The sequence below is a fragment of the Cololabis saira genome, chromosome 20, assembly GCF_033807715.1.
Source record: "Cololabis saira isolate AMF1-May2022 chromosome 20, fColSai1.1, whole genome shotgun sequence".
Taxonomy (NCBI): Eukaryota; Metazoa; Chordata; class Actinopteri; order Beloniformes; family Belonidae; genus Cololabis; species Cololabis saira.
Genome location: NC_084606.1, coordinates 3,970,485 through 4,114,663, shown reverse-complemented (window position 1 = coordinate 4,114,663; position 144,179 = coordinate 3,970,485). Strand labels below are relative to the sequence as shown.

Below are 144,179 nucleotides of genomic sequence, written 5' to 3'. Positions count from 1 at the left end.
TTTTTGCATTGCACCCTCACAAAAACATGCAGCAGTCCTGGGCTCTACTGCCCCCTCTGGCCAACCGGGCAACACATGGGGTGGGGAGGATCCGGCCGGAATAACGTGATCCTTCCACGCGCTACGTCCGGCCAGAGAAGCCCCACCCTGTCTGGTGAAAAGATGCTGCTGCTGATCACTCCTCAGGTTAAGGAGGAGACCTGAGCTCAGTGCAGGAACTCCCGGGGTTGGTAGAGGATGGAAATGCACAGGACTGACTTAGGTAGGAGCATTGGGTGATAAAATGGGGAAAAATCGGGATTAAAAAAAAAAAAAAAAAAAAAAAAAAAGGAAAATTGATGACGATATTGATTTGAAACACATATCACACATTATGCAGTTGCATAACTTCAGAAACTTAACGTTCCACTCCAAGGATGTAAGTTAGTTAGTTAGTTAGTTAGTTAGTTAGTTAGTTAGTTAGTTAGTTACGGCTGCTGCAGAGCTGTCAGTCACTCTCCTAACTGGATTTGATGGGCCAGAGGTATTTCAGAAGTATTTCAACTTTATTCTCGAAAAATTTCGGCTTTATTCACAAAATTTCGACTTTTTTCTCTAAATTGTATTTCAACATTAATCTCGACATTTCGTCTTTTTTCTTCAACACTTGCACTCGAAATGCACAATAAAATAAATCTTCCCCTCTTCAAACATTTTTTCTCCTGCCTGGCCCTGATACTCTTCCATATTTCCGAAACAAGAATAGACAGAAATATTTCATTTTATTGCCTATGTGGCTGCGACTTCCTTTCTTGTCGTGATATGAAATGTATTCCTGGTAGTGATGCACCGATTGTTCGGTAACCGAAACTGTTCGGCTGAAAATGGCAAAAAAACACTTTCGGTGTTCGGTGGAATAAGTGGGGAAAAAACCGAACAATTAATAACAGCGTTGTAATATAAGGAAATAGACTGGCCGCTCCGTAACGGTTGCACCACAAACATAAATCGTTGGCCAACCAAAAAGTAACCACATAAGAATTTTACCAACATTCACCAGGAGGTGGAACCAAAACAACATAATGCTAGAAATTAAAAAAATTTCATTTTTTTACGTTCAATAAATATTTTCTACCTTTTCATTTTGTAAAAGATTATTTTCTTTTAAAAGCATGCCTAAATCAAATGTATTTGATTTATGCAATGGTGAAAAAATTGGCAAAAATGAAAAACTGCTGAAGAACCATGTTCGGTATTGTTCGGTATTCGGCCAAGTGTTTATTATTATTTTGGGTTTCGGTTTCGGCCACAAATTTTCATTTCGGCTCATCATTGATTCCTGGAAGCATTATCTGATTAGTTTTCCTGATTCAGATTGCTTTAAGTGTTTTGTTATTGCTCTCTGATTCCTTAGCATTGTTAATCTTTCTATTCTCCTGATGATTGTGTTTGCTGTCAGGCATCAGAGTCCTCACGTCGCTCTCCAGCAGGTTGAACATGCTCTGCTCGGCGATCTCTTTGCTCTCGTCGAACTTCTCCAGCGCCTGCTTGAGTTCGTCGTCCTGAACTTTCCCCTGGCGCTTCTTCTTGTAGTCGAAGTCCAGACGACGGCCCTCCATCTTCTTCAGATGATGCTACATGGTCGGGCAACACACAGGTCACAGAAATCTGCTGAGTGGCTGAACAGAACCTGATGAAAAGTCCAACTACTCAAAGGCCCAGTCCCAATCCCCCCCTAGTCCTACTTTTCAGTCCTACCCCTACATTTTGCGCGTTCCCGTGAGGCTAGTGGTTCCCAATTCCTCTTTGCATGTAGGGCTAGTGGACATAACGAGGGCTAGTGTGTATGAATCTAGCCCTTCAGAGCGAGGGATTTCAGATACTGACTCACTGACGGAGGGCTAGAGAAAATTTCCCAGAATGCTTTACCTCATCATTAGGGGTGTAACGATACACTAATCTCACGATACGGTACGATACACGATATTGAGGTCCCGATAACGATACGATATTATAGCAGTATTTTTTTAACAACCTTGAATGAGGAACATATAACTGGAAAAAATGGTCTTTTATTTGAAAGACACAAAATATAAAACATTGCTGTGCATTTGCCCTATTGTTACAGTTTGTAATGCTTTATAACTGTTTAAGTTTTAAAGAGAAAGCCAGGCCAACCATTTTCCACAAACTGAACTAAAAGTAAATGTCAGGTTTGCATTATGATCTTCAGTTTCATACAAGTACAAATATTTAGACACAAACTGAATAGTTTCTCTCATGTATGATTTGACTTTTTTCTTTTCCAGAAATTTAACAACTAAAATTAAATAAATAAATAATTAAAAGTAAATAAATACATACAATTTTACATCATAAAAAAGATTGATTCATGCTCACCTTATAAGTGTAAGAGGAGATTTATTTTTGTTAAGAAGGTTATTTTGGTGATTCAGGGTTCATTATAGGGCTGGGCGATATATCGAGATTTGAATATATATCGATATATTTTTCAAACGCGATATGGTACGAGACAATATCGTTTATATCGATTATAAAAAAAAACATTGTATTAATTGCACAGTGTATTTTAATGTAATTGTTATGCAGGAAAGGGATATTTGTTTTATTTTATTCAAGAAGCAGTAGCAGTTTTTATTCTATATATGCAGGCAGTTTATTTTTATTTCATTTGTTTTATACATGTTGATATTGTGCAGACCTCTGTTAATAAAGGAACCTGTGTGACATTTGGCACGAGGCTTTGTATTAAAACTGACTGTTTTTTTAAGGGTTTGCCTCAGACAAAAATGAAGCTAACAGAGATGCTAACAGAGATGCTAACAGAGATGCTATGCTATAATGCTTTGGGGGGGAAACCCCAATTATGGCACAGAAAAAATATCGATATATATCGAGTATCAACATTCAGCTAGAAAATATCGAGATATGACTTTTGGTCCATATCGCCCAGCCCTAGTTCATTATTTTATAAATCTATTCTTTCTATTCTGATGTAAATCAGGGACTATAATGACACTAGTCAGTTTATCTGTAGTGATTAGTCTGTTTTAGATTGGTGGAGTGATACGCCACAGTACGGCACTAGCTGCTGTGTTGATGTTCTAAAATCCTACACTGAGCGGACATTAAAGTACACTGGAAGTTTCCCCGTGTTTATCCTACTCAACCACCCCAAAAAAGGTTTAATTTAATAAGGTAAGGCTTAACTCTACACCAGACTTACATTAGTAAAAGTTCAGAGCTCAAAACGGGACTAGTTCTTTCTGAGCGGAGGAGATTTTGGTCGAGGCGCGGTCGTCACGCGCGGTCGGATCCGCGTTACTAGTCAACACAATAGATTAATATTAATAACCCAATATCGCGATACAGTTTGTCACCTCCACGACACGTATCGTGACGTTTTTGTATCGCAAAATTTTGTTGCACGATATATTGTTACACCCCTAGTCATCATTTGCCGACTGAATCAAACAAAAAAACATGGCGGACATGTCTTATTTTTTAGTGAATAAAATCAATATTTTGAGTTAGTTTCTGCATAAAAATGCGTTTTGATTACATTTCTAGCGAGAAATATATATTTTTACTTTCATAATATTCACTCAGTGAATGTACATAATCACTCGCTTGCTCGTTGTTGCGAATTTTTTTCAGATCTCGCCAGAATAAAGGCTGATTTATGGTTCCGCGTTACACCAACGCAGAGCCTACGCCGTACCCTACGCCGTTGGCTCTGCGTCATTTTAACGCGGAACCATAAATTGCCGGCGACTCTTCTCATCCCCGAAAAACATTGGAGCAAATTTCTTAACAGGCGTTATTTGGATAAACTGAGCCCAGGTTGGGGATCTTAACGGTTACTTTTACGCCTGAAAAAATATTAAAACTTAATAAAGTGGCATATTAACAGCACTACAGCTGAAATTAAAACAGCTTTTATCTCTGGGCTTCCTGATATGGTGTGACGTTTGTGCAAACGTAACTACAGTCGCTTACGTACCCGAACGTAAACCACGCAGTGACGGAGCAAGTGGTGTCCCAATCCCTAGGGAACATTACAAGGACATTACGCCTGTGGATTCATTTTTAGGGCTAGTGGTAGAAAGTAGGGGGAACATTGGGATTGGCCCTAACTCTGGAGTTTCCTGCAGTTATCACACGTATCCACACTCTGGACGAGGATCAACGCGGAGCCGCCCTCACCTGTATCTCCTTCAGGTCTTTATCGTGCAGGTTCTGCAGCGGGTCGATGAAGTTCTGTTTGACCTCCATGTCCAGAGCATCTTTCACCTCCCCGAGCTCCTTCATCGCCTCGCTGGCATCGCTCAGCGCAATTCCTGCAGGGAAGAAGAGACAATAGAGAGAAAGAAACATGAGAAAGAGACATAAATAAAGTAAACCTAAACCTTAAAACCTTTCTGTTTAGTAAAGCCTGTAGTTAGTGTTTAGTAAACCCCCAGCAGGCCTTGCATTTACAGCCCTTGGTGATAAGGACAACATAAATGGTGCCCCGTGTGAGGCTTTTAATATACCAGCTTTGTGTCAGATCTGTGTAAAATAATGTAATATTAATGTTGATTAAAAAAAAAAAAATTCTCAATTTTTGTTTCATTTTTTTGTTTTTTATTACGTAATATTACGACTTTATTCTCGTGATATTACGACTTTATTCTCGTAATATTATGCCTTTATTCTCGTAATATTAAGACTTTATTCTCTTAATTTTAAAACTTTATTCTCATAATATTACGACTTTATTCTCGTAATATTACGACTTTATTCTCGTAATTTTAAAACTTTATTCTCATAATATTACGACTTTATTCTCGTAATATTACGACTTTATTCTCGTGATATTACGACTTTATTCTCGTAATATTATGCCTTTATTCTCGTAATATTAAGACTTTATTCTCGTAATTTTAAAACTTTATTCTCATAATATTACGACTTTATTCTCATAATTACGACTTTATTCTCGTAACATTACGACTTTATTCTCGCAACATTACGACTTTATTCTCGTAATATTACGACTTTATTATTATAATATTACGACTTTATTCTCGTAATATTAAGACTTTATTCTCGTAATATTAAGACTTTATTCTCGTAATTTAAAAACTTTATTCTCATAATATTACGACTTTATTCTCATAATATTACGACTTTATTCTCGTAATTTTACAACTTTATTCTCATAATATTACGACTTTATTCTCATAATATTACGACTTTATTCTCATAATATTATGACTTTTTCTCTTAATTTCCCTTTTTTTTGTCTTAGTTTGGCCCTGATACTCCGTGGTAGAAATACACATCGGTATTGGCAGATTAATTTCCACTCACCAAAGCTGGACTCGTCTCCTAACTCTCGGCCGAACTTGAGCATGGCGTCTCCCAGGATGGTCTCGGCCTGCGGGTAACCGGGCCCCTTGTCCTGCCCGCGGATCTTTGACATGGTATTGATCATACTCAGCTTGGCTCTGGACGCTGGAAGGAAAGGACGTTAGGACTGTGAGAGGCCAGGCCAGAAAGGTGTGGAAGTCGATAGGAATCATTAGGAAAATCAGCTTTTCTCAATAGATCCTGCTGTTAACGCTGTATTCCAGTCTTGTTTATGGGTCAATGACGTGACGCCTATATTTTCTGAAAAACTGATTTTTTTTTTCAATTCAAAAAAGGTTTAAATGGATAAAAAAATACCATATATATGAACTTACTGTCCCACATATGGACTCACTTGAATTTTACAAAAAATACTAGTTATTTGGGATTTTGTTGTTGTTTTAAGCGTCAGAATGTCATGTGGTGCGACCGTCCGACCAGGACTCTTGTTTTGAAAACTTTTTTTTAAATCACTCTAAATGTTTTTAAATCAATCTTCTTCTATCTGGCATGATTTCTGAAGTGTCTTGTAGTGTATAAGATTTATACACATTTATATTTATATTTCCATCATAATATACAAACAAAGTTTGACTAATGATGTCCATTTTATGAAATATCATGTGGCGCGACCATTAAAATAACAACCATTTTTGTATAAAACTTGTAAAAAAAAAGATGTCAAGATGTTAAGGAAATTAATTTATTTTAATATGAATTATGTTTAAGAAAACTCAAATATCCTATCTCAAAAAATTAGAATATTGTGGGAATCTTAATCTTAAACTGTAAACCATAATCCAGCAATATTAAAATAATAAAAGGCTTGCAATATTTCAGTTGATTTGTAATGAATCCAGAATGTATGACATTTTTGTTTTTTTAATTGCATTACAGAAAATAAATAACTTTATCACAATATTCTAGTTTTCTGAGACAGTCCTGTATATCTAGATGCTCTTTGTTTCGGTTTATGCTACAGTCTGCTCATTTTATCATATTTTTTAAGATGTCTATTTTAACTATTATTTCATTATCTTGTGTTTTTATTTTCTAAAGTATTTTTTGTTTTACTGTCTGAAGTGTATCGTAGAGGAGAGGCCACTCCATAAGCCTCGAAGGTTTCTGACCTGTCCACCACATTTTATTTTATATTCTTTTTTTTTTTAATTTCTTTTTAATTTTCTCTAAAAACACTCAAATCAAATGCAGGCCAGAGGTTTTAGACTGTACAGTATGTTCCAGCGTACCTGGGTTAGGCTGAAGATACTCTGTAGTTTTGGTCATGATGTCCAGCACTGCTCTGCTGGTGACGTCCACCTTCTGCAGGAGAAAACACGCCAGAAAAAACACATGACGGATAAAACTGTGGAACAGCCTGAATATGGAGCTAAAACAAAGTCAAAACATATCACCATTTAAAAAAAGAAAAAACATTCTATTCAAAATACAGATGCAAATAAACATGTAGATATTTACATTTATTAATATATTTAGATATATGTATATTATGGATATAGATATGTTATATGTAGGTATGTACATGGATATATTGAGTTGTATTATATGTACAGTATTTATATATCTATATCTCTATCAGTGTGTGACATTTCCCCCAGTTTGTTTCTGTTTTGCTCCGCCTGTGTCCAATCTGCCCTGATTGTCTGCACCTGTGTCTCGTTGTGTCTCGTTATCCCCTGTGTATATCTGGTCTGGTCATGCCCTTGCTCCTGGTGGTTCCGTACTGTGTTTTCCTCCATGTGTCCTGCCTGTTTTTGCTCTAGTTTTTTGATCCCTGTTTCCGTGTGTTTTTGATCCTGCTAAGCAGCGTTTTGTTTTTTGGTTTGGAAAATAAACCCTTTTTGTTGCGAACTCCTGCCTCGCTCTCCTGCATCTGGGTCCTCACAACACCAGTCCTGACACTATTAATATATATTGATTTATAGTTATATGTAGATATGTTGATATATACCGTATTTTCTGGACTATAAGCCGCATCCGCAGATATTTAGCCGCAGATATTTATGTTGTTAGGTTAGATATTTACTACATGTACAGAAGGATTTTGAACTGTAAATGATGTACATGTTTGTACCTAAATAAATCTTTCCTAACAGTGTCTTTTAACACGGCAGTAGCTTTGCTGATTAAAACGGGACAGTAAATAACAGAAAATAACCGGTACTTATTTATCTATTTATCTGTTTGAAACCTGCTTCTACTTCTATCTGCTAAAGAAGAAGTTGCGTATTCTTCTTTGCATTTATTTTGTCTTAGTTTTTATTGTAATTCCGGTTAGAGCGCCCCGAGTGGTGGAAGAAAAATCCACAGAATAGCCGCACCTTTGTATAAGCTGCATGGTTGAAAACCTATGAAAAAAGTAGCGGCTTATAGTCCAGAAAATATGGTAGATTTATAGTAATTTTTATGGATATAATTGGAGGTAAATATATGAACCAGTGTATATATAGCATATCTATTCTTATATAGTTATTCAAGTATATTGTTATATCATTGCTGTCTGTTGTTCTGTATTATATCGTAGTATTATAGTAAAGTAATGATAATGTAATACTATGCATTATAATTACTTCTATTATTACAAACACACATAGTAGCACAACTAAATACTGGACGTTTGTTTTGTTTTCTTTTTTTTGCCTACATTTGTTTGATTTTGACGATATTTATATATACATTTATTAATTACATTTATTAAAGTTACAGTTATTACAGTTATTAAAGTAGGTATGTGTGTTTTATTAAGTAAGTTTTTCGAAACTCGTCTTGTTATATATAAGAGTGTATGTAAGATTAAGGAGTATATATATATATATATATATATATATATATATATATATATATATATATATATATATATATATTTGTATTCTGTTTTTTACTTTTTTGTGCTCTTTTTTTGCATGTTCGAATTAAAATCTTCAAATCAACTGATTCTACCAGGTTTCTACACTGGTATGAATGTAAGAAAAATAAACTTTTCCTGCAGAACAGCTGTTAGAAATATTCTCACTTTAATTAAATAAAACCCAGACAATGACCTTTTCCATTTCTTTGAAGTCATCGTCAAGCTTGGTTCCTTCTGCTCCTCCAACCTTCTCACTGACTTTCTGGAAGAGAGGAACAGAAAGAGAAATGGTTCATATCAGCACTTCCCCGTGTTGAATCCTCAGTGGGGGAAAGAAACGCCGGATCAAAGTCCTAATGGAGAGAAACATGTAGCTGCTGGAATGGATGAAAAACAAAGACGTTCTGAATTAATCAGGGACTTATAAAACATAAAAGACAGAAAGAAATGTGTGCTTGGAGTAAAGCTTCAGATGTCTAGGAAAACTTTCAAGGAACGATAACTCTAGTGTGATCAAGACTTTTCCCTTTAACTAATTAACTAATAATTTATCGCTGTTTGTTTTAAACCTTTGTGCTCCTGTCTTTGGGTCAAGGGAGGGTGGAGGGAGAAAAGAAGGAAGGAAGGAAGGAAGGAAGTAGGAAAGGGAGTAAGGAAGGGAGAAAAGATGGAAGGAAGGAAGGAAGGAAGGAAGGAAGGAAGGAAGGAAGGAAGGAAGGAAGGAAGGAAGGAAGGAAGGAAGGAAGGAAAGAAGGAAGGAAGGAAGGAAGGAAGGAAGGAAGGAAAGAAGGAAAGAAGGAAGGAAGTAGGAAAGGGAGTAAGGAAGGAAAGAAAGGAGAAAAGATGGATGGAAGGAAGGAAGGAAGGAAGGAAGGAAGGAAGGAAGGAAGGAAGGAAGGAAGGAAGGAAGGAAGGAAGGAAGGAAGGAAGGAAGGAAAGAAGGAAGTAGGGAATAAAGGAGAAAAGAAGGAAGGAAGTAGGAAAGGGAGTAAGGAAGGGAGAAAAGATGGAAGGAAGGAAGGAAGGAAGGAAGGAAGGTAGGAAGGAAGGAAGGAAGGAAGGAAGGAAGTAAGGAAGGAAGGAAGGAAGGAAGGAAGGAAGGAAGGAAGGAAGGAAGGAAGGAAGGAAGGAAGGAAGGAAGGAAGGGAGGAAGGAAGGAAGGAAGGAAGGAAGGAAGGAAGGAAGGAAGGAAGGAAGGAAGGAAGGAAAGAAGGAAGGAAGGAAGGAAGGAAGGAAGGAAGGAAAGAAGGAAAGAAGGAAGGAAGTAGGAAAGGGAGTAAGGAAGGAAAGAAAGGAGAAAAGATGGATGGAAGGAAGGAAGGAAGGAAGGAAGGAAGGAAGGAAGGAAGGAAGGAAGGAAGGAAGGAAGGAAGGAAGGAAGGAAGGAAGGAAAGAAGGAAGTAGGGAATAAAGGAGAAAAGAAGGAAGGAAGTAGGAAAGGGAGTAAGGAAGGGAGAAAAGATGGAAGGAAGGAAGGAAGGAAGGAAGGAAGGTAGGAAGGAAGGAAGGAAGGAAGGAAGGAAGTAAGGAAGGAAGGAAGGAAGGAAGGAAGGAAGGAAGGAAGGAAGGAAGGAAGGAAGGAAGGAAGGAAGGAAGGGAGGAAGGAAGGAAGGAAGGAAGGAAGGAAGGAAGGAAGGAAGGAAGGAAGGAAGGAAGGAAGGAAGTAGGAAAGGGAGTAAGGAAGGCAGAAATGATGGAAGGAAGGGAGAAAAGAAGGAAAGAAGGAAGGGAGTAGGAAAGGGAGTAAGGAAGGCAGAAATGATGGAAGGAAGGGAGAAAAGAAGGAAAGAAGGAAGGGAGTAGGAAAGGGAGTAAGGAAGGGAGGAAAGAAGGGAGAAAAATTGGAAGGAAGGGAGAAATGAAGGAAAGAAAGGAGAAAAGGAAAGAAAGTAATAAAGGAACGAATGATGAAAGGGAGGCAGGAAGAAAAAGGAGTAAAGGAGGGTAAAAAGGAGGAAAAGAGGAAATGAAGAAGGAAGGAGAGAAGAATTGGGTCATTTTGACCCAAAGACAGTACAAGGTTAAGCAGCAGAACTAAAGTCACTGACACTTATATATATATATATATATATATATATATATATATATATATATATATATATATATATATATATATATATATATATATATATATATATATAAATCTGCATCTTCCTCTGAAGCCACAACAGTCTGGGAAACCTCAGACATCATCTTCAATCTGGTAAAATAAAAGCTCCTCACTGAGGGCAGGAATCTCTCGATTTTCTGCTTCTGCTGCCGTCTTGTTCTACGTTTCAGACAAGCCAGTTCAACCAGTGTTAGAGAAGACAGACAGTTCAACCAGTGGAGTTAGAGAAGATAGACAGCTCAACCAGTGTTAGAGAAGACAGACAGCTCAACCAGAGTTAGAGAAGACAGACAGCTCAACCAGTGTTAGAGAAGACAGACAGCTCAACCAGTGGAGTTAGAGAAGACAGACAGCTCAACCAGTGTTAGAGAAGACAGACAGCTCAACCAGTGGAGTTAGAGAAGACAGACAGCTCAACCAGTGTTAGAGAAGACAGACAGCTCAACCAGTGGAGTTAGAGAAGACAGACAGCTCAACCAGTGTTAGAGAAGACAGACAGCTCAACCAGTGTTAGAGAAGACAGACAGCTCAACCAGTGTTAGAGAAGACAGACAGCTCAACCAGTGATAGAGAAGACAGACAGCTCAACCAGTGTTAGAGAAGACAGACAGCTCAACCAGTGATAGAGAAGACAGACAGCTCAACCAGTGGAGTTAGAGAAGACAGACAGCTCAACCAGTGTTAGAGAAGACAGACAGCTCAACCAGTGATAGAGAAGACAGACAGCTCAACCAGTGGAGTTAGAGAAGACAGACAGCTCAACCAGAGGAGTTAGAGAAGACAGACAGCTCAACCAGTGTTAGAGAAGACAGACAGCTCAACCAGTGATAGAGAAGACAGACAGCTCAACCAGTGATAGAGAAGACAGACAGCTCAACCAGTGTTAGAGAAGACAGACAGCTCAACCAGTGATAGAGAAGACAGACAGCTCAACCAGTGGAGTTAGAGAAGACAGACAGCTCAACCAGAGGAGTTAGAGAAGACAGACAGCTCAACCAGTGTTAGAGAAGACAGACAGCTCAACCAGTGATAGAGAAGACAGACAGCTCAACCAGTGATAGAGAAGACAGACAGCTCAACCAGTGTTAGAGAAGACAGACAGCTCAACCAGTGATAGAGAAGACAGACAGCTCAACCAGAGTTAGAGAAGACAGACAGCTCAACCAGAGTTAGAGAAGACAGACAGCTCAACCAGTGTTAGAGAAGACAGACAGCTCAACCAGTTAGAGAAGACAGACAGCTCAACCAGTGATAGAGAAGACAGACAGCTCAACCAGAGTTAGAGAAGACAGACAGCTCAACCAGTGTTAGAGAAGACAGACAGCTCAACCAGTGATAGAGAAGACAGACAGCTCAACCAGTGGAGTTAGAGAAGACAGACAGCTCAACCAGAGTTAGAGAAGACAGACAGCTCAACCAGTGTTAGAGAAGACAGACAGCTCAACCAGTGGAGATAGAGAAGACAGACAGCTCAACCAGAGTTAGAGAAGACAGACAGCTCAACCAGTGGAGTTAGAGAAGACAGACAGCTCAACCAGTGTTAGAGAAGACAGACAGCTCAACCAGTGGAGTTAGAGAAGACAGACAGCTCAACCAGTGGAGATAGAGAAGACAGACAGCTCAACCAGTGGAGTTAGAGAAGACAGACAGCTCAACCAGTGTTAGAGAAGACAGACAGCTCAACCAGTGGAGTTAGAGAAGACAGACAGCTCAACCAGAGTTAGAGAAGACAGACAGCTCAACCAGTGGAGTTAGAGAAGACAGACAGCTCAACCAGTGTTAGAGAAGACAGACAGCTCAACCAGTGGAGTTAGAGAAGACAGACAGCTCAACCAGTGGAGATAGAGAAGACAGACAGCTCAACCAGTGGAGATAGAGAAGACAGACAGCTCAACCAGTGGAGATAGAGAAGACAGACAGCTCAACCAGTGGAGATAGAGAAGACAGACAGCTCAACCAGTGTTAGAGAAGACAGACAGCTCAACCAGTGTTAGAGAAGACAGACAGCTCAACCAGTGTTAGAGAAGACAGACGGCTCAACCAGTGTTAGAGAAGACAGACGGCTCAACCAGAGTTAGAGAAGACAGACAGCTCAACCAGTGGAGATAGAGAAGACAGACAGCTCAACCAGTGGAGATAGAGAAGACAGACAGCTCAACCAGTGTTAGAGAAGACAGACAGCTCAACCAGTGTTAGAGAAGACAGACAGCTCAACCAGTGTTAGAGAAGACAGACAGCTCAACCAGTGTTAGAGAAGACAGACAGCTCAACCAGTGTTAGAGAAGACAGACAGCTCAACCAGTGTTAGAGAAGACAGACAGCTCAACCAGTGTTAGAGAAGACAGACAGCTCAACCAGAGTTAGAGAAGACAGACAGCTCAACCAGTGATAGAGAAGACAGACAGCTCAACCAGTGATAGAGAAGACAGACAGCTCACCCAGTGTTAGAGAAGACAGACAGCTCAACCAGTGATAGAGAAGACAGACAGCTCAACCAGTGTTAGAGAAGACAGACAGCTCAACCAGTGTTAGAGAAGACAGACAGCTCAACCAGTGTTAGAGAAGACAGACGGCTCAAACCTGCATTCACATGTTTATCTACGTTAGACGCCTCAGTGATCGCAGACTTCAGCATTAGGATCCGTTTCCTGTTTCCTGTTTATAAACTGATGAGCGTCTTCCAAACGCACTGGCAGTTAACATTTACTTTAATTAACCCGTCCTTTCAAGTGTTCATATGCTACATTTCATTTATTGTATTTTAATCTTTGTGTGTTAACCCTTGTACTGTCTTTGGGTCAAAATGACCTAATTCTCCTGTTCCTTCTTTCCCCCTGCTCTCTCATTCCTTCTCTCTTCCTTCCTCCTTCCTTCCTTCCTTCCTTTCTTCCTTCTCCCTTCCTCTTTCCTTCCTTTCTTCCTTCTTTTCTCCCTTCCTTCCTTCCTTCCTTCCTTCCTTCCTTCCTTCCTTCCTTCCTTCCTTCCTTCTTCTCCTTCTTTTCTCCCTTCCTTCCTTCTTTCCTTCATTCCTTCCTTCTCCCTTCCTCTTTCCTTCCTTTCTTCCTTCTTTTCTCCCTTCCTTCCTTCCTTCCTTCCTTCCTTCCTTCCTTCCTTCCTTCCTTCCTTCCTTCCTTCCTTCTTTTCTCCCTTATTTCCTTCTTTCCTCCTGCTCTCTCATTCCTTCTCTCTTCCTTCCTCCTTCATTCCTTCCTTCCTTCCTTCCTTTCTTCCTTCTTTCCTTCCTTTCTTCCTTCTTTTCTTCCTTCCTTTTTTCCTCCCTCCCTTCCTTCCTTCCTTCCTTCTTTCCTTCCTTCTTTTCTCCCTTCTTTCCTTCCTTCCTTCCTTCCTTCTTTACTCCCTTCTTTTTTCCCTTCCTCCCTTGCTTATTTCCTTCCTTCCTTCCTTCCTTCCTTCCTTCCTTCCTTCCTTCCTTCCCTCTTTCCTCCCTTCTTTCCTTCCTTCTTTTCTCCCTTCTTTCCTTCCTTCTTTTCTCCCTTCCTTCTTTCCTCCCTTCTTTCCTTCCTCCCTTGTTTTCTTTCTTTCTTTCTTTCTTCTTTTCTCCCTTCCTTCCTTCTTTCCTTCATTCCTTCCTTCTCCTTCCTCTCTCCTTCCTTCCTTCCTTTCTCCCTTCTTTCCTTCCTCCCTTGTTTTCTCCCTTCCTTCCTTCCTTCATTCCTTCTTTTCTCCATTCCTTCCTTCCTTCCTTCCTTATTTCCTTCCTTCCTCCTTCCTTCCTTCTTTTCTCCCCTCCTTCCTTCTTTCCTTCATTCCTTCCTTCTCCCTTCCTCTTTCCTTCCTTCCTCCCTTCTCTCCTTCCTTCCTTCCTTTCTCCCTTCTTTCCTTCCTTCCTTCTTTTCTCCCTTCCTTCCTTCCTTCCTTCCTTCCTTCCTTCCTTCCTTCCTTCCTTCCTTCCTTCCTTCCTTCCTTCCTTCCTTCCTTCCTTCCTTCCTTCCTTCCTTCCTTCCTTCCTTCACGTACGTTGTGCGTGGATTTAACACAGAACCATAAATCAGTTTTACACAAAAACATCATCAACAGGAATTTATTGTTTTTACCGTGAGATACAAATTCTTACCGTGGGGATATTTTTTGACGGTTTATCGTGAACGGTAAAATATCACCCATTCCTACCAACAACCCATTGAAACTCACACACATCATTATAAAGACTTTAAATCACATGCGGCCAGCCTCCCTCCCTACCTTTGACCTTCATCAGTTTGCTCAGAGAGCAGACCAGAGACGTCTGTCACTGCCGTCATCGCTGCACTCAACTAGTTTAAACACCTGGGGATCCATGATAGATTGGTATTCATTGATTCTAGCTCAGCGTTCAGCACCATAATCCCACACTTTACAGTCAGCAAACTCCGTGACATTGGTCTCGCTACTCTCACCAACAACATTAAACTCTCTCTCACACCTGGACTGTGAAGCTGAGCTCCATCTGTCCTCAGTGTAATAAGCACACACTCTCCTCGTGGTCCAACGCAACATAATCAAATATGCTGATGACGTCAGTCCCACTCATCATTGGGGGGAATAATTCTTTGGGATCAACGCACAGGAATGAAGAGATTTTTCTGCTTTCATACTCAAAAACCAATTTTTGCAATGTTGAGAAAAAGATAATACTTAATTTACACCATCGTACGCCAGTGTGCAACGTTTCAATGAATTTATGATGAAATGTTCTACGACGGGTGATCTCCAGTCTCAAATTTTATAGAGGTGATGATCATGTAGCACCCTATAATGTAATACTTTCACCCTATAATGTAATAATTTCACCCTATAATGTAACATTTTCACCCTATAATGTAATAATTTCACCCTATAATGTAATCATTTCACCCTATAATGTAACAATTTCACCCTATAATGTAATAATTTCACACTATAATGTAATAATTTCACCCTATAATGTAATAATTTCACCATATAATGTAACAATTTCACCCTATAATGTAATAATTTCACCCTATAATGTAATAATTTCACCATATAATGTAACAATTTCAGCCTATAATGTAATAATGTCACCCTATAATGTAATAATTTCACCCTATAATGTAACAATTTCACCCTATAATGTAACAATTTCAGCCTATAATGTAATAATTTCACCCTATAATGTAATGATTTCGACATATAATGTAACAATTTCAGCCTATAATGTAATAATTTCACCCTATGATGTAATAATTTCACCATATAATGTAATACTTTCAACCTATAATGTAATAATTTCACCCTATAATGTAATACTTTCACCCTATAATGTAATAATTTCACCCTATAATGTAACAATTTCACCCTATAATGTAATAATTTCACCCTATAATGTAACAATGTCACCCTATAATGTAACAATTTCAGCCTATAATGTAATAATTTCACCCTATAATGTAATGATTTCGACATATAATGTAACAATTTCAGCCTATAATGTAATAATTTCACCCTATGATGTAATAATTTCACCATATAATGTAATAATTTCAACCTATAATGTAATAATTTCACCCTATAATGTAATACTTTCACCCTATAATGTAATAATTTCACCCTATAATGTAACAATTTCACCCTATAATGTAATAATTTCACCCTATAATGTAATAATTTCACCCTATAATGTAACAATTTCACCCTATAATGTAATAATTTCACCCTATAATGTAACAATTTCACCCTATAATGTAATAATTTCACCCTATAATGTAACAATGTCACCCTATAATGTAACAATTTCACCCTATAATGTAACAATTTCACCTTATAATGTAATAATTTCACCCTATAATGTAATAATTTCCTGAAAATGTAATACAATTTGCACTTAACTCAATCGAAAATGTAATAAAATCCAATAATGTAATAACTTCACCAATTATGTAATAAAATATCCTGACTGTAAAAACATTTTTACCGATAATGTAATACCTTATTACATTATTGGGAATTCATTACATTTTCAGGAGGTTTTTTTTTTTTTTTTTTTTCCCAAAACTGATAATGTAATACTTGACAAATAATGTAATATATGTAGGTTCATTTTCAGTCCAGAGTTCTACATTTTGTGTTTTAAGTATCTAAGAATGTTATACATGTTTACGCTGGATTTGAAACACCAGAATGACTATTGGGTTAAAGTGCAGACTTTGTGTACCAATGTAATAAATTCCCAATAATGTAATAAGGTATTATATAATTGGTAAAAATGTTATTACAATATCCGTCAGGATATTTTATTACATTATTGGGGAAGTTATTACATTATTTGGTTTTATTACATGTTTGATTGAGTTAAGTGCAAATTTTATTACATTTTCAGGAAATTATTACATTATAGGGTGATACACTCCAAATTTATGGGCACACATTAACTGCTTCTCACTCCTGTCCCGTGGATGGCAGTCTAGTGTGCTAATAACCAGTCTCAGTGCAGTGAGTCTCTGAGTTGGACCCGGTTCCCCAATCCAGGTCCTTGGGGGACGCTGGCCTGCATGTCTTGGCTGTTTCCCTGGTCCAACACACCTGACTCAGTTAAATGGGTCATGACAGGAATGTGCAGACAATGCATACGGAGTCATTGTGACACAATGTGACAAAAGCTTTGTAAAGTGCTTTGGAGTACTTGGATAATTTATAGTGTAGATTATCTGTTGGTTGCATTCACCTTCTTGTTTTCCATCGGCACCATACTGAGAGTCATGAGGTCGAATATTCACAATATATTCAGTAGAATATTCACAATATAGTTATTTTGTACAAGTACATCGCACAGAGTAGAAGCCGAGATACATCGAATATACTCGATATATCGCCCAGCCCTAATTTAGAGACTCTGATTGCAATGGATTGTTGGAGAAACTAATTCATCGTCATAGTCTGTGGACTGTAGTCTGTGGAATAGCCCTGGCCCCCTCTGGCCCCCCAAGGTTAAGAGTCTAGCTCCGCCACTGTGACCAGTGCACACAAAGGGTTATGAACCCAAGACAACATGTGTGTGTGTGTGTGTGTGTGTGTGTGTGTGTGTGTGTGTGTGTGTGTGTGTGTGTTGTTTCATGGCAGATGTCACACATCTTCAATATATCAAGCCATGCAGACACAAAGAGGAAAACATGCAAACGTCTGACCAGTTCCAAACCTGAGTCCGTATGTGCACAGTATTGAGGGCAGGTGTCGATAAAAATATCCCTACGCACGCACGCACGCACGCACGCACGCACGCACGCACGCACGCACGCACGCACGCACGCACGCACGCACGCACGCACGCACGCACGCACGCACGCACGCACGCACGCACGCACATAACCACGCACGCACGCACACACGCACACACATAACCACACACGCACGCACGCACGCACGCACGCATACACAGTTGCAATTGGAAAATGTCACATGCACCCTTCCTTCCTACCTCCTTCCTTCTTTCCTTGTTTCCTTCCTTCCATCCTTCCTTCATTCCTTCTTTCCTTCCTCCCTCCCTTCCTTCTTTCCTTCCTTCCATCAGTCCTTCCTTCCTTCCTCCCTCCCTCCCTCCCTTCCTCCCTCCCTTCCTTCTTTCCTTGTTTTCTTCCTTCCTTCTTTCCTCCCTCCCTTCCTTCCATCCTTCCTTCCATCAGTCCTTCCTTCCTTCCTCCCTCCCTCCCTCCCTCCCTCCCTCCCTTCCTCCCTCCCTCCCTCCCTCCTTTCCTTCCTTCCTTCCTTCCTTCCTCCCTACCTTCCTTCCTTCCTTCCTTCCTTCCTTCCTTCCTTCCTTCCTTCCTTCCTTCCTTCCTTCCTTCCTTCCTTCCATCCTTCTTTCCTTCCTTCCTTCCCTCCTTCCTTCCATCATTGCTTCCTACCTTCCTTCCTTCCATCCTTGCTTCCTTCCTTCCTTCCATCCTTGCTTCCTTCCTTCCTTCCATCCTTCCTTCCTTCAATCCTTGCTTCCTTCCTTCCTTCCTTCAATCCTTGCTTCCATCCTTCCTTCCTTCCATCCATCCTTGCATCCATCCTTGCTTCCTTCCTTCCTTCCATCCTTGCTTCCATCCTTGCTTCTTTCCTTCCTTCCATCCTTGGTTCCTTCCTTCCTTCTTTCTTTCCATCCTTGCTTCCTTCCTTCCTTCCATCCTTGCTTCCATCCTTGCTTCTTTCCTTCCTTCCATCCTTGGTTCCTTCCTTCCTTCTTTCTTTCCATCCTTGCTTCTTTCCTTCCTTCCATCCTTGGTTCCTTCCTTGCTTCCTTCCTTCCATCAGTCCTTCCTTCCATCCATCCTTGCTTCCTTCCTTCCTTCCTTCAATCCTTGCTTCCTTCCTTCCTTCCTTCAATCCTTGCTTCCTTCCTTCTTTCTTTCCATCCTTGCTTCCTTCCTTCCTTCCTTCCTTCCTTCCTTCCTTCCTTCCATCCTTGCTTCCTTCCTTCCATCAGTCCTTCCTTCCTTCCATCCATCCTTGCTTCCTTCCTTCCTTCCTTCAATCCTTGCTTCCTTCCTTCCTTCCTTCAATCCTTGCTTCCATCCTTCCTTCCTTCCATCCATCCTTGCTTCCTTCCTTCCTTCTTTCTTTCCATCCTTGCTTCCTTCCTTCCTTCCATCCTTGCTTCCTTCCTTCCATCCGTCCTTCCGTCCTTCCTTCCTTCCTTCCTTCCTTCCTTCCTTCCTTCCTTCCTTCCTTCCTTCCTTCCTTCCTTCCTTCCTTCCTTCCTTCCTTCCTTCCTTCCTTCCTTCCTTCCTTCCTCTGTTTCCTCTGTTCTGTTCTGTCGTTGTGAAAATCTAAAACAATGTTAAACCTCAGCGGGAAGGGAAAGTGCGAAGGACCAACAGATGGGGAGGACGATGCAGTCGCCATGGAAACAAGGATCTCAGAGCATCACACACACACACGCACGCACGCACGCACGCACGCACGCACGCACGCACGCACGCACGCACGCACGCACGCACGCACGCACGCACGCACGCACGCACGCACGCACGCACGCACGCACGCACGCACGCACGCACGCACGCACGCACGCACGCACGCACGCACGCACGCACGCACGCACGCACACACACACACACACACACACACACACACACACACACACACACGCACGCACGCACACACACACACACACACACCTGCGGTCCTCAGCGTGGTTGCAGGAGGTTTGGCAACACACTCTTACGTAACTCCTGCTCTCTCAGTCTTACTTTCCTCAAACGTTTCCTTTCCACTGGACCTTTAGCCCGTATTTGATGTCAGTCTATTTATGTTTGACCTGCTTTCAAGAGGCACGTTAATTATTAATCTCGTCTCATCCAGAAAGGTGCACGACAGGTCAACTTCACAGACACTTAAATCAGTGACATTTGGAACAAACGTTCCGTATCACGTCGGACTAATCTGGGCTTCTCTCGGCACCGCAGGCCGAGTTTTGGGAAGATGTACAGTATGTGGGCCAGATGGGAGACAAATTATCTTAACTACCTTGTCGTGGTTTATAATCAGGGTTATAAGAGCCAGATCTGGCAATTGTTATTACTTTATTTTAAAAAAAAAATAAATCTTTTAATTCACACTTTTCATTTATTTATTCCTAATTTGTGGGATATGTATGTGAAGTGAGGCAAGCAGAGAGAGAATTAATTACGCAGTTTTAATTGCGACGTAGAATTGTTGTCAAATTTGTTTAATTCCCCGCACGAATTGTTACAGATTACTTTTGTAATCCTGTATTTGACCCTTTGTACGTTTTGACCGTATAGAAACGTAATTCTTGCCATTGTGAGAATGAGATGAACCTGCTGGATCTACTGCCCTTACTGACTAACAACTGGTGCTTTCTATTAAGAAAAAGCAAGTATGACTTAAAGGGAACAGAGATTTTTATAAAACCAAGATGCAGGACAAAATTGATGGAACGTTGTGTTTCTGTGAAAGGAATCAATTTATGGAACAATCTGAATAAAGAAAACAAAGAATACAAATCAAACATTACATTCAAAAGAACAATTAAAGCCTGTATGTTAAGGAAATATAACGAAAAATGTTGAGTTTGATTGACATACCCGTAGGCGGTGGTAATTTTATTTTAATGTTATTTTAATTTTATTTTATTTTAGTTGTTTTTATTCACTTAGTTGTTGTTTTTTATTATTATTTTTAATTTATGTTATTTGTGAAAGGGGCAGATCAGATAAGATTCTTCTTCTTTCTGCTCCCTTTCATTCACAAGTTAGGAACATTTGTATTTGTATTGAATTGTTTTGTTTTTTGAATGAAATAAAGAATAAAATGAAAATGAAAAAAAGGTATTTTACCTCTTTTCTTATCATTTTATTTCATTTTATTTGTTATTTATGTTTTAATTGTGTCTTGCCGTTTTTAATGTTGATGTAAAGCACTTTGAATGACCTTGTGCTGAATTGTGCTGTATAAATGAACTTGCCTTGCCTAATATTTTTTACAGCGTACATGACATGACAATAAACTTCTTGAATCTTGAGATGTGGATTAAAGACTAAAAAACCATGTCAATCCGGTTCATATCTGGAGGACTGCTGCGTTTGCAGAGACGTAAAATCGTTAAATCAATACGACCATTCAAGGCTAAATGGGCCAGATGTGCATCATGGTTGGGTTGGGATGATAGCGGGTAACATTTGTTTTTTTGAGACAGTCTTGTACTTTGAAGAGTGAGGACACTGGACGACTCATGATGCAGGTTTTGGTCTTATCTCACTGCTTCTCTCTCAGTTTGGTTGAATTCAAATATCTCTAGTGCTTAAAAAAAAAGAAAAAATGTAAAAATCCCCCCCAAAAAACTAAACTAAACACATAATATCAGATTATCTGGCAGATCAATGGCTTCCCTTCCACCTAAAAGTGATGAATAATTCATCAAACTAATGATTCCTTGGTCAGAGTTTTGTCTGGCACCAACCCCTGGATCAATTTGTCCCTGGAAACCATCAAGCAACTGGCTTGTGGGCACAGAGACCCCCAGGTTTATCCTGCTGGACAGAAGAAGGTGTTTCACACATGTCCCATCGTACCCCCTTTCCACCAAACCGGGTCCAGAGCTGGTTCTGGGTCAGTGCTGGTCAGGCCTGTGTTGAAAAGATCAATTCTCCGATTTTAAATCGATTCTCATATTAATTCCTAAAAATCGATTCATATGTCTAAAGATCGATTTAAAAAAAAAAAAAAAAAAAAAAAAAATTTCATCATTACATTACAACTTTTGGTATTTTTATGTTTATGCCCAAAAAAGGAATGTTTTGTTGGACACGAGAATAACTGGTGCCATGTTTTTTCCTTTAAATATGTTTAAAGGTATGAAAACATTAAAGTGTTCAGTTATAATTGCATAAATTGTCTATATTTCTTTGCTTTATATACTGTCTTGGGGTTAAAAACCAAATTCTCACAAATGGGGAAAAAATAAAAGCGATTTCTTTCGTCCTCTGTTTCCTCCCTGGATCTGTTTGGTAATTCTATATAAGCAGTTCTATCAGCATTCTATTCAATTCAATTCAATTTTATTTATATAGCGTCTAATACAACAGAGTTGTCTCTAGACGCTTTACAGAGACCCATACCCAGAACATGACCCCCGAGCAGTTATTAAATAAACAATGGCAGGTAAAAACTCCCCTAGTGGAAGAAAAACCTTAAGCCAAACAGTGGCAAGGAAAAACTCCCCTTTAGGAGGGAAGAAACCTTGAGCAGGACCAGGCTCATCAGAGGGGACCCTCCTGCCGAGGGCCAGACTGGTGGGTCAGGGACGGCAACAGCACAGCAGGCAGGTGGAAGCAGCAACGGGATGACCGGGGGTGGGGACCGCAGGCCAGCACGCAGCTCCCGAAGCTCCGGCCCAATCAGCAAGTCCCAGGTTGGGGTGCAGGGTCAGGAAAAGACTTGTGCTCCGTAATGCAAGCTACAAGCCACCCACGACCACCTGCAGGACAAAAGAGAGAAAAGGGAGGAGAAGGGGGGGCCAGCAACGGGATGACCAGGGGTGGGGACCGCAGGCCAGCACGCAGCTCCCGAAGCTCCGGCCCAATCAGCAAGTCCCAGGTTGGGGTGCAGGGTCAGGAAAAGACTTGTGCTCCGTAATGCAAGCTACAAGCCACCCACGACCACCTGCAGGACAAAAGAGAGAAAAGGGAGGAGAAGGGGGGGCCAGCAACGGGATGACCAGGGGTGGGGACCGCAGGCCAGCACGCAGCTCCCGAAGCTCCGGCCCAATCAGCAAGTCCCAGGTTGGGGTGCAGGGTCGGGGAAAGACTTGTGCTCCGTAATGCAAGCTACAAGCCACCCACGACCACCTGCAGGTTCCGGTGTCCGGCAAAGGATGCTGCAACATGGACAAAAGAGAGAAAAGGGAGGAGAAGGGGGGGCCAGCACAAGAAACTACAGGAGCGACTCTGACACACTAAAGTTTACACTACCTAGAGATTTACCAACACCAGCTAGAGGTTTACTAAACACTAACTATAGGCTTTACTAAACAGAAATGTTTTAAGTTTAGTTTTAAAGGTGGAGGTGGTGTCAGCCCCCTTAACCCAGATTGGAAGTTGGTTCCATAGTAGTGGCGCCTGATAGCAGAACGCCCGCCCTCCAAATCTACATTTAGATACTCTAGGAACTACGAGTAAACCTGCACTCTGAGAACGGAGAGCTCTGACAGGAACATAAGGCACTATCACGTCTTGCAAATAATGCGGAGCTAAGCCGTTTTGGGCTTTATACGCAAGTAATACAATTTTAAATTGGATTCTGAATTTTACGGGTAACCAATGGAGCGACGCTAACACTGGAGAGACGTGGTCTCTCCTGCTAATTCCTGTCAGTACTCGTGCTGCTGCAAAGGGCTAAGGGGATCCACGTCATTACGTCTCTGCTAACGTCAGTTACGTCTCTGCTAACGTCAGTTACGTCTCTGCTAACGTCAGTTACGTCTCTGCTAACGTCAGTTACGTCTCTGCAAACGTCAGTTACGTCTCTGCTGACGTCAGTTACGTCTCTGCTAACGTCAGTTATGTCTCTGCTAACGTCAGTTACGTCTCTGCAAACGTCAGTTACGTCTCTGCAAACGTCAGTTACGTCTCTGCAAACGTCAGTTACGTCTCTGCAAACGTCAGTTACGTCTCTAACGTCAGTTACGTCTCTGCTAACGTCAGTTACGTCTCTGCAAACGTCAGTTACGTCTCTGCAAACGTCAGTTACGTCTCTAACGTCAGTTACGTCTCTGCTAACGTCAGTTACGTCTCTGCTAACGTCAGTTACGTCTCTGCAAACGTCAGTTACGTCTCTGCAAACGTCAGTTACGTCTCTGCTAACGTCAGGTACGTCTCTGCTAACGTCAGTTACGTCTCTGCTAACGTCAGTTACGTCTCTGCTAACGTCAGTTACGTCTCTGCTAACGTCAGTTACGTCTCTGCTAACGTCAGTTACGTCTCCGCTAACGTCAGTTACGTCTCCGCTAACGTCAGTTACGTCTCTGCTAACGTCAGTTACGTCTCTGCAAACGTCAGTTACGTCTTTGCAAACGTCAGTTACGTCTGTGCAAACGTCAGTTACGTCTCTGCAAACGTCAGTTACGTCTCTGCAAATGTCAGTTACGTCTCTGCAAACGTCAGTTACGTCTCTGCAAACGTCTGTTACGTCTCTGATAACGTCAGTTACGTCAGTTACGTCTCTGTTAACGTCAGTTACGTCTCTGTAAACGTCAGTTACGTCTCTGCAAACGTCAGTTACGTCTCTGCTAACTCTGCTAATGTCAGTTACGTCTCTGCTAAGTCTGCTAACGTCAGTTACGTCTCTGCTAACGTCAGTTACGTCTCTGCTAACGTCAGTTACGTCTCTGCTAACGTCAGTTAAGTCTCTGCTAACGTCAGTTACGTCTCTGCTAACGTCAGTTACGTCTCTGCTAATGTCAGTTACGTCTCTGCAAACGCCAGTTACGTCTCTGCAAACGTCAGTTATGTCTCTGCTAACTCTGCTAATGTCAGTTAAGTCTCTGCTAAGTCTGCTAACGTCAGTTACGTCTCTGCTAAGTCTGCTAACGTCAGTTACGTCTCTGCTAACGTCAGTTACGTCTCTGCTAACGTCAGTTAAGTCTCTGCTAACATCAGTTACGTCTCTGCTAACGTCAGTTACGTCTCTGCTAATGTCAGTTACGTCTCTGCTAACGTCAGTTACGTCTCTGCAAACGTCAGTTACGTCTCTGCAAACGTCAGTTACGTCTCTGCAAACGTCAGTTACGTCTCTGCAAACGTCAGTTACGTCTCTGCTAACGTCAGTTACGTCTCTGCAAACGTCAGTTACGTCTCTGCTAACGTCAGTTACGTCTCTGCAAACGTCAGTTACGTCTCTGCTAACGTCAGTTACGTCTCTGCAAACGTCAGTTACGTCTCTGCTAGCGTCAGTTACGTCTCTGCAAACGTCAGTTACGTCTCTGCTAACGTCAGTTACGTCACTGCTAACATCAGTTACGTCTCTGCTAACGTCAGTTACGTCTCTGCAAACGTCAGTTACGTCTCTGCAAACGTCCGTTACGTCTCTGCTAACGTCAGTTACGTCATTGCTAACGTCAGTTACGTCTCTGCTAACGTCAGTTACGTCTCTGTAAACGTCAGTTACGTCTCTGCTAACGTCAGTTACGTCTCTGCAAACGTCAGTTACGTCTCTGCTAACGTCAGTTACATCTCTGCTAACGTCAGTTACGTCTCTGCAAACGTCAGTTACGTCTCTGCAAACGTCAGTTACGTCTCTGCTAACGTCAGTTACGTCTCTGCAAACGTCAGTTACGTCTCTGTTAACGTCAGTTACGTCTCTGCAAACGTCAGTTACGTCTCTGCAAACGTCAGTTACGTCTCTGCAAACGTCAGTTACATCTCTGCTAACGTCAGTTACGTCCCTGCTAACGTCAGTTACGTCTCTGCAAACGTTAGTTACGTCTCTGCAAACGTCAGTTACGTCTCTGCAAACGTCAGTTACGTCTCTGCAAACGTCAGTTACGTCTCTGCTAACGTCAGTTACGTCTCTGCTAGCGTCAGTTACGTCTCTGCTAACGTCAGTTACGTCTCTGCAAACGTCAGTTACGTCTCTGCTAGCGTCAGTTACGTCTCTGCAAACGTCAGTTACGTCTCTGCTAACGTCAGTTACGTCACTGCTAACATCAGTTACGTCTCTGCTAACGTCAGTTACGTCTCTGCAAACGTCAGTTACGTCTCTGCTAACGTCAGTTACGTCTCTGCTAACGTCAGTTACGTCATTGCTAACGTCAGTTACGTCTCTGCTAACGTCAGTTACGTCTCTGTAAACGTCAGTTACGTCTCTGCTAACGTCAGTTACGTCTTTAACGTCAGTTACGTCTCTGCTAACGTCAGTTACGTCTCTGCTAACGTCAGTTACGTCTCTGCAAACGTCAGTTACGTCTCTGCTAACGTCAGTTACATCTCTGCTAACGTCAGTTACGTCTCTGCAAACGTCAGTTACGTCTCTGCTAACGTCAGTTACGTCTCTGCTAACGTCAGTTACGTCTCTGCAAACGTCAGTTACGTCTCTGTAAACGTCAGTTACATCTCTGCTAACGTCAGTTACGTCTCTGCAAACGTCAGTTACGTCTCTGCAAACGTCAGTTACGTCTCTGCTAACGTCAGTTACGTCACTGCTAACATCAGTTACGTCTCTGCTAACGTCAGTTACGTCTCTGCTAACGTCAGTTACATCTCTGCAAACGTCAGTTACGTCTCTGCAAACGTCAGTTACGTCTCTGCAAACGTCAGTTACGTCTCTGCAAACGTCAGTTACGTCACTGCTAACATCAGTTACATCTCTGCTAACGTCAGTTACGTCTCTGCAAACGTCAGTTACGTCTCTGCAAACGTCAGTTACGTCTCTGCTAACGTCAGTTACGTCACTGCTAACATCAGTTACGTCTCTGCTAACGTCAGTTACGTCTCTGCAAACGTCAGTTACATCTCTGCAAACGTCAGTTACGTCTCTGCAAACGTCAGTTACGTCTCTGCAAACGTCAGTTACGTCTCTGCAAACGTCAGTTACGTCACTGCTAACATCAGTTACGTCTCTGCTAACGTCAGTTACGTCTCTGCAAACGTCAGTTACGTCTCTGCAAACGTCAGTTACATCTCTGCTAACGTCAGTTACGTCTCTGCAAACGTCAGTTACGTCTCTGCAAACGTCAGTTACGTCTCTGCTAACGTCAGTTACGTCTCTGCAAACGTCAGTTACGTCTCTGCTAACGTCAGTTACGTCTCTGGAAACGTCAGTTGCGTCTCTGCAAACGTCAGTTACGTCTCTGCTAACGTCAGTTACGTCTCTGCTAACGTCAGTTACGTCTCTGCTAACGTCAGTTACGTCTCTGCAAACGTCAGTTACGTCTCTGCTAACGTCAGTTACGTCTCTGCTAACGTCAGTTACGTCTCTGCTAACGTCAGTTACGTCTCTGCAAACGTCAGTTACGTCTCTCTTATTTCCTCTAGACCAGCAAAGAGTTGGTGCTACCTTGGAACCGTTTTTTTTGGCCCATTTCTTTGTCAGTGGAAACAGAAAGTCTGGTTCCAAACTCAGCACCGGCCCAGAAAAGGGGGTATTACATGTAGATAAAGGTCTTGGTCACATTTGAATAAAATAATAATCTATTTCTATAAATCTCAGAGGATCCTTTTAAAAATATATATTTTATTATCACGGACCCCTGCGATTAAACCACGGACCACTAGGGCTCCACGGAACCCCGGTGAGTTGAGAATCACTGCTTTAGTAGTTGCTGCTCAAATCCTTCCACCAAACACCAAACCCACCCACAGAAGACAGAAAATAGAAATAATCTGAGTATTTAGGCCTCCTCCTTCACAGTATATTTTGTACTTGCTCACTTCTCCCAAATTGCTTCTAGTCCATTTTTTCTTCTCTTTTTTTTTTTTAGCTTACTCACTCCCACAGAGGCCCACGGAAAAATCGGCTTAATTACGAGGCTGTAAATGCGAATGACTGACAGCGCACGAGTCAAATGTCGGAGGTCAGAGCCCCCTGACTGAAGGAGTGGAAGCCAGCCCTCCTCTTGAGCCAACGTTACTGGTGAGGAGCAGAATTAGGCTGATTAATGCGCGAGAGGCGAGCCTGGCAGCCGGAGTCGGGTCATCTATCAGTCTGAACCGCTGCCAAAACACTGAGACTGTAGATGGAGAAAAGGTTTGATTGATGAAAACTGACATCAAGCATCAGACCAGAGATCAAGTATCTCAGCGTTTTGTTGATGTGTGAGGAGGGAGGACAAGGACACGCTGGAGGGAATATACCCCTCACTGGATTGGGGGCGCCTTGGGATCCCCCAGATGAGCTGGGCAACTCTGTTACATTAGCTCTGTTACAGTAGCTCTGTTACTACAAATATGTTACTACAACTCTGTTACAGTAGCTCTGTTACTACAAATCTGATACTACAACTCCGTTACTACAACTGTTACAACTTTGTTACAATAGGTCTGTTACTACGACGGTTACTACAACTCTGTTACATTAGCTCTGTTACAGTAACTCTGTTACTACAACTCTGTTACTACGACTCTGTTTCTACGACTCTGTTACTACATCTCTGTTTCTACGACTCTGTTACTACAACTCTGTTACTACGACTCTGTTACTACGACTCTGTTACTACGACTCTGTTTCTACGACTCTGTTACTAAGACTGTTTCTACGACTCTGTTACTACGACTCTGTTTCTACGACTCTGTTACTACGACTCTGTTTCTACGACTCTGTTACTACAACTCTGTTACTACGACTCTGTTACTACGACTGTTACTACGACTCTGTTTCTACGACTCTGTTACTACGACTGTTTCTACGACTCTGTTACTACGACTCTGTTTCTACGACTCTGTTACTACGACTCTGTTTCTACGACTCTGTTACTACAACTCTGTTACTACGACTCTGTTACTACGACTGTTACTACGACTCTGTTTCTACGACTCTGTTACTACGACTGTTACTACGACTCTGTTTCTACGACTCTGTTACTACGACTCTGTTACTACGACTCTGTTACTACGACTCTGTTACTACGACTCTGTTTCTACGACTCTGTTACTACGACTCTGTTACTACGACTGTTACTACGACTCTGTTTCTACGACTCTGTTACTACGACTCTGTTTCTACGACTCTGTTACTACGACTCTGTTACTACGACTCTGTTTCTACGACTCTGTTACTACGACTGTTACTACGACTCTGTTTCTACGACTCTGTTACTACGACTCTGTTTCTACGACTCTGTTACTACGACTCTGTTACTACGACTCTGTTTCTACGACTCTGTTTCTACGACTCTGTTACTACGACTCTGTTTCTACGTCTCTGTTACTACGACTCTGTTACTACGACTCTGTTACTACGACTCTGTTTCTACGACTCTGTTACTACGACTCTGTTACTGCGACTCTGTTACTACGACTCTGTTACTACGACTCTGTTACTACGACTCTGTTACTACGACTCTGTTTCTACGACTCTGTTACAACATCTGTTACTACGACTCTGTTTCTACGACTCTGTTACTACGACTCTGTTTCTACGACTCTGTTACTACGACTCTGTTACTACGACTCTGTTACTACAAATCTGTTACTACATCTCTGTTTCTACGACTCTGTTACTACGACTCTGTTACTACAAATCTGTTACTACAAATCTGTTACTACAACTCTGTTACTACGACTGTTTCTACGACTCTGTTTCTACGACTCTGTTACTACGACTCTGTTTCTACGACTCTGTTACTACGACTCTGTTTCTACGACTCTGTTACTACGACTCTGTTACTACGACTCTGTTACTACAAATCTGTTACTACAAATCTGTTACTACGACTCTGTTACTACGACTGTTTCTACGACTCTGTTTCTACGACTCTGTTACTACGACTCTGTTACTACGACTCTGTTACTACGACTCTGTTACTACGACTCTGTTACTACGACTCTGTTACTACATCTCTGTTACTACAACTCTGTTACTACGACGGTTACTACGACTCTGTTACTACGACTCTGTTACTACGACTCTGTTACTACATCTCTGTTACTACAACTCTGTTACTACGACGGTTACTACGACTCTGTTACTACAACTCTGTTTCTACGACTCTGTTACTACATCTCTGTTACTACAACTCTGTTACTACGACGGTTACTACGACTCTGTTACTACGACTCTGTTACTACGACTCTGTTACTACGACTCTGTTTCTACGACTCTGTTACTACGACTCTGTTACTACATCTCTGTTACTACATCTCTGTTTCTACGACTCTGTTTCTACGACTCTGTTACTACGACTCTGTTTCTACGACTCTGTTTCTACGACTCTGTTACTACGACTCTGTTTCTACGACTCTGTTACTACGACTGTTACTACGACTCTGTTACAACAAATCTGTTACTATAACTCTGTTACTACAACTGTAACTATGACTCTGTTACTAAGACTTAGTAACTATGATTCTGTTTCAGCAGCTCTGTTCTAACTCCTGAGGCGACTAGAATCATAACGGCAGAGGAACATGTGTAACATCTTTCCTGGTCGCTTCACAAAGCACAGCATGACAGAATGGAAAGGTGCGGAGCAGCTGCCAGTGTGACCGTCAGAGATATAAAGAAAAAAAATCACCAGGAACTTCCTCCCTAAATAATAATCTCCTGATTGAGTGAATGTGCACGACTTAACGCAGCGTTCTGGCGGTTCTTGCAGTCGGGGTTGTGACTAATTTTAGCTAAATTTTCTCCTTCACGTCCCGTCTGCGTCTAGTCGCAAAAAAACAAACAACGGCAACTGCAGAAGATCATTAGACCGCTGTGGTTTGGTTTAAAAATGACGTTAATCGCACTGTAAAGAGGATTCACTGGACTTATAATCACCTGGATTGTATTTCGCCTTCAGGCTTAAATTAATTTATACAGGCTGGTGTCCATGCTTGGTTCATTTACTTCTTAAGCAGCGGGGATTGTTACATCATCACATGCAGAACGGGAGCGAACGCTCAGAAAAGTTACGCAAGCTTCGCTATCAGACATCCAAACAGCCACTTTTCCTTCCAGCGTTAATTAGCCCAGGAATTATGATTTGTCTCCTCACGAGTTAGTCCTCAGAGAGGAAATGTGAAACGCAGCAGCCATTCAATTACCCGCCTGAGAGGGAAGGCAGCCGGCGACAGAGCTGCAGTAAATCCCACTGAAAGATCTCAGGGCTTAGAAAACAGGGAAGGTTGGGACGTTTTTCTTCTATAGTTACGACACGAAGGGCTATAATAAAAAACAAAATCAATAAGACAGAATAAAAGTAGATCCCCAGAGACAGAGAGAAAGAAACACAAGAGAAAGAGTAAGCGGGTACTACGAAGGTTGAGCCCTCGGTGCAGATGCAGCTCTCTCATCAGAACTGGACTCAAATATGCAAATTAGTAAATAGAATTGACACTTTCAAGCTGTAATGATTAATGGCTATCATTTATTTTCTCTTTGGGGGAAAAAAAAGCAAAGTAGTTTCAGCTTACAGATGTTGAATCACCTTCCGAGACTAAACATATCGAAAGCAGCGGATTGATCCGCCCTCCTTAACTTCAGCTACAGCTCCACAAAGATCAACCAAATCTCCTCTTAACGTCAAACCAAAATCCATTTTGTATCTAAACCAGACGTTTTAATGATGTGAATGCTTTAACCAGCGGTTTTTGGGACAAAATATGAAATTAAACCTTCAGCACACGCACGCATTCTGTTCCAGCGTGCAGAAACTCCAGCTTTGAAGGAAGAAGTTAATGCCTTAGGAAGACGGAGGGACGCCCAAGAAACCTCACGAGGAACAGCAACTGCAGAGTCTTGTACAACCCAGACTCCGGGTTAGGGGTTAGGGTTAAAGGTCAGAGTTCCTTGCAGATATAACGGTTAAATACAACAGCTGCTGGAAGAACTGGTTTTCCTACGTGAGCTTTTGCAGCCTTTTTCCCCTCATACGGCGCAACACAAGACCGGGGAGTCTGTCTGGAACAGGCCCACTTTCATTCAGCCCAGATGGACATTTAAGCTGGGATGACTTTGGGTGCTTTCACACCTGTCCCGTTTGATGCAGTTGTTCCGGAACAGGGAGCATTTCCCCCTAAAGTTCGGTTGGTTTGGTACATGTGAACACAGCAATCGCGCTCGGATGCGGGACAAAACAAGCGAACCGGGATCTCCTAGGAGAGGTTAGGGTTAGGTTCTCAGCTCGCTTCCATTCCAGATAGGGAGCGGTTCGTTTGGATCGAGAACATAATCCACACAGCAACCCACACAACTCACTCATAACCATTGTTGTTTTTCCCAGGGTACGGAAGAGGAAACTCCTTCCGCGTTCATTTCTGACCAATGAGAGAACAGTTGGTTCTCATGGCATTCGTTAACAGCTTTGAACCGCTACAGACGGTTGTGAACACAAATGCCACAAATGAAAAACAAAACATCTATATCAATTTAGCCCCTGAATCGGAACAAAACAAACGGGCCACAGGTCTAAAGGTCCTTAGTTTACGCTAACCTATGATGCTTTTTTTTTTTTTTTGATCCACCTGAAGTGTATCTATAGTGGGGGAGGGGGGGGAGGAGCCCCGCCACCCGCGAGACCAGGGGCCAACGAGGAAGAATCCGGAACCCAGGCCACCAGCAACCCCACAGAGGGGAGAAGAAGGCCCCTTTTTCTACTTTTACTGTGACCACCAAATAATGTAGTTTTCCTGCCTCCACCTCATCCACAACATCTCCATTTCAGTCTCCGTGAAATTTAGTGGCACGGTGGCTCGACACGTCTCATTCATCCTGATGCCCAAACAGGCTGCAGGAAGCCGCTGCGCATGCTCAGCAGGCTCATTTATATGCAAATACAGTCATGAACTACTTTGCATTGCCCATTTATGGTATGAAGTGGACGTGTAGAGGGCGGGGTATGAGGCGAATTCACCTGCGCAACCTTCCAGCTGGACTGTGATTTATAAAGCGAACATTGCGTGTAAGTGTGCGTGCACACGGTTTTATAAATCCGGATTTTTTTTTTGCACCCGCCATTTTCAGCTTTTGAGTTTACACTCAAAAGTATGGATCCTACGCACTCTTTTATAAATGAGGCCCCTGGTTACGCGGAAGCAGTATTCAAGTTTCTCCAAGTTATGAGACCTTTGTCTGCTTGCTCGTGTTTGTCCAACAACAGGGATGGTGGAGAGAGGAAGCACGAGACAGGAATGAAAAAGATTCAAGGCGACAACAAACAACGACAGCCGGATACTGAAAGAGACAGCGATCACATGCCCGGTGGGGTGGGGTGACCTGGCTTTGTCCTTCTCATCTAAAAACGGTCTCATCCTCAAACCCCCGTGAGGCGAGATGATATCTGGTTCAAACCGTCAAAACGTGATGAAGGAGGCTGTAAACCAGACAGGACTGGGGAAAGATGTCATCACTAGTGTGGAAGGTGATGAAAGAAACAAGAAGAAAAGAGAAAAGCAGGTGACAGGAGAGATGAAAGAAACCAAGGAGAAGGACTGAATGAAGTGATGAAGAGGAAACAGAGGCACAGCTCTGGTGAGTAGACAGTAGCGTTTGCTGCAGGGTCTCGGCGGGTCTCAGCGCTCCGATGCACATCGTTATTCCCGGAGGAACCCCGGTGGGATCCCAGCGGGACGCCTCCGACCAGCAGCAGCCTGAAGACGACTCTCGTGCATTATTAACAAAAACAGCAGCAGAGGAAGTCCCTGCACGCGCTCATTACAGTTCAGGTTATGGATCCCTGCTTTAGACTGATAATTATTTCATGAGGTCAAACGTACCACTTACCACCAAACTGGTTCCAGGGCCGGTTCTGGTTCACAACTTGTTCAACTTGCGAACCGGCCGAGAACCGGTTTGCTTTTCCACAGCTCGGATGCTAAGTGGAGCCACGTTATTACGTCTCTGCTAACGTCAGTTACGTCTCTGCTAACGTCAGTTACGTCTCTGCTAACGTCAGTTACGTCTCTGCTAACGTCAGTTACGTCTCTGCTAACGTCAGTTACGTCTCTGCTAACGTCAGTTACATCTCTTTAAACGTCAGTTACGTCTCTGCTAACGTCAGTTACATCTCTTTAAACGTCAGTTACGTCTCTGCTAACGTCAGTTACGTCTCTGCTAACGTCAGTTACGTCTCTGCTAACGTCAGTTACGTCTCTGCAAACGTCAGTTACGTCTCTGCTAACGTCATTGACGTCTCTGTAAATGTCAGTTACGTCTCTGCTAACGTCAGTTACGTCTGCTAACGTCAGTTACGTCTGCAAACGTCAGTTACGTCTCTGCTAACGTCAGTTACGTCTCTGCTAACGTCAGTTACGTCTCTGTAAACGTCAGTTACGTCTCTGCTAACGACGGATACGTCTCTGCTAACGTCAGTTACGTCTCTGCAAACGTCAGTTACGTCTCTGCTAACATCAGTTACGTCTCTGCTAACGTCAGTTACGTCTCTGCTAACGTCAGTGACGTCTCTGCTAACATCAGTTACGTCTCTGCAAACGTCAGTTACGTCTCTGCTAACGACGGATACGTCTCTGCTAACATCAGTTACGTCTCTGCAAACGTCAGTTACGTCTCTGCTAACGTCGGATACGTCTCTGCAAACGTCAGTTACGTCTCTGCTAACATCAGTTACGTCTCTGCTAACGTCAGTTACGTCTCTGCTAACGTCAGTGACGTCTCTGCTAACATCAGTTACGTCTCTGCTAACGTCAGTTACGTCTCTGCAAACGCCAGTTACGTCTCTGCTAACGTCAGTTACGTCTCTGCTAACGTCAGTTACGTCTCTGCTAACGTCAGTTACGTCTCTGCTAACGTCAGTTACGTCTCTGCTAACGTCAGTTACATCTCTTTAAACGTCAGTTACGTCTCTGCTAACGTCAGTTACGTCTGCTAACGTCATTTACGTCTCTGTAAATGTCAGTTACGTCTCTGCTAACGTCAGTTACATCTGCTAACGTCAGTTACGTCTGCTAACGTCAGTTACGTCTGCTAACGTCAGTTACGTCTCTGCTAACGTCAGTTATGTCTCTGCAAACGTCAGTTACGTCTCTGCTGACGTCAGTTACGTCTCTGCTAACGTCAGTTACGTCTCTGTAAACGTCAGTTACGTCTCTGCTAACGTCAGTTACGTCTCTGCAAACGTCAGTTACGTCTCTGCTAACATCAGTTACGTCTCTGCAAACGTCAGTTACGTCTCTGCAAACGTCAGTTACGTCTCTGCTAACATCAGTTACGTCTCTGCAAACGTCAGTTACGTCTCTGCTAACGTCGGATACATCTCTGCAAACGTCAGTTACGTCTCTGCTAACGTCAGTTACGTCTGCTAACGTCAGTTACGTCTCTGCTAACGTCAGTGACGTCTCTGCTAACATCAGTTACGTCTCTGCTAACGTCAGTTACGTCTCTGCTAACGTCAGTTACGTCTCTGCTAACGTCAGTTACGTCTCTGCTAACGTCAGTTACGTCTCTGCTAACGTCAGTTACGTCTCTGCTAACGTCAGTTACATCTCTTTAAACGTCAGTTACGTCTCTGCTAACGTCAGTTACGTCTCTGCTAACGTCAGTTACGTCTGCTAACGTCAGTTACGTCTCTGCTAACGTCAGTTACGTCTCTGATAACGTCAGTTACGTCTCTGCTAACGTCAGTTACGTCTGCTAACATCAGTTACGTCTCTGCAAACGTCAGTTACGTCTCTGCTAACGTCATTTACGTCTCTGTAAATGTCAGTTACGTCTGCTAACGTCAGTTACGTCTCTGCAAACGCCAGTTACGTCTCTGCTAACGTCAGTTACGTCTCTGCTAACGTCAGTTACGTCTCTGCTAACGTCAGTTACGTCTCTGCTAACGTCAGTTACGTCTCTGCTAACGTCAGTTACATCTCTTTAAACGTCAGTTACGTCTCTGCTAACGTCAGTTACGTCTCTGCTAACGTCAGTTACGTCTGCTAACGTCAGTTACGTCTCTGCTAACGTCAGTTACGTCTCTGATAACGTCAGTTACGTCTCTGCTAACGTCAGTTACGTCTGCTAACATCAGTTACGTCTCTGCAAACGTCAGTTACGTCTCTGCTAACGTCATTTACGTCTCTGTAAATGTCAGTTACGTCTGCTAACGTCAGTTACGTCTGCTAACGTCATTTACGTCTCTGTAAACGTCAGTTACGTCTCTGCTAACGTCAGTTACGTCACTGTAAACGTCAGTTACGTCTCTGCTAACGTCAGTTACGTCTCTGCTAACGTCAGTTACGTCTCTGCTAACGTCAGTTACATCTCTGCTAACGTCAGTTACGTCTCTGCTAACGTCAGTTACGTCTCTGCTAACGTCAGTTACGTCTCTGTAAACCTCAGTTACGTCTCTGCTAACGACGGATACGTCTCTGCTAACATCAGTTATGTCTCTGCTAACGTCAGTTACGTCTCTGCTAACGTCAGTTATGTCTCTGCAAACGTCAGTTACGTCTCTGCTAACGTCAGTTACGTCTCTGCTAACGTCAGTTACGTCTCTGCTAACATCAGTTACGTCTCTGCAAACGTCAGTTACGTCTCTGCTAACGTCATTTACGTCTCTGTAAATGTCAGTTACGTCTGCTAACGTCAGTTACGTCTGCTAACGTCATTTACGTCTCTGTAAACGTCAGTTACGTCTCTGCTAACGTCAGTTACGTCTGCTAACGTCAGTTACGTCTGCTAACGTCAGTTACGTCTCTGCTAACGTCAGTTACGTCTCTGCAAACGTCAGTTACGTCTCTGCTAACGTCAGTTACGTCTCTGCTAACGTCAGTTACGTCTCTGCAAACGTCAGTTACGTGTCTGCTAACGTCAGTTACGTCTCTGCTAACGTCAGTTACGTCTCTGCAAACGTCAGTTACGTCTCTGCTAACGTCAGTTACGTCTCTGCAAACGTCAGTTACGTCTCTGCTAACGTCAGTTACGTCTCTGCTAACGTCAGTTACATCTCTTTAAACGTCAGTTACGTCTCTGCTAACGTCAGTTACGTCTCTGCTAACGTCAGTTACGTCTGCTAACGTCAGTTACGTCTCTGCTAACGTCAGTTACGTCTCTGATAACGTCAGTTACGTCTCTGCTAACGTCAGTTACGTCTGCTAACATCAGTTACGTCTCTGCAAACGTCAGTTACGTCTCTGCTAACGTCATTTACGTCTCTGTAAATGTCAGTTACGTCTGCTAACGTCAGTTACGTCTGCTAACGTCATTTACGTCTCTGTAAACGTCAGTTACGTCTCTGCTAACGTCAGTTACGTCTGCTAACGTCAGTTACGTCTCTGCTAACGTCAGTTATGTCTCTGCAAACGTCAGTTACGTCTCTGCTAACGTCAGTTACGTCTCTGATAACGTCAGTTACGTCTCTGCTAACGTCAGTTACGTCTGCTAACATCAGTTACGTCTCTGCAAACGTCAGTTACGTCTCTGCTAACGTCATTTACGTCTCTGTAAATGTCAGTTACGTCTGCTAACGTCAGTTACGTCTGCTAACATCATTTACGTCTCTGTAAACGTCAGTTACGTCTCTGCTAACGTCAGTTACGTCTGCTAACGTCAGTTACGTCTCTGCTAACGTCAGTTACGTCTCTGCTAACGTCAGTTACGTCTCTGCTAACGTCAGTTACGTCTCTGCTAACGTCAGTTACGTCTCTGCTAACGTCAGTTACGTCTCTGCTAACGTCAGTTACGTCTCTGTAAACCTCAGTTACGTCTCTGCTAACGACGGATACGTCTCTGCTAACATCAGTTACGTCTCTGCTAACGTCAGTTACGTCTCTGCTAACGTCAGTTACGTCTCTGCAAACGTCAGTTACGTCTCTGCTAACGTCAGTTACGTCTCTGCTAACGTCAGTTACGTCTCTGCTAACATCAGTTACGTCTCTGCAAACGTCAGTTACGTCTCTGCTAACGTCATTTACGTCTCTGTAAATGTCAGTTACGTCTGCTAACGTCATTTACGTCTCTGTAAACGTCAGTTACGTCTCTGCTAACGTCAGTTACGTATGCTAACGTCAGTTACGTCTGCTAACGTCAGTTACGTCTCTGCTAACGTCAGTTACGTCTCTGCAAACGTCAGTTACGTCTCTGCTAACGTCAGTTACGTCTCTGCTAACGTCAGTTACGTCTCTGCAAACGTCAGTTACGTCTCTGCTAACGTCAGTTACGTCTCTGCTAACGTCAGTTACGTGTCTGCTAACGTCAGTTACGTCTCTGCTAACGTCAGTTACGTCTCTGCAAACGTCAGTTACGTCTCTGCTAACGTCAGTTACGTCTCTGCAAACGTCAGTTACGTCGCTGCAAACGTCAGTTACGTCTCTGCAAACGTCAGTTATGTCTCTGCAAACGTCAGTTACGTCTCTGCTAACGTCAGTTACGTGTCTGCTAACGTCAGTTACGTCTCTGCTAACGTCAGTTACGTCTCTGCAAACGTCAGTTACGTCTCTGCTAACGTCAGTTACGTCTCTGCTAACGTCAGTTACGTCTCTGCTAACGTCAGTTACGTCTCTGCAAACGTCAGTTACGTCTCTGCTAACGTCAGTTACGTCTCTGCTAACGTCAGTTACGTCTCTGCTAACGTCAGTTACGTCTCTGCAAACGTCAGTTACGTCTCTGCTAACGTCAGTTACGTCTCTGCTAACGTCAGTTACGTCTCTGCTAACGTCAGTTACGTCTCTGTAAACGTCAGTTACGTCTCTGCTAACGACGGATACGTCTCTGCTAACATCAGTTACGTCTCTGCAAACGTCAGTTACGTCTCTGCTAACGACGGACACGTCTCTGCTAACATCAGTTACGTCACTGTAAACGTCAGTTACGTCTCTGCAAGCGTCAGTTACGTCTCTGCTAACGTCAGTTACGTCTCTGCAAGCGTCAGTTACGTCTCTGCTAACGTCAGTTACGTCTCTGCTAACGTCAGTTACGTCTCTGCAAGCGTCAGTTACGTCTCTGCTAACGTCAGTTACGTCTCTGCAAACGTCAGTTACGTCACAACTGGATTATTGTTTTGTAGTTTGGTCAAATACTTCATTTAAAAATGTGAAAAAATTACAAGTGCCACAAAATAAAGCTGCACGTCATGCTCTATTGTGTACTTATAGATCTAATGTGTCCAGCATGTATAAGAATCTAGGCTGGTTATCTAGAAGACAAAGATCTACTTATACTTTGTTAAATTTTCTGAGGAATATACTGGTGACACGATCTCCAAAACAACTGTATGACAGATTCTATCATCATTTTATCACCATGGTTACAGTACAAGAATCATATCAGAAAGAAGGTTCATACCAAGGGTGAGAACAGGTTTAATACAGAGAACTGTTTTCTACAGAGCCATGGTTGGCTGGAACTCTATACCAGTTCATGTTTCTCATTTAAGTAGCAAAGATTGGTTTAAGTTTCATTTGAAAAAATATCTTTTCAAATTTAATGAATGATGATTTCACATTTAGAAGGAACGGAATGAAGTTTGAATAGAATTACAGGTAGTGTAAAGTTTAAACCCTATCACAATAAAGGTGAAAAGGGGTCCAGAATTCTGTGTCTATTATTGATTTGTTTGTCATGTATAATGTATGTCTGGTATGCATTAAGTGTTAATGTGTGTGTTGTGTGTTTGTCGGACCCCAGGAAGAATAGCTAATGCTAATGCGGATCCTAAATAAAACAAACAAACATGGACTCGCTGGGGTTTCTGGACCTTGGCTTCGCCGCCACGTGCAGAGCCTTGGAGGCTCATCAATTATTCAGCTTAGCCAATCAGAGGACAGCCTGGTCTGTGTGTGTGTGTGTGTGTGTGTGTGTGTGTGTGTGTGTGTGTGTGTGTGTGTGTGTGTGTGTGTGTGTGTGTGTGTGTGTGTGTGTGTGTGTGTGTGTGTGTGTGTGTGTGTGTGTGTGTGTGTGTGTGTGTGTGTGTGTGCTGGCATCCCGTCTGCTCTCCTTTTGCATGTGCGCGGTTACCACGACAACACTTTCCCTCCAACGGAGAGGCGTGTGTTTGGTCAGGAACGGTGACACGGACATATTTTTTACCTCATTCTTTGGTCTTTAATAACACTGAGGGGGTTAGGGTGAAGAAACACGGTCAGATGATTAGGATGTTTCCAAGGCAACAATATCCTCATTACAACAGCATCAACTGATCAACTATGTAGATAAATATAAACGTATATTATGGATATAGTTATGTTATATGTAGGTATGGATATGGATATATTGAGTTCAGGGCTCCAGACTAACTTTTTTCACTAGGAGCACAGTAGCCCCTAACTGAAAATTTTTAGGGGCACAATCAGAAATTTTAGGAGCGCACATCGTTTATCGACACGCTAACCAAATGTTTACATTTCTACTACATTTCAGTGTATTAGTAATACGTATTTCATAATAGATTAATGAATTACCACAATGTGCTGTTTCAAATGCAGTGTTACATTTTATTGTGCATTTTTAAAGATGCCACAACATAAAGTAAACTGACAGCACCATTGCTGTCATTATATATAAAAAAAACATACATTCACAGGATAAAAAAGTGCTTGGTAACAAAGTGCTTAGTAACCTTTCAGCCATGAATTTAACTGTTAAACACAGTACTTAACAAATGTACAAATATTGGGGGTACTGGCCAATAACATTTCCCTACTTGTGTCTTTACTAAAACCCTGAACTTACACCAGTCGACCAAATTCACTGATTCACTCAAATAACTAAGGATCTTACCAAGAAATATTCTTATGTCTAACCTAAAAATGCCATTACACCTGATAACACACATCACTTAAAAGGTTAGGTGTTTTTCCCACGTGTTAAAATTTAACTTTCATTTGTGTCAAGCAAATTTTAAGTTCTAGTTACGTTTTAAGTTAGAGTTTTGGCAGTGTTCAAAATAAAATGATGAGACCTGCTGTATTGGAGCACATTTTCTTTTAGTTAAAACTGTAGCGGGAGCAGATGTTTAGAGAAACCTATGTATGTACCGGGTGAAGGCTGATTTATGGTTCCGCGTTACAACAACGCAGAGCCGCCGCCGTAGGCTACGGCGTGGCTCTGCGTCGATTTAAGGCGGAACCATAATTCAGGCGGGGAACATATCGGAGAACAACCAGAAGAATATAGAGTGGATTAAAAATAAAAGTTAAGCACAGAGCTACATGTGTCTCCCGTCTGGGCCATTGCAGACTCATGGCCTGAGCATGATGTTACTAAAACCAAACATACCCGCCGTCTCTTTCTTCTAACTTTATGTGCGCAGCGGCAGAGCGTTGTGTCGCATTAAATGTGGTCCGGGCGTAATACCAGCTGGTGAAATTAAACGAAAAATAAAAATAAATGAAAAGATTCATTCCCTTTCACACTCATTGGCCTGCAATATGCAATTAACGCACTCCTTCCACGTTTAACGTGTAAAAGAAAAAAAAAAAAACACTGGCAAATTTACTGGTCGCACGTGTGCGAGTGGACATGAAATTCAGTCGCACATACTCAAATTTTGGTCGCAAAATGCGAGCATTTGGTCGCAGTCTGGAGCCCTGGAGTTGTATTATACGTACAGTATTTATTTATATCTATATCTCTATTAATATATTGATTTATAGTTATATGTAGATATGTTGATATATAGACTTGGGTAATTTTTATGTATATAATTGGAGGTAAATATACGAACCAGTATATATAGCATATCTACTCTTATATAGTTTTTCAAGTATAATGTTATACCATTGCTGAGAACCAAACTCCTGCTCCGATCAGACAGACACCGGACAGCCCTTAATAGAGGGCCCCGGACTCCATACTCACTGAGCGTTCACTGAACATTATTTACCATTATAGTAATCAGATTACACCATATATCAGCATCACTGAAATGGACCTGATGCTTAATCAATCAGAACGATATGCAAATATTATTCATATATTTATTCAAACAAGGCCGTTATAAACTGTAATTAAATACAGACACATGCAGATGAACCAAAACATTAAATCAGATGCAAAATACAAAAGGTTTACAAAAGTGTAAATTAGGAGAGGAAGAACTGATCACCAGATTCTGTCTCCTTGGTTTGTGCAACGGCATCTCAGTTATCCGAGTCCGAGACCTGGAGAGACCGAAAGACCCGAGACGAGACCAAGACCCCAAAAAAGTGGTCTGGAGAACTACAAGTCCATAAGATTATTCAGAAAAACCATTTAAGTTGTCAGTCTCCCCAGGTTTGGAGGTTCCACCAAATTTACCGAGGAAGGGAGGGAGGCAGGAAGGAAGGAAGGAAGGAAGGAAGGAAGGAAGGACGGAAGGAAGGAAGGAAGGAAGGAAGGAAGGAAGGAAGGAAGGAAGGAAGGAAGGAAGGGAAAAAAGAAGGAAGGAAGAAAGGAAGAAAGGGAGGACTGATGGAAGGAAGGAAGGAAGGAACAAAGGAAGGAAGGAAGGAAGGAAGGAAGGAAGGAAGGAAGGAAGGAAGGAAGGAAGGAAGGAAGGAAGGAAGGAAGGAAGGAAGGAAGGAAGGAAGGAAGGAAGGAAGGAAGGGAAAAAAGAAGGAAGGAAGAAAGGAAGAAAGGGAGGACTGATGGAAGGAAGGAAGGAAGGAAGGAACAAAGGAAGGAAGGAAGGAAGGAAGGAGGGAAGGAACAAAGGAAGGAAGGAAGGAAGGAAGGAAGGAAGGAAGGAAGGAAGGAAGGAAGGAAGGAAGGAAGGAAGGGAAAAAAGAAGAAAGGAAGGAAGGAAGAAAGGGAGGACTGATGGAAGGAAGGAAGGAAGGAAGGAAGGAAGGAAGGAAGGAAGGAAGGAAGGAACAAAGGAAGGAAGGAAGGAAGGAAGGAAGGAAAGAAGGAAGGAAGGAGGGAAGGAACAAAGGAAGGAAGGAAGGAAGGGAAAAAAGAAGAAAGGAAGGAAGGAAGAAAGGGAGGACTGATGGAAGGGAGGAAGGAAGGAAGGAACAAAGGAAGGAAGGAAGGAAGGAAGGAAGGAAGGAAGGAAGGAAGGAAGGAAGGAAGGAAGGAAGGAAGGAAGGAAGGAAGGAAGGAAGGAAGGAAGGAAGGGAAAAAAGAAGAAAGGAAGGAAGGAAGAAAGGGAGGACTGATGGAAGGGAGGACTGATGGAAGGAAGGAAGGAAGGAAGGAAGGAAGGAACAAAGGAAGGAAGGAAGGAAGGAAGGAAGGAGGGAAGGAACAAAGGAAGGAAGGAAGGAAGGAAGGAAGGAAGGAAGGAAGGAAGGAAGGAAGGAAGGAGGGAAGGAACAAAGGAAGGAAGGAAGGAAGGAAGGAAGGAAGGAAGGAAGGAAGGAAGGAAGGAAGGAAGGAAGGAAGGAAGGAAGGAAGGAAGGAAGGAAGGAAGGGAGAAAATAAGGAAGGAAGGAAGGAAGGAAGGAAGGAAGGAGAGAGCAGGAGGAAAGAAGGAACAGGAGAATTAGGTCATTTTGACCCAAAGACAGTACGAGGGTTAAGAAAAATATAAAAAAAAGCTCAATCCCCTCAATGTCCGAGTCCATCCCAGCAGCTCTGACTAGCTGTGGTTCACAAAACTGCGTCTGATCAATCCAAAATAAATTGAATCATTTCCCCCCGGACAGAAAATAACATTGATTTGTTCAGCCAAAATGCCCAGCTCCATGTTTGGTTATGAAGGTTCAAATCCAAACTCAGTTTACACCAGTTTACACCTGGAAACTGGACCATATTACACCAGGAAACTGGACCATATTACACCAGGAAACTGGACCATATTACACCAGGAAACTGGACCATATTACACCAGGAAACTGGACCATATTACACCAGGAAACTGGACCATATTACACCAGGAAACTGGACCATATTACACCAGGAAACTGGACCACATTACACCAGGAAACTGGACCATATTACACCAGGAAACTGGACCATATTACACCAGGAAACTGGACCATATTACACCAGGAAACTGGACCATATTACACCAGGAAACTGGACCACATTACACCAGGAAACTGGACCATATTACACCAGGAAACTGGACCATATTACACCAGGAAACTGGACCATATTACACCAGGAAACTGGACCACATTACACCAGGAAACTGGACCATATTACACCAGGAAACTGGACCATATTACACCAGGAAACTGGACCAGGAAACTGGACCATATTACACCAGGAAACTGGACCATATTACACCAGGAAACTGGACCAGGAAACTGGACCACATTACACCAGGAAACTGGACCATATTACACCAGGAAACTGGACCATATTACACCAGGAAACTGGACCATATTACACCAGGAAACTGGACCACATTACACCAGGAAACTGGACCACATTACACCAGGAAACTGGACCACATTACACCAGGAAACTGGACCACATTACACCAGGAAACTGGACCACATTACACCAGGAAACTGGACCACATTACACCAGGAAACTGGACCATGTTACACCAGGAAACTGGACTATATTACACCAGGAAACTGGACCATATTACACCAGGAAACTGGACCATATTACACCAGGAAACTGGACCATATTACACCAGGAAACTGGACCACATTACACCAGGAAACTGGACCATATTACACCAGGAAACTGGACCATATTACACCAGGAAACTGGACCATATTACACCAGGAAACTGGACCATATTACACCAGGAAACTGGACCAGGAAACTGGACCACATTACACCAGGAAACTGGACCATATTACACCAGGAAACTGGACCATATTACACCAGGAAACTGGACCATATTACACCAGGAAACTGGACCATATTACACCAGGAAACTGGACCATATTACACCAGGAAACTGGACCACATTACACCAGGAAACTGGACCATATTACACCAGGAAACTGGACCACATTACACCAGGAAACTGGACCATATTACACCAGGAAACTGGACCATATTACACCAGGAAACTGGACCACATTACACCAGGAAACTGGACCATATTACACCAGGAAACTGGACCATATCACACCAGGAAACTGGACCACATTACACCAGGAAACGGGACCATATTACACCAGGAAACTGGACCACATTACACCAGGAAACTGGACCACATTACACCAGGAAACTGGGCCACATTACACCAGGAAACTGGACCATATTACACCAGGAAACTGGACCACATTACACCAGGAAACTGGACCACATTACACCAGGAAACTGGACCACATTACACCAGGAAACTGGACCATATTACACCAGGAAACTGGACCATATTACACCAGGAAACTGGGCCACATTACACCAGGAAACTGGACCATATTACACCAAGAAACTGGACCACATTACACCAGGAAACTGGATCATATTACACCAGGAAACTGGACCACATTACACTAGGAAACTGGACTATAATACACCAGGAAACTGGACCACATTACACCAGGAAACTGGACCATAATACACCAGGAAACTGGACCACATTACACCAGGAAACTGGACCATGCGTGGCTGAAAACCGACTCTGCACGCTGATCCGAGCTCGGCTTGTATTGGGTCATGAGATATCTGCAGATATCAGGCTCCTGCCGGGCCATGTGATGAATTAATGAGCAGACTGTCAGTTAGAGTTGTGTTTGTGGATAAACCCGTGTCTGAAGTGTCCCTGAACTCAGCTGAAGCCTCTCAGAGCCGTGACTGCAGTAGAATACGATCACAATATTATTGCTCCTGCTCAGGTATTGGAGTTGAGGGGGGATAAGGGGGGATGGCATCCCCCCCTGAAATAAAAACGGTCCAAATCATCCCCCCTGAAATAAAAACGGTCAAAATCACCCCCCCCCTGAAATAAAAAAAGTCCAAATCATCCCCCCCTGAAATAAAAACGGTCCAAATCATCCCCCCTGAAATAAAAACGATCCAAATCATCCCCCCTGAAATAAAAAAAGTCCAAATCATCCCCCCCTGAAATAAAAACGGTCCAAATCATCCCCCCTGAAATAAAAACGGTCCAAATCAAAACTGTAAAACTGCCATCCCTCCTTTCCATCCCTTATGTCATTTCATCAATGAATGTGGTTTTACTGCTATTTCAACATTTACAGTCATCACCAGAAAAATAACACCAGAAAAATAACACCAGAAAAATAACTTACTTGACAATTTTCACCTGTTTCAACTAAATTTTCACTTGAAATAAGTAGAAAAATCTGCCAGTGGGACAAGATTTATCTTTTCATTACAAGCAATAAAATCTTGTTCCACTGGCAGATATTGTTGTGTTATGTTATGTTATGTATTGTTGTGTTATGTTATGTAGTGTTATGTTATGTTATGTATTGTTGTGTTATGTTATGTAGTGTTATGTTATGTTATGTAGTGTTATGTTATGTTATGTATTGTTGTGTTATGTTATGTATTGTTGTGTTATGTTATGTAGTGTTATGTTATGTTATGTAGTGTTATGTTATGTTATGTAGTGTTATGTTATGTTATGTATTGTTGTGTTATGTTATGTAGTGTTATGTTATGTATTGTTGTGTTATGTTATGTAGTGTTATGTTATGTTATGTAGTGTTGTGTTATGTTATGTAGTGTTATGTTATGTTATGTATTGTTGTGTTATGTTATGTAGTGTTATGTTATGTTATGTAGTGTTATGTTATGTTATGTAGTGTTATGTTATGTTATGTAGTGTTATGTTATGTTATGTAGTGTTATGTTATGTTATGTATTGTTGTGTTATGTTATGTAGTGTTATGTTATGTTATGTAGTGTTATGTTATGTTATGTAGTGTTATGTTATGTTATGTATTGTTGTGTTATGTTATGTAGTGTTATGTTATGTTATGTAGTGTTATGTTATGTTATGTAGTGTTATGTTATGTTATGTATTGTTGTGTTATGTTATGTAGTGTTATGTTATGTATTGTTGTGTTATGTTATGTAGTGTTATGTTATGTTATGTAGTGTTGTGTTATGTTATGTAGTGTTATGTTATGTTATGTATTGTTGTGTTATGTTATGTAGTGTTATGTTATGTTATGTAGTGTTATGTTATGTTATGTAGTGTTATGTTATGTTATGTAGTGTTATGTTATGTTATGTATTGTTGTGTTATGTTATGTAGTGTTATGTTATGTTATGTAGTGTTATGTTATGTTATGTAGTGTTATGTTATGTTATGTATTGTTGTGTTATGTTATGTAGTGTTATGTTATGTATTGTTGTGTTATGTTATGTAGTGTTATGTTATGTTATGTAGTGTTATGTTATGTTATGTAGTGTTATGTTATGTTATGTATTGTTGTGTTATGTTATGTAGTGTTATGTTATGTTATGTAGTGTTATGTTATGTTATGTAGTGTTATGTTATGTTATGTATTGTTATGTTATGTTATGTAGTGTTATGTTATGTATTGTTGTGTTATGTTATGTAGTGTTATGTTATGTTATGTAGTGTTATGTTATGTTATGTAGTGTTATGTTATGTTATGTATTGTTGTGTTATGTTATGTAGTGTTATGTTATGTATTGTTGTGTTATGTTATGTATTGTTGTGTTATGTTATGTAGTGTTATGTTATGTTATGTAGTGTTATGTTATGTTATGTAGTGTTATGTTATGTTATGTAGTGTTATGTTATGTTATGTAGTGTTATGTTATGTTATGTATTGTTGTGTTATGTTATGTAGTGTTATGTTATGTTATGTAGTGTTATGTTATGTTATGTAGTGTTATGTTATGTTATGTATTGTTGTGTTATGTTATGTAGTGTTATGTTATGTTATGTAGTGTTATGTTATGTTATGTAGTGTTATGTTATGTTATGTATTGTTGTGTTATGTTATGTAGTGTTATGTTATGTATTGTTGTGTTATGTTATGTAGTGTTATGTTATGTTATGTAGTGTTGTGTTATGTTATGTAGTGTTATGTTATGTTATGTATTGTTGTGTTATGTTATGTAGTGTTATGTTATGTTATGTAGTGTTATGTTATGTTATGTAGTGTTATGTTATGTTATGTAGTGTTATGTTATGTTATGTATTGTTGTGTTATGTTATGTAGTGTTATGTTATGTTATGTAGTGTTATGTTATGTTATGTAGTGTTATGTTATGTTATGTATTGTTGTGTTATGTTATGTAGTGTTATGTTATGTATTGTTGTGTTATGTTATGTAGTGTTATGTTATGTTATGTAGTGTTATGTTATGTTATGTAGTGTTATGTTATGTTATGTATTGTTGTGTTATGTTATGTAGTGTTATGTTATGTTATGTAGTGTTATGTTATGTTATGTAGTGTTATGTTATGTTATGTATTGTTATGTTATGTTATGTAGTGTTATGTTATGTATTGTTGTGTTATGTTATGTAGTGTTATGTTATGTTATGTAGTGTTATGTTATGTTATGTAGTGTTATGTTATGTTATGTATTGTTGTGTTATGTTATGTAGTGTTATGTTATGTATTGTTGTGTTATGTTATGTATTGTTGTGTTATGTTATGTAGTGTTATGTTATGTTATGTAGTGTTATGTTATGTTATGTAGTGTTATGTTATGTTATGTATTGTTGTGTTATGTTATGTAGTGTTATGTTATGTATTGTTGTGTTATGTTATGTAGTGTTATGTTATGTTATGTAGTGTTGTGTGATGTTATGTATTGTTGTGTTATGTTATGCTGGAAGACCCCTGGCCTGGAGGAAACAGAGGACTGAAGGAAACTGGACAGATGAAACGATGGAACAACATCTTGAAAATATCTTGGATGTATGACGGAGGGATGGAGAGACTGAGGGAAGTAGTGGAAGCATAGTGGAGGAAAAGAATGATGGATGGTGAACAGAAAAAAAAAATGGAAGAAAGAGGGTTTAGACCAAGGTTCGGCAACCCGGGCTCTAGAGCCACATGCAGCTCTTTAGCGCCGCCCTAGTGGCTCCTGGAGCTTTTTCAAAAATGTTTGACCTTTTTTTTCCTTTTTTTCCCTTTTTTTTCTTTTTTTTCCTTTTTCTTATTTTTTTTTTCATTTTCTTCTTTTTTTCCTCTTTTTTTGTTCCTTTTTCCTTTCCTTTTTTAATCTGGACATTTCGACTTTTTTTTCTCGACATTTCAACTTTTTTCTCAAAGTGCATAATGAAAAATAAACCTTCCCCCAGTTATAACTAATATAGAAACATGCAGCATGTGTTGCCTTCATTCTAAGGCTGATACAAGACTTTTCATTTTTTGCGGCTCCAGACATATTAGTTTTTTGTGTTTTTGGTCCAATATGGATCTAAAACATGTTGGGTTGCCGACCACTGGTTTAGAATTATCAGAAAAGGGAAAAAATAACACGTTTGAAAGATAAATGATAAAAGGACAGGGTAACACAACAAGGAACCAGTGAGAAGATGGAGGGATGATGGAGGGATGATGGAGGGATGATGGAGGGATGATGGAGGGATGATGGAGGGATGATGGAGGGATGATGGAGGGAGGATGGAGGGATGATGGAGGGATGATGGAGGGAGGATGGAGGGAGGATGGAGGGAGGATGGAGGGATGATGGAGGGATGATGGAGGGATGATGGAGGGATGATGGAGGGATGATGGAGGGATGATGGAGGGAGGATGGAGGGATGATGGAGGGATGATGGAGGGATGATGGAGGGATGATGGAGGGATGATGGAGGGATGATGGAGAGAGGATGGAGGGAGGATGGAGGGAGGATGGAGGGAGGATGGAGGAATGATGGAGGGATGATGATGGAGAGATGATGGAGGGATGATGGAGGGATGATGGAGGGATGATGGAGGGAGGATGGAGGGAGGATGGAGGGAGGATGGAGGGATGATGGAGGGAGGATGGAGGGATGATGGAGGGAGGATGGAGGGATGATGGAGGGATGATGGAGGGAGGATGATGGAGGGAGGATGGAGGGATGATGGAGGGATGATGGAGGGATGATGGAGGGATGATAGAGGGATGATGGAGGATGGAGGGATGATGGAGGGAGGATGGAGGGATGGAGGGATGGAGGGAGGATGGAGGGATGATGGAGGGATGGAGGGATGGAGGGAGGATGGAGGGATGATGGAGGGAGGATGGAGGGATGATAGAGGGATGATGGAGGGATGATGGAGGGATGATGGTTGGATGATGGAGGGATGATGGAGGGATGATGGAGGGATGATGGAGGGATGATGGTGGAATGATGGAGGGATGATGGAGGGATGATGGAGGGATGATGGAGGGATGATGGAGGGATGATGGAGGGAGGATGGAGGGAGGATGGAGGGATGATGGAGGGATGATGGTGGAATGATGGAGGGATGATGGAGGGATGATGGAGGGATGATAGAGGGATGATGGAGGGAGGATGGAGGGATGGAGGGATGGAGGGATGGAGGGAGGATGGAGGGATGATGGAGGGAGGATGGAGGGATGATGGAGGGATGATGGAGGGATGATGGAGGGAGGATGGAGGGATGATGGAGGGATGGAGGGATGGAGGGATGGAGGGAGGATGGAGGGATGATGGAGGGATGGAGGGATGGAGGGAGGATGGAGGGAGGATGGAGGGATGATGGAGGGATGATGGAGGGATGATGGAGGGATGATGGAGGGAGGATGGAGGGAGGATGGAGGGAGGATGGAGGGATGATGGAGGATGGAGGGATGATGGAGGGATGATGGAGGGATGATGGTTGGATGATGGAGGGATGATGGTTGGATGATGGAGGGATGATGGAGGGAGGGATGATGGAGGGATGATGGAGGGATGATAGAGGGATGATGGAGGGATGATGGAGGGATGATATTGGGATGATGGAGGGATGATGGAGGGATGATGGAGGGATGATGGTTGGATGATGGAGGGATGATGGAGGGATGATGGAGGGATGATGGATGGATGATGGAGGGATGATGGAGGGAGGGATGATGGAGGGATGATGGAGGGATGATGGAGGGATGATGGAGGGATGATGGAGGGAGGGATGATATTGGGATGATGGAGGGATGATGGAGGGATGATGGAGGGATGATGGAGGGATGATGGAGGGATGATGGTTGGATGATGGAGGGATGATGGAGGGAGGGATGATGGAGGGATGATGGAGGGATGATAGAGGGATGATGGAGGGATGATGGAGGGATGATATTGGGATGATGGAGGGATGATGGAGGGATGATGGAGGGATGATGGAGGGATGATGGAGGGATGATGGTTGGATGATGGAGGGATGATGGAGGGATGATGGAGGGATGATGGATGGATGATGGAGGGATGATGGAGGGAGGATGGAGGGATGATGGAGGGATGATGGAGGGATGATAGAGGGATGATGGAGGGATGATGGAGGGATGATATTGGGATGATGGAGGGATGATGGAGGGATGATGGAGGGATGATATTGGGATGATGGAGGGATGATGGAGGGATGATGGAGGGATGATGGAGGGATGATATTGGGATGATGGAGGGATGATGGAGGGATGATGGAGGGATGATGGAGGGATGATGGAGGGATGATGGTTGGATGATGGAGGGATGATGGAGGGAGGGATGATGGAGGGATGATGGAGGGATGATAGAGGGATGATGGAGGGATGATGGTTGGAGGATGGAGGGATGATGGAGGAAGGATGGAGGGATGATGGAGGGATGATGGAGGGATGATGGAGGGATGATGGAGGGATGATGGAGGGATGATGGAGGGATGATGGAGGGATGATGGTTGGATGATGGATGGAGGGATGGAGGGATGATGGAGGGATGATGGAGGGATGATGGAGGGAGGATGGAGGGATGATGGAGGGATGATGGAGGGGTGATGGAGGGATGATGGAGGGAGGATGGAGGGAGGATGGAGGGATGATGGAGGGATGATGGAGGGATGATGGAGGGATGATGGAGGGATGATGGAGGAATGATGGAGGGATGATAGAGGGAGGATAGAGGGATGATGGAGGGATGATGGAGGGAGGATGGAGGGAGGATGGAGGGATGATGGTTGGATGATGGAGGGATGATAGAGGGAGGATAGAGGGATGATGGAGGGATGATGGAGGGAGGATAGAGGGATGATGGAGGGATGATGGAGGGAGGATGGAGGGATGATGGAGGGATGATAGAGGGAGGATAGAGGGATGATGGAGGGATGATGGAGGGAGGATGGAGGGAGGATGGAGGGATGATGGTTGGATGATGGAGGGATGATAGAGGGAGGATAGAGGGATGATGGAGGGATGATGGAGGGAGGATGGAGGGAGGATGGAGGGATGATGGTTGGATGATGGAGGGATGATGGAGGGATGATGGAGGGATGATGGAGGGATGATGGAGGGATGATGGAGGGATGATGGAGGGATGATGGAGGGATGATGGAGGGAGGATGGAGGGATGATGGAGGGAGGATGGATGGATGATGGAGGAAGGATGGAGGGATGATGGAGGGATGATGGAGGAAGGATGGAGGGATGATGGAGGGATGATGGAGGGATGATGGAGGGATGATGGAGGGATGATGGAGGGATGATGGAGGGATGATGGAGGGAGGATGGAGGGATGATGGAGGGAGGAGGGATGATGGAGGGATGATGGAGGGATGATGGAGGGATGATGGAGGGATGATGGAGGGATGATGGAGGGATGATGGAGGGATGATGGAGGGATGATGGAGGGATGATGGAGGGATGATGGAGGGATGATGGATGATGGAGGGATGATGGAGGGATGGAGGAGGGATGAAGGAGGGATGATGGAGGGATGATAGAGGGATGATGGAGGGATGATGGATGATGGATGGAGGATGGAGGGATGGAGGAGGGATGAAGGAGGGATGATGGAGGGATGATGGAGGGAGGATGGAGGGATGATGGAGGGATGGAGGGATGATGGAGGGAGGATGGAGGGATGATGGAGGGATGATGGAGGGATGATGGAGGGATGGAGGGATGATGGAGGGATGATGGAGGGAGGATGGAGGGATGATGGAGGGATGATGGAGGGATGATGGAGGGATGATGGAGGGATGATGGAGGGAGGATGGAGGGATGATGGAGGGAGGATGGAGGGATGATGGAGGGATGATGGAGGGATGATGGAGGGATGATAGAGGGAGGATGGAGGGATGATGGAGGGATGAGGGAGGGATGATGGAGGGATGAGGGAGGGATGATGGAGGGATGATGGAGGGATGATGGATGAGGGAGGGATGATGGAGGGATGATGGAGGGATGATGGAGGAAGGATGGAGGGATGATGGAGGGATGATGGAGGATGGAGGGATGATAGAGGGAGGATGGAGGGATGATGGAGGGATGATGGAGGGATGATGGAGGGATGATAGAGGGATGATGGAGGGATGATGGAGGGATGATAGAGGGATGATGGAGGGATGATGGAGGGATGAGGGAGGGATGATGGAGGGATGAGGGAGGGATGATGGAGGGATGATGGAGGGATGATGGAGGGAGGATGGAGGGATGATGGATGAGGGAGGGATGATGGAGGGATGATGGAGGGATGATGGATGAGGGAGGGATGATGGAGGGATGATGGAGGGATGATGGAGGAAGGATGGAGGGATGATGGAGGGATGATGGAGGGATGATGGAGGGATGATAGAGGGATGATGGAGGGAGGATGGAGGGAGGATGGAGGGATGATGGAGGAAGGATGGAGGGATGATGGAGGGATGATGGAGGGATGATGGAGGGATGATGAAGGGATGATGGAGGGATGATGGAGGGATGATGGAGGGATGATGGAGGGATGATGGAGGGATGATGGAGGGATGATGGAGGGATGATAGAGGGATGATGGAGGGATGATGGAGGGATGATGGTTGGATGATGGAGGGATGATGGTTGGATGATGGAGGGATGATGGAGGGATGATGGAGGGAGGATGGAGGGATGATGGAGGGATGATGGTTGGATGATGGAGGGATGATGGTTGGATGATGGAGTGATGATGGAGGGAGGATGGAGGGATGATGGAGGGAGGATGGAGGGAGGATGGAGGGATGATAGAGGGATGATGGAGGGAGGATGGAGGGAGGATGGAGGGATGGATGTGTAGGAGGACGGAGGGAATTCCCTGTTGCTGTAGCAACAGCCAATCAGCTGCGAGGGTTCGGCTCCTACAGTTACATAACATTCATCCAAACCGCTGCGCGTGTTTCAGTGGGTTTACCCGGTTCTGATGCCAAATATCGCGAGAACACATCAATATATATAATATATATATAATATATACGTGAATATAGAAAATGTTCTAAGAAAACATATTAAAAAAATGTTTAATCTTCATTAAAAAACAACGAAATGTCTTCTTGAACAATGAAACGTCCACGTTAGATAAAAACAGTACATTTGAAGGCTGTAAATGCAGGTTTCTTCTTACCTGAGTGGCTTTATGGAACTGCTTCTTCAACCCCGCCACAGACATCTCTGTCTCTCAGCTCCCAGACAGAAACAGAGACGAGCAGCTGTCTGGCTGTGACAGAAACGGGGGTGTTTCAGCAGAACCGGGCTCCAGGGCGGAATTACGGAGGATAATCCTTCAGGTAAAACCCGACACACGTTGGTTTTGGTGAAAGTGTTGGAGCAGAAAACCTGCGGATCGAACCAAACCGAACCCAGCTGGAGGTTCCAGTCTGACAGAGATCGTCTCTGACGGAGATGGAGCTGCAGCAGAAAAACCTGCGGACCAAACCAAACCCAGCTGGAGATGTTTCAGTCTGACAGAGATCGTGTCTAGAAGTGATGGATCACTCCAGCGTCACCGCGCGGGCGGAGAACACAAACTCCTTTAGCCTTCTTAATTATAAAGTACTTGGATCTACTCTACAATTTTTTATGAGTACATCCAGAGAGTCATCACAAAACATATTACAATCATGGAGATCAGATTTACAAGAACATTTGACAGAAGAGGTGTACTGTTCTCCCCCAACGCCTTGCCAGGGTCAACAGTCAGATAACTCCTCTTCAAAGCAAAACCACGGAGACAAGTTCTGATTCCTTTGAACTTTTATGATTGATACGATGAAGTAGGATAAACTAGGAAAACAGAATAGAATACAGTCTATTTCGAACAAATATACAATAAGGTAGACTTTTTTTTTTTTTTTTTTTTTATGTTATTTTTTTATGTTATTTATTTTTTTATGTTATATATTTTTTTTTTTTTATGTTATTTATTTTTTATGTTGTTTTTTCTTCTTCTTCTTCTTTTTTTATGTTATTTATTATGTTATTTTTGTATGTTATTTATTTTTTATGTTATTTATTATGTTATTTCTTTATGTTATTTATTTTTTATGTTATTTTTTTTATGTTATTTATTTTTTATGTTATTTTTTTTCTTCTTTTTTTCTTTTTTTTTATTTTTTTTTCTTTGTTTTTTTTTATGTTATTTATTTTTTATGTTGTTTTTTTTTTCTTCTTCTTCTTCTTTTTTTATGTTATTTATTATGTTATTTTTTTATGTTATTTATTTTTTATGTTATTTATTATGTTATTTTTTTATGTTATTTATTTTTTATGTTATTTTTTTTCTTCTTTTTTTCTTTTTTTTGTTATTTTTTTTTCTTTGTTTTTTTTTATGTTATTTTTTTTTATGTTATTTTTTTTCCCTTCCCCCCCTATCCATTGGTCGTCCTCTTGGCCTCCAAGGCAGTATATAGACTGGGGTTAAGCATTACACAACTGACCACATTCAGAACCTTCCACAGACCAACAATAAGGTAGACTTAAATTACATACAGTCCGTCAGAGTAACGTCAGAGTGACGTCAGGTTATTATTTACCTTAACAGAGAAATGTGGATTATGTAACATTTATAACCATATAATAATAACCCGAATATTTCTCAGCATTAAAATCATCCACAAATGCAATTAAAAACATACCAACGATGCTTTAAAGGCAATCTTGAGGCTCTGAGGTGTTAAACGCTCTCTCCCTGGATCGCGTTACCGTTGCTAAGAGCGTCTTTCTGAATAACGGTCCAACCAACGGTCCAATGCTGCCATCTACTGGCGACCGTTGGTTGCCATGGCAGCATCAGACTAACAACCAGTGAAAACAACGTAAAAGAATAATGCTGTGCTTCACAGGAGCAAAACAAACTGGACATTAAACAGAACAAGAAGAGTGTGCCAAAGCTTGTTATACAGCTCAAACTCAATCGGTGAATACAAACTCAAAATTATTGCAATACAAATGGATAAGCAGACAGTATATCACCCCAAGTAAGCTACATCTTTTTAACCCAAATATCCCAGATACTTGCATTAAATGTAAAGAACAAAAGGGATCTTTAGTCCACTGCATGTGGGAATGCTCTCTGATACTCTGAAGAAAGTGTTGGACCTGGCTAGTCAAATCATTAATAAAGAAATATCTATAAAACCCAAGTTATGTTTACTGAATATTTACCCAGATGATTTTGTGTACTCAAAAAATGATAAATACTTACTCAATATCTGTTTTTTGGAAGCCAAAAGATGTGTAGCCTGTTCATGGAAAAAAGAGAGACCTTGTAACACTTCACAATGGTTGACAGGGATGTCCTTTTACTTTACTTTAGAAAAGATAAGCTACACCTCAAAGAACAAGCTCCACATAGTTTGGAAAATCTGGAAGGTTTTTTGTAATTTCCTTGAGAAAAAGGATATTGAAGCAGATGGTTGGAGTCGAACTGATGACTGATTTATCTTTTCATATTTTTCCGATTTACATATGGAGTGTGTGTATGCACAGGTAGTGGAACTGGTATCTTCTGACATTCTAGTCTTTTTAAATATTTTTCTATTATTATTAATGCTATTATTATTGTTGTTGTTGTGCCTTCATGTTCTGTGTTGTTCATTGCTTGTAAAATATCAAAATGTGCAATAAACAGATGTTTAAAAAAAAAAAGTACTTGCATCTCTTAAAATTAATAATGTTCCTACGGAAGAGAATCAGGGCCATGCAGGAGAAAACATTTTTGAGAGGGGAAGATTTTTTTTTATTGTACACTTTGAGAAAAAAGTCAAAATGTCGAGATTAATGTTGGAATTTCGAGAATAAAGTTGAAATTTCGTGAATAAAGTTGGAATTTCGAGAATGAAGTTGAACTTCAACATTAATCTCAACATTTTGACTTTTTTCTCGACATTTTGACTTTTTTCTCGACATTTCCACTTTTTTCTCGAAATTGTACTTCAACATTAATCTCAACATTTTGACTTTTTTCTCAACATTTTGACTTTTTTCTCGACATTTTGACTTTTTTCTCGACATTTTGACTTTTTTCTCGACATTTCCACTTTTTTCTCGAAATTGTACTTCAACATAAATCTCAACATTTTGACTTTTTTCTCGACATTTCCACTTTTTTCTCCTGCCTGGCCCTAATACTTTTCCGTGTGTTCCACCTTTTGAATTAAGCCATATTATTGGGTGATTAGGAATTTTCTGTTTCTGATATTAATATCATTTTGTTAATGGGTAAGTACCATATTCATTATGCCAAATGGAGAAATTGTAAACCCTTTTGGGGTTTTATTAACGATTTTAAAATTTTTTCCACATGAGCAGAAAACAAAAATGCAAGTAAAACAAGTCTAGACATTGCTCGTTATTTGTTATTGTAATTAATAATTCCTCTTCTTTTCTATGCTCCGTTATGTGAATTTAAATGCTTAATATATTTTGTTATTCATGTGCACCTTTTAATTCTTAGAGCGCCTTGTTTTAGTTTTTTTGTATTCCTTACAAGAATCCCCTTTTTTTTCCTTTCTTTTCATATTGCATTTAAATTGATATTTTTCCATTATCCTCTTTGAGAGTTTGTATATTTTCAATTAAGTTTTGTTACAAAAAAAGTATAAAGTACTTGAAAAAAGTAACTAAGTAAAAGTAGAAATACCATAACTGAAAAAGACTTTGGTAAAAGTTAAAGTCACACATAAGAAAATGACTTAAAAGTCCAAAAGTATCTCACATTAAATGTACTTAAGTATCAAAAGTATCTTGTGAAAAAATATACTCAAGTATCAAAAGTAAAAGTACAAGTATTTTATAGTACGCATGAAAAGAAGCAACAAAACCAAAAATGATCCTTCCCTTATTTTTTATTTCCCCTTCAGGTGAATGAAATGTGGTTTAGAATAAAACACCAAAAATAAACCGTCTTTCTTGCTAAATATAATTGTTTGATTATTTTCATTTGTAACGAGTAACGAGGTGGCAAATGTCAAAGTAACAAAGTAAAAGTATATTTTTTTAACTTTTAAATGTAGTGAAGTAAAAGTAAAAGTCCTGATTAAAAAAAAAACGCAAGTAAAGCACAAATCCTCAAAAAAAACTACTTAAGTAGTGTAACTAAGTACATGTACTTCCTTACTAAACACCTCTGCTCTTAAAATGTTAAATGTTTGGTTTGTTTGTTTGGTAAATGTGAGGTTTGAGCTGCCAACCAGATATATATGTATTCAAATATAATAAATAAATACAGACATGATAATTATTCACAACGCAGGTTCCAGGATCACACTAATCCATTATTTCTACTATCTACAATTCTACAATACAGAGTCAAAACATATCACCATAAAAACAAGATACAAAGAAACCTTCTATTCAAAATACAGATGTGAATAAACAAGTAAACAAGCTGAACAAACGGAACAAACTGAATAAACTGAACAAACTGAACAAACTGAACAAACTGAACAAACCGAACAAACTGAACAAACTGAACAAACTGAACAAACTGAACAAACTGAACAAACCGAATAAACCGAACAAACCGAACAAACCGAACAAACCGAATAAACTGAACAAACTGAACAAACTGAACAAACTGAATAAACCGAACAAACCGAACAAACTGAACAAACTGAACAAACCGAATAAACTGAACAAACTGAACAAACTGAACAAACTGAATAAACTGAACAAACTGAACAAACTGAACAAACGGAATAAACTGAACAAACTGAACAAACTGAACAAACTGAACAAACTGAACAAACTGAACAAACGGAACAAACTGAACGTTTGGTTACTTTGTAACCTTGGTTCTCTGAGTGAGAGACTAAGGCTACGTTCACACTGCAGTCCTTAATGCTCAATTCAGATTTTTTCCCATATCCGATTTTTTTGTGTGGCTGTTCACATTATCTTTTAAAATGTGTCCTATATCCGACTCGAGTGTGAACGCATCGCGGCCCTGAACTGACCCGCATGCGCAGAGGCGTGGGATGATGACAATGATGGGTTTGCATCCAACAGGTGCCTGAACTGCCAATTATCCATCAAGCTCCACAATTATCATGTTAACATTAAATCAGATAGATTTGTCAAGGACGTTTCTCTTGCATCTCTACCATTATGCGGGCATGAATTCTCAGAGTTTTGCGGGAGCGGATGAAAACACTGCGGGCGCGGGCGGGAGTGGAACACACACGTTGCAGGTGCGGGCGGTAATGGTCAGAAATGCAGCGGGAGCGGGATGAAGACAACAGTCCCGCTATAGCAGGGCTCTAGCTCCGCTCCCCGGAGTGTCAGCTCTGCTCTCCGGCGTTCAGCTGGGTTTACTAACACACGGTCCAGCTCGTTGTAAAACGGGCAGGTTATGCGACCACGACCGCTTCGCTGATTTGAATCCTTAGCTTCTTTATTTAGTAATATGTTTAAATTCAGCGGGTTGTCTCGTCTGATCTGAGGTCGTATAAAGAGGTGAGCGGTGGGGAGGAGAGGAGGAGAGGCGGAGGCGCCCCGGAGGGACCCCCGCCGTCTCCCGTGTCTCCCCCGCGACTCGGGACTCTGCGTGTGACGTCAAAGTCGCATTAATTCCGACCTGGCTGTTCACACTGAGGTCGCATTGCAAAACATCAGACCTGTATCCGATTTAGAACCACATATGGAAGCGAACTGAATCTGATTTGAAAAGATCAGATTCCATGTGACTTGTGCTGTTCACACTGTCATAAACAAATCGGATCTGAGTCACATATGAGCAAAAAATCGGATTTGGGTCACTTGGGAACTGCAGTGTGAACGTAGCCTATCTCTCCACTCCGTTACATATTCCATATGTACGGAGAGCTGGAGAGATAGTCTCGATACGATAGAGAACAAACGATATGAAGAGTTTCCAGGAGAAAACCTTGTGTGTCTAGAAAGCAACATGAAAGCATGAGTGACGTCCACAAACCTGTACGACAGAGTTTTAGGGCCAAACTAAGACAAAAAAAATGGAAATTACGAGAATAAAGTCGCAATTCATGAGAATAAAGTCGTAAAATTAGGTTTAAGACAGAAGAAGAACAAACTGAACAAACTGAACAAACGGAACAAACTGAACAAACGGAACTGAACAAACGGAACAAACTGAACAAACGGAACAAACGGAACAAACGGAACTGAACAAACGGAACAAACGGAACTGAACAAACGGAACAGAAAGAAAGCGTGTCGCAATTCATGAGAATAAAGTTGTAAAATTATGAGAATAAAGTCATAATTTATGAGAATAAAGTCGTAAAATTAGGTTTAAGACAGAAGAAGAACAAACTGAACAAACTGAACAAACTGAACAAATGGAACAAACGGAACTGAACAAACGGAACAAACGGAACTGACCAAACTGAACAAACGGAACAAACGGAACAAACTGAACAAACTGAACAAACGGAACAAACGGAACTGAACAAACGGAACAAACGGAACTGACCAAACTGAACAAACGGAACAAACGGAACAAACGGAACTGAACAAACGGAACAAACGGAACGGAACAAACGGAACAAACGGAACAAACGGAACAAACTGAGCAAACGGAACAAACGGAACAAACTTGAACAAACGGAACAAACTGAACAAACGGAACAAACGGAACTGAACAAACTGAGCAAACGGAACAAACGGAACAAACGGAACAAACTGAACAAACTGAGCAAACGGAACTGAACAAACGGAACTGAACAAACGGAACAAACTGAATAAACGGAACAAACTGAACTGAACGAACTGAACAAACTGAACAAATGGAACTAAATAAACGGAACAAATGGAACAAACTGAATAAACTGAACAAACTGAACAAACTGAACAAACGGAACAAACTGAACAAACGGAACAAATGGAACAAACTGAACAAATGGAACAAATGGAACAAACTGAACAAATGGAACGAACTGAACTGAACAAACTGAACAAACTGAACAAACGGAACAAACGGAACAAACAGAACAACTGGAACAAACGGAACAAACTGAATAAACTGAACAAACTGAACAAACTGAACAAACGGAACAAACTGAACAAACGGAACAAATGGAACAAACTGAACAAACGGAACAAACGGAACAAACGGAACAAACGGAACAAACTGAACAAATAGAACAAATGGAACAAACGGAACAAATGGAACAAACTGAACTGAACAAACGGAACAAACGGAACAAACGGAACAAACGGAACAAACGGAACAAACTGAATAAACTGAATAAACTGAACAAACTGAACAAACGGAAGAAACGGAACAAACGGAACTGAACAAACTGAACAAATGGAACTGAACAAACGGAACAAACTGAACAAACAGAACTGAACAAACTGAACAAACGGAACAAACGGAACAAACGGAACAACTGGAACAAACGGAACAAACTGAATAAACTGAACAAACTGAACAAACTGAACAAACGGAACAAACTGAACAAACTGAACAAACGGAACAAACGGAACAAACGGAACAAACGGAACAAACGGAACTGAACAAACGGAACAAACTGAATAAACGGAACAAACTGAACTGAACGAACTGAACAAACTGAACAAATGGAACTAAATAAACGGAACAAACGGAACAAACTGAACAAACGGAACAAACTGAACAAACGGAACAAACTGAACAAAGGGAACAAATGGAACAAATGGAACAAACGGAACAAATGGAACAACTGGAACAAACGGAACAAATGGAACAAACTGAATAAACTGAACAAACTGAACAAACGGAACAAACTGAACAAACGGAACATGGAACAAACTGAACAAACGGAACAAACTGAACAAATGGAACAAACGGAACAAACTGAACAAATGGAACAAACTGAACTGAACAAACTGAACAAATGGAACTGAACAAACTGAACAAACTGAACAAACGGAACAAACGGAACAAACGGAACAAACTGAATAAACTGAATAAACTGAACAAACGGAACAAACGGAACAAACGGAACAAACGGAACAAATCGAACTGAACAAACGGAACAAACTGAACAAACAGAACTGAACAAACTGAACAAACTGAACAAACGGAACAAACTGAACAAACAGAACTGAACAAACTGAACAAACGGAACAAACGGAACAAACAGAACAAACGGAACAAACTGAACAAACTGAATAAACTGAACAAACGGAACAAACTGAAGAAACTGAAGAAACTGAAGAAACTGAACAAACGGAACAAACGGAACAAACGGAACAAACGGAACTGAACAAACTGAACAAACGGAACAAACGGAACTGAACAAACGGAACAAACGGAACAAACGGAACAAACGGAACTGAACAAACGGAACAAACGGAACAAACGGAACAAACGGAACTGAACAAACTGAACTGAACAAACTGAGCAAACGGAACAAACGGAACAAACGGAACAAACTGAACAAACTGAGCAAACGGAACAAACGGAACAAACGGAACTGAACAAACTGAACAAACGGAACAAACGGAACAAACGGAACAAACTGAATAAACGGAACAAACTGAACTGAACGAACTGAACAAACTGAACAAACTGAACAAATGGAACTAAATAAACGGAACAAACGGAACAAACGGAACAAACGGAACAAACGGAACAAACGGAACAAACTGAACAAAGGGAACAAATGGAACAAATGGAACAAACGGAACAAATGGAACAACTGGAACAAACGGAACAAATGGAACAAACTGAATAAACTGAACAAACTGAACAAACTGAACAAACGGAACAAACTGAACAAACGGAACAAACGGAACAAACTGAACAAACGGAACAAACTGAACAAATAGAACAAATGGAACAAACGGAACAAATGGAACAAACTGAACTGAACAAACTGAACAAACGGAACAAACGGAACAAACGGAACAAACGGAACAAACTGAATAAACTGAATAAACTGAACAAACTGAACAAACGGAACAAACGGAACTGAACAAACTGAACAAATGGAACTGAACAAACGGAACAAACGGAACAAACTGAACAAACAGAACTGAACAAACTGAACAAACGGAACAAACGGAACAAACGGAACAACTGGAACAAACGGAACAAACTGAATAAACTGAACAAACTGAACAAACTGAACAAACGGAACAAACTGAACAAACGGAACAAACGGAACAAACGGAACAAACGGAACAAACGGAACTGAACAAACGGAACAAACTGAATAAACGGAACAAACTGAACTGAACGAACTGAACAAACTGAACAAATGGAACTAAATAAACGGAACAAACGGAACAAACTGAACAAACGGAACAAACTGAACAAAGGGAACAAATGGAACAAATGGAACAAACGGAACAAATGGAACAACTGGAACAAACGGAACAAATGGAACAAACTGAATAAACTGAACAAACTGAACAAACGGAACAAACTGAACAAACGGAACAAACTGAACAAATGGAACAAACGGAACAAACTGAACAAATGGAACAAACTGAACTGAACAAACTGAACAAATGGAACTGAACAAACTGAACAAACTGAACAAACGGAACAAACGGAACAAACGGAACAAACGGAACAAACTGAATAAACTGAATAAACTGAACAAACTGAACAAACGGAACAAACGGAACAAACGGAACAAACGGAACTGAACAAACTGAACAAATCGAACTGAACAAACGGAACAAACTGAACAAACAGAACTGAACAAACTGAACAAACTGAACAAACGGAACAAACGGAACAAACTGAACAAACAGAACTGAACAAACTGAACAAACGGAACAAACGGAACAAACAGAACAAACGGAACAAACGGAACAAACGGAATAAACTGAACAAACGGAAAAAACGGAACAAACTGAACAAACAGAACTGAACAAACTGAACAAACGGAACAAACGGAACAACTGGAACAAACGGAACAAACTGAATAAACTGAACAAACTGAACAAACTGAACAAACGGAACAAACTGAACAAACTGAACAAACGGAACAAACGGAACAAACGGAACAAACGGAACAAACGGAACTGAACAAACGGAACAAACTGAATAAACGGAACAAACTGAACTGAACGAACTGAACAAACTGAACAAATGGAACTAAATAAACGGAACAAACGGAACAAACTGAACAAACGGAACAAACTGAACAAACGGAACAAACTGAACAAAGGGAACAAATGGAACAAATGGAACAAACGGAACAAATGGAACAACTGGAACAAACGGAACAAATGGAACAAACTGAATAAACTGAACAAACTGAACAAACGGAACAAACTGAACAAACGGAACAAACTGAACAAATGGAACAAACGGAACAAACTGAACAAATGGAACAAACTGAACTGAACAAACTGAACAAATGGAACTGAACAAACTGAACAAACTGAACAAACAGAACTGAACAAACTGAACAAACGGAACAAACGGAACAAACGGAACAAACGGAACAAACGGAACAAACGGAACAAACTGAACAAACTGAATAAACTGAACAAACGGAACAAACTGAAGAAACTGAAGAAACTGAAAAAACGGAACAAACGGAACAAACGGAACTGAACAAACGGAACAAACGGAACTGAACAAACTGAACAAACGGAACAAACGGAACTGAACAAACGGAACAAACGGAACAAACGGAACTGAACAAACGGAACAAACGGAACAAACGGAACAAACGGAACTGAACAAACTGAACAAACGGAACTGAACAAACTGAGCAAACGGAACAAACGGAACAAACGGAACAAACTGAACAAACTGAGCAAACGGAACAAACGGAACAAACGGAACAAACGGAACTGAACAAACTGAACAAACGGAACAAACGGAACAAACGGAACAAACTGAATAAACGGAACAAACTGAACAAACTGAACAAATGGAACTAAATAAACGGAACAAACGGAACAAACGGAACAAACGGAACAAACGGAACAAACTGAACAAAGGGAACAAATGGAACAAATGGAACAAATGGAACAACTGGAACAAACGGAACAAATGGAACAAACTGAATAAACTGAATAAACTGAACAAACTGAACAAACTGAACAAACGGAACAAACTGAACAAACGGAACAAATGGAACAAACTGAACAAACGGAACAAACTGAACAAATGGAACAAACGGAACAAACTGAACAAATGGAACAAACTGAACTGAACAAACTGAACAAATGGAACTGAACAAACTGAACAAACGGAACAAACGGAACAAACGGAACAAACTGAATAAACTGAATAAACTGAACAAACTGAACAAACGGAACAAACGGAACAAACTGAACACACGGAACTGAACAAACTGAACAAATCGAACTGAACAAACGGAACAAACTGAACAAACAGAACTGAACAAACTGAACAAACTGAACAAACGGAACAAACGGAACAAACGGAACAAACTGAACAAACTGAACAAACTGAACAAACTGAACAAACAGAACTGAACAAACTGAACAAACGGAACAAACGGAACAAACAGAACTGAACAAACGGAACAAACGGAACAAACGGAACAAACTGAACAAACTGAATAAACTGAACAAACGGAACAAACTGAAGAAACTGAAGAAACTGAAGAAACTGAACAAACGGAACAAACGGAACAAACGGAACTGAACAAACGGAACTGAACAAACTGAACAAACGGAACAAACGGAACTGAACAAACGGAACAAATGGAACGGAACAAACGGAACAAACGGAACTGAACAAACGGAACAAACGGAACAAACGGAACAAACGGAACAAACGGAACAAACGGAACTGAACAAACTGAACAAACGGAACTGAACAAACTGAGCAAACGGAACAAACGGAACAAACGGAACAAACTGAACAAACTGAGCAAACGGAACAAACGGAACAAACGGAACTGAACAAACTGAACAAACTGAACAAACGGAACAAACGGAACAAACGGAACAAACTGAACAAATAGAACAAATGGAACAAACGGAACAAATGGAACAAACTGAACTGAACAAACGGAACAAACGGAACAAACGGAACAAACGGAACAAACTGAATAAACTGAATAAACTGAACAAACTGAACAAACGGAAGAAACGGAACAAACGGAACTGAACAAACTGAACAAATGGAACTGAACAAACGGAACAAACTGAACAAACAGAACTGAACAAACTGAACAAACGGAACAAACGGAACAAACGGAACAACTGGAACAAACGGAACAAACTGAATAAACTGAACAAACTGAACAAACTGAACAAACGGAACAAACTGAACAAACTGAACAAACGGAACAAACGGAACAAACGGAACAAACGGAACAAACGGAACTGAACAAACGGAACAAACTGAATAAACGGAACAAACTGAACTGAACGAACTGAACAAACTGAACAAATGGAACTAAATAAACGGAACAAACGGAACAAACTGAACAAACGGAACAAACTGAACAAACGGAACAAACTGAACAAAGGGAACAAATGGAACAAATGGAACAAACGGAACAAATGGAACAACTGGAACAAACGGAACAAATGGAACAAACTGAATAAACTGAACAAACTGAACAAACGGAACAAACTGAACAAACGGAACATGGAACAAACTGAACAAACGGAACAAACTGAACAAATGGAACAAACGGAACAAACTGAACAAATGGAACAAACTGAACTGAACAAACTGAACAAATGGAACTGAACAAACTGAACAAACGGAACAAACGGAACAAACTGAATAAACTGAATAAACTGAACAAACGGAACAAACGGAACAAACGGAACAAACGGAACTGAACAAACTGAACAAATCAAAATGAACAAACGGAACAAACTGAACAAACAGAACTGAACAAACTGAACAAACTGAACAAACGGAACAAACGGAACAAACTGAACAAACAGAACTGAACAAACTGAACAAACGGAACAAACGGAACAAACAGAACAAACGGAACAAACTGAACAAACTGAATAAACTGAACAAACGGAACAAACTGAAGAAACTGAAGAAACTGAACAAACGGAACAAACGGAACAAACGGAACAAACGGAACTGAACAAACGGAACAAACGGAACTGAACAAACTGAACAAACGGAACAAACGGAACTGAACAAACGGAACAAACGGAACAAACGGAACAAACGGAACTGAACAAACGGAACAAACGGAACAAACGGAACTGAACAAACTGAACAAACGGAACTGAACAAACTGAGCAAACGGAACAAACGGAACAAACGGAACAAACTGAACAAACTGAGCAAACGGAACAAACGGAACTGAACAAACTGAACAAACGGAACAAACGGAACAAACGGAACAAACTGAATAAACGGAACAAACTGAACTGAACGAACTGAACAAACTGAACAAACTGAACAAATGGAACTAAATAAACGGAACAAACGGAACAAACGGAACAAACGGAACAAACGGAACAAACTGAACAAAGGGAACAAATGGAACAAATGGAACAAACGGAACAAATGGAACAACTGGAACAAACGGAACAAATGGAACAAACTGAATAAACTGAACAAACTGAACAAACTGAACAAACGGAACAAACTGAACAAACGGAACAAATGGAACAAACTGAACAAACGGAACAAACTGAACAAATAGAACAAATGGAACAAACGGAACAAATGGAACAAACTGAACTGAACAAACTGAACAAACGGAACAAACGGAACAAACGGAACAAACGGAACAAACTGAATAAACTGAACAAACTGAACAAACGGAACAAACGGAACAAACGGAACTGAACAAACTGAACAAATGGAACTGAACAAACGGAACAAACTGAACAAACAGAACTGAACAAACTGAACAAACTGAACAAACGGAACAAACGGAACAACTGGAACAAACGGAACAAACTGAATAAACTGAACAAACTGAACAAACTGAACAAACGGAACAAACTGAACAAACTGAACAAACGGAACAAACTGAACAAATGGAACAAACTGAACTGAACAAACTGAACAAATGGAACTGAACAAACTGAACAAACGGAACAAACGGAACAAACGGAACAAACTGAATAAACTGAATAAACTGAACAAACGGAACAAACGGAACAAACGGAACAAACGGAACTGAACAAACTGAACAAATCAAAATGAACAAACGGAACAAACTGAACAAACAGAACTGAACAAACTGAACAAACTGAACAAACGGAACAAACGGAACAAACTGAACAAACAGAACTGAACAAACTGAACAAACGGAACAAACGGAACAAACAGAACAAACGGAACAAACTGAACAAACTGAATAAACTGAACAAACGGAACAAACTGAAGAAACTGAAGAAACTGAAGAAACTGAACAAACGGAACAAACGGAACAAACGGAACAAACGGAACTGAACAAACGGAACAAACGGAACTGAACAAACTGAACAAACGGAACAAACGGAACTGAACAAACGGAACAAACGGAACAAACGGAACAAACGGAACTGAACAAACGGAACAAACGGAACAAACGGAACTGAACAAACTGAACAAACGGAACTGAACAAACTGAGCAAACGGAACAAACGGAACAAACGGAACAAACTGAACAAACTGAGCAAACGGAACAAACGGAACAAACGGAACTGAACAAACTGAACAAACGGAACAAACGGAACAAACTGAATAAACGGAACAAACTGAACTGAACGAACTGAACAAACTGAACAAACTGAACAAATGGAACTAAATAAACGGAACAAACGGAACAAACGGAACAAACGGAACAAACTGAACAAAGGGAACAAATGGAACAAATGGAACAAACGGAACAAATGGAACAACTGGAACAAACGGAACAAATGGAACAAACTGAATAAACTGAATAAACTGAACAAACTGAACAAACTGAACAAACGGAACAAACTGAACAAACGGAACAAATGGAACAAACTGAACAAACGGAACAAACTGAACAAATAGAACAAATGGAACAAACGGAACAAATGGAACAAACTGAACTGAACAAACTGAACAAACGGAACAAACGGAACAAACGGAACAAACGGAACAAACTGAATAAACTGAATAAACTGAACAAACTGAACAAACGGAACAAACGGAACAAACGGAACTGAACAAACTGAACAAATGGAACTGAACAAACGGAACAAACTGAACAAACAGAACTGAACAAACTGAACAAACGGAACAAACGGAACAAACGGAACAACTGGAACAAACGGAACAAACTGAATAAACTGAACAAACTGAACAAACTGAACAAACGGAACAAACTGAACAAACTGAACAAACGGAACAAACGGAACAAACGGAACAAACGGAACTGAACAAACGGAACAAACTGAATAAACGGAACAAACTGAACTGAACGAACTGAACAAACTGAACAAATGGAACTAAATAAACGGAACAAACGGAACAAACTGAACAAACGGAACAAACTGAACAAACGGAACAAACTGAACAAAGGGAACAAATGGAACAAATGGAACAAACGGAACAAATGGAACAACTGGAACAAACGGAACAAATGGAACAAACTGAATAAACTGAACAAACTGAACAAACGGAACAAACTGAACAAACGGAACAAACTGAACAAATGGAACAAACGGAACAAACTGAACAAATGGAACAAACTGAACTGAACAAACTGAACAAATGGAACTGAACAAACTGAACAAACTGAACAAACGGAACAAACGGAACAAACGGAACAAACTGAATAAACTGAATAAACTGAACAAACTGAACAAACGGAACAAACGGAACAAACGGAACAAACGGAACTGAACAAACTGAACAAATCGAACTGAACAAACGGAACAAACTGAACAAACAGAACTGAACAAACTGAACAAACGGAACAAACGGAACAAACTGAACAAACAGAACTGAACAAACTGAACAAACTGAACAAACGGAACAAACGGAACAAACAGAACAAACGGAACAAACTGAACAAACTGAATAAACTGAACAAACGGAACAAACGGAACAAACTGAACAAACAGAACTGAACAAACTGAACAAACGGAACAAACGGAACAAACGGAACAACTGGAACAAACGGAACAAACTGAATAAACTGAACAAACTGAACAAACTGAACAAACGGAACAAACTGAACAAACTGAACAAACGGAACAAACGGAACAAACGGAACAAACGGAACAAACGGAACTGAACAAACGGAACAAACTGAATAAACGGAACAAACTGAACTGAACGAACTGAACAAACTGAACAAATGGAACTAAATAAACGGAACAAACGGAACAAACTGAACAAACGGAACAAACTGAACAAACGGAACAAACTGAACAAAGGGAACAAATGGAACAAATGGAACAAACGGAACAAATGGAACAACTGGAACAAACGGAACAAATGGAACAAACTGAATAAACTGAACAAACTGAACAAACGGAACAAACTGAACAAACGGAACAAACTGAACAAATGGAACAAACGGAACAAACTGAACAAATGGAACAAACTGAACTGAACAAACTGAACAAATGGAACTGAACAAACTGAACAAACTGAACAAACTGAACAAACGGAACAAACGGAACAAACGGAACAAACTGAATAAACTGAACAAACTGAACAAACGGAACAAACGGAACAAACGGAACAAACGGAACTGAACAAACTGAACAAATCGAACTGAACAAACGGAACAAACTGAACAAACAGAACTGAACAAACTGAACAAACTGAACAAACGGAACAAACGGAACAAACTGAACAAACAGAACTGAACAAACTGAACAAACGGAACAAACGGAACAAACGGAACAAACTGAACAAACTGAACAAACGGAATAAACTGAACAAACTGAATAAACTGAACAAACGGAACAAACTGAAGAAACTGAAGAAACTGAAAAAACTGAACAAACTGAGCAAACGGAACAAACGGAACAAACGGAACAAACTGAACAAACTGAGCAAACGGAACAAACGGAACAAACGGAACAAACGGAACTGAACAAACTGAACAAACGGAACAAACGGAACAAACGGAACAAACTGAATAAACGGAACAAACTGAACTGAACGAACTGAACAAACTGAACAAACTGAACAAATGGAACTAAATAAACGGAACAAACGGAACAAACGGAACAAACGGAACAAACGGAACAAACTGAACAAAGGGAACAAATGGAACAAATGGAACAAATGGAACAAATGGAACAACTGGAACAAACGGAACAAATGGAACAAACTGAATAAACTGAATAAACTGAACAAACTGAACAAACTGAACAAACGGAACAAACTGAACAAACGGAACAAATGGAACAAACTGAACAAACGGAACAAACTGAACAAATGGAACAAACGGAACAAACTGAACAAATGGAACAAACTGAACTGAACAAACTGAACAAATGGAACTGAACAAACTGAACAAACGGAACAAACGGAACAAACGGAACAAACTGAATAAACTGAATAAACTGAACAAACTGAACAAACGGAACAAACGGAACAAACTGAACACACGGAACTGAACAAACTGAACAAATCGAACTGAACAAACGGAACAAACTGAACAAACAGAACTGAACAAACTGAACAAACTGAACAAACGGAACAAACGGAACAAACGGAACAAACTGAACAAACTGAACAAACTGAACAAACAGAACTGAACAAACGGAACAAACGGAACAAACGGAACAAACTGAACAAACTGAATAAACTGAACAAACGGAACAAACTGAAGAAACTGAAGAAACTGAAGAAACTGAACAAACGGAACAAACGGAACAAACGGAACTGAACAAACGGAACTGAACAAACTGAACAAACGGAACAAACGGAACTGAACAAACGGAACAAATGGAACGGAACAAACGGAACAAACGGAACTGAACAAACGGAACAAACGGAACAAACGGAACAAACGGAACAAACGGAACAAACGGAACTGAACAAACTGAACAAACGGAACTGAACAAACTGAGCAAACGGAACAAACGGAACAAACGGAACAAACTGAACAAACTGAGCAAACGGAACAAACGGAACAAACGGAACTGAACAAACTGAACAAACTGAACAAACGGAACAAACGGAACAAACTGAATAAACGGAACAAACTGAACTGAACGAACTGAACAAACTGAACAAACTGAACAAATGGAACTAAATAAACGGAACAAACGGAACAAACTGAACAAACGGAACAAACTGAACAAAGGGAACAAATGGAACAAATGGAAAAAACGGAACAAATGGAACAACTGGAACAAACGGAACAAATGGAACAAACTGAACAAACTGAATAAACTGAACAAACTGAACAAACTGAACAAACGGAACAAACTGAACAAACGGAACAAATGGAACAAACTGAACAAACGGAACAAACTGAACAAATGGAACAAACTGAACTGAACAAACTGAACAAACGGAACAAACGGAACAAACGGAACAAACTGAATAAACTGAATAAACTGAACAAACTGAACAAACGGAACAAACGGAACAAACTGAACAAACGGAACTGAACAAACTGAACAAACGGAACAAACGGAACAAACGTAACAAACAGAACAAACTGAACAAACTGAATAAACTGAACAAACGGAACAAACTGAAGAAACTGAACAAACTGAACAAACTGAACAAACGGAACAAACGGAACAAACGATATGAAGAGTTTCCAGGAGAAAACTTTGTGTGTCTAGAAAGCAACATGAAAGCATGAGTGACGTCCACAAACCTGTACGACAGAGTTTTAGGGCCAAACTAAGACAAAAAAAATTGAAATTACGAGAATAAAGTCGTAATTTATGAGAATAAAGTCTTAATATTACGAGAATAAATTCATAATATTATGAGAATAAAGTTGTAATATTACGAGAATAAAGTTGTAATATTACGAGAATAAAGTCGTAATATTACGAGATAAAGTCGTAATATTACGAGAATAAAGTCATAATATTACGAGAATAAAGTCGTAATATTACGAGAATACGATTTTCTTTTATTGTGCTCTTCAAGAAAAAAGTCGAAATGTCGCGAATAATGTTGAAATACAGTTTAAAGAATAAAGTTGAAATTTCATGTATAAAGTTGGAATTTTGAGAATGAAGTTGAAATACATTTCCACTTTTTTTTATCAAAATTGTACTTCAACATTAATCTCAACTTTTCCACTTTTTTCTCGACATTTCCACTTTTTTCTCAACATTTCCACTTTTTTCTCAACTTTTCCACTTTTTTCTCGACATTTCCACTTTTTTCTCGACATTTCCACTTTTTTCTAAACATTTCCACTTTTTTCTAAACATTTCCACTTTTTTCTAAACATTTCCACTTTTTTCTAAACATTTCCACTTTTTTCTCAACATTTCTACTTTTTTCTCGACATTTCCACTTTTTTCTCAACATTTCTACTTTTTTCTCCTGCCTGGCCCTAATACTCTTCTGCAGAGCCGTCAAGGAGATTTGTGAGGCCCTGTGCGAAATGGCTGGGGGGGGCTCACGCGCGCAAAATATTTGGGTTTTTCGGGTGTCTATACGCGCAATTTTAACTCTCCAATTATCAAAATACTGGATACCTTCCCCTGCCTCATCCCCTTTTTCATCCCCTGATGGAAATTTCCTGATTCTGTCTCGTTCTCTCGACATTGTGTGACAGTTTGTTCCAACTCCACCGTCTGGATCAGAGCACCTTGTGTCTGCGCTTGGTCTGACGTTGTATTGAACAACAGACACGCGCATCATTGCACATATATTTATTGATATGCACAGACTGGTACACATTTAGGTCTGTAATGGAACGTGACTGTTGATATTTATAAGGGAAAAAACGAAAAAAAACATATATATATATATATATATATATATATATATATATATATATATATATATATATATATATATATATATATATATATATATATATATCCAAAAGGTGCATGTGTATGTGTGTGTGTGTGTGTGTTTATTTATATATGTGTGTGTGTGTGTGTGTGTGTGTGTGTGTGTGTGTGTGTGTGTGTGTGTGTGTGTGTGTGTGTGTGTTATATATGTATATATAGATATATTTGTTTTTTTGTGTAGAAATTTGTAAAGAAACTAAATTAATCAATTTTGATCATAATGAAATAGAGTTTAGGGGGGGAGGATTTAATAAGTTTCGACTTCTTCTTACTTATTCGAGCATGTTAATGATGGTGGATGCAGGTTTTTTATTTATATTTTTGTTTAGTTTTTTTCTTATTTACATGTATTTATTATTGATAAGTATTGTTTTGTTTTGTATTCACTGCTGTTTCATGTTCGAAATACACATTTAAATTCAATTGAATAAAAAAATAAAAATTCTAAAATATAAACAGAGTGAGAGGCTTTGAGTCTTTTCTGCTTCGGATATTTGTGATTAAAAAAATATTTAAAAAATCGTTAATTTTTAATTTTTCTGAATAGAGATGTAGTTGGGGGGGGGGGGTCATCATTTTAAAATAGACGATCTTCGGAAGGGCGGACCTTCGCGCTTCCTGTGACGTGAACGCGCCTCGCTGCTCGTGCTGGTTCTAAACAATAATATTACAGTATAATAGCAGCTGGTCACGTGACCCAGCTCCCTCCAGGGGAGGAAACCTGGTCACGTGACCCCGCTCCCTCCAGGGAAGGAAACCTGAACTGGGACGGAGGAGAAAACAGGAAACGTTGGTCGGAGTTTCAGCACCACAGACAGCTCCGCTGGGGCGTTCAAGGCGGCACGGAAAGTTCAATATTAGGACATTCGGGGTCCACCTACAGGACTGTCTCATTAAATTATAATATTGTGATAAAGTTCTTTATTTTCTGTAATGCAAAAATGTCATACATTCTGGATTCATTACAAATCAACTGAAATATTGCAAGCCTTTTATTATTTTAATATTGCTGATTATGGTTTACAGTTTAAGATTAAGATTCCCAGAATATTCTAATTTTTTGAGATAGGATATTTGAGTTTTCTTAAGCTGTAAACCATGATCAGTAATATTAAAATAATAAAAGGCTTGCAATATTTCAGTTGATTTGTAATGAATCCAGAATGTATGACTTTTTGTTTTTTTAATTGCATTACAGAAAATAAAGGACTTTATCACAATATTCTAATTTTCTGAGACAGTCCTGTATGTTTGATTGATTGCGTCTGTGTGATTGAAATCCACAGGCAGAATGATTAAGTGACAGTAAAATTAGAATAAAAAACAAAAACTGCACAATATTACAGTAACATCATTTCGTCTTAATGGAAACTAAATCAAACTGTCAGCTCCTTTAAATCAGGGCTAAAACTTTACTGTTTACTGAAGCGTACTCCTAAATTAAATACTTACCTGCTCTAAATACTCTACTGCCCTTACTTTTAAACAACTTGTGCTTTTTATTATTTTACCTCTTTTCTTTTTCTTTCTTTTGTCATTTACTGTTTAATTGTGTCTTGCTGCTTTTTAATCTTGATGTAAAGCACTTTGAATTGTTGAATTGTGTTATACAAATAACCTTGCCTTGTCTTGCCAATATTTTTTGGACAGCTTTGGCTGCCATTTATGTATTTGTCTGTTTTGAACAATAATGGACCTAAATACAAGTTTGAATCATGTTGTTGAGGGGAATTCCTCAACACAAACAATGATTATTTATTTTTGATAGCTTTTCAGAACATGCAAGGTCATTTTACAAAAGCAAATATGACAAACAATCCCATAATAAACAAAATTAAAGCTGCAAGCAGCGATGAACGTTCCTCCACCCTTGTAACGTTCAGGCTGCAGGGGAAGCTTGTATGACTTGATGTAGATTCTTCAGAACTGGACATTTAGTGGATAAAACCACACACGACTCTCTATCAAACCATTCAAAAGTTATTGGAGAAAATCGGAATTATCAAATATGGACCAATCAGATGAAGGGGGGGCGCACTTTTTGGCGTCTAGCGTCGCCACGGTAACACTTTTGAAAGAGAAAAGTAATGCGTGTAGTCGCAGGATGGAGACGCATATTTTCATGTATAACACATCTGAGTGCACGTTACGGTTCGGGACGTATTAATTGCCGAAGGAATGGCATAAATTGCGCCAAAATGACACGATTAATTCAAAATGGCCGACATCCTGTCCGGTTTCGTCCATGGCGCCAAGAGACTTTTCTTTAAGTTGCGACATGATACAGGTGTGTACCGATTTTCCTGCATGTACGTCAAACCGTATTGTGGGGTTTGAGGCACAAAGTTTTCTAGGGGGCGCTGTTGAGCCATTAGGCCACGCCCATTAATGCAAACCATTAAATATCACATTTTTCACCAGGCCTGACTTGGTGCAACATTTGGTGACTTTTGGGGCACGTTTAGGGGTAAAAAGGACCTCCTTTCGTCAGAGGAAAAATACCTACAGATAAAATAGGGCCTTCGCACTGTAAGACAGTTGGGAATTAAAGTAATTCCTCCGTGCAAGTTTAAACAAAAGTGTTATAGTGTGGGTCTTTGAAGAGAGAGAATGTCCAGGGAGTTTCATGGACGGAGCTTTAGATCCTGTAAGGGACGTGGGAGAGAGGGAATCTGTGAGGACGAGGTTGGAGGAGTGTGTTGTTAACGTCATCTCGTGGTGTACTGGAACATTCCTGGTACCAGAAATGAGAAATACATGATCAGAAAATGTCACGGGTGAAAAGTGGACGATCTAAGAGCCGGTAAAATGAATAAATAAATAAAATGAGGGTATTGGTAAAGAAACAATAAGCATCTTCTAGACACTGCTAAGGTTCAGAATCATAAACATGTTTATTTGTCAAAGTCAGGTCAGACAAGACATGGAATTTAACTCTTATTCTCGCTCACTGTGCAGTAAATATGTAATAGACAAATGACAGCTCTTATTAACATATATACCATTTTTAAAAAGTTAAAGGTGCAGCAGAATGAGGTAGACATGGTTATTGGAAGGTGCAGTGTTACAGCATATGATTGTGTCATAATTATTATTATTGGACAGTGATTGATTACTCTGAGACTAAGAGTGATGAGAGTTCATCAGAGCAACAGGTTTATTAACTTCACTTTACTTTATAAACATCAGTGTCACAGAACAGGAATAAATATGAAAATGAGAAACATTCAGACCCTTTAAATGCAGCTGGAAGCAGGAAAACTACTTCTTCAGAGGTAGCGAAATTTTGAGAAAAAAGACAAAATTTTGTGGAAAAAAGACGAAATTTTGTGAAAAAAGTCAAAATGTCGAGAAAAAAGTCGAAATGTCCAGGATTCTGATTGGCTAGCATGACTTTATCTTCTCGTTACACTGCCCCCTGTAGGTTTGTATGCTCATCAGAATCAGAATCAGCATCAGCTTTATTGGCCAGGTTCGAACATTGTCCAACAAGGAATTTACTCCGGTAATTTCGCTCTTTGGTATTAAAAATAAACAATAAACAAATGTGGTATTTCTATGTACAGTATAAACATTTTAAAGGTGCAGCAGTTTGAGGTAGTGAGAAGGACAGTTCTGAATAAAAATAAGAATAAGTATAACCTATTTACAATTTTAACAGACAAATTATACAAAAAATACAAGAAAAAAAAAATTATACAAAAGAAATACAAAGTGAGAGGTGCAGCAGAGTGAGGCAGACATGATTATTAAAGAGGGTGCTAGATGATTTATTTATTTATTTATTTATTTTTTTGCACGTGTTTGGTTACTCTGAGACTGTTAGTTGAGGGAGTTCATCAGAGCAACCGCTTGCAGGAAGAAACTGTCCCTGTGTCTGGAGGTTCTGACGCACAGAGCTCTGTAGCGCCGTCCAGAGGGGAGGAGTTGGAACAGACTGTGTCCCGGGTGTGAGGGGTTTGGTCCTGGTCCTGGTCCAGGTCCTGGACCTGGACCAGGACCTGGTCCTGGGTGTGAGGGGTCAGCAGAGATGCTACCTGCCCGTTTCCTGGTCCTGGACCGGTACAGGACGTCGATAGATGGGAGGTTAGTCCCAACTATCCTCTCTGCAGACCTGATTGTCCGTTGCAGTCTTCCTGGAAATTATGGGATTTTTCAAAACGTAGAGGGGGAAATTTTGAGAAAAAAGTCGAAATTTAGAAAAAAAGTCGAAATTTGTGAAAAAAGATGAAATGTCGAGAAAAAAGGGGGGGTAGGTGGCAGAGAAAAAGATGCAATGTTGAGAAAAAAGTCGAAATTTAAAAAAAAAAATCTAAATTTTGTGAAAAAAGTCGAAATTTTGTGAAAAAAGACGAAATGTCGAGAAAAAAGTCAAAATGTTGAGAAGTAACTCCACTTCTCTGTCACTCCAAACCAAAGACTCTCGTTCATCTTGGAAGTAACTGGAAGTTACTCGTGTCATTTGTTGATGTTTTTTTCCAGGATTCTGATTGGCTAGCATGACTTTATCTTCTCGTTACACTGCCCCCTGTAGGTTTGGATGATCATAGCACCTTAACAGCTATTTATGCAGGTTCCTGGAAATGATGGGATTTTTCAAAACGTAGAGGGGGAAATATCTGTTTTTGTAAATACCCGGCTATGTGTAAACGTGGCCTTAGTAAAACATTCAGAACCAGCAGCTGCAGCCTGGAGGCGGGTGAAGGTTGAAGGTTGAAGGTTGAAGGTTGAGGTGTGTTCACGCCCAACAGAGCGTGGTTTTCTGGTTTCTCCAAGTCCTCCAGCAGCTGCCGACTCCGTCTCATCGCTCTCTCTCGGGGTTCCACCCAGAGGAAGGTGGTTTTCTGTTTCAGTTCAGTTTTATTCATGTTGCATCTATAATATCAATAATAGTCTCAGAAAGTCAAACGTGGCCCGATGGCCGGTCCAGGAGGGCTGACGTCGTCAACGCCCCGTCCGAGGAGAGAGCGTCTCCGTCTGACGTGGCGGGGTCGTGTTTACGCCAGGATGTCGTGAAGGCTCGGCAGACGAGATCCGGCCAGCGCCGGCTGCAGCATCCTGCACAACCTTCACACGGACGAGGGAAAGGAAAAACGTCAAACTCTAACCAAGCAGTCTCCACTAGGAGTGGAACAATATATTGCACCACGAAAAGAAAAACGTCACGATATGTGTCGTGGAGTTGACAAACTGTAACGCAATATTGGGTTATTAATGCCATGAGGCATCTATTGTTATCCTGCATGTTTTTTATTTTTTATTTTTTTTCATTTTCTGGACAGATTTCGGTTCGCTACTCCTCCTACAGATTTCAGAGGACCCAGGCGAATCATATATCAAAACGTGTGGCTCGATTGGGAATAGCGTGCCATCACTTTTGGTGTTGAAATTCCCATTTTTCCCAAAGTTATTCCCAAAAGAATGGCCAAAAACCCATTCAAAGTGGAGTCACCTAGCTTTCTCATACCTGCATGTAGAAATGTTATTCAAACTTCAGAACGTTGGAAAACTTCTCTTTTCTCCAAAAAAACTAACATTTTTTTCCTAAGATGTACACTTTACAAAATACGAGCACTCAAGCGAGGACTGGAAATCACTTTTTTGTCAAATCTAGAGTGCGGATGATATATGAAATAACCCAAATTTTTATTTGTAACTCGAGCTCACGGCCGAACCGTAAAAAGGAGACAAATTATTTTTGGTCAGAATGTAGACATAGGTGTTGGGATTCATAAAATGTGACTATGACAGGCGGGGTATGCACAAAATTTAAACTGTGGGGACAAGAGCGGCGCCAATACCTGTCTCAGTCCCCATTCACTGTAATGTAAACAAAAGTTTTCTTCAAAAGAATCTCACGCTGTCTTCGCACTGAGCTTACTCACTCATTTTAAGGACTATCTGAATAAAATTAAGATTGTCAGAATCTGGCGGCTTCTGTGTCTCTCACGATGTTTTCGGTTTTTAGCTACGAGCTACGGTTTTATCACAAATCGGAGTGATTTGAGACCTTGTCAGAAGCCAAAATCTGGGTTTTTCTCACAGCAAAACCAGACGGGTTCTTCAGTGAGGTTCTTGTTGCCGTGGCAACCGCAGCTCCTGAGCTAGTGACCGATTCCTTCAGCCAGAACTGGTCACATGACTCAGTCACTAAAGTCTTCAGATAGGCTGCGTCCGAAAACACACACTTCCACCCTAATGAGTATGCAAAATGAGTAAGCAGGACTTTTTTTAGTGCGTCCGAAACATTAGAACGTACTCCTGCTGGAAAATGGTTGTCCTGGCTTGCTCTTTAAAACTTAAACAGTTATAAAGAATTACAAACTGTAACAATAGGGCAAACGCACAGCATTGTTTTGTATTTTGTGTCTTTCAAATAAAAGACCATTCTTTCCAATCATATGTTCCTCATTCAAGGTTGTTAAAAAAATACTGCTATAATATCGTATCGTTATCGTGACCTCAATATGGTGTACCGTACCGTATGGTGAGATTAGTGTATCGTTACACCGCTAGTCTCCACTAACTCAGAGTTTCTCGGTTCTCAGAAAGCTTTGGTCCGGAACGCCCGCCGGGTCGGAGGAGAGTAATTGTAGTAATTCTACCGTTAACGATCTTAACGAGGCAGAAGTGACGAGTTAGAGTCGGTTTCACTCACATGTTTCAGAAGAGACTCGTCCTCCAGCTTCACACTGTAAAAACAAGAGGAAAAAGTTCAGCTCATCGTCTAAACTGTTTAAGAAAACTCAAATATCCCATCTCAAAAAATTAGAATATTCTGGGAATCTTAATCTTAAACTGTAAGCCACAATCAGCAATATTAAAATAATAAAAGGCTTGCAATATTTCAGTTGATTTGTAATGAATGTATGACTTTTTTTTTTTTTTTTTTTTTTTTTTTTTTTTTTTTTTTTTAAATTGCATTACAGAAAATAAAGAACTTTATCACAATATTCTAATTTTCTGACACAGTCCTGTATTAATATTTTTTTTTTTTACTGTTTTGTACTCTTTTAACATCCATGTTCGAAATAAAATCTTCAAATCAAAATCAAACTCTTCCAAACAGTGACTTTAAACATTAGTAACAGTGGTTAGAAATGACGTATAAGTCATTCTCACGTTTAGTTTCTCCTCCTGGTTCCCCCGGCGGTTTCTCACCAGACCAGCGCCGGCGGCAGAAAGAGCCACGACGAAGACGAGCGCTGCACACGAGATCCAGACGGGGAGTCTGGACCGCAGACCTGTGGCCACAGGAACAAACAGAATCAGTAAAGACAGAAGAGTTTCAGGACGATGACGGAGGTGTTGGGGCAGAGCCGCCGTCTCACCGTCAGGGAGCGTCTCGTCTCCTGGACGTGGAGTTGAAACGTCGCCTGGAGGCCGCGGCGTTCCCGTCGTCTGGGTTCTGACAAAGATCGGGTCTAAAACAAGAGAAGTTACAGTGAATCATCAAATATTTAAAAGACAACAGAGTCATTAAACCAGAAAACGGTGTGAAACTGTGATGACGTCACTTGCTACTTTTCCTTGTCTAAATGCCGGTATTTTAATATGTTTTATGGCATTTATAGAGGGAATGAGTGTCAGAAAGACTGAGTGGCAGAAAGACTGAGTGGCAGCGTAAACTTTCAGTTTGAGCAACTGGAAAACATCTAAAATGGAAAGAGCTGTTGTGCGATCGACTGTACTCATAGATTTAACAAGAAATCAGAGTTATCGTTTTACAGCTGCCGAAAAATAAGCTTAAGAGACAAATGGATCGCTGCAATTCACAGAAACAACTGGATTCCAGGCACCGAAACGTGGATTTGTGGTTCCCATTTTGTATCAAGTAATGTTGGATTTTTGGGTAGCTAACGTTAAACGGTTAAATCATAAAGTTCAGTGTCCTCATCACTTTAATTTCACCAACAAATCCTGCCTTGAAGTCGGACCAAGCGTCAAGACTTTTGTATCTTCAAGCTTTGCTTGGTGTATTTCCCCGCCGTAGAAATTAAGTCTTGGTAACTGTACCAAATATTAATGTCCATGGACCACTGGTTCTTGGGGTAACTGTACCAAATATTAATGTCCATGGACCACTGGTTCTTGGTAACTGTACGGGTCACTGTCAACTCCAACTGCCTTTAATTTAAGCCCAGAATCAGCTGTTATCCCGTCTTCTCCACTAGTTGCAGACATTTTTGTTGATGTTTTACCACTCAGTGCAGTAAGGGGGTGAAGGTCCAGTGGGGAAGCGTCAACGCAGACCCTCTATTAGACCAGAAAAGGTTGTGAAACTGCGGTTTGTTCTCACCGACAACGAGCCGGACGCTGGCCGCTTGGTTCAGGTAGGGGATGAAACACCTGAAGGTGCCGCTGTCGTCGGTGCTCACGGCCCTGATGGTGAGAGACACGTCCCCGCGGCCCAGGCCGTCCTGGGACAGCGACGTCCGGCCCACGTAGGACGGCGTCATGATCTGGCGCATCTCCCTCCCGTTCCTGTACAGGTGCACGTAGGTCCTGGGCCCGAGTGCCTCCTGGATCCTGGACCACTCCACCGTCCGGCCCTGCAGGTCCAGCTGGGGCTCCAGGCGGCACGGCAGCAGGACGTCGTCTCCGGGGGCGGCCGAGACCAGACGGGACGACACGATCAGCCGATGTTCACCTGGGGAACCAGGGAGGAGTCAGACCTGGACAGGAAGTGATGCTAAACACGTCAAATAACTGACCAGTCACGCAATCAGGCCTGTGTTGGAAAAAAACGATTCTAAAATCGGTTCTCATATTAATTCCTAAAAATCGAGTTGTATGACTAAAGATCAAACAACTTTTTTATTATTTTGTTTATGCCCAAAAAAGGAATGTTTTTGCTTCATATACTCGGATCGGATCGAATCAAATCTTGATAATCGATTCTGAATCTTAAGAATCAGAATCGAGGACTTCCGGTATGGGTGACGAGGAGTAGTCACGTTTCTCTCTCGCTCCCTCAACTACGTTTTATAAACTTTAAAACCCCGCTCTTCTGACGTTTAACGGGGCTTGTTATTTAACAACCTGCTGTTTGCTCAGCATAATGTCCACTTTGAGACCAAGAAAGGACAATTCACAAAAGAAAGAAGCCGCGGCTAGCGACGTTAGCATGGCGGCGCTAACAACGCGGCTACAGGACCACAAGGCGGCCCTTTCGTCGGAATTTAAATCTTCCATGGCCTCATTGGAAGCCAAGATTGACATGATGCACGCTACGGTATTAGACCATGGTCAACGCATCGGCTCGCTGGAGACAAACGCCAACTTTACCGACGAGCGTCTAGCCGCATTGGAGACTACCTGTGCGGAGCTAGAGGCTAGCAATGCTAAGCTAAAGGCTAAAGCCTCGGACCTCGAGGCGAGGAGCCGCCGGGCAAACCTTCGGCTGATTGGGCTGCCGGAGTCGACTGAGGGGCCTCGCCCGACCGCCTTTCTTTCTACCCTGCTGCAAAAAGTGATGGGCGAGGAGGTTCTTCCCAAACCACCAAAACTGGAACGTGCACACAGGATACCATTTGCCAGGCCTAAGTCGACTGAGAAGCCGCGGACTGTTATTATGTGCTTCCACAGTTTCCAGACCAAGGAGAGGGTGCTGCGCGAGGCCAGACGGAGGAGAGGGCAGCTACACTACGAGAGCAAGCCGATAGCTTTTTATGAGGACTATCCTGCTGATGTACTTGAGCTCCGTACTGAGTATCGTGGAGTCATGTCACAGCTGTACGACCTGGGGCTCAAGCCGTCTTTACAGAATCCCGCCAGGCTGAGAATCACCACGGAGGACGGGAGCACGGTTCGGCTCTCGTCGGTTCAGGAAGCCAAGAAATACATCGCTGACAGGCGCAACACCACCTGAGACACGGTATTTAACTTTGAGCAGTATTTTTAACGTGCTCATCGGCCTGGCCCGGAGCTAACGGCTTGTTTTTAGCGCAGCCCCCACCACTTTTCACTTGGAGCTGCAGCCCGGGCTGGCCACCTGTTGCGGTGCTTGAACTGAACGTTCTTTGGTTGTTGCGACCCGATTTGTTTTTTGCTTCTTTTTTGCTACACGGGGCATTATTTTGTAGCACGGTCCGGGGCCTCCGTGCGTGGTGTGCCCTCTGGGTGCCTTGAACAATTTTTTAATTTAATTTTCTTTCTTAACTTGACATGCTGTGTCATGAAGAACCTGTGATGGGTAGCACACATTTCATTTGGTATGGACACTATTTATTTATTTATTTTTTAAGCGATCCCTCTCTGGGTGCCTTGAACAAGTTTAAATTTTTCAAATTTTTTCAATTTTTTCATTTTTTTAATTTTTTTTTTTTTTTTAATATTAATATTTAACTTTTTACTTGACATACTGTGTCATGAAGAGCCTGTGCTGGGTAGCACGCATTTCGTTTGGTTTGGACTCTTATTACTTTGCCTGAAGTGAATTCCTTTTTTTTTTTTTTTTTATTTATTTATTTAATTTTTTTTTTTTTTTTTTGACAACTGCCACTACTCATTGGACGGGGCCACCATGAAGGGATCGAACTGTGCAGCATATTTTCTGTGCACTGTGGGCGCCGCTTCCGCTCCCGGAGGTGCCTGATCTGTAAGTGGAGCAGCGTGGTCCGACACCTACCCGTGGACTTTTGCTTTCTTTCTGGACAATTAACGATAACTTTATTTTAATTTATTACCGCATTCTTGCCAGTTAATATGCCTTGCTTAACATATTAGGTGGTGTTGCGAGTTTGTTCACATGTCATTGTTTACTTTGACTGTTTTTATTTTACATTTCCTCCATACTGCTCTGATTGGCATTATTAGGAAATGTGGATTTATTACCATCAGCATCACATAAATGAGTGTGCTCGTTATAGTTCATGCCTCCCCGAGCCACGTTGTTACATTCTTGGGGGGTTTTACCTTTTGTACGGATTTATTTTACACTGAGGGAAGAGAGGTTTTGTAGGGGAAGTTTATAACTGACTAAGTCAGGTAGTTCTGTATCTTAGAAGATACAAGTGTTTAGCGTTTCCTTAGGGACTAGGTTTGTTTATGTCTGTCTTCGTCCTGAATGAATGTGTGTGTGAGTGGCTACAACCCCCCACCCCTTCCTTTTCTGCTCAGGTATCTTTACATCGGCAGTTCCAAGTCACAAATGACTGGTAGGAACATCCGGTTCGTCTCCTGGAACACCAAAGGAGTGAATGAGGTCTCTAAAGCCAATAAGGTGATATCCCACTTAGTACATCTTGGGGGCGATGTATGCTTCCTTCAAGAAACGCATCTTCGCACCTCTGAAGTGTCCCGTCTTAAGAAGCCATGGATGGGACACCTGTTCCACTCGAGGTACTCTGAGAGGGCCAGGGGGGCGGCTATCATAATACATAGAAACGTTTCTTTTGAGCTTGAATCATCTGTACTTGACCCTAACGGCCGATATGTCATCGTTTCAGGCAAATTGCAAAATACTCCCGTGGTTCTGGCTTCGCTATATGCACCAACGTGGGATGATGACAAATTTATATCCAAATTCTTTTCCACCATACCCAATTTGGATGATCACCAGATTATAATCGGTGGTGATTTTAACCTGGTTCAAGATATAGACCTTGACAGATCATCAAGGAAACAAACTTCTTTATCCAAATCTGCCAAAGCTTTAAAATTTCACGCCAGTCAGCTCGGCTTGGAGGACCCCTGGAGGGCCAGATTTCCATCCAGCAAAGCTTTCTCTTTCTTTTCACATGTTCACCACTCGTACTCCCGGATCGACTTTTTTTTACTGGATAGTAAATTGTTACATAACGCTGTCACCAGTGAATATCATAGCATAGTTATTTCAGATCACGCGCCAACCACTGTTGATATCAAGTTTTCTGGTTACAAAGCTCCCTCAAAACACTGGAAATTTTGCTCGCATTTGCTTTCAGAAGCAGGATTCAAATCCTTCCTCACTTCGCAGATTAAATTCTTCTTTGAGACCAATGATACGCCGGGCATCGGATCTGACACGCTCTGGGAGACTTTCAAGGCTTATATTCGGGGGCAGGCTATCTCTTTCGTTTCCCATCTTAAAAAATCTGAACAGACTAAGATGGCAGACATTTCAACTGAGATCCGAAACTTGGACACCCAATACGCAGAAAACCCTTCAGCGGCTCTGTATAAGAAACGGCTTCTGCTGCAATCGCAATATGACGTGTTAGCCTCCAGTAAAGTTGAAAGACAGCTACTACATACCAGACAACGTTTTTTCGAACAGGGAGATAAAGCAGGTAAACTGCTTGCATACCAGGCTCGTTCAGCTAGCGCGTCTAGACTGATCCCCAATATAAAATCGTCCACGGGTGATATCAAAACAGACCCCACGAGATCTGTAATGTTTTCTCCGACTTCTATTCTTTACTCTACTCCTCTGAGTCCTCTTCACAGGACTGGGACAGCTGTAACCCCTTGGATGACCTTACATTTCCTCAAATCAACTTGGAAGGCGCTGACGATTTAGGTGCACCACTGACCGCAGCAGAGGTAACAACTGCCATTAAATATTTGCAAAGTGGGAAATCTCCCGGCCCTGACGGGTACACTACGGAGTTTTACAAAGCTTTTGCAGACTTACTCACTCCGATCCTGGTCAGAATGTTTAATGACGCTTTCCAGAAAGGCCAACTTCCACCCACCCTGACAGAAGCCTCAATTTCTCTCTTATTAAAGAAAGACAAAGATCCGTTGTTGTGTGGCAGTTACAGACCCATATCCTTACTGAATGTGGATTTTAAAATAATGGCTAAGGTCCTTGCCACCCGCATCCAGAGAGTATTGCCTGCTCTTATTCATCCAGACCAATCTGGTTTTATCCCTGGTAGACATTCTTTCTTTAACACCAGACGGCTATTCGACATTATTTACACCCCCACCGCGGACTCTCCCGAAATCGTTCTTTCTTTGGATGCCGAAAAGGCATTCGACCGGGTGGAGTGGAGGTACATGTTCTATGCTCTCAACAGATTTGGTTTCAGCGCTAATTTTATTTCCTGGATTCAGTTACTCTACACATCCCCGGTTGCTTCAGTCAATATCAATGGAATCCGCTCCAACTCGTTTCCGCTCTCGCGAGGTAACAGACAGGGCTGTCCTTTATCCCCTTCTCTGTTTGTGCTCGCCGTGGAGCCGTTGGCTATCTGGCTCCGTAATGAGGGTCGTTTTGACGGTATCATGCGCCAAGGGTTAACTCACAAGTTGTCGTTGTACGCGGACGACCTCCTGCTATATATCTCGGACCCCCCGAATTCCCTTCCTGTAATTTTGAACATATTAGAGGTATTTAAGAAAATCTCCGGTTATAAACTCAATCTTCATAAAAGTGAATATTTTCCAATTAGCGATCTGGCTAATGCTCTTCCTCAAAATATTTTTCCCTTTAGGAAAGCCTCGGAAGGGTTCAAATATTTGGGTATCTTTGTGAGTAAATCCTTTACAGAACTAGCTGCCAAGAACTTTGATCCCTCAGTTGAGCGCTGCAAAGAAGACTTAGCCAGGTGGTCCTCCCTGCCTTTCTCTTTAATGGGACGTGCTAACCTGATCAAGATGATTACTCTACCGCGATTTTTATATCTATTTCAGCAAATTCCGATTTTCTTACGCAACTCATTTTTTCTCTCTCTTGATAAAATAATTAATTCATTTCTATGGTGTGATAAAAAGGCTCGTATTAGGAAGGAGATTCTCCAACTCCCCAAGGCAGAGGGTGGCCTGGTGCTGCCAAGCTTCCGTCATTATTACTGGGCGTGTAATATTAATAAACTCCTCTTTTGGAACTCCAAAATTGCACAAGCTGGCTTACCCCAATGGGCTCAAATGGAGATATCCTCATCCAGGCACTCACTGTGGTCAGTGGTTTGTGCACAATTACCTCTGCCGCTCAAGGTCTCCATTAACCCATTGTGACTAACACCTTAAAAATCTGGAGCCAATTCAGAAAGCACTTTGGTTTACATGTACCATCAGGTCTGGCTCCTATTTACCGCAATCATTGTTTTGTCCCTTCTTACTCAGATCCAACATTTCGGGATTGGCATGAGAAAGGTCTACATTCTGTCAGTAGCCTATACATTGATGGGATTTTCCCTCAATTTTCTGATCTGGCTGCTAAATTCACTCTCCCAAACTCCCATCGGTTTCGTTATTTTCAGGTTAGACATTTTGTTCAGAATCAATACCCGCAATTCCCTAGTCAGCCCCCAAACTCTAGTTTAGACCCGTTTCTATCTCTGAAGACAGACTCTAAGATGTTGATTTCTATCATTTATAGAAACATTTTTGCGGTTAATCTCACGCTCCATTGTTCCCTCACTCGTGAACAAGATCCCGAGATACTTGAACTCCTCCACCTGAGGCAGGACTTCTCCACCCACCCGGAGAAGGCATGCCACCCTTTTCCGGTCGAGAACCATGGCCTCGGTTTTGGAGGTGCTGATTCTCATCCCTGCCGCGTCGCACTCGGCCGCAAACCGCCCCAACACATGCTGGAGGTCCCGGTCTGATGAAGCCAACAGGACAACATCATCTGCAAAAAGCAGAGATGAAATCCTGAGGTTCCCAAACCGGATCCCCTCCGGCCCCTGGCTGCGCCTAGAAATCCTGTCCATAAAAATTATGAACAGGACCGGTGACAAAGGGCAGCCCTGCCGGAGTCCAACATGCACTGGGAACAAGTCTGACTTACTGCCGGCAATGCGAACCAGACTCCTGCTTCGATCATACAGAGACCGGACAGCCCTTAGTAGAGGGCCCCGGACTCCATACTCACTCAGCACCCCCCACAGAATGGCACGAGGGACACGGTCAAATGCCTTCTCCAGATCCACAAAACACATGTAGACTGGTTGGGCAAATTCCCATGAACCCTCGAGCACCCTGCGGAGGGTATAGAGCTGGTCCAGTGTTCCACGACCGGGACGAAAACCGCATTGTTCCTCCTGAATCCGAGGTTCGACTATCGGCCGTAATCTCCTCTCCAGTACCCTGGCGTAGACTTTCCCCGGGAGGCTGAGAAGTGTGATCCCCCTGTAGTTGGAACACACTCTCCGGTCCCCCTTTTTAAACAGAGGGACCACCACCCCGGTTTGCCACCCCAGCGGTACTGTCCCCTTCCTCCATGCAATGTCGCAGAGGCATGTCAACCAACACAGCCCTACGACATCCAGAGACTTGAGGTACTCAGGGCGAATCTCATCCACCCCCGGTGCCCTGCCACCGAGGAGCTTACGAACCACCTCGGTGACCTCGGCTTGGGTGATGGATGAGCACGCCTCCGAGCCCCAACCCTCTGCTTCCTCAGTGGAAGGCATGTCAGTCGGGTTAAGGAGATCCTCAAAGTATTCCTTCCACCGTCCGACAATGTCCCCAGTCGAGGTCAACAGCTCCCCACCCACACCATAAACGGTGCCGGCAGAGTACTGCTTCCCCCTTCTGAGGCGCCGAACGGTCCTCCAGAATTTCCTCGAGGCCGACCGAAAGTCCTCCTCCATGGCCTCCCCGAACTCCTCCCAGACCCGAGTTTTTGCCTCCAAGACTGCCCGAGCCGCGGCCCGCTTCGCCTGCCGGTACCTATCTACTGCGTCAGGAGTCCCACCGGCCAACATAGCCCGGTAGGACTCCTTCTTTAGTCTGACGGCATCCTGTACTTCCGGTGTCCACCACCGGGTTCTAGGATTGCCGCCACGACAGGCACCGGAGACCTTGCGTCCACAGCTTCGAGCCGCCGCGTTGACAATGGAGGCAGAGAACATGGTCCACTCGGACTCGATGTCCCCCGCCTCCCCCGGGATCCGAGAGAAGCTCTCCCGGAGGTGGGAGTTGAAGATGTCCCTGACAGAGGGCTCAGCCAGACGTTCCCAACAGACCCTCACAATCCGTTTGGGTCTGCCCGGTCTGTCCAACCTCCTCCTCCGCCAGCGCATCCAACTCACCACCAGGTGGTGATCAGTTGACAGCTCAGCCCCTCTCTTCACCCGAGTGTCCAAGACATGCGGCCGAAGGTCAGATGAAACGACAACAAAGTCGATCATTGACCTCCGGCCTAGGGTGTCCTGGTGCCACGTGCACTGATGGACACCCTTATGCTTGAACATGGTGTTCATTATGGACAAACTGTGACTCGCACAGAAGTCCAACAACAAAACACCGCTCGGGTTCAGATCGGGGAGGCCGTTCCTCCCAATCACGCCTCTCCAGGTATCACTGTCATTACCCACGTGAGCGTTGAAGTCCCCCAGTAGAACAATGGAGTCCCCAGTTGGAGCACTATCAAGTACTCCTCCCAGGGACTCCAAGAAGGCCGGGTACTCCCCACTGCTGTTCGGCCCGTAGGCACAAACAACAGTGAGGGACCTTTTCCCGACCCGAAGGCGCAGGGAAGCGACCCTCTCGTTCACCGGGGTGAACTCCAACACATGGCGGCTGAGCTGGGGGGCTATAACCAAGCCCACAACAGCCCGCCGCCTCTCACCCTGGGCAACTCCAGAGTAGTGGAGGGTCCAGCCCCCTTCAAGGAGCTGGGTTCCAGAGCCCAAGCTAGGTGTGGAGGTGAGCCCGACTATCTCTAGCCGGTATCTCTCAACCTCACGCACAAGCTCCGGCTCCTTTCCCCCCCAGCGAGGTGACATTCCATGTCCCCACTGTGAGAGTTTTGGTCCAGGGATTGGGTCGTCGAGGCACCCCGCCACGACTGCTACCCAGCCCACATTGCACCGGCCTGCCATGGTCCTTCCTGCGGGTGGTGGGCCTACAGGAAGGCGGGCCCACGTCGCCGTTTCGGGCTGAGTGAGTTAAAAAGGGGGACCGAGTGAATGGAGCGTGAGATTGACAGACGGATCGGTGCAGCGTCCGCAGTAATGCGGTCGATGTACTGGACCGTCGTGGTGAAGAAGGAGCTGAGTCGAAAGGCGAAGCTCTCGATTTACCGGTCAATCTACGCCCCTACCCTCACCTATGGTCATGAACTTTGGGTAGTGACCGAAAGGACAAGATCGTGGATACAAGCGGCCGAGATGAGTTTCCTCCGCAGGGTGGCTGGACGCTCCCTTAGAGATGAGTTTCCTCCGCAGGGTGGCAGGACGCTCCCTTAGAGATAGGGTGAGGAGTTCGGTCACCCGGGAGGAGCTCGGAGTCGAGCTGAGGTGGCTTGGGCATCTGTACCGGATGCCTCCTGGACGACCCAGGACACGCTGGAGAGACTATGTCTCTCGGCTGGCCTGGGAACGCCTCGGACTCCCCCCGGAAGAGCTGGAGGAAGTGTCTGGGGTGAGGGAAGTCTGGGCATCCCTGCTGAGGCTGCTGCCCCCGCGACCCGGTAACGGATAAAGCGGGAGAAGATGAGTGAGTGAGTGAGTGATTTTTGCGGTTAATCCAACCAGACTGAACTCACTTCGAACTGTGTGGAGTCAGGACTTTGGGACTGATATCACTGATGATCAGTGGGATCATATGTTAGATCTGGTACACACAATCTTCTATATGTGCAAGACACTGTCTACTTCAATGCAAAATCCTACACAGGAGCCACTACACCAATGCAAGATTAGCGAAGATTTACCCAGATAGGGCTGACTCATGTAACAGATGTAAATTATCACCGGCAGATTACATGCATATGTTTTGGTCATGTCCGAAATTGTCTTTATTTTGGTTGGGGTTGTTTGATACGCTGGGGAGGGTTTTGGGTAGCACAATTGACCCCGACCCCCTCACTGCCCTCTTTGGAGTACCACGACACACTGGGATGCCTAACACTGCGAAACGAGTTATAGCCTTCACAACTTTACTCGCTAGAAGGCTCATCCTCCTCAAATGGACACATACGCTTCCGCCCACACACAATAGATGGATACATGAAATCCTATACTGCATTAAGCTGGAGAAGATTAGGTTCTCCCGTCGGGGTTCCCTGGAAGCCTTTAACAGAACTTGGCAACCTTTTGTTGACCACATTCACTCACTCAGCATTGATGAAGAACCTGAGGACTAACTAGAAAAGCTGTGAGCAGAATAAACCCCCCCACCCACCCCCCTCTCCCCCTTCCCCGAGTGAATGAGTGTGTCTGTATGTATGTGTATTTTTGTCCTATTCTTTTTTTTGTTGTTTTATTATTCTTTTTGTTTGTTTATATATCTTGTACACTGTCCTTATTCGAGTTACGTGATAATGTAAACCTTGATACTTGCTTCATTGTTACTGTCGTTTACGTGTTGAAAAATAAAAATTCAATAAACAGAGTTGAAAAAAAAAAAAAAAGAATCAGAATCGAATCAATTCTTGACATTTTGCCTGTGTTGGAAGAAAAAAAAAAAAGATTCTCCGATTCTAAATTGATTGTCATGTCAATTCCTAAAAATCGATTCGTATGACTAAAGATCGACTTTATTTTTTTTCATCATTACATTACAACTTTTGGTATTTTTTGGTTTATGCCCAAAAAATTTATGTTTTTTTGGACATGATGTTTTTTGCCTTTAAATATGTTTAAAGCGACACTACGTAACTTTTCCACCTTAATCTAATATTTCATCATCATCATTGTGGTGGAACATCAACTTCCAACAGGTTTAATGAACCTCTGTCATGGTCTGAGGGATCTGTATCTCCTTCACTGGCACTATGTAACTTTGAGGAGCATGGTAGGAACCCTTCCACACTAAAAAACTACACATTTTTACGGCTTTGACTGCTTTACGGCATACGTCACTTCCCCCTCCTTCCCGATTCGTAGTCGAGACGAAAATGGGCGGGGCTTGGAGCGCAGCTCCGCAGAAGCTGGTAACCCATTGCTGTGTTGTGGCTGCAGCAGCTCCACATAACAGACGTGGGGAAAAGATCGCTAATGGTTTAACTTTTCACCGCTTTCCTGCTCGGAGGCAGAACCACGGAGGCCGGCCAATTATCTGAGATAACAGAGTAAAAGAGTAAAAGAGTCGTCGGCTCGGTTGGATCGCGGCTGTAACGAGTCCGACCAAACATAACGTTCCTCAGTAAACAAACAAACACGCACAGACGGGCGTCGGATCAAAACACTGGTTTATTAAACCACAAACAAACACTCACAGACTGGGGTCGGATCATTCAAACGGGTTTTATTCCCCACTTCGCCAGCTAAACGCAGTTGTTGGCCAGCTCTCTGCGGTGCGATTAATTTTGTTGAGGAAAAAATATTAACTCTTATTTGTAGCTGCAGAGGAAAAAAATTATCTCACAAGGAAAAAACAATATTGCTCACGCCTCGGAGCCTCTTCAGCATAATATAGCAGTCAAAAAAAAAGAAAAGAAAAGTAAGAGTAATACAAAACATGTACTGTATGTTGTACTATTATACTAATTTATTGAAACACATGGCGAGTCAAACATTTACCAAAGCAGCTGCTGGTTCTGCAGAACTGCGGCAGTAGATCCTTCTAAAGAGTGCAGCTCTTTTTGCGTTCCTTCTGTTCACTTGGTGAAACAGAAAAGCGTCCCGTCTTCTCTCAAAACAAATGCAGCAACAGGACAGGAGTTTTCCGGCAGTACGCGCTGGTGCTCATGGGAAATGTAGTGTTCTTTCTGGTAAAGCACTACCGCTTTTGTCCAAAAGATGCTGCCAAACTCAGAAAAGCTGAAAGTTACATTGTGCTGCTTTAAAAGGTATGAAAACATTAAAGCTTTCCGTTATAATTGCATAAATTGTCTATATTTCATTACTTCATATACTCAGATCGGATTGAATCAAATCTTGATAATCGATTCTGAATTGGAATGGAATCGATTCTTGACATTTTTATCTAGGCCTGTGTTGGGAAAAAAAAAATAAAAATGAAAAAAAATAATCGATTCGTATCTCTAAAGATCGATTTTTTTTTTTTTTCATCATTACAACTTTTGGTATTTTTGTGTTTATGCCCAAAAAAGGAATGTTTTGTTGGCAACTATGTTTTTGACTTTAAATATGTTTAAAGCTATGAAAACATTAAGGTTTTCAGTTATAATTTCATAAATTGTCTATATTTCATTACTTTATATACTGTATTGGAGTTACAATTGCATAAAAGGCTAAAAACCAAATTCTCAAAAATTAAAAATCGAAAAAGACCGCAATGGAAAAAATTGAAACGGAATGTGGGAAAAAAATAAAACAGATTTCCTCCGTCTCTGTTTCCTCCCTGGATCTGTTTGGTAATTCTGACCCACATGATGTTTCTGTTTCAGTTCTATCAGCATTCTGGGAGCTGATTGGTCCTTACAGCATCATTAGCTGCAATACTTGCTGTTGAATCTCAATATAATACTAGTATTAATATGTTGCAGAACTACAGTCATATAATTCATGCAACAGCTGAAAAAACAGTTTTAATAACACTAACCCAAATCAATATCAGAATCAAATCGGATCAAAGCGTGATACTCGATTCTGAATCTTAAGAATCAGAATTGAATCTTGACATTTGTATCAATTCCCAGCCCTAATACTTTAGTGCTGCTGATCATTTCCATTTCTGTTGCATTTACTTTAATTAAATTATTATTATTATTCCCTCCGTGTCCATCCACTAGCCCAGGAGTCGTCAACCCAAAGGGTTTTAGAGCCATATTGGACCAAAAACACAAAAAACAAATATGTCTGGAGCCGCAAAAAATTAAAAGTCTTGTATAAGCCTTAGAATGAAGACAACAGCCTCCTGGCTGGCGCCCTCTGCTGGTAGAAACGCACAATTTAAATGACTTGGTCAACTAACATGACTAAGCATAAATTACATAGAAGCACCAGCAAAAATATTTAAATAAAATGAAATAAATAAGGATTTAATCCAGATTTAAAGTAATTAAACCTTCATATTGTTCAGTTTTTATACGTTTTAGGGATTTAAAATAATTAAACCTTCATATTGTTTAGTTCTTACATGTTTTAAGGATTTAAAGTAATTAAACCTTCATATTGTTCAGTTCTTATACGTTTTAGGGATTTAAAATAATTAAACCTTCATATTGTTCAGTTTTTATACGTTTTAGGGATTTAAAGTAATTAAACCTTCATATTGTTCATATTGTGGGGTTGCTCCAGTCCGTCCAGTGGAGTTTCAGAGAGGTTTCTGACGGTTACATGTTTTTTTTTACTTTGTCTGTAGTCGATGCCACAAACGTCTGCTGGAGGAATAAACCGTCCATCTGCCAGGGTGGTAAACCCCAAACTGCCGTTCAGATCAACCTCGCTCGGTTTTCAGGTATTATTGAAGACTTTAGGAGACGCAAACGTGAAAGCTTGTCATTCATGTGTCAAAGTGTCAAGAAATGTTATATATAAACGTGGCATTACAAAATAATAGTGTCATGAAATAGATTAAATTAAATTAGATAGCCCTTTATTCATCCCAGGGGTCAGTACTGGGTCCACTTCTCTTCACCATCTACCTCCTACCCCTAGGTTCAATTCTCCGTCACCATAGGGTCCATTTTCACACTTACGCCGATGACACACAGATTTATATCTCCTCCAACCCCACCGCTGCCATTCCTCCCGCTTCCCTCACCACCTGCCTACACGACATCAATACCTGGATGAGCAATAACTTTTTAAAACTCAACGACAATAAAACTGAGGCTCTTCTCATTGTCTCCAAATCCACCCTCACCAAGTCACAACCCTCTCCCGCTCCTCCCATCATCACCGACGGCTTCCCGGTACCCTTTTCCCCCCACGTCAAGAGCCTCGGCGTCATTCTGGACAGTACACTCTCATTTGCACCTCACATCCACAACATCACCCGGACTGCATTCTTCCACCTCCGCAACATCTCCAGACTCCGTCCAGCACTGTCCCAATCCAGCACCGAAATCCTGGTCCACTCATTCATCACATCCCGTATCGATTACTGCAACGCCCTCCTCACTGGCCTCCCAACCAAACTCACCGACAAACTGCAACTCATTCAGAACTCGGCCGCCCGGATCATCACCCGTACCAAGTCATCTGACCACATCACCCCCGTCCTTATCCAACTCCACTGGCTCCCAGTCCAATACCGTATCATCTACAAAAACCTCCTCCTCACCCACAAAGCCCTTCACAACCTAGCCCCCACTTACCTCTGTGACCTTCTGCAAGAATACACTCCCTCCTGCACCCTCTGCTCAACCTCTGCTGGACTTCTTAACAAGAATACACTCCCTCCTGCACCCTCCGCTCAACCTCTGCTGGACTTCTTAACAAGAATACACTCCCTCCTGCACCCTCCGCTCAACCTCTGCTGGACTTCTTAACAAGAATACACTCCCTCCTGCACCCTCCGCTCAACCTCTGCTGGACTTCTTAACAAGAATACACTCCCTCCTGCACCCTCCGCTCAACCTCTGCTGGACTTCTTAACAAGAATACACTCCCTCCTGCACCCTCCGCTCAACCTCTGCTGGACTTCTTAACAAGAATACACTCCCTCCTGCACCCTCCGCTCAACCTCTGCTGGACTTCTTAACAAGAATACACCCCCTCCCGCACCCTCCGCTCAACCTCTGCTGGACTTCTTAACAAGAATACACTCCCTCCTGCACCCTCCGCTCAACCTCTGCTGGACTTCTTAACAAGAATACACTCCCTCCTGCACCCTCCACTCAACCTCTGCTGGACTTCTTTACACTCCCACCTCACACCTCAGCACCATGGGTGCTCGAGCTTTCAGCTGCTCGGCACCCAGACTCTGGAACTCCCTCCCCCCACACATAAAACAAATACACTCCATCACCACATTCAAAACTCAACTCAAAACCCACCTGTTCAAACTTGCCCATTCACTATAACCGGACATCACGCACTACTTCCCACCAGTTTGTTTGTCTACTGTTATATTATTTGTCTTGTTGCTTGTATGGATGTTTATTGTATTTTTTATTGTATTTCTTGTGTTTTTATTCTGTAAGGTGACCTTGGGTGTCGTGAAAGGCGCCTCCAAATAAAATGAATTATTATTAGTGCCACGGCTGCGCCACGTGGCACGCCTCCTCCATTGAGCTGCGCAAGCTCAATGGAGGAGGAGTGCCTCGTGCGCAGCACGAGGCACTCATACTATTGCTCAGGCTTATTCCATATTCTTCCGTAAAAACTTTGGCGCGTAACTAGTCCCGCAGCTTTGAGAAAACGCGAAAAGTAAAAACGTAGAAACGTGCGCCTTAATCGGGAATCGAGTGGTATGACTTTTATTAGCGATTGGCGTGCACGTTTTTGCGCAACGTGCACAAACGTGCGCTTTTTGCCCCATCCGGAACGCATTGCGTGAACTTTGGGGCCTCACCACTCGCACACCGTTACTCGAAAAACTCTGAACCGATTTAGAAAGTTGTAGGCCCTGAATTTAACTACAGTCCTGTGGATTTTCAGAACGATGGCACGAATAGTTTTTGCACGAAGTGCAAAAACATTTCCAAATTTCCAAACTAATGGGGAGATTTTCCCATGTAAGTGAATGGGGCAGAATGTAACACTGGGGATGGGAGGAGGTTGGAAAAACTCCAAATTCACCTTTTTTCTGAGTCACGTATCTTTCTCATACTTGCACGTAGAAACCTCATTCAAACTTCAAAACGGAGGAAAACATCTCTTCTCTCTCCAAACCCGAAACTGTTTTTTCCTAAAATGTACACTTTTCAAGATATGAGCCCTCAAGCGAGGACTGGAAATCACTTTTTTGTCAAATCTTCAGTGCGGTTCTAATTGATCAGAGTGGGGAAAGATTAAAAAAATGAACATAAATTTTATTTGTAACTCGAGCTCACGGGCAAACCGTAAAAGGTAGACAGATAATTTTTGGTCAGAATACAGACATAGGTGTTGTGATTCATAAAATGTGACTTTGACAGGCGTGGTGTGCACAAAATTTTAACGGGGGAGCCAACAGACACGCCAAATCCTGTCTCTCTCTTCATTGACTCCCATGTTAAAAAACATTTTCTTAAAAAAAATCTCATTTTTGTTTTCGAATTGCCGTTACTAACACATTTTAAGGAATATCTGTATGAAAATAACATTTAGATAATCTGGTAGGTTCTCTGTTTCTCAAAATGTTTTCGTTTTTCTGCTAAGAGCTACGGTTTGAGCGCAAATGGGAGTGATTTCAGGTTTGTCACAACCGAAAATCCAGCTGAGTCATTCCCGCTCCCTCTGTATCAGGTTCTTGTTGCCCCTCATGTCAGGTGTTTTTATAGGATGTCAGTGATATTATGGGATGTCAGGTGTTTTTATAGACGAATCCGGCGAAACCCGGAAGTCGAGCGGCCGCCATTACTGCGGTGGCGGCTCCGCTCCTCCGCTCCAGCCCATAGACATATATACGTATGGATCTATTACTCCGCTCCCTGCCAGGCTCTCTTAATGTATTTGTATCATCGGAACACTCCTGTCCCGTCACGTGCATTTGTTTTGATAGTGAATGAAGACGGGAGGGACTTTCAAAACTACTTTTCTGTTTCACCAAGTGAACAGACGGAACGCAAAAAAAGATGTTAAACTGCTGGAAAGGAACTGGAATTTACCTGGATACCTTAAACAAGGAAGCCAGGGAGCGGTATATGGAGAAAATAATGATTATTAACGGTTTGGATCCATATGAAATCCCTAAAGAATGGAGCTCCGATGAGGATTTACTGCCGCAGTTCTGCACAACCCACGTCTTACTACCTTGTTTAGTGTTTGGCAGCTGCTTTGGTAAATGTTTGACTCGCCATGTGTTTCAATAAATTAGTATAATATAACAACATACAGTAGCCTACATCTTTTTTATTACTCTTACTTCTCTTTTCTTTTTTTTATGCTGAAGAGGCTCCGATGGCGTGAGCAATATTTTTCTTTTCCTCGTGAGATTATTTTTTCTTCTGCAGCTACAAATAGAGTTGATATTTTTTCCTCAACAAACTAGTTTTATCTGCAGATTGGGGTTATGTATGTATGTATTCTGTATCATCGGGAGCTGAGATAGTTCTGCCCTTCAATTAGAGACCTGTAATTGCGTTTTTTTTCGTCATCGGACGCCAGGCGATCAATAAAATATTCTTGGATACCTAAAATAAAACAAAACATAAACAGGTAATATTTAATTGTGCAGACGTGCCTCGTAAGGAGAGGAGGTGGAGAGAGCTATATTACAGTGTTTAATCATACACTCCCTTATCTCCCTATTCCTCTATTCTTTCCTGCTTATCGCTCAAACAAATCATTATTTATAAATTACCATCAGCATTAATTTAAGATACCTTCATTATTTATGGAAGGCCACTGTCTAACATCATCAATCCAGCTATAATGATGCTGTAGAGCGTCAGGTTACAATAACAGCGCTGCGGTGGCAGATTGACACCTGCCACCGCAGCAATGGCGCCGCCGCAAGATGGCGGCGCACACAAACCGGTCGCCGGATTCGTCTATAGGATGTTAGTGTTATTATGGGATGTCAGGTGTTTTTATAGGATGTTAGTGTTATTATGGGATGTCAGGTGTTTTTATAGGATGTTAGTGTTATTATGGGATGTCAGGTGTTTTTATAGGATGTTAGTGTTATTATGGGATGTCAGGTGTTTTTATAGGATGTTAGTGTTATTATGGGATGGTAGGTGTTTTTATAGGATGTTAGTGTTATTATGGGATGACAGGTGTTTTTATAGGATGTTAGTGTTATTATGGGATGACAGGTGTTTTTATAGGATGTTAGTGTTATTATGGGATGTCAGGTGTTTTTATAGGATGTTAGTGTTATTATGGGATGGCAGGTGTTTTTATAGGATGTTAGTGTTATTATGGGATGACAGGTGTTTTTATAGGATGTTAGTGTTATTATGGGATGTCAGGTGTTTTTATAGGATGTTAGTGTTATTATGGGATGGCAGGTGTTTTTATAGGATGTTAGTGTTATTATGGGATGTTAGTGTTATTATGGGATGGTAGGTGTTTATTATGGGATGGTAGTGTTATTGGTGTTAGCGGTCCCGTTAGCGGTTCTGTTAGCGGTCCTGTTAGCGGTCCCGTTAGCGGTCCAGTTAGCGATCCCGTTAGCGGTCCAGTTAGCGACCCCGTTAGCGGTCCCGTTAGCAATCCCGTTAGCGGTCCCGTTAGCGGTTGTTAGCGATCCCGTTAGCGATCCCGTTAGCGGCTTGGTTAGCGATCCCGTTAGCGGCTCGGTTAGCGGTCCCGTTAGCGGTCCCGTTAGCGGTTCAGTTAGCGATTCCGTTAGCGATCCCGTTAGCGGTCCAGTTAGCGATCCCGTTAGCGATCCCGTTAGCGGTCCAGTTAGCGATCCCGTTAGCGGTCCAGTTAGCGACCCCGTTAGCGGTTCCGCTAGCGGTTGTTAGCGATCCCGTTAGCGGTCCCGTTAGCGGTTCTGTTAGCGGTTCTGTTAGCGGTCCTGTTAGCGGTTCCGTTAGCGGTTGTTAGCGGTCCCGTTAGCGATCCCATTAGCGGCTCGGTTAGCGATCCCGTTAGCGGCTCGGTTAGCGGTCCCGTTAGCGGTCCCGTTAGCGGTTCAGTTAGCGATTCCGTTAGCGATCCCGTTAGCGGTCCCGTTAGCGGTCCAGTTAGCGATCCCGTTAGCGGTCCAGTTAGCGACCCCGTTAGCGGTCCCGTTAGCAATCCCATTAGCGGTCCCGTTAGCGGTTCCGCTAGCGGTTGTTAGCGGTCCCGTTAGCGATCCCATTAGCGGCTCGGTTAGCGGTCCCGTTAGCGATCCCGTTAGCGGTCCCGTTAGCGGTCCCGTTAGCGGTTCCATTAGCGATCCCATTAGCGGTCCCGTTAGCGGTTCCGTTAGCGGTTGTTAGCGGCTCGGTTAGCGATCCCGTTAGCGGCTCGGTTAGCGGTCCCGTTAGCGGTCCCGTTAGCGATCCCGTTAGCGATCCCGTTAGCGATCCCGTTAGCGATCCCGTTAGCGGTTCAGTTAGTGGTTCAGTTAGCCTATTATATATTTTCTGTAATAACTTTTGAATGGTTTGACATAGAGAGTCATGGGTGGTGTCATTGGAATCTGTATTGAGTCCTTGACCTTCATGGGTGCAAATAAGCCCCGCGATCATCCGGCAGTAGTCCGTGGCACTTCAAAATTTCCCGGGAATTTTGTCTAGTTATTATTATTATCCCTCAGTGGGGACATTGGCTTTGTGCAGCAGCAGTACACTCAACACACACACACTGTGTGTGTGTGTGTGTGTAAGTAAGTAGATATATATATATATATATATATATATATATATATATATATATAGCAGATGGCGTTAATATAGAGACAGTATGGTGTAAATAAGTATATTTATATGAATATATGTATATGGGCATGTGTGTACAAATATATAGAAATACTTAACTATGTGTATGTATGTATAGGTAAGTGTGTGAGTATAATTATAGTTAGTTATTATAAATACTTGTTAATAAATGATTAGTGAATGGGGGTAGGATTAAATAAGTTTACACTTCTTCCTACTCCTTTTTGCACATGTAAATTAAGATATTAAGTGTTAAAGTATGAAATTCTTTGTTCTGTTTGCTTATCTTCTCTTTAATTGTTATCTTTTACATGTACAAAATAAAATAAATATACCAATATGAAATAATTTGTCACTGAAAAGAAATGAGATTTTACTAAATCATGTTTTATTTCTGTCATTGTCATTCATTAAATTGAATATTTCATGACGCCATGTTGCTTAGCAACGCGGAGTAAACGCCCCTTTTTTTTCTAAGCTACAACATAGGAGGTACGACCGAACTCCATTGAGCTTTTTCACGTTTTTACGTTTAGTACTTCATTGCCAAGCTATTTTCGGCCAAATTACCCTCGGGTTTTAAATCAAACAGTAGAATAAGCTCTTATAGGACATTCGGCGATGTTAGTTTTATGAAAACAAGTGAATTAATTCTTCACACTACAGGTTATTACGGCACTGAAAGCTTTTTACGCCCCTTGCTTCATAACTAACACGTTAAAATGCCAATAAGAGTTAGTAAATGCGTTTACCTTGAACGGGACTCCGAAGCAAAGCCAAGCAGAAGATAAAAACCCGAAGTGATAACGTCCTGACAGATTTATTAGATCCAGTGTCGCCCATGATGTGCTTAATCCAGCGAGTCCGTCTTGCTGCCCCCTTCATTCTTCTTCTTCTTCTTTTGATTTTATTGGCGGTTGGCAGCTTTCGGGTGCATTACCGCCACCCACTGATCTGGAATATGGACTAGGTATCTAAACGATCTCTAATGTATTCAAAATGAATGTATTTGTCAAACAATACAAACAAACAAAAAAAAAAAAAAAAAAAAAACAATCAAAACAAACAAAAAAAAAAAAAAAAAATTATCTTAAATCAAATAACCCGGCCTTATATCCTATTCATTAATCTAGTTGATTTTAAAAAATGTATTAGCTTTTTCCAGCACTCATCACCTGAAGATTTCCGTAATATATTTATGATATTGACTTCCCCTAGCTTTCTTATTTCCTGCTTTAACACATCTCTCTCTGTTATATATTTGTTGCAGTCTAATAGAACATGGTCCACTGTTTCCTCCTCTCCACAATGTTCACACTTTCCTGTATTGTGTTTTTTTATTAAAAATAGAGATCTATTCAGCCCAGTATGCCCATTCCTTAATCTTGTCATTACTCTTTCCTCGGTCCTGTTCCGCCCGCCTGATCCTGCATTCCCAACTAATGGTTTATTCTTAAAAAGATACCGTCCTTTACTTTCTTTGTTCCACTCATTTTGCCACTTTTTCCTGATTTGTCTCTTTATCACCCCTTTGACTTCTGATTTGCTGATGTTCACATGGAGTTGATGTTCACTCCTCAAAGCCCCTTTGGCTGCTCCATCTGCCCTCTCATTCCCTTCAATCCCGATGTGTGCAGGAACCCACACAAAAATGACAGACAATTGCATATGCTTAATTCTAAATAATTGCATCATTATTTCAAATAATATGTCTTCTCTGCATGTGGTGTTGCAATAAAATAAGCTTTTTAATGCTGCTGCTGAATCTGATAGTATAACCACTCTTTCTGGCCTGCTATCCTCTACCCACTGCAATGCAATTATTATAGCCATCATTTCGCTTGTAAACACCGATAATTCATCCGATAGTCTCTTCCTGCATACGATGTTCACTTCAGGGATGACTACTGCTGCTGCTGTTCTGCCTGTCTCTGGATCTTTTGAACCATCTGTGTATATATGTAAATGACCATAGTAATTCCTTCTAATGTATGAATTTACACTGTTACTATTTCTCTCTTGTTCTTTTTCCCAGTCCAGGAGGCTCAGATCTACGTCTGCCTGTGGCAGTAGCCAAGGTGGAACAGCCGGCAACACAACAGTTGGCGAAAAACTCAACTCCAGTATTCCCATCTCCCTTGCTCTCCTCTCAACCACCCATCCAAAGCTCTTCATTTGCTTTTTCCCGTGTTCCCAGCATGGCTCAGTTGTACTTTTTGTCGGATGATTATTGTGACCTTGCAAATTTGCCCAGTATGTCATCATGAGTTGCTGTCTTCTTAATTCCAGTGACATCTCCCCCATTTCCACCTGCAATGCAGGTACAGATGTGGTTTTGAAAGCCCCACAACACACCCTCAGTGCTTGAGCCTGAATCCTGTCCAACCTCCCCAACAAAGATTTACATGCCGACCCATATGCGACACACCCATAGTCCAGTACTGATCTTATTAAACCTGTATATATAGCTTTCAAAGAAGACCTGTCAGCTCCCCACTCTGTACCCATTAAACACCTCATGACATTTATAACCTTTTTACATTTATCACCAATTTTATCAATATGTACTTTCCAGGTGAGCCTTGAATCAAACCATACTCCCAGTAATTTGAATGATTCCACCCTTTTCAGCTCCTTGCCATACAAATATAGTTTGACTTCTGATTCAATTTTCTTCCTTGTAAAGAAAAGGGTATTTGTTTTCTCTACGGAAAATTTAAATCCCCATTTCAATGACCACTGCTCCACTCTTTTAATTGTTTCCTGTAACTGTTTGACTACAAATTTCACATTTCTTCCTGTTTTCCATATTGCGCCATCATCAGCAAACAGACATTTCCCTATAGTTTGGCCAATATCTTCATATACATCATCAATCATTATTGAAAATAACAAGGGACTTATTACACTTCCTTGCGGTGTTCTGTTATCCACACCATACCTTGCTGAAAATGTTTTCCCCACCCTCACCTCTATAGAACGTTCATACAAAAATTCCTTCACCCATCTGAACATTTTACCTGTTATACCTAAACTTTTCATTTTAATCAATAAACCTTCTTTCCACAATAAATCATATGCTTTTTCAACATCAAAAAATACTGCTACCACCACCTCCTTATTGACTTGTGCCTTCCTCACCTCTGTTTCTAGACATAGTATTGGATCCATTGTTCCCCTTCCTTTTCTAAACCCACTTTGATGTTGTGATCTAAGATTTCTTATTTCCAAATAATATGTTAGCCTTTCAGTGATCATACACTCCATGACTTTACACATATGAGACGTCAATGCGATTGGTCTATAGTTATTTGGATTAGTAGGATCTTTTCCTGGTTTCCTGATTGGTACTATGACTGCATGTTTCCAACTTTGTGGTAATTTCCCTTCCTGCCAAATTTTGTTGTAAAAGTGTGCTGCTCCCTTCACCTGGAAGGCTGCGTTTATAAACTGGACCAAAACATCCACGTGTTGGACACAACCCATTACGTCATCACGTTCTATTACGTCGGTCACTACTCGTGACTCAGAACATAAACACGTCCCATATATATTGGTAACCTATGTTCTCTATAAAGTGATAAAGCCAGAGCCGGATTAAATAAATGGACTACACTAGGCAGACTGTGATTTTTGGGCCCCCCTCCATCGATGTTATTCATGAATTAAAATCTTAAACTTACCAAAGTCACTAATAAAAGTTAACTCACATTTTACATAGCATAGTCATAGTCAAGTTGGTTCTTTGTATTCCAAAATAAGTCATGTGTTGTATATTAAACAGTCTATCAGACTATTTTTAGATTTTTATTATTTATACGTTATTACAACGCTCTATTAAATGCTATTAAATTATCCTTATCTTATCGATTCGAGTGTCATTGTTAAGGTATTAGTACCAGTAAATCACCAATAGATGTCAGCATTGCTATGTAAACAGAGTAAAATAAGATAAATGTTTTAAGCTATTACATTTTGCAGAAAATCTTAATTAAATGTGTTGATTCAATTGAATAGTTAAATAAGAAGTCAAATCTACAAAGAACAATAAAATTTGCAGTAAGACAAAGTGTGCTGTAGTATGTATGTGTATGTATGTATGTGTATGTATGTATGTGTATGCGTATCTGTATGCATATATATATATATATATATATATATATATATATATATATATATATATATATATATATATATATATATGCCTTAGGGTTTTACCGGCATCAACCATTAATATGTGTGCAGACAAAAAAAAAAAAAAAATTTTTTTTTTTTTTTGTTCCTCTTTCTGAGCCCCTCCCCTGTCAATCGGGCCCTAGGCACAGGCCTAGTTTGCCTTTGCTTTAATCCGGTGTTGTATCGAGATCAGTTCCCCCGTCGAGATGTGTTTCCCCCTGGTCCCGCCCCTGTCCGAAATGGCCCGAACGGTCGTGCCAAAAAGTGTTTAAAATGGTCAAATATGATGATATCAGCCTGTAAATCCCAGGACTTATCTGTGGTGGTGAAAGAAGTCAGCAGTATGAATTTGAAAGAAGTGTGAGCCTCCCTTCATGATAAACAGAGGGGGAACGCATTCTGACAGCAGTATTTCAAGCTGTAATCTTCCCAGGGCCCTGTCCCAATACTCCCACTATCCCTACTTTTCAGCACCACCCCTAAATTTTGCTTGCTACGTCACTGCGTGGTTTACGTTCGGGTACGTAAGCGACTGCGTAGTTACGTTTGCACATACGTCACACCATATCAGGAAGCCCAGAGATAAAAGCTGTTTTAATTTCCGCCTATTCTTCTGTCAAAAAAAAACAACAATTTTATATTATTAATCTTATTATACTTTTGACAAAATGGTTTATTCATAAATCCCGGTATACTAATCAAAAGCCTCTTTTTTGTATTTTTGACATACATTACATTACATTAGAACCATTAGTCTCTCCACCAATGCAAAGGTCGTCAAGACCTTAAGTTTATGTCTCTTTTCAATGTATTTTTGTAGTTCATTGTTTCATTGTGTCCTGATTTTCCGCCGCTGAGTTTATGTCTCCCCCTGGCGGTGGATCGTGCTGTTTGCATCTTGTCTTTCAATTAAAAAAAAGAAAAAAAAGTTTTAATTTCCGCTGTAGCGCTGTTAATATGCTACTTTATTAAGTTTTAATATTTTTTCAGGCCTACAAGTAACCGTTAGGATCCCCAACCTGGGCTCAGTTTATCCAAATAACGCCTGTTAAGAAATTTGATCTGATGTTTTCGGGGATGAGAAGAGCCGCCGGCGATTTATGGTTCCGCATTAAATCAACGCAGAGTCTACGGCGTAGGGGACGGCGTACGGCGCGCGTCGCCGCGTAACCTACGCTGTAGGCTCTGCGTTGGTGTAACACGGAACCATAAATCAGCCTTTATTCTGGCGAGGTTTGGAAAAGACTTTGCAACAACGGGAAAGCAAGTGATTATGTACATTCACTGAGTGAATATTATGAAAGTAAAATATATATTTCTCGCTAGAAATGTAATCAAAACGCATTTTTATGCAGAAACTAACTCACAATATTGATTTTATTCACTAAAAAATAAGACATGTCCGCCATGTTTTTTGTTTGATTCAGTCTGAAAATGATGACGTGAAGCATTCTGGGAAATGAATGGTGAGTCAGCATCTGAAATCCCTCTCTCTTTAGGGCTAGATTGATACACACAAGCCCTCGTTATGTCCACTAGCCCTAGATGCAAAGAGGAATTGGGACACCACTACCCTCACGGGAACGCACAAAATTTAGGGTTAGGGATGAAAAGTAGGACTAGGGGGGGGGATTGGGACTGGCCCTAAAACCCAAACTTTCAGTAGACAGTTTGGTATTAAAGTAATTGCTCTGTGCAAGTTTAAACTAAAGTGTTATAGCGTGGGTTTTTGAAGAGGAGTTTCATGGACGGAGCTTTAGATCTGTGAGGAGGAAGAGGTTGGAAGAGTGTGGTGTTAACGTCATCTCGTGGTGTATTGGAACATTCCTGGTACCAGGAATGAGAAATGCATGATCAGAAAATGTACACGGGTGAAAAGTGGGCGATCTAAGAGCCTGTAAAATAAATAAATAAATAGATAAAATGAGGGTATTGGTAAAGAAACAATAAGTATCTTCTCGGCACTGCTAAGGTTCAGAATCATAAACATGTTTATTTGTCAAAGTCAGGTCAGACAAGACATGGAATTTAACTCTTATTTTCGCTCACTCTACAGTAAATACGTAATAGATAAATGACAGCTCTTATTAACATATATACCATTTTTAAAAAGTGAAAGGTGCAGCAGAATGAGGTAGATAGTTATTGGAAGGTGCATTGTTATGATATATGATTGTGTCAGAATTATTATTATTGGACAGTGATTGATTACTCTGAGACTAAGAGTGATGAGAGTTCATCATAACAAGTTTTATTAGGTTTATTAACTTCACTTTATAAACATTAGTGTCACAGAACAGGAATAAATATGAAATGAGAAACATTCAGACCCTTTAAATGCAGCTGGAAGCAGGAAAACAACTTCCTCAGAGGTAGCGACCAAGGACACACAGTAAATAATAATATATTTTATTTATAGGCGCCGTAAAAAAGGACGATAAAAAAATCAACCAATTAAAAAACAAAGTACAAGACGTAAAACAAGAGTAAAGTGCAATAGTGAAGTGAAGAACTGCTGGGTGTGAGGGACGGACGGAGGCGGGAGCATAGATGGATTCTTTAAATAAAACTCTTCCTAACTTTTTTCACAATTTCTTTTCCTGGAAATGATGGTATTTTTCAAAACCTAGAGGGGGAAATATTGAGAAAAAAGTCGAAATTTTGAGAAGAAAGTCGAAATTTTGAGAAGAAAGTCGAAATTTTGTGAAAAAAGTTGAGAAAAAAGACGAAATTTAGAGAAAAAAGTTGAAAGTTTGTGAAAAAAGTTGAAATTTTGTGAAAAAAGTCGAGAAAAAAGTTGAAATTTAGAGAAAAAAGTTGAAATTTTGTGAAAAAAGTCGAAATGTCGAGAAAAAAGTCAAAATGTTGAGAAGTAACTCCACTTCTCTGTCACTCCAAACCAAAGACTCTCGTTCATCTTGGAAGTAACTGGAAGTTACTCGTGTCATTTGTTGATGTTTTTTTCCAGGATTCTGATTGGCTAGCATGACTTTATCTTCTCGTTACACTGCCCCCTGTAGGTTTGGCTGCTCATAGCACCTTAACAGATATTTATGCAGGTTCCTGGAAATGATGGTATTTTTCAAAACGTAGAGGGGGAAATATCAGTTTTTGAGAAATACCCGGCTCTGTGGAAACGTGGCCTTAGTAAAACATTTAGAACCAGCAGCTGCAGCCTGGAGGCGGGTGAAGGTTGAAGGTTGAAGGTTGAGGTGTGTTCACGCCCAACAGAGCGTGGTTTTCTGGTTTCTGCAAGTCCTCCAGCAGCTGCCGACTCCCCGTCACGTCCGTCTCATCGCTCTCTCTCAGGGTTCCACCCAGAGGAAGGAGGTTTTCTGTTTCAGTTCAGTTTTATTCATGTTGCATCTATAATGTCAATAATAGTCTCAGAAAGTCAAACGTGGCCCGATGGGCGGTCCAGGAGGGCCGACGTCGTCAACGCCCCGTCCGAGGAGAGAGCGTCTCCGTCTGACGTGGCGGGGTCGTGTTTACGCCAGGATGTCGTGAAGGCTCGGCAGACGAGATCCGGCCAGCGGCGGCTGCAGCATCCTGCACAACCTTCACACGGACGAGGGAAAGGAAAAACGTCAAACTCCAATCCAAGCAGTCTCCACTAGGGGTGGAACAATATATTGTGCCACGAAATTTCGTGATACAAAAACGGCACGATACGTGTCGTGGAGTTGACAAACTGTAGCGCGATATTGGGTTATTATTGTTATCCTGCGTGTTTTTTTTTTTTTTTTTCCATTTACCGGCCAGATTTCGGTTTGCTACTCCTCCTACAGATTTCAGAGGACCCAGGCGAATCTTATAACAAAACGTGTGGCTCGATTGGGAATAGTGTGCTATGACTTTTGGTGTTGAAATTCCCATTTTTCCCAAAGTTATTCCCAAAAGAACGGCCAACAGAACCCATTCAAAGTGGATGGGAGGAGGTAAAAAAAAAAATCACCTTTTTTCTGAGTCACCTAGCTTTCTCATATCTGCACGTAGAAATGTTATTCAAACTTCAGAACGTTGGAAAACTTCTCTTTTCTCCAAAAAAACAAACATTTTTCTCCTAAGATGTACACTTTACAAAATATGAGCACTCAAGCGAGGACTGGAAATCACTTTTTCGTCTAATCTAGAGTGCGGATGTCGGTTGGTAGAGTGGCAGAAACAGTAAAAAAATAACCCAAATTTTTATTTGTAACTCAAGCTCACGGCCAAACCGTAAAAAGGAGACAAATAATTTTTGGTCAGAATGTAGACATAGGTGTTGGGATTCATAAAATGTGATTTTGACAGGCGAGGTATGCACAAAATTTAAACGGTGGGGACAAGAGCGGCGCCAATACCTGTCTCAGTCCCCATTGACTGCAATGTAACCAAAAGTTTTCTTCAAAAGAATCTCACGCTGTCTTCGCACTGAGCTTACTCACTCATTTTAAGGAATATCTGAATAGAAATTAAGATTGACAGAATCTGCCGGGTTCTGTGTCTCTCACAATGTTTTCGGTTTTTGGCTACGAGCTACGGTTTTATCACAAATCGGAGCTATTTGAGACCTTGTCAGAAGCCACAATCTGGGTTTTTCTCACAGCAAAACCAGACGGGTTCTTCAGTGAGGTTCTTGTTGCCGTGGCAACCAGAACTCCTGAGCTGCTGACTGATTCTTTCAGCCACAACTGGTCACATGACTCAGTCACTAAAGTCTTCAGATAGGCTGCGTCCGAAATCGCACACTTCCACCCTAATGAGTAGCAAATGAGTATGCAAGATTTTTTAGTGCGTCCGAAACATTAGAACGTACTCCTGGTGGAAAATGGTTGTCCTGGCTTTCTCTTTAAAACTTAAACAGTTATAAAGAATTACAAACTGTAACAATAGGGCAAACGCACAGCATTGTTTTGTATTTTGTGTCTTTCAAATAAAAGACCATTTTTTCCAGTCATATGTTCCTCATTCAAGGTTGTTAAAAAGATACTGCTATAATATCGTTATCATGACCTCAATATCGTGAATCGTACCGTATTGTGAGGTTAGTGTATCGTTACACCGCTAGTCTCCACTAACTCAGAGTTTCTCGGTTCCCTAAAGGTTTGGTCCGGAACGCCCGCCGGGTCGGAGGAGAGTAATTCTAGTAATTCCACCGTTAACGATCTTAACGAGGCAGAAGTGACGAGTCAGACTCGTTTCACTCACATGTTTCAGAAGAGACTCGTCCTCCAGCTTCACACTGTAAAAACAAGAGGAGAAAGTTCAGCTCATCTTCTAAACTGCTCATAAAACCAGGATTCAGTAAACGCCCGCGAGACTCCGCCCTGCCAGCGATCGTCTGGATGATTGATCGGGGATCAATTCATCCATTAAACATTAAAATAAAAGTAAAATGTATTTCTATAGCACCTTTCACAGACAACAGAATGTCACAAGGTGCTTCACAAAAAATAAAATAACACGAATAAAACACTACAATAAAAGTAGAAATACGATGAAAACAAGACAATACCGATAAAATCTCCTAGAATAAAAGTTCATAAAGTCAACATGGTCATAAACAACCGTCTCATTACTGATGTTTAAAAGCTCGGAGAAACAGGCGGGTTTTAAGTTTGTTCTTAAAAGCATAGATGGAGTGAACTTTAGTCTGGAAACTGATCATTTTAAGCCTGGATCAGAAAAACCTTTTTTTGTTGTAAAAACAACTGAGTTGGGATAATTGGTAATAAAATCAAGAGCCTCTGTGATGCGTTTAAATTCGTAGGAATTTAGGTTTGACGCACTAATTTCTCTTCTAGACCCCGTGGACGTTTAATCACGTGGAATCTGTTTGCACATCCAGGTGTTTGACAATAAAAGCCGCGCTGAACGGTTTCTAATTAAATTAACCTGCGGATGAAACTGTGGAACAGCCTGAACTTGGAGCTAAAACAAAGTAGAAACATATCACCATTTAAAAAAATATAAAAAGAAACATTATATTCAAAATACAGATGTGAATAAACATGTAGATATGAACATTTATTAATATATGTAGATACATAGACATATATTATGGATATAGATATGTTATATGTAGGTATGTATATGGATATATTGAGTTATATTATACATACAGTATTTATATATTTATATCTCTATTGATATATAGTTATATGTAGATATGTTGATATATATATTTATAGTAATTTTTATGTATATAATTGAAGGTAAATATATGAACCAGTATATACAGCATATCTACTCTTATATAGTTATTCAAGTATATTGTTACACCATTACTGTCTATTCTCTATTATATTGTAGTATTATAGTAAAGTAACGATAATGTAATACTATGTGTAAATGACCTTTAATATGACTATTTTTGTAAATGTGTTTTTGTGTTTGTTTTCTTATTGGCGTTGTTTGGAGCCAGGCTTTTATTTTGTTATATATTAAGACGAATATTTAGTGCTTTTATTTTGAAGGCGTCTCGCCGAGAACTTCAGCGCTCCGCTATTTAACGGTTAATGTTTAACGGCTGTAGAAACGTTTTCTGCAAGACTAAACTAGTGTCGGGAGTGCTAAAGTGTGCCTAACCGACACAAAAAGCATCTGGCTGATAAGGGGCACAAGGTTTGTTTTCTTTGTACATTTTATACAGTTTATGTTGAGTTAGGTTGTCCGTTACTGTCATTTATTGTGGTTAACGGTTTTGCCGACCCAGCGAGCTGCTGTGTCGGCCTGTATTTGAGTTGGATGAAACTTGTATGTATATAGTAAGAGTAACTTTGTTTTATTTTATTCCTTTACAGCTCTTACGGTGTGTTAGCAGTGATTTTACATTGAAGGAATAAAAACATCTGTGAACCATCAGTTAAAGAGTCAACCGTCATCAGTCGGGGATGCTACACTATGCATTCTAATTACTTCTATTATTACATACATACATAGTAGCAACTAAATGCTCGGCGTTTGTTTTGTTTTCTTTTGTTTGCTTTGAATTGTTCTGATTTTTTACAAAAATATGTATAAAGACAAGATCGTAAATAATTATAAATAATTGGCATAGCCACATTATGTAGATTTATTGCAAAATTATGGATAGAATGATGTGTGTATTATGTCTATGGAAGGGTGCATGTATATGAATGCTTATGTATGCATGTATGTGTAGATGAGTGTATATGTATGCACATGTATGTATGTCTATACAGGTATAAATAAGTGCATATATATGTATGTATGTATGTGTGCACAGCAATCTACTGTATATATAGGTGGGTTTGGTGTGTGTGGGTGAATGTACTATATGCATGTGTGTAAATATGAACATCTTGATGCTGTTAAGCCCAGATAGGCCAGTTTGAGCAACATTTATTTCTTTTTCTTATTTATTTACTTTGTTTCTTTCTTTCTCTCATATATAATATATATATATATATATATATATATATATATATATATATATATATATTTTTTTTTTTTTTTTTTTTTTTTTTTTTTTATTTATTTATTTTTTTTTTATTTAATTTTTTCTCTCCTCATGTAGTTATTTTGTTTTGTTTTTTCAAATCTTGCACTATAGTGGTTACATTGTGTTAAAAGGGTAGACAAAATAAGCTTTGGCTTCAGTCTACACCTTTGGTCCTTGTTTGATATACATGCAAAAAAATACATTGTATTGACTACTGACTTCTATAACGTGACCAAATAAACATATCAAATCAAATTTTGACTATATTTATATAAACATATAATTGAGTATGATATCACTGTATTGAACAATTATTAAAGTAGGGGTGTTTGGTTATGTGTGTTTTATAAGTAAGTTTATTGAAACTCTTGTTATATCTAAGAATGTATGTAAGATTCTGGAGTAGGACTGGGTAAGTGTTTACTTCAATCCTACTCCTTTTGGAACACACATATATATATATATATATATATATGTATTCTGTTTTTTTTTTTAAACTTTTTTGTACTCATGCATGTTCGAAATAAAATCCTCAAATCAAAATAAAACTCTTCCAAACAGTGACTTTAAACATTAGTAACGGCGGTTAGAAATCTGAGCCTGGTGACTAAAGCAGATGACGTCAATAAAAGGAAACACGAGTGATTCTCACGTTTAGTTTCTCCTGCTGCTTCCCCCGGCGGTTTCTAACCAGACCAGCGCCGGCGGCAGAAAGAGCCACGACGAAGACGAGCGCCGCAGACGAGATCCAGACGGGGAGTCTGGACCGGAGATCTGTGGCCACAGGAACAAACAGAATCAGTAAAGACAGAAGAGTTTCAGGACGATGACGGTGTTGGGGGCAGAGCCGCCGTCTCACCGTCCGAGAGCGTCTCGTCTCCTGGACGTGGAGTTGAAACGTCGCCTGGAGGCCGCGGCGTTCCCGTCGTCGGGGTTCTGACAAACATCGGGTCTAAAACAAGAGAAGTTACAGTGAATCATCAAATATTTAAAAGACAACTGAGTCATTAAACCAGAAAACGGTGTGAAACTGTGATGACGTCACTTGCTACTGTCACTCGTCTAAATGCAGGTTTGTTAATATGTTGTTTATAAGATAATCTGTTGTTAAAGGGCCATTTCTAGCCTTGTTATGTCAAGTGAATTGACAAATAATAGAAAAACGGTAACAGTCCAGTGTTTAAGTTTTTATTATTAATGTCCATGGACCACTGGTTCTTGGTAACTGTACCAAATATTAATGTCCATGGACCACTGGTTCTTGGTAACTGTACCAAATATTAATGTCCATGGACCACTGGTTCTTGGTAACTGTACCAAATATTAATGTCCATGGACCACTGGTTCTTGGGGTAACTGTACGGGTCACTGTCAAGTCCAACTGACGTTAATTTAAGCCCATAATCAGCTGTTATCCCGTCTTCTCCACTAGTTGCAGCTGTTTTTGCTGATGTTTTACCACTCAGTGCAGTAAGGGGTTGGTCCAGTGGGGAAGTGACGTCAACGCAGACCTTCTATTAGACCAGAAAAGGTTGTGAATCTGCTTGTTCTCACCAACCACGAGCCGGACGCTGGCCGCTTGGTTCAGGTAGGGGATGAAACACCTGAAGGTGCCGTCGTCGTCGGCGCTCACGGCCCTGATGGTGAGAGACACGTCCCCGCGGCCCAGGCCGTCCCGGGACAGCGACGTCCGGCCCACGTAGGACGGCGTCATGATGTGGCGCATCTCCCCCCCGTTCCTGTACAGGTGCACGTAGGTCCTGGGCCCGAGCGCCGGGTCCTCCTGGCTCCTGGACCACTCCACCGCCCGGCCCTGCAGGTCCAGCTGGGGCTCCAGGCGGCACGGCAGCAGGACGTCGTCTCCGGGGGCGGCCGAGACCAGACGGGACGACACGATCAGCCGATGTTCACCTGGGGAACCAGGGAGGAGTCAATTCAATTCAATGTATCTATGTATTTGTTGACAGGGACTGTACATGTTGATGAACACAGGTGTAAATATGCATGGTTGTAGCCATAGGTTAATTTCCACCAGTCGTTCCTGCGGCAAATCAATGCCAAACATAAAACATAAAATTGGACACCAGAAAACAAGTTAGGCAAGATATAGCGATGAAAGACAACATTTAAAAACACGACTAAGCTAGATAAAATCAATAAAAAATAAAAACATGTTACAATTGATACCAGTAAGTGACCGTCATGTTTAGAGTGCTAAGTGCTTAAGTGCAAGAGATTTAAAGTGTTAATAGAGATTACACATCGTCCCATTATTTCTTTAAAGTGCTCCAATGCTCAGATTTGTATAGTGCTAATTAGTAGTGGGAAGAGAAAAAAAAAAAAAAAAAAATCGATATTGCAATATATTGTTGCGCTCTCTGTCGCAATAAATAATCGATAAACTGACGGCAAATATCGATATTTTATTACAGCACATAATGGATTTAAGCAGTTGTCACCGCATTAATGTTCATGCACTTTAATTTGTCCAGCTGTTCAGTGTTTACATTTACAAGCCTAGGAGGCAGTGAGGCAAATATATACAAATGCACTTTCTTTGTACATTGTAAAAAGTTTTGGCATTGAATAAATGCATAACTACAGACGTTTTCCTTTTTATGGGTATTTTTTCTTTTTCAGTCACATATATCGTGATATATTGTTGATGAAATTTCTTACAATATATCGAATATATGGTGTATCGTGACATTATCGTTATCGTGGTACACATATTGCCACATTATTGAATCGTGAGATACCCGTATCGTCCCACCCCTAGTGCTAATGCATATTGAACATCGATTTCTTGCATTTTAATTACTTTTAGTGCTCAGAGTTGTAAAGTGCTCATGCATATTGTGTTTGCCCTATTGCACTTATTGCACAAGTTGAAATTATAGCATTATTATTATGTATGGACCATTGTACATATACATACATACATACTGAAGGTATATAATGATACAGTGACGGGTCACGACAGAGAGAGAAAAAAAAAAAAAAAAAACTAAATTAGCAATTAATGTTCACACCTTTGGTTTTCCTTCAGCCATATTTTAAGTTTTGATGTTGTTTTGATGAATTGATGTTCAGCTGGGGAACCAGGGAGGACAGAAAGTGACGCTAAACACATCAAATAACCGACCGCTCTTGCGAGTGGGACCCAGTCATCAGGCCTGTGCTGAAAAAAACAATTCTAAATCGATTCTCATATTAATTCCTAAAAATCGATTCGTATGACTAAAGGCCAATTTTTTTTTTCATCATTACATTACAACTTTTGGTATTTTTTTGTTTATGCCCTAATAAAAAGGAATGTTTTGTTGGACACCAGAATAACTACCGCCATGTTTTTGCCTTTAAATATGTTTAAAGGTATGAAAACATTAAAGGTTTTCAGTTATAATTGCATAAATTGTTTATATTTCATTACTTTATATACTGTCTTGGGGTTACATTTGCATAAAAGGCTAAAAACCAAATTCTCAAAAATTAAAAGTCGAAAAAGGCCGCAATGGAAAAAATTTAAACAGAATGCGGGAAAAAATAAAATCGATTTCCTCCGTCTCCGTTTCCTCCCTGGATTTGTTTGGTAATTCTGACCCACATGATGTTTCTGTTTCAGTTCTATCAGCATTCTGGGAGCTGATTGGTCCTTACAGCATCATTAGCTGCAATACTTGCTGTTTAATCTCAATATAATACTAGTATTAATATGTTGCAGAACTACAGTCATATAATTCATGCAACAGCTGAAAAAACTGTTTTAATAACACTAACCCAAATCAATATTGGAATCAAATCGGATCAAAGCGTGATAATCGATTCTGAATCTTAAGAATCGGAATCGAATCTTTGTATCGATCCCTAGCCCTGATAAGCATGACTAAGCATAAATTACATAGAAACACCAGCAAAAATATAAAAAAAAAATTAAATAAATAAGGATTTAATCCAGATTTAAAGTAATTAAACCTTCATATTGTTCAGTTTTTATATGTTTTAAGGATTTAAAGTACTTAAACCGTCATATTGTTCAGTTTTTATACGTTTTAGGGATTTAAAGTAATTAAACCTTCATATAGTTTAGTTTTTATATATTTTAAGGATTTGTTTTTTTTTATGTTTTAATATTTTTTTTTCAATTGTATTTTTCAATTTGTTATTAAGTGAATTATTCAAGTTTAATCCACTTTTTTTTGTAAATTCTTTCATTTAATCAGAATTTAAATGACATATTTGGGTCAACGTGTAACAAACATGACTCAGCATATATTACATAGAAACACCAGCAACAATATTAAAACAGAAAATGTAAATAAAAAATGATTTAATCCGGATTTAAAGAAATCAAACCTTCAAATTGTTTAGTTTTTACCCATTTTAAGGATTAGATTTTTTAGTTTTTTGAGTCCTCTTTTTCTCCTCTGTTATTTTTCTCTTTTTCCCTCTGGCCGGTTTGTTTCCAGCAGCTCCTGCTGGCGCCCCCTGCTGGTGGAAACGCGTGGCTACGCCGCAAATCTTTGTTAACAGAAATGTTGAAATGTAATATTTATTCTACACGTTTTTTTCTGTCAGGGTGGTAAACCCCAAACTGCCGTTCAGATCAACCTCGGGTCTCCTGAGGGATTCCAGGTGTCAGCGGTAATTTCCCTTCGGTAAGAGTGAAACATTTCATTTCCATTTCCATTTTCACTGGGTTTCCCCCAGCGAGTCAAAATTAAATACTTAAATTAACCCTTGTACTGTCTTTGGGTCAAAATGACCTAATTCTCCTGTCCTTCTACAACACACACACATTGAAAGAAGGATAAAATAAAAAAAGTAAAATATATTATGAGAAAATATAAACAGTATATACAGTGGAATAAAAATAAAGGTAGTGCAGTACGAGAAGAAAAAAAGCAGGTAGGATGTGTATGAGGTAGGGAGATGTTACACATCTTATTATAAATAAATGTATGTATGCATGTATATGTATACATGTGTGAATACGTGTGTAAGTAGATATATACATAGATATAGAGACAGTATGGTGTAAATAGGTATATTTATATAAATATTTATATGGGCATGTGTGTACAAATATTTAGAAATACTCAACTATGTGTATGTATGTATGTATAGGTAAGTGTGTGAGTATAATTATAGTGTAGTTAGTTATTATAAATACGTGTTAATAAATGATTAGTGAATGGGGGTAGGATTAAATAAGTTTACACTTCTTCCTACTACTTTTTGCACATGTAAATTAAGATATTAAGTGTTAAAGGATGAAATTCTTTGTTCTGTTTGCTTATCTTCTCTTTAATTGTTGTCTTTTACATGTACAAAATAAAATACAATAAATGTACCAATATGAAATAATTTGTCATTGGAAAAGAAATAATATTTTACTAAGTCATGTTGTCTTTCTGTCTTTGTCATTAATCTATTTAACTGAATATTTTATAATTGAAGTATTTATTTATCTAATTTTGAATGAAACGGTGTTCCGCCGTGACGTCACGTTGCTTAGCAACACTGATAAATAAACCACGTTCCTCAAAGCCACAGCGACCGAACTCCATTGAGATTTTTCACGTTTTTACGTTTAGTACTTCATTGCCAAGCTATTTACAGCCGAATTACCTTCAAGTTTAAAACCAAACTGTAGAATAAGTTCTTATGGGACATTCGGCGATGTTAGTTTTATGAAAACAAGTGAGTTAATTCTTCACTACAGGTTATTACGGTACTGACAGCTTTTTTACGCCCCTCGCTTCATAACTAACACGTTAAAATGCCAATAAGAGTTAGTAAATGCGTTTACCTTGAACGGGACTCCGAAGGAAAGCCAAGCAGAAGATAAAAACCCGAAGTGATAACGTCCTGACAGACTTATTAGATCCAGTGTCGCCCATGTGCTTAATCCAGCGAGTCCGTCTTGCTGCTCCCTTCGCCTGGAAGGCTGCGTTTATAAGGCTGAACCAAAACATCCACGTGTTGGACACAACCCATTACGTCATCACGTTCCATTACGACAGTCACTACTCGTGACTCGGAACATAAACACGCCCATATATATTGGTAACCTATGTTCTCTATTAAGTGATAAAGCCACTAATCAATGCATTAGAAACATTATTCAAAGAGACTTTGTTTCTAAGCCTGCAGCTGTTTTCTACTGGAATGGTATTTATAATGACATAGATTGGAAGAATACGACGGAGTATTAGGGCCAAACTAAGACAAAAAAAAAAAGGAAAATTACGAGAATAAAGTCATAATATTATGAGAATAAAGTCGTAAAATTACGAGAATAAAGTCGTAATATTACGAGAATAAAGTCGTAATATTTTGAGAATAAAGTCGTAATATTACGAGAATAAAGTCGTAATATTACGAGAATAAAGTCATAATATTACGAGAATAAAGTCGTAATATTACGAGAATAAAGTCGTTATATTAAATATATTATAAATATATAAATAGAACTTCACAAGATGCTCAATATTCCTCATTTTAACACAGAGAGAAGATGCTCTTCCTGAGTTCTCATAAATTATATTCTAATAATATTACAACTTTATTCTCATAATATTACGACGTTATTCTCATAATATTACGACTTTATTCTCGCAACATTATGATTTTATTATCGTAATTTTACGACTTTATTTTCATTATATTATGACTTTATTCAAGTAATTTCCAATTTTATTTTATTTTTTTGTCTTAGTTTGGCCCTAATACTCCGTCGTAGAAGAACACTTGGATGTTATCAAGGAAGTTTTGTATCACAAATACAAATACAATGTTATCATGGTAACTTGTCACAGCAAGGGTGGCAGCGCTCCGCTCCGCTCTTTCTCGTTTGTTCTGGCCACTCCCGAAGATTCTACAAGTGGAAGAATAGTTTAGACAAAAGAATGTATCTGTGGAACATAAATCACATGTAGATAACATTATTATTATATAATAACATGTATGGAGTAGTGATGGAAAAGAGAAAAGATCATTTGCCGAGTTACACAATTCTCATAATGGCCAAATTCTACATTCACAAATGGAAATTCATGAAAACCCCACCTATCTTCAATGTAATATTGTGGCAGGATGAGGCTCGACTCATCTAATATAATATAATATAATATAATATAATATAATATAATATAATATAATATAATATAATATAATATAATATAATATAACGAATTTAAGTTGTACTGTAAATCCCTCAAGTATATGATCTTCAAATCTGCGAACAAACTTCTGAATTATATGCAGTGTTATAAATTAATAGATTCTGATTGAAATGATGTATAATATAACCTACCAGAAGGAAATTATAACTGCAAAATGTCTTTTATCCTCGTTCTCTTTTTAATTTAAGCTACATTTATTTATTTTATCTGTCATTATTTTGTCATAATATTTAGATAATGTATTTATTTAATTTAATTTAAGTTTTTTTTTGTTCCTTATTTTCTATTTCCTATTTCATTAATTTGTCCACTCAGTACAGGCCTTTTCTAATGTGCTTGCTACATGGCAGCTTTGATGTTTGTACATTCAAGAATTTTCAATTAGAAAAAAAAAAAAAATTGATGACTAATAAATATTAAATAGATCATATGACTGTCTGATTTATCAACCTTTATCCTTTTGAAAGCATGTCTTCCAGGTCCGGTATGGGGGAGTGTGATGCCATCTAGTGGCCGTGAAAATAACCACAGTGAATGTTCAATGTAACGGGCCGACTTCAGATCCAGGTATTAGTCTGTGCCTTTCTGGAATACTTTAGCAATATGTTGGAAGACAAAAAAAAAAAAGTTTTCACTTTGCACACACACTCACCTACTGTACATACTCACTCTACAGTTTTGGGGGACAGTTAATTCAAGGTTCACTTTATTGTCATACCAAAAGTCCAAGTACAAGTGAAATGAAAATTTCGTTGCCACTGGCTCAAAGCAAGCAATAAAAACAATTAAAACACTAAAAACTCTAAACACTAAAAGATAAGGACACTAGGCTGAAAACTAAAACGCTGCTTGCAGGACAGTAGGCAGTCGTTGTCGAGGGAAGAAACGAGTTCTGTTCATTTAACCCTGGTACTGTGTTCGGGTCAAAATGACCTCATTCTCCTGTTCCTTCCTTCCTCCTGCTCTCTCCGTCCTTCTTCCCTTCCTCTTTCCTTCCTTCCTTCCTTCCTTCCTTCCTTCCTTCCTTCCTTCCTTCCTTCCTTCCTTCCTTCCTTCCTTCCTTCCTTCCTTCCTTCCTTCCTTCCTTCCTTCCTTCCTTCCTTCCTTCCTTCCTTCCTCCCTTCCTTATTTTCTCCCTTCCTTCCTTCCTTCCTTCCTTCTTTTCTACCTTCCTTTTATCCCTTCCTTCCTTCCTTCCTTCCTTCCTTCCTTCCTTCCTTCCTTCCTTCCTTCCTTCCTTCCTTCCTTCCTTCCTTCCTTCCTTCCTTCCTTCCTTCCTTCCTTCCTTCCTTCCTTCCTTCCTTCTTTCCTCCCTTCTTATCTTCCTTCCTTGACCTGAAGACAGCACAAGGGTTAAATGAGGTAATGCCGGGACGGCAGTAGCTCAGGTGGCAGAGCGGGTCGTCCAATGATCAGATGGTCGGCGGTTCGAATCCAGTTCCGTCCCAGTTTGCTGTCGTAGTGTCCTTGGGCAAAACACCTTACCCACCTTGCCCCGTGTGAATGTGTATGAATGTGTATGAATGTTGGTGGTTGTCGGAGGGGCTGTTTGGCGCGATATGGCAGCCACGCTTCCATCATTCATTGAATGTAAAGTGCATTACAAGTTAATTTCATTATTATTAAAAGACTTATGGAGTGGAGGATAAAACGGTCCTGGACCAGGCTGTTCTGCACCTGTCACTCAGAAACCTTCTACCTGAGAGCAGGAAGGGGAACTTTCCACGGTCAGGATGGGTGGGATCCACCAGGATTTTGTGTGCCCTTGATAGACGACTGTGTGCAATGTCCTGGATGGATGTGAGGGAAGTGCCGGTGACTTTGGCCGTAGCGTCCACCACTCTCTGCAGGGCTTTTCCATCGGCTCCCGTACAGCTTTCATGCCGGATGGAGATACAGTTGGTCAGTCTGCTCTCCATCGTTCCCCTATAGACGGTGAGGATGGGCGGTTGTTATGATCACAAAAAAAACACTCGGCTCAACTTTGTAACTTTGTAACTAGAATATATCTAAAAGGACACCACACTCAAGCTTAAGTTGCACATTGAAACGAAGGGAGGAAAGAAGGAAGGAAGGAAGGAAGGAATGGAGAAAAGAGGAAGGGAAGGAAGGAAGGAAAGAGCAGGAGGAAAGAAGGAAGGAAGGAAGGAAGGAAGGAAGGAAGGAAGGAAGGAAGGAAGGAAGGGAAAAAGAAGGAAGGAAGGAAGGAAGGAAGGAGGGAAAGAAGGAAGGAAGTAAGGAAGGAAGGAGGGAAGGAAGGAGGGAAAGAAGGAAGGAGGGAAGGAAGGAAGGAAGTAAGGAAGGAAGGAGGGAAGGAAGGAGGGAAAGAAGGAAGTAGGGAAGGAAGGAAGGAGGGAAGGAAGGAAGGCAAGAAGGAAGCAAGGGAGCAAAGAGGAAGGGAATAAGGAAGGAGAGAGCAGGAGGAAAGAAGGAAGGAAGGAAGTAGGGAAGGAAGGAAGGAAGGAAGGAAGTAGGGAAGGAAGGAGGGAAGGAAGGAAGGAGGGAAGGAGGGAAGGAAGGAAGGAAGGAGGGAAAGAAGGAAGTAGGGAAGGAAGGAAGGAGGGAAGGAAGGAAGGCAAGAAGGAAGCAAGGGAGCAAAGAGGAAGGGAATAAGGAAGGAGAGAGCAGGAGGAAAGAAGGAAGGAAGGAAGTAGGGAAGGAAGGAAGGAAGGAAGGAAGGAAGTAGGGAAGGAAGGAGGGAAGGAAGGAAGGAGGGAAGGAGGGAAGGAAGGAAGGAAGGAGGGAAAGAAGGAAGTAGGGAAGGAAGAAAGGAAGGAGGGAGGGAAGGAAGGAAGGCAAGAAGGAAGCAAGGGAGCAAAGAGGAAGGGAAGAAGGAACGAGAGAACAGGAGGAAAGAAGGAAGGAAGGAAGGGAGGAAGGGAGCAAAGAGGAAGGGAGAAGGAAGGAGAGAACAGGAGGAAAGAAGGAAGGAAGGAAAGAAGGAAGGAAGCAAAGAGGTCATTTTGACCCGGAGACAGTACCAGGTTAAATACAGGCGGAGCCGGATATGGAGAACCTGAAGGGAGACGAGAAAAAGAAGGGGGAAGGCAGCGCAGAACAGCGGTGGTAGGTGAGCTCTCCTCAGCCCACGTAGGAAGTGCAGCCTCTGGTTGACTTTCTTTGACAGTGAGGCTGTATGTGTGGACCAGGACAAGTCACTGGAAATGTGAACGCCCAGAAACTTTGTACTCTGGACGATCTCCACAGCAGCTCCCCCTATGAGGAGAGGGGGTGAGTGTAGCTGGTTCTTTCTTCCATGATCAGCTCTATGGTCTTGTAACATTGCAGTAACCTAGTCTAGATTCACTTTTACTGACCTGGAATGGTTGCTGTTTGTGTCTCTGCCTGTTCCCGTTTCTGTTCGTTTGTTTTCTCTCTTGCAGATTCCAAAGGCTTGTGTAGCCGTTGTGTTTTCTTGTGTTTCTCTCATTTCAGATTTGCAGCGAATGCCACCACTCAACATATATATGCAGACAAGGGGGAAAAAAGATTTGGAGCATCTAAATAATGCAATCCCTTCTGCCACATAGACCACTTTGAGGTTCATGTAGGTACTTTTCTGAGAAATATAATGTAGCCCGACCCCAGTTAGTGGTTAGTGGTAGGACCGCTGGTGCATGAACAAGAGCGTAAACCCCCCACCTTCAGGACATAGCTGCTGTAGTGCCTCCTTCAGGTGGTAGCTGTGGAGTGGAGATTTGCAAAAACCCTGTCTTCACGTTTGCTTGTAAACGGAGAGAAACAGACATTTAGGCTTCAGAACGTCACATTATGAGACAGAAACGTCACCAGCGTCATGAGTGACACCTGTGTTTACAATTTGTTTGTAACCGTCAATATTTTCTTGTATTTTACCTGTTTTATATTCTAACGTCACACTTAAAAGTAACTCCACTTCTCTGTCACTCCAAACCAAAGACTCTGGTTCATCTTGGAAGTAACTGGAAGTTACTCGTGTCATTTGTTGATGTTTTTTTCCAGGATTCTGATTGGCTAGCATGACTTTATCTTCTCGTTACACTGCCCCCTGTAGGTTTGGCTGTTCATAGCACCTTAACAGATATTTATGCAGGTTCCTGGAAATGATGGGATTTTTCAAAACGTAGAGGGGGAAATATCAGTTTTTGTAAATACCCGGCTATGTGTAAACGTGGCCTCAGTCAAGTTTTTCAAGGAATTCCAACCGCGGATGATTCATAGATATTAATTACCTCATTATTGGCAGAATGCAGCATTTTAATCCTCCAACAACTGGAGTATATGCTACGGAGTATTAGGGCCAGGCAAGAGAAAAAAAATTTGAGAGTGGAAGATTTTTTTTTATTGTGCAAAAAGACGAAATGTCGAGAAAAAAGTCGAAATGTCGAGATTGTTGAAATACAATTTCGAGAATAAAGTCGAAATTTTGCTTTTTTTCTCAACGTTTCGACTTTTTTTTTTCTCGACATTTTGACTTTATTCGCGAAATTTTGACTTTTTTCTCGAAATTATACTTCAATAATATTCTCGACATTTCAACTTTTTTCTCGACATTTAGACTTTTTTCTTAAAATCTCGACTTTTTTCTCAACATTTAGACTTTATTCACAAAATGTTGACTTTTTTCTCAACATTTCGACTTTATTCACGAAATTTTGACTTTTTTCTCAACATTTCGACTTTTCTAAACATTTCAACTTTTTTCTCAACATTTCAACAATATTCTCGAAATTTCAACTTTTTTCTCGACATTTAGACTTTTTTCTTAAAATTTTCGACTTTTTTCTCAACATTTTGACTTTATTCACGAAATTTTGACTTTTTTCACAACATTTCGACTTTTCTAAACATTTAGACTTTTTTCTTGAAGTGCATAATGAAAAAAAAAATCTTCCTCTAAAATATTATTTTTATTTTTCTCCTGCCTGGCCCTGATACTCTTCCGTAATATGCTCAGATTTTCTAGATGGTTGTTATTTTCTAGTGTCGGTCATCGTCAGCCATCGAATGCATCAGACAAATATCCAGGATCTCTAACTCTTACTTAATAAAGAGACACATTTGGTTCTGAGTAAAGGTGAAGGCAGGTCATGAACGCTTTCACACTTTTGACATTCAAGACGTCAAAAGATAACTTCCTGCACAAACAAGGTATTTGTTTGTTTTGTATAGTCAGCAGGAAGCTGTGACTGAACCAGAGGTGTGATTCCCCCCCCTCCCCTCCAGACCAACAGTCAGTCAGCGCTGCAGTTCAGCATGGACCTCATGACGATGTGCACTGTTGTTGGTGAGTACTCCTGTTTTCTGCACCTTTTCTCCCGCTTTACTGCTCTTTTCAAAAGATTCTGACTGAAAGGTCTCTGCAAATGTGCATAGTTAGATATATTTTGAGCTATTAAACTTCTTATTGACAGTGCTGACCTTATACAACCTACTCACTTGACGTTATTAACGCCCTCAGGTCCTTTCGGACCAGACAGACAGGACCTCCTCAGATTCCCAGGATAAGCCTTTCTGCAGGCCCCGTGTCATCTGTGAGACGAAGCTTTACCATTTGCATCGTCTCCTTCAGCACGTGAAGCCCAGATTATATCGCAATTGCAGTTGCGCTTCTTCGGCTTTAACGACATCACACATTTTGATGTTTTTGATAACAGCCACAACAACAGGAAACAAGCAGATTTGCTTGCTCGCTTAATTTCATTTTCACACTCACAAATGCAAACTTTAACATTTTTTTTTAAAGGAGATTACAAACTTGACAGAGCAGCTGAGGTTTCCTGGATGTTTATCTATAAAACTCTAAAAAGACACCTATATTTACCACAAGGGCTGTCTTTCTTTCATAATATTCAATATCATTCTTATGCTGATGACACACAATTATATGTATCTGTTACTGCCGATCATTTGAGCCCAAATGACCTCATTCAGTTCATTGCAGATATCAAGTATTGGATGGAAACTAAGGTCTGCTCCAACAGTCCCCACTTTCAAAAGCAGACTAAAAACGTAGCTTTTTGCACAGGCGTTTGACTAAACTCTACATGATTGGCTGAGTGATAGCACTTTCGTTTTAATGGAATTATTAGGGCCCGAGCACTGAAAGTGCGAAGGCCCTATTGTATCTGTAGGAATTCTTATTCTTTATTCTTTATTTTCCTTCTGACGAAATGAGGACCTTTTTGCCCCTTCTCTTGGCGCCATGGCCCAAACCGAAGAGGAAGTCGGCCATTTTGAATTAATTGTGTAATTTTTCCGCAATTTATGCCATTTCTTCGGCCGCTTCTTCACCCGAACCGTAACGTGCACCCAGGTGTGTTATACATCAAAATTATATTCAATTTTATTTATATAGCGTCTAATACAACAGATGTTGTCTCTAGACGCTTTCCAGAGATCCAGAACATGAACATAAACCCCTGAACCGGGACCGCAGGCCAGAACGCAGCTCCTGAGGCTCCGGCCTGCAAACATGCACAAAAGAGAAAAGGGGGGCCAGCACAAGAAACTACAGGAACGATGGACAAAAACGATAGCTATGAGATACTTATAATAAATAAAAATGGAAATGGAGAACAGAGGAAGGGAAAAGGAGAGGAGAAGAAGGGTGAGAGGCACCGCCCAGCGGATCATGTCCCCCCTGCAGCATAGGCCTATAGCAGCATATCTACCACCAAGCTATATTTGAGACTAACTATTATAGTCTTGTTCTATAGCTGCAACTATGACTGCTGACTCTAACACAGTAGAGTTTACACTACCTAGAAAAATGTGCGTCTCCATCCTGCGACGATGCGCATTACTTTTACGCGCATTACGTTACCGTGGCGACGATAGACGCCAAAAAGCGCACCCCCCCTTCATCTGACTATTTTCTGCCATAACTTTTGAATGGTTTGACATAGAGAGTCGTGGGTGGTGTCATCGGACTCGGTATTGAGTCCATGACCATAATTGGTGCAAATTAGCCCCGCCCCTTCTTCTGATTGGTCGATATTTGATAGTTCCTATTTTCTGCCATAACTTTTGAATGGTTTGACATAGGAAGTCGTGGGTGGTGTCATTTCTGATATGCTTATGGGGGGCGGTGGCTGTGAGTGCGAGGGCCCGTTCATGGCTGCTTGCAGCTTTTATTGTTGTTGTTGTGGTTTTTCTCTTGACATCCTTCTGTTTCTGTTATTGTAACCCTGTAATTTTGTTTTTTTGTTTGTTTGTTCATGTATTTGAGCACATTGAGTCCATGCCCGTCGTGTGAAATGTGCCATATAAATACATCTGCCTTTGCCTTCTTCCAGCGTCTCTGAGGGTGCATCCCGTCAGGTCCCAGTTCTTCCAGTACGAGTCGTTCTCTCTGGTCTGTGAGCAGCAGGGAAGCCCAGCCGAGGACTGGAGGGTTAAAAGGAGCACGGCCTTCCACCAAGAGGAAGATTGTCCTCCGCCCCCGAGCAGAGGACATGGACCTAACTGCTCGATCGATGATCTTTATTTTTCAGACTCTGGAGTTTACTGGTGCGAGTCTGCAGCAGGACGATGCAGCAACACCATCAACATCACGGTGACCCGTGAGTAAACGCATCCGAGGAGGAGGATACACTCTTACACTTTTAAATTTGACAAACAAGTTGATAATGGACAAGTTTTTATCAGTTACGTACGGAAGAGTATTAGGGCCAGGCAGGAGAAACTTAAAAATATTTTAGAGGACGGTTTTTTTTCATTATGCACTTCGAGAAAAAAGTCAAAATGTTGAGAAAAAATTCAAAATTTTTGTTAGTTAGTCAGTCAGTCAGTTAGTCAGTTAGTTAGTTAGTTTGTTAGTTAGCTAGTTAGCTAGTTAGTTAGCCGATTAGCCAGTTAGTTAGTTAGTTAGTTAGTTAGTTAGCTAGCTAGTTAGTTACTTAGTTACTTAGTTGCTAGTTAGCTAGTTAGTTATTCTTGAAATTGTATTTCAACATTAATCTCGACATTTCGACTTTTTTCTCGAAGTGCAGAATAAAAAAACAAACATTTTTTTATCCTGCATGGCCCTAATACTTTTCCGTAGATACGCCTCCTAGCCAAAGTGACATCTTTTTTAAATCGTCACGACCTGGAGAAAGCTGTTCACGCTCTAATCAGCTCCAGATTAGACTATAGTAATGCACTATATGTTGGCGTCTCCAAGTTCTCTATCAGCCTTCAACTAGTGCAGAAAGCAGCTGCCCGTCTTTTAACTAACACTAAAAGACTAACACTCCGGTCCTCTGGTCACTCCATTGGCTTCCTGTCCATTTTAGAATTGATAAAAATTGATAAACTTTTAATGTTTGTTTTTAAAGCCCCTCAATGACCTTGCCCCGCCCTATTTATTGGAGCTTTTAACGTTGCGTGAGCCTGGCAGGGCTGAGATCCTCAACCAACTGTTGTTGGAGGTGCCAGGTCAAAGGTCAAGCGTTGGGGTGACCGAGCCTTGGGCTAAATGTAGATGTCTGGTTGTCCGTCTTTCAGGGGGTTCGGTGATTCTGGAGGGTCCTGTCCACCCTGTGGATGAGGGGGAAGCTGTGACTCTGCGCTGCAGGACGAGAGCTCCATCCTCCAACCTCACCTACTTCTATAAAGACGATCTTCTCGTCGGGAACAGCACCAGCGGAAACCTGACCATCCGTAGGGTTTCTCCATCTGACGAGGGGCTGTATAAGTGCAGCGTCGCCGGACTCGGACCTTCACCGAGCAGCTGGCTGGCCGTCAGAGGTGAGGAGATGTAGTCACATTCTAGGCTTTAGTCACATTCTGACTATCTGATTATGTAGTTCAGCCACCTGGCACCCCCCTCCCCAGGCCAACATACGGCCAAATTTCCGCGGAGCGGGCAGACCGGCGAGACAGCTCGGGGGGTCGTCCACAAGGCCTAGGCTTGGGCCTTGGACGACTTGGCGTGGGGTTTGGACGACTTGGCGTGGGGCTTGGACGACTTGGCGTGGGGCTTGGACGACTTGGCGTGGGGTTTGGACGACTTGGCGGGGGACCTGAACGACTTGGCGGGGAACCTGAACGACTTGGCGGGGAACCTGGACGACTTGGCGGGGGACCTGAACGACTTGGCGGGGAACTTGGACGACTTGGCGGGGAACTTGGACGACTTGGCGGGGGACCTGAACGACTTGGCGGGGAACTTGGACGACTTGGCAGGGAACTTGGACAACTTGGCGGGGAACTTGGACGACTTGGCGGGGAACTTGGACGACTTGGCGTGGGGCTTGGACGACTTGGCGGGGGACCTGGACGACTTGGCGGGGAACCTGGACGACTTGGCGGGGAACTTGGACGACTTGGCGGGGAACTTGGACGACTTGGCGTGGGGCTTGGACGACTTGGCGTGGGGCTTGGACGACTTGGCGGGGGACCTGGACGACTTGGCGGGGAACCTGGACGACTTGGCGGGGAACCTGGACGACTTGGCGGGGAACTTGGACGACTTGGTGGGGAACCTGGACGACTTGGCGGGGAACCTGGACGATTTGGCGGGGAACCTGGACGACTTGGCGGGGAACTTGGACGACTTGGCGGGGAACTTGGATGACTTGGCGGGGAACATGGACGACTTGGCGGGGAACTTGGACGACTTGGCGGGGAACATGGACGACTTGGCGGGGAACATGGACGACTTGGCGGGGAACATGGACGACTTGGCGGGGAACTTGGACGACTTGGCGGGGAACTTGGACAACTTGGCGGGGAACCTGGACGACTTGGCGGGGAACTTGGACAACTTGGCGGGGAACCTTGACTTGGCAGGAACCTGGATGACTTGGCGGGGAACCTGGACGACTTGGCGGGGAACCTGGACGACTTGGCGGGGAACTTGGACGACTTGGCGGGGAACCTTGACTTGGTAGGAACCTGGACGACTTGGCGGGGAACTTGGACAACTTGGCGGGGAACCTTGACTTGGCAGGAACCTGGATGACTTGGCGGGGAACCTGGACGACTTGGCGGGGAACTTTGACTTGGCGGGGAACTTTGACTTGGCGGGGAACACAGGATACGAGGAGCTGGCTGAGGGGGAACCCGGGACCATCACCGGAGCAGGGGCTGATGCGTCCGGGACCACTACCGACGATGCGCCCAAGACCACCGCCGGAACAGCGGCTAGCTGGGGCTGGCATTGACGCCGTCGTCGGCGTCGCTCCAGAGCCTGAATGCTCCGGGGCCCACCCCGAGCCAAGCGGGAGATTCCAGCTCATCCTGGTGCTGCCAACCAGGAATAGAGTTCTGCCTCCCGGTACACGATGTCCCAGAAGGCGAAACCCTCTCCCGCTGAGTCCATACTGGTGGTTCCGGAGTGGTAGGATGAGGACCCAGATGCAGGAGAGCGAGAGGCAGGAGTTCCAAAAAACAGGGTTTATTTTGCAGAAAACAAAAACCAAAGCGCTGCTTAGCAGGATCAAAAAACACAGAGACAGGGATCGAAAAACTATGGGACAACATGGAGGGAGCAAACAGGACGGAACCACAAGGAGCAAGGGAAAGACAAGACCAGATATACACAAGGGGGTATATTTCACTATTTTCTGAGGTAAATCATTTTCTGATGTTTGATGATGGTGGACAGACACCTGGTTCAAAACTCAGCAAGTTTGATGCAGAAAAGAGTGAGCATTCTCAAGTTATGGCCTGTTTTTCTCATGTTTCCCCCTATTCGAACTGGCCCAATTTGGCCCCTTTTCAGGGTTTGGAGTAGTTCTAAAGAAGAGACAAAAAAACAAATTTCCCCTCAAAATCAAAAACCACAACATCCAATTTCACTAATAGGAAACCCTAACGATATTAAAAATCATTGTTGTGGTTGGTTCTACCTCAGGAAAAAAACGAAAGCCTTTTTTGAGGACTTGTTCCTACACTAATGCTGTTGAGGATGTGGAGACTTTCTGGTGATGAGCAGTGTTTCCGTATCATCCGCCGCTGTCCATCACGTTTCATCATAAATAATGAGAGTCTGTTTGGATGTTTTTATGATCTCGCATGAAACATATACGTCAAGCATAGGCGTCATTTAACGTCACGTTTGTTTCCTGCGGCTTTTTTCGTCCTGCTGCAGCTCGGCAGTTTTTCCCCCGGTTTCAACCTACCAGGGGTTTTAAGGCACGTCTCAGTTTGTTGTTTTTCAGGCCAACATGTGGTCTCTCTCTGTGTTGTGAAGTAGGTCGCCCAGAGACGCATCCGTCTGTCCTCCCGCACGCCCTGCTTCCTGTGGTGGGCGTCTGCCTCGTGCTGCCGCTGCTGCTCTGGCTGTGGAGGAGACGCAAAGGTCAGCCTGTTTTCGTGCACCACCACCATCATCATCATCATCATCATCATCATCACCATGGTGAAAAAAAACCTATCCGTTAACGTAGCCTGAACCGGAACGTGCACCCATGCATGGCATACATCGTTAGTTGCGTCTCCATCGTGCCTCGATGGGCATTACTTTTCTCAGTCAAAAGCGTTACCGTGGCAACGCTAGATGCCAAAAAGCGAGCCCCATTAATAACTATGGGGAGCAGAGGAATGAATGCAATACAACCGTAAACACCTCAAACTGACATAAAACCACCCCGAACACAAACACTACAGTCCCAAACCAAAGCAGCAAGAGGGGACGAATGGGCAGTAGGGCATGCCCATATCAAAATTTCCTGAAATTTTCTAGTTATTCTTATTATTATTATTATTATTATTATTATTATTTATTAACAGACTGTCGTTGTATCCGTCTCTGGTACTGGTACTCACTGCCTGCCATCTTGCGTCATGGAAAAGATAAGAAACTTCATGCCAGATTAATGTCATATATTACAATTCAATTCAATTTTATTTGTATAGCGTCTAATACAAGATGTTGTTTCTAGACGCTTTCCAGAGACCCAGAACATGACCCCCGAGCAATTATTAAATAAACGCGCTAAATAAAGTCACACGGTGTGACTTTATTGTTGCACTAATCCCTGAGTGAATGTGTCTATTGACGAGACCAAAGACTGTTGTCAACAGGACATCACCCCACCTACACAGCTATGTTTGCGATGCCGAAAGAAACACAAACACATCATGAGTGAAGCTTTAATTTTAGTCAACAGAGTCCGACGCATGTTCGTCTGAGTTTGAAGTTTGAAACGCAAAATAAGCTTTACAATCGCTGTCCACGTTGATGCCATTATCTCAGCAGCCAATCACATGACAGCTGCTCGTTGTATTTAGACATGAAAACATTCAGTCAAGACAAAAGTTCAAATGGAGCGTCACAGTGAAAGGTCATTGTGAGTGCGGAGGATGTACTCACAAATACAAACATATCTACGGTTCTGAGAGAAAGCTTTACCACAATCAAGGGACTACATCTACCTTAAAGGAGAAACATGTGCAGCTCCTCAACTGACCACTAGGGGCAGGCACCAACACTGAGCCAGTTTCCATTGGCCATGTCAAAATGTCTGCAGAAATGCACAGATTTATGGTTTCAACGGTCCAAGGGTGATGGTGGATCACCAACAACAGTTGCCAGCTCAGCCTCTGAAACTGAAAGCAGCCACCTTGTACCCTTTTGCTGGAGGCTGAACCAGCAACCGGCGACTGAGCTTGTGGTCAAAGTGGTGTTCGGCTGGCTGTTCTGGGTGAGTCCCCTTCACTCCTGCACATTGTAGGCCAACATGACTCAACCCATCGCTGTTAGGCTCGAGCATAGATATATATAAAGGCTAGATGACTCAAGGCGGACTCTCCAGCGTCGTTCACCGGCGGCCATCTTGCCACAGGAGAGCTCGCTCACTCATAACATTGTGTTTAATGGTGCATGTACTGCTTAAACAACCTTAACTTTCTCAATTCTCAACAGATTTTGGTTTGTTATGAACGTCAGAGATGTAGTTATGACACTGCATACTTGAATAATTATAAACATTGAAAAACATACTTTTGTATGAAAATAACAAGAAGCAGATAGCTATGACATGGTATTTATATTAAATGAATATTTCTATAGTATTCTTAGTAATATTTATATTTACATTATAACATATATACATATATTATTACCTTATAATATATATATATATATATATATATATATATATATATATATATATATATATATATATATATATATAATAACATAACATGTATTTATATTATTACATTATAACATATATATATATATATATATTATTACATTATAACATGTTTATATATTATTACATTATGATGTATTTATATTATAACACATATATATACATATATATATATATATATATATATATATATATATATATATATATATATATATATATATATATATATATATATATATACATGATCTATATATAGATACATGATGTCCTGGTTTATATATACACATGTTATAAGGTAATAATATATGTATATATGTTGTAATGTAAATATAAATATTACTAAGAATACTATAGAAATATTCATTTAATATAAATACCGTGTCATAGCTATCTGTTTCTTGTTATTTTCATACAAAAAAAGGCGCTCCAAAGGAGGGAAGGAAGACAAACACAAAATCACAGACCGAAAAAACGCAGCTGGAAAGTCCAACAAAAGGTGCAGACCGGAGGGAAACTCACGGCTGGAAAAAAGTAATCCAAAAGGAGCCAGGAAGGGAAGGTCCACGAACGGGAAACTAGGGAAGTCCAGGAAAACTGGCAGAGTACAGGGCTCTGAGCTGGAGAGAATCATCCGACACCGCAGCTTGTGGGAGGCAGGTTTAAGAGCAGACTGGGTGACGAGGCTGAGTGGTGTCAGGTGTGGAGACGGTGATTGGGATCAGCTGCGGTGCTCTGGCCAAGCCTGACCAGGCTTTGGTGCCCTCTGGTGGAGGAAGGGTGTGCCACACCCTAACAATCGCACCGAGGGGGGAGTTCCCTCAAAAGGAAGTGTGCATAAGAGTTAAAGGTATTGTGACATCATTTTTAACATGCTTTTAACACTATTAAAAGTCTTGGCCAACATCCCTCAAATGTGTCTAAAAGAGTGTAACAAGAAAAACTTCACTCCAGTACTCCATTCCTGGCTTTTTATTACAGTGTTTTTTTGCGCCGTGAAAAACGCTTCCTTTTCCCCCTTTCCTGTCAATCATTGCGCCGCTCCTCCTCCAAACCTCCTCCTCCTCCAGCAATACGCTCACAGCGGCGTCGGAGAGTTAAGCCGGGAGCGACAGGCGAAGCATGCACGGAAAAGCAGCAAGGCGAACCACAGCAAACAATCATAAAAATAAAGGCATGCAAGCAGTAGTGTCCCCTTATCTTAAGTCCAGTCAGTGGCCACGGGTCTTCTTAGCAGTTTTCCTCCGGTGATTAGAACAAAAGAGGCTCTAAACAGCTCCGTGTTAAGCCTGATTTATGGTTCCGCGTTAAATCGACGCAGAGCCTACGCCGTAGGGTTCAGCGTAAGGTGCGCGTCGCTGCGTAACCCTACGCCGTAGGCTCTGCGTCGGTGTAACGCGGAACCATAAATCAGCCTTTATGGTGCGCTGGAGAGGAGAGGACACAGGGAGCTGGGTGGAGGGGGCGGTGATTTAGCGGGTCTATAAGTAACGATCCGCCACCAAACCAGATGAGCCGTTTTTGCACAGTTATGCGGAAAATCCAAGAAAGCACACAATACACTGAATGTTAAAAGTTCGTTGTTTTTTGGGTGTAATTGATGTCAAGACACCCAACAAAACACAAAAAATCAAGAAAAATTTGTTTTTCATGTCACAATACCTTTAAGTCCTTGTACGCTACCAGGAGGCAGGGTAGTGCAGGGTAGTGCACCCTCAGAGTTGCTGAAGGGATAGGGGACCTCTGACTACATATCGGGTGTGGTTTTACCTCATGGAGCTTGTCTCCAGGGCAACAAAGCCTGGCCGTGGCCCGCTCTAAGACCAAAAGGTGTTAAAGCGTGCTTTGTGAGAGGGGAGGGTCGGTTCGGGGTCATTGTCCGTCTGGAAGACCCTTCTGTGCCCAAGCTTCAACTTTTGGACCGATATATCTTGAGATATTGCTGAAATATATCCACACATGTTTTTTCCCCATGATGCTGAGGACCTTGTGAAGAACACGAGTCCCCCCAGCAGCAAAGTAGGTCCACAGTCGGACGCTGTGGACCTACACCACCCCCGCACATCCATGTCCGGTTGGTGTTCTGAGACCTGGTCACACTGTGATAATGATTATTAGCAACAAAGAGCTCAGTTCTATCAATCTTCACATTTATGTAGTTGTTAACTGTAATATAAAATGTATTTATCATCTCACCTGGAAATTGTACCCAAGAATGAGCCACCTTTGTAAATGTCCACAGTTCTTTTCATGATGTCCTGGTCTATTGCTTTTTCCCATGATGCCATGGAATGAGACCTTATACTATTGAAACGTTACTTTAAAATACTTCCACAAGTGAAACTCCATCCAATGGAAGTTGTTTCAAGTTGTCTCTCAGAAGCTTGTGGTGCCAAAACATCATTGTGACTTTGAAGGAAGTCATTGAAAATGTCTCTCTCTACCATGACATTTTACCAAAACACATTTTGTGAATATATATTTTTTTAGCTAAAACTGGAAGAAAGTGTTAATTTTCTGTAAACTCCTGGCTGCTGGGTAGTACTGACACGCTGTGTTTTGCAGGTGAAGTGAAATCTGCAGTTTCCTACACGGATGTGAGCATCATACCGCCGGTGAACCCTCAGAGGATCCGAGGGGAGAAACCCCCAAACGATGGTGAGCTGCTTTGGTCTGAGTAGTCCCCTGTTTATCGTCTTCTACAGCCCCACTGATGTAAACAGATCTACACACGTGGACAAAATTGTTGGTACCCTTCAGTTAAAGAAGGAAAAACCCACAACTCTCACTGAAATTACTTGAAACTTACAAAAGTAACAATAAATAAAAAATTATTGAAAATTAAGTAATCAAAATCAGCCATTACTTTTGAATTGTTGATTAACATAATTAGTAAAAAAAACAAACTAATGAAATAGGGCTGGACAAAAATGATGGTACCCATAACTTAATATTTTGTTGCACAACCTTTTGAGGCAATCAATGCAATTAAACGATTTCTGTATTTGTCAATGAGCGTTCTGCAGCTGTCAACAGGTATTTTGGCCCATTCCTCATGAGCAAACTGCTCCAGTTGTCTCAGGTTTGATGGGTGTCTTCTCCAAAAGGCATGTTTCAGCTCCTTCCACAGATGTTCAATGGGATTCAGATCTGGGCTCATGGAAGGAACTTTAGAAAAGTCCAACGCTTTTCTCTCAGCCATTCTTGGGTGTTTTTGGCTGTGTGTTTTGGATCGTTGTCCTGTTGGAAGATCCATGACCTGCGACTGAGACCAAGCTTTTCTGACACTAGGCAGCACATTTCTCTCCAGAATGCCTTGATAGTCTTCAGATTTCATTTTACCCTGCACACATTCAAGACACCCTGTGCCAGATGCAGCAAAGCAGCCCCAAAACATTACTGAGCCTCCTCCATGTTTCACCGTAGGGACAGTGTTCTTTTCTTCCTATGCTTGGTTTTTGAGTATATGAACATAGAGTTGATGTGCCTTACCAAAAAGCTCCAGTTTGGTCTCATCTGTCCAAAGGACCTTCTCCCAGAAGCTTTGTGGCTTGTCAACATGCATTTTTGCAAATCCAGTCTCGCTTTTTTATGGCAATGACAAATACAGAAATCGTTTAATTGCATTGATTGATGAAAAGGTTGTGCAACAAAATATTAAGTTATGGGTACCATCATTTTTGTCCAGCCCTATTTCATTAGTTTGTTTTTTTTAATAATTATGTTAATCAACAATTCAAAAGTAATGGCTGATTTTGATTATTTAATTTTCAATACATTTTTATTTATTGTTACTTTTGTAAGTTTCAAATGATTTCAGTGAGAATTGTGGGTTTTTCCTTCTTTAACTGAGGGGTACCAACAATTTTGTCCACGTGTGTATTTTCAACACAACTCACACACGGCGTCGAAGACATTAAAGCCTGGCTTCCCTTCCTTCGTCTACATGAGGACTAGACAGAAGTTATGTTCTCTGGACCATTTTATCTTAAGGACCTTGTCACCAATCAGGCGGCTCAGTTTGATTTATTTTATTTCGTCAACTTTGGCAAATACTAAAGATGAAACTACATCAATGAGACCTGACTCAGAGAAATGAATCCAGGCTTTTGAAACAGCTCGTCTTGACTACGTTACGTAGGCATCTGCGAGAGCTCTGTGAGCTCAGACCCGTAGGGACGGCCGCAAATAAAGTTGACCGATAAACGAGAAATAACTGAACTGCTCACGAGGTCACAAATGTTCACACGTGACTTTAAGCTCCAGATAAAACTACCACTGCTATGCCGATGACACCCAGCTCTTCCTTTCCTTCCCACCTGGGGACGCGGCCGTCTAAATGCGAATATCGGCCTGTCTTTCTGATATCTCTGTACGGATGAAGGACCGTCACCTTCAGCTAAATCTGTCCAACACTGAGCTCATTGTCTGTCCAGCCAGTCGTTTCTTACCTCCTTACTCCCTCTACATTCACTCCTTCATCAAATCAAATCAAATCAAACTTTATTTGTTGAGCGCTTTTCATACAAAAAAAATGCATCGCAAAGCGCTTTACATAAAACTTACCGGTAATAATTAAAAGCATGCGACATAACATCGTTGTTGGCTGGAGACTCGTCTTCTCCTGTTTCAGTGCTCTCACCCTGGTCCAAACGTCACCATGGTTACAACAAACAAATCAAAACATAAAGCCCCCCCCGCCCAGGCGTGTTTATGTCACATTGACCCAGTTTCTATATTTAGTTTCACTGAAGTCATAGAGCAGTTTCACCCCAGTTTTACATGCTGTAAATGTTTTATTACTCACTGAGATATCATGTGCAAATATTAACTCAGTGAAAACGCGTCTGATCACAGTTGGTGTTTTTGGACAGAAAAGGTTATTATTCCTGAAAATTCCTGACCTTCTGGCCTTGGTGTACGCTGAATCTGAGATTCCCTTCTGGAAAAATGTCTTTCCCTCTTGGCACGAGTTCTGCACCAGTTCTGACAATGCTGCTAAAAATACTCTCATGACTCACCGTCTTTCAGGTTTACAAACCGGTTGAGTCCAAAGTTCCTTCCTGGTGACGCTCCGTTGTCATGGCACATTCCTCAGATTCGTGGCACGTCGCCAGTCTCGAGTGTTTTGTTTATTTACAAGTGGTCACTAAGTGGCGTTCAGATGGTAGTTTGGGTCCACGTCATGATTGGTGCAATTGGTATTTAGGCGCAGACAGTACTCAAGTTGTAAAATAAAATCAGGGGGGATGGTGGATTTTATCATATGGGGACAGATAATACAAATAATATAATATATTACAAATAATAGCAGTGACCAAAACAGCTGCAGAAATACTGCAGGAATGACATAGCAGCAGTTAAATGCAGCCTTCTGTAAGATTTAAATATCCACTGGGCTTACATCAAATACATCAAAACATAACAATAAAAAACACTTTTCTGAACTTATCAATATGACTCTGTCCTTCACAGGATAAGTAACATGGATCACTGCAAAAACTCACAATCTTAACAAGAATATTTGTCTTATTTCTAGTTAAAATGTCTAATTTTAGTAAAAAAAATCTCATTACACTTAAAACAAGACTCATCACTGGAAAAAACAACAATTTTCACCTGTTTCAAGTAGATTTTCACTTAAAATAAGTAGAAAAATCTGCCAGGGGAACAAGATTTTTTTGCTTGTAATAAGAAGATAAATCTTGTCCCACTGGCAGATTTTTCTTACTTATTTCAAGTGAAAATTTACTTGAAACAGGTGAAAATTGTCAAATAAGTTATTTTTCTGGTGATGACTCTAAATGTTGAAATAGCAGTAAAACCACATTCATTGATGAAATGACATAAGGGATGGAAAGGAGGGATGGCAGTTTTACAGGGGGGATGATTTGGACCGTTTTTATTTCAGGGGGGGATGATTTGGACCGTTTTTATTTCAGGGGGGGATGATTTGGACCGTTTTTATTTCAGGGGGGGATGATTTGGACCATTTTTATTTCAGGGGGGGATGATCATTTATTAACAAGTATTTATAATAACTATATACTCACACACTTACCTATACATACACACACATAGTTGAATATTTCTATATATGTGTACACACATGCCCATACAAATATTTATATACAGTAAATATACTTATTTACACCATACTATCTCTATATTATCTCCATCTGCTCTATATCTATATAAATCTACATACACACATATACACATACATACATACAAATATAATTAGCTGCTCATTTCTGTACATAAATATAAATAAATCTACCCATCAACCAAATGTTTTATATATCAGGCCCCTAAAGCCGCTAAACCTCTTCCTCTTTGTACCTTGTGAAAATCATGTTTTTATATTTGTTTTCAAACTGGTTAATGCTTGGACATTGTTTTAATTCTGAATCCATTCTGTTCCATAGTTTAACTCCACTGACTGATATAGAAAATCTTTTCATCGTTGTTCGTGTTCTGTGAGTCCTAAAAAAAGAAAGAAAAGAAGGATGGAAGGAAAGAAGGAAGGGAGGAAGGAAGGAAGGAAGGAAGGAAGGAAGGAAGGAAGGAAGGAAGGAAGGAAGGAAGGAAGGAAGGAAGGAAGGAAGGAAGGAAGGAAGGAAGGAAAGAAGGGAGGGAGGGAGGAAGGAAGGAAGGAAGGAAGGAAGGAAGGAAGGAAGGAAGGAAGGAAGGAAGGAAGGAAGGAAGGAAGGAAGGAAGGAAGGAAGGAAGGAAGGAAGGAAGGAAGGAAGGAAAGAAGGAAGGGAGGGAGGAAGGAAGGAAGGAAGGAAGGAAGGAAGGAAGGAAGGAAGGAAGGAAGGAAGGAAGGAAGGAAGGAAGGAAGGAAGGATGGAAGGAAGGAGGGAAGGAAGGAAGGAAGGAAGGGAGGGAGGGAGGAAGGAAGGAAGGAAGGAAGGAAGGAAGGAAGGAAGGAAGGAAGGAAGGAAGGAAGGAAGGAAGGAAGGAAGGAAGGAAGGAGGGAAGGAAGGAAGGAAGGAAGGAAGGAAGGAAGGAAGGAAGGAAGGAAGGAAGGAAGGAAGGAAGGAAGGAAGGAAGGAAGGAAGGAAGGAAGGAAGGAAGGAAGGAAGGAGGGAAGGAAGGAAGGAAAGAAGGAAGGACGGGAGAAAATAGGAAGGGAAGAAGGTAGTACAAGGGTTAAAGGTTCCTCCTCTCTCTGCAGAAATGGACCGGCCCTGCATCTTCTACTCAACACTCAGACTGGATATCAGCTGACGACAGCGGGACCAGTGTGCCTTGGGGGCGGTGCCTGAAGCGGCGCGCGTCCAATCACTGGCCAGGCGCTGGTGACGTCACGCAGCCCGCGGAACGAAAAGCGTTTTGCCCATGGATCTAATAACTGGATAGTAGACAGGAAAATGTCTACTAATGTCTACAAAATTAATTTCCATGTAAATTGCTCACCTAGCGCATAAGCCGAAAAAAGTTCCTGACTTCCGGGTTTACTTCCACGTTAACGGGCCCATAGAGCATGTGCAGTTGAGTCACCTCCCATGATGCTCTGGGGTCTCCCATCATGGCCCGGGGCAATGACACGAGTATTAATATAATATGTATTAATATAATATATGAATTAATGTATATTATTACATGTATAGTATTACATATATTATTAATGCATTAATATAATATAATGACATAATATATATTAATATAAAACATCCGTGGAGTGCACGGACACGGCCGTGACGTCACGCCCAGAAAGAGACTTTTCTTTGACTTTTCTGGCCGTTATAAAACATTTTTGACGGATATAAAGTCCATGACTTAAAAATATAGAATACAAAGATTAGTAATAGCCGGTGATTACAGCTGGAGGTTCCTGTGAACAGTTTTAGAGGACGATCTTTTACTATTGCGGTCTATGGGAAAAAAGCTTTCTGGGTCCCATGGGATTTTTTGTTGCAGTACCGCGGCTGGACACTGGGGGAAATCGGCGCGCCTTCTGAGTGCCAGACCGGGGGGCTGGTTTGGCCTCTCTTCAAACTCTCTCTTCCTCTTACCGAGCCGAACTGAGCCTCATGGTGGAGCCGAGCCGAAACAAAGCTCTCCCACACCGGAAAACCCCGGCAGAAACCTGATCACCCCGGCAGAACCCACAGCCCAGATCCGGAGACCGGGAGGCGTGAGGTTTATGTGTCTTTGGCGATCAGTTTAATCTAGAGCGGTTCAGAGCTAAATTTGTGTTTAATGAAGTTACTGTTCGCATATAACTGTGTAACGCCGGCAACTACCGGCATTAATATGGTTTGTTTATTTTGTGGCGCCATTTTCCGCCAGTTATTCACGTTTTAAACGCCGTGTTTTGTCATCCCGTCTGACTGCATGTGGCGTGGCCAGGGCGCCGCCATCTTTAAATACTACAGGGCGTCACCATCTTTAAATGTTTTGGCCGGCCACGTGCAGCCACGTTGTTTTGAAACATAGATGATCGTTTTGTATCACGTGTTTATTGTTTTGATTTCTTTTTCCATTCATGCAGTTTCATTTTTATTCTTATAGTTTTTTTGATAATTAGTGTTTTATGTTTTAACGTAGAGCGCCATCAGGATTTATTCAACGGTGCCCCTTTTACCATCCGCTTGACACTTGGATGTGAATAAATTCTGATTTTAATGAGACGTTGTTTGTGATGTTTTACACAGTTACTGGGCACAATAGCTGTTTGACAGAGCTAGTGCTGAACTGTAATGCCTTCAACAGTTATTCTGTAGTGATAATAGTAAAATATACTACTCTGCAGAATAATATCTATTTCTGAGACTGATTTCTGCTGTAAAAGTTATCATTTTTCCTGGAAACCCAGGTGGTGCCCTGAGGATTAAATCATTTTGATAATTCAATTTGATAAATAGTCTACTTTATTAATTATTAATAATTGTTGAATAAAATTATGAATAACTCTTGATAATTGGAACAGCACCTGCTACTTGTTACACTCGTGAAGAGAAATAATGGTTTAACATCTGCAACTTTTCTCTCCGTGTTTCACTTCAGCCAGTTTGGGAGTTTATTTTTTAAAGATTACTTTCAAACTAACTTATCTGAAATAAAAAAAGGTTTCTTACAAAACAAAAATGACTTCACTCTAGTACTCTTTTCCTGGCTTTTTATTACAGTGTTTTTTTGCGCCGTGAAAAATGCTTCCTTTCCCCCCTTTCCTGTCAATCATTGCTCCGCTCCTCCTCCAAACCTCCTCCTCCAGCCATACGCTCACAGCGGCGTCGGAGAGTTAAGCCGGGAGCGACAGGCGAAGCATGCACAGAAAAGCAGGAGGGCGAACCACAGCAAACAATCATAAAAATAAAGGCATGCAAGCAGCACTGTCCCCTTATCTTAAGTCCAGTCAGTGACCGCGGGTCTTCTTAGCAGTTTTCCTCCGGTGATTAGAACAGAAGAGGCTCTAAACAGCTCCGTGTTAAGCCTCATTTATGGTTCCGCGTTAAATCGACGCAGAGCCTACGCCGTAGGGTTCAGCGTATGGTGCGCGTCGCTGCGTAACCCTACGCCGTAGGCTCTGCGTCGGTGTAACGCGGAACCATAAATCAGCCTTTATGGTGCGCTGGAGAGGAGAGGAGACAGGGATCTGGGTGGAGGGGGCGGTGATTTAGTGGATCGTTACGTAACGATCCGCCACCAAACCACATGCGCCGTTTTTGCATAGTTATGCGGAAAATCCCAGAAAGCACACAATACACTGAATGTTAAAAGTTCGTTGTTTTTTGGGTGTAATTGATGTCAAGACACCCAACAAAACACAAAAAATCAAGAAAAATTTGTTTTTCATGTCACAATCCCTTTAAGCCTGTGGGTAGAGAACAGGTAGGGGCGGGGTAAGCACGGGAGTTGTGAGTGTGAGTGTGCGCATGCGTAGAGCGGCTGAGCGGCGCCCGTTAGGAGGCGCGTCAGTTGAACAGCTGTTGAGCGGAGTTGAACAGCTGATTGAGTAAACTCAGCGGGGTTTTTATTGTTTTGGCGTGGTTACGGCCATCAGTAACCCATTTCTGTGACAGATAATAAATCTGTTAAACTGGTTTACGCTTCCTCATCCTTCTGATACATCCTGGACGCTACAGTATAATATTACATTATCATTACTTTACTGTAATACTACAATATAATAGAGAACAATAGACAGCAATGGTATAACAATATACTTGAATAACTAGATAATAGTGAGACCTGGACCTAAGTGTTTTATCTCACCTGAGCAGTTTCTCCTGAACATCCTAATTTCACTTTTACAGTTTCATTGGTCACGGATGAAACCAAGCAGAAGGAAGTGAGAAATCCCCTGAGTTTCTGAAGCAACCACAGGCTTTCATGATCTCATGACACGAATCACAAGACAGACAGTTGTTCCAATTCAAATAAAATACATGAAAATAAAAATACACATCTTAATGAAGGTGTCCCATCTGTACACATACAAATCTAAATCACATTATTGTGACCACTCCCTCACAGGGGTGTTAACCAGTACTGGAGTTGTAAATAAAATCAGGGGGGATGGTGGATTTGATCATATGGGGACAGATAATTTGTGCTGATTACAAATAATATAATATATTACAAATAATAGCAGTGACCAAAACAGCTGCAGAAATACTGCAGGAATGACATAGCAGCAGTTAAATGCAGCCTTCTGTAAGCTTTAAATATCCACTGGGCTTACATCAAATACATCAAAACACAACAATAAAAAACAGTTTTCTGAACTTATCAATATGATTCTGTCCTTCACAGGATAAGTAACATGGATCACTGCAAAAACTCAACATCTTAACAAGAATATTTGTCTTATTTCTAGTTAAAATGTCTCATTTTAGTAAAAAAAATGTCATTACACTTAAAACAAGACTCATCACTGGAAAAAACAACAATTTTCACCTGTTTCAAGTAGATTTTCACTTGAAATAAGTAGAAAAATCTGCCAGTGGAACAAGATTTTTTTGCTTGTAATGAAAAGATAAATCTTGTCCCACTGGCAGATTTTTCTACTTATTTCAAGTGAAAATTTACTTGAAACAGGTGAGAATTGTCAAATAAGTTATTTTTCTGGTGTTATTTTTCTGGTGATGACTCTAAATGTTGAAATAGCAGTAAAACCACATTCATTGATGAAATGACATAAGGGATGGAAAGGGGGGATGACAGTTTTACAGGGGGGATGATTTGGACCGTTTTTATTTCAGGGGGGGATGATTTGGACTGTTTTTATTTCAGGGGGGAAGATTTGGACCGTTTTTATTTTTTTAGGGGGGATGCCGTCCCCCCTCATCCCCCCTCAACTCCAGTACTGACTGCAACAGGTAGAAACACTGATCATGTACTACATTGTTGGAGATTTACAGCCTCTGAGTAAAGTTGTAAAGCCACTAGAACAAAACATGATTGTACAGTGAACAGTTTGAGGATAGGGGGGCGTTTCATTCGTACTTCTCACCTAAAAATATTGAAATGAACTGATTTTGAACAAGTTCAAA

The 144,179-nt window shown here is 41.4% G+C and overlaps 4 protein-coding genes across 6 annotated transcripts in view; 1 reads left to right on the top strand and 3 right to left on the bottom strand.

Moving 5' to 3' along the window:
- The window catches only part of LOC133420124 (endophilin-A1-like), a 59,947-nt gene extending 5,947 nt beyond the window's left edge, over positions 1–54,000 (bottom strand). Inside the window, exons 1-6 of the mRNA XM_061709708.1 lie at positions 53,804–54,000; positions 8,457–8,525; positions 6,645–6,717; positions 5,356–5,499; positions 4,207–4,340; positions 1,455–1,613 (exon numbers count right to left, since the gene is read on the bottom strand). Of these exons, the coding sequence (XP_061565692.1) occupies positions 1,455–1,613; positions 4,207–4,340; positions 5,356–5,499; positions 6,645–6,717; positions 8,457–8,525; positions 53,804–53,848 (624 nt within the window). The 5' untranslated portion in view covers positions 53,849–54,000. The remainder of the gene's footprint in view (positions 1–1,454; positions 1,614–4,206; positions 4,341–5,355; positions 5,500–6,644; positions 6,718–8,456; positions 8,526–53,803) is intronic.
- A 22,463-nt stretch (positions 54,001–76,463) lies between these two features.
- Positions 76,464–101,685, bottom strand: LOC133420302 (uncharacterized). 2 transcript variants are annotated; one of them, XR_009770596.1, is made up of 7 exons: positions 101,554–101,685; positions 81,845–82,195; positions 80,877–80,969; positions 80,668–80,789; positions 80,204–80,237; positions 77,547–78,612; positions 76,464–77,510 (listed from the first exon to the last, which is right to left on the bottom strand). XR_009770596.1 is itself a non-coding variant. In XM_061709963.1 (6 exons), exons 1-6 carry the CDS (start codon positions 101,642–101,644, stop codon positions 78,449–78,451), a joined length of 855 nt encoding a protein of 284 aa, XP_061565947.1. In that variant the 5' UTR covers positions 101,645–101,685; the 3' UTR covers positions 76,464–78,448. The 2 variants fall into 2 exon arrangements, 1 of the variants encoding a protein (XP_061565947.1); XM_061709963.1 differs by having other exon boundaries at positions 76,464–78,612.
- A 5,685-nt stretch (positions 101,686–107,370) lies between these two features.
- On the bottom strand, positions 107,371–118,366 carry LOC133420177 (butyrophilin-like protein 2). Its single transcript, XM_061709776.1, has 6 exons — positions 118,237–118,366; positions 113,979–114,335; positions 113,284–113,376; positions 113,077–113,198; positions 110,168–110,201; positions 107,371–108,535 (listed from the first exon to the last, which is right to left on the bottom strand). The coding sequence occupies exons 1-6, from the start codon at positions 118,325–118,327 to the stop codon at positions 108,372–108,374; spliced, it is 861 nt and encodes a 286-aa protein (XP_061565760.1). The 5' UTR covers positions 118,328–118,366; the 3' UTR covers positions 107,371–108,371.
- A 6,464-nt stretch (positions 118,367–124,830) lies between these two features.
- LOC133420411 (low affinity immunoglobulin gamma Fc region receptor II-b-like) lies at positions 124,831–141,769 on the top strand. 2 transcript variants are annotated; one of them, XM_061710103.1, is made up of 6 exons: positions 124,831–124,877; positions 126,889–127,155; positions 128,081–128,323; positions 130,776–130,880; positions 135,241–135,333; positions 139,856–141,769. In XM_061710103.1, the coding sequence occupies exons 1-6, from the start codon at positions 124,847–124,849 to the stop codon at positions 139,906–139,908; spliced, it is 792 nt and encodes a 263-aa protein (XP_061566087.1). In that variant the 5' UTR covers positions 124,831–124,846; the 3' UTR covers positions 139,909–141,769. The 2 variants fall into 2 exon arrangements, with proteins under 2 accessions (XP_061566087.1, XP_061566086.1); XM_061710102.1 differs by having other exon boundaries at positions 130,773–130,880.
- The last annotated feature ends 2,410 nt before the right edge of the window (positions 141,770–144,179 follow it).

Excerpts from the sequence above, each read along its gene's own strand:
- LOC133420302 (XM_061709963.1), bottom strand. The coding sequence starts at position 101,644 with ATGGGCGACACTGGATCTAATAAATCTGTCAGGACGTTATCACTTCGG. Across the intron at positions 82,196-101,553 it reads GCTTCGGAGTCCCGTTCAAG|GTGAACATCGGCTGATCGTG; the intron begins GTAAACGCATTT and ends CTGGTTCCCCAG. Across the intron at positions 78,613-80,203 it reads ACGAGTCTCTTCTGAAACAT|GTTGTGCAGGATGCTGCAGC; the intron begins GTGAGTGAAACC and ends GTCCGTGTGAAG.
- LOC133420177 (XM_061709776.1), bottom strand. The coding sequence starts at position 118,327 with ATGGGCGACACTGGATCTAATAAGTCTGTCAGGACGTTATCACTTCGG. Across the intron at positions 114,336-118,236 it reads CCTTCGGAGTCCCGTTCAAG|GTGAACATCGGCTGATCGTG; the intron begins GTAAACGCATTT and ends CTGGTTCCCCAG. Across the intron at positions 113,199-113,283 it reads AGACGAGACGCTCTCGGACG|ATCTCCGGTCCAGACTCCCC; the intron begins GTGAGACGGCGG and ends CTGTGGCCACAG.
- LOC133420411 (XM_061710102.1), top strand. The coding sequence starts at position 124,847 with ATGGACCTCATGACGATGTGCACTGTTGTTG. Across the intron at positions 127,156-128,080 it reads CATCAACATCACGGTGACCC|GGGGTTCGGTGATTCTGGAG; the intron begins GTGAGTAAACGC and ends TCCGTCTTTCAG. Across the intron at positions 135,334-139,855 it reads GGAGAAACCCCCAAACGATG|AAATGGACCGGCCCTGCATC; the intron begins GTGAGCTGCTTT and ends CTCTCTCTGCAG.